The following is a 144,179-nucleotide window of genomic DNA, read 5'->3' on the forward strand; positions in this document are numbered from 1 at the left end:
GAATAAAAGCAAAAGTTGAAACAAGTTTTCTTGGATTTCCAAGATCTCTTTGCGGTAGACTCATATGACTGTGGTCGCACTGACATCCACACAACAACAATCCCCACGGACCCTGGCATGACTCCTGTGTTTGTGAAGCAATATCGCTTGCCTCTCGCATCAATGGAGTCCCTTACTGAAATAATTAAGAACCTTGAGTCCCGGGGAATAATCTGTCCAGTCCACAGCACCTTCAATAATCCGGTGCTGGGAATATTGAAGCCAAACGGCCAGTGGAGACTCTGCGCCGACCTCAGGGAGCTCAACAAACGGGTCCATACTTCCCGATGGCCTCTGCCCTACATTGACCAAGGGCTGGCCCAGATCCAGGGGTCACAGGTATTCACTGCAATAGACCTGACCAATGGATACTGGACCGTGCCGGTCAGTAGGGAGGACCAATACAAGCTGGCTTTTACCTTTGGGGGCCAGCAGTATACATGGACCCGGACTCCCTTCGGATACCTTAACTGCGGTAATGAGTTCAATATTTTCCTACATAAGGCCATGCCCGACCTGGGTGCGAGGGTTAACCTGGCTTATGTAGATGATGTCCTCATCAAAAGTTCATCTGTGGAGGAACACATAGAGGAGATCCGTTATGTTCTGACGCAGTTGAGGGCCGCCGGAGCAAAACTTTCCTTTCAGAAAGCACAGTGGTGTAGAACCCGTGTTAATTTCTTGGGGCATGAGATTACTCCTCAGGGTCTCTGTCCCCAGGAAAAGAAAGTGGAAGCACTTCAGAAACTGAAAGACCCCACAACTCTGCGGGAACTAAGGAGCCTCCTTGGACTGACTAATTACAGAAGAAACTTCATTGAGGGCTACGCAGAGATCACCAGAGCCCTGATTCATCTCCTGAAGGGGGGGGTCAAGTGGGAATGGGGTCCAGAACAAGCCGAGGCAGTAAAACAACTCAAAAGAAGCCTCTCAAAAGCGCCTTGCCTAGCTTACCCTGTCAGAAACAAGGAGTTCTTCCTGGAGACGGGTTTCTCTAATACGTGCTTGACGGCAGTATTATACCAAAAGCATGACGAGGTCAATAAAGTAATCTCCTATGCGAGCAAAACTTTATCCTCTGTGGAGGAAAAATTCAACGATTGTGAGAAGGCACTCCTGGCAACGGTGTGGGCATTGAAGAATTACCGCCCGTTTATCCAGGGGGAACACATCATAGTGGAGACTCCACACCAGCCTCTGCAATATCTCCAAAGTGACAGAATCCGGGCCGGAAATGTGAGTAATTCCCGAATTACTTCCTGGATTCTGTCAATGCAAGGCTTTCCTGTGGAGGTCAGATATGGCCAAAACAAGAAGAGTCCCCTCGCGCAAGGTCTGGCTGACTTGCATGATTGTGCCAGAGAAAACTGTCTCGAGGACGAAAGTCTAAAAATAAAGGACAACATGGAGGCATACCTTAATTCCCCCCACAAAGTCTTTGACGAAGACAAGTGTGAGGGAATGCCCACTGTATATGTGGATGGATGCTCTTACCATGTTGACAACGACGGGGAGGAAGAACTGGTGGCCGGCGTAGGGAATGCATGGGTGAATGAGTCCCCAGAACCCTCCGCTGGATACAAAATTGGTCCCCGAAGTAGTCAGGTGGCAGAATTGATGGCTGTGCATCAGACCATCCGCACTGCTGTCCAGCATCAACTCCACGAACTGGTCATAATCACAGATTCGGATTATGTACGGAACGGGTTCGTGGAGCACCTGGTTAATTGGAAAACCAGAGGCATGTTATGTGCTAACAACAAACCCTTGAAACATGGGAAGTTGATCCAAAACATTGATGATCTGGTCACCTCAAATGAGATGACCATCTATTGGAAAAAGATCAAGGGTCATTCCAAAGTAGAGGGACCAGACAAAACTGGAAATGACTTAGCTGATCAGCTGGCCAAAACCGGGGCCATCCAAGGGGATCTAATTGAGATTGAGTCCCTGTTGGGGGAAATCCAGGTCACTGCTATCACTAGGTCCCAGACAAATGCTCACAACGACCTTTCAATTGCACAATGGAGTAAGGAGACCCCTGATGCTGATTTGATTACCGTTCAGAAGGGGGATCCAATTATTGGTAAGTTTTACCAACACCTTGAGGACCCTGAGAACTTTCCCCTGACGGATACCGATTATATTGGGAAAGAGGACCTAAGAGTGTTGATGAAATGTCCAAAAATGTTCCGAATCCAAGACGGTTTGCTGGTAAGGAAATCCAAAGCTGGCCACGATCAGTGGGTGGTTCCTACCTCATTCCGAAGCCTGATGTTAAGTCACGCCCATGGTGCGGCCACCGCCGGTCATAGGGGGTTTCACACAACACTGGAAATCTTAAGAGAGGTTGCATACTGGCCACACATGGGGCAGGACCTTGACCAATACTTGAAGGGGTGTCTTGTGTGTGCGCAATTTCAGCCGACGTCCCTCACACACCGCGCGCCTCTCCAAAAGCGGGGGATGACACTGCCATGGTCAGATTTGCAAATCGACTTTGTAGGCCCTATGATTCGCTCGTCTAGAGGAAACAAGTACATGTTGACCGTTACATGCTTGTTTACCAAGTGGGTGGAATGTCTCCCAGCCCCAAATTGCAAGGCAGAAACTGCAGCTGCCCTGATGATTAACCACATCTTTTCCCGTTTCGGCCTACCTCAAAGGACTGAGTCAGACAGAGGTAGCCACTTCACCAGTGAAGTGATGACAAAGATGTGGGAGATACTGGGGGTCAAAAGGAAGTTGCATATTGCTTACCGGCCAGCTTCTTCTGGGGCAGTAGAGAGATATAACCGAACCATTGTGAGCATATTAAAGAAGTTTGTGGCAGATTCTGGGCCAAGTTGGGATATCCGATTACCTCTGGTCCTAATGGCCATCAGATCTACCCCTTCATCTACAACCAAAATATCACCATTTGAGTTGATGACTGGGCGCAAGATGGTGCTTCCTCAGTATTTGCTCTACAGGACCCAAGAGCAGACACTGATAAATGCCTCCACAACTCATGAGTATGTGGAGAATTTAAGGAAACACCTTCAACATGCTTTTGCTTATGCTCAGCGGAATCTAGAAAGATCAGCTGATAGCATGAAGACCCACTATGACCTGAAAACTTCCAGGAAGGAATATCAGGTGGGGGACCGGGTCTATCTATACAACTTCCAAAGAAACCAGGCAAAACACCGAAAATTCTTGCCTACATGGAAGGGACCCTTTGAGATTATAGACAAGATCTCCCCTGTGGCCTACAAGATCCGCATCCCCAAAGGCGGTTTGGCAGAGGGGGAAGACAAGTGGGTCCACATTAACCAGTTGAAGTGTTGCCATCCCAGGCACACTCTGCAACAACTGGAGGAATCCTCTGGAATCCTAGCGGGTACTGTCTCAGATTAATTCAGTTCTAACTTAAAATATCCTACATATCGCCTATCAAATTCTGAGTTTCTCAATGTGGGTGTTTTTGTTTTTGAATGCAAAAAGAAATGTGCATGTTCATATGTTTTGGCTATAAATGTATATGCCACCCCACTATATCAATGGTGGGGGAGAAATGTCCATGAATAGGTATTGCCGCTCTTCCTTTGTCGTCCTAAGAGAAAGAAAACCTGGAGACGGGCCAAGGAGGACGATCCGGAGACCGGGAGCAGAGACGCAAGGGGCCCAGTGTACCGCCCAATACTCCCATCAGGACCGGCGAGGAGAACCGATCGATCCGACCGGATGGAGGAAAAGATGCTGAACTGTGCCATCTATTGGAAGAAGATGAGGAAACATCCCAGGTCTTGCGAGTTCCATCAGTGAAACAGAATGGCCATCGCAAGAGGTGGGCTTGTGGGATGTTTTTACCCATGCATCCGAGCCCTACCTCAAAAAACTGTGCAGTACTGGCATTGAAAACATCATGATGGCCAGAGCTTCCCAGAAAATGCCCAGGGAAATGCATGAAGAATAGGCTGCCACCCATTTTTGCCGATGTTATGGGCACAGAAGGGCACTGCCTAAAACCACCATTGGACTACCCACACAGTAGCCTGAAACCATTGGGAATGGCAATGCTGATTTCCAAAAGCAACCTAGAATTGTGGGGAATTCATTTTCTTAAATCCCAAAAATGGGTGCATTACCAGTACTCACCACTATCAGAAAGCCGGCGTTTTAAAACAACACCAGACTTTTTTTTTGTGTAAAACTGAATAAATGAACCCAAAGCAGGCCAAAGAAAGACTTACTGAGGGGTGGATACAATGTAAATGTATATTCTGAAGTGACTTGAAGGTTTATAACAAGACTGGCTGAGCTGTGGATTTCAGCAGTTTAAGTAAATTTGGACTGAAAGACACTAAAAATCTAAATGTTTAAAAGAAATGAGTGACCTACTTTTGAGTGTCACATAGGTTGCAATTGTTTAACTGTCATAGTTTTAAACTTAGAATCAGCATTCTAGCTGCATATGTAAAAATGGTTAGTTTTATTTGAATGCAGAAAACTGGGTAACTAAAAGTGACATTAGCTGGGGCCTGGCTTAAGGAACTGAATTCTGCCCACCAGCTACCCCCGACAGGAGATGAGACTTGCACAACAGCTGTGTTCCCAGGCCTAGCTGCCTTTTGCTGTTCCCACCAAAAGGGATATGACACTTCTCTGATTGAATTACCTGGGCTCTGCAGGAAATTGAACAAAGCCCTGTCCTGACTCAGGCAAATGTTTTATTGGTGCGGGTCGTAAATGTGGCTTCCTCCTGGAAGGAAAGGGGAGGAGCACTGCCTGTGAGAGCAAGCTGGCTTGGCAGAACTGGAAAAACCAGAAATTCAACCTTGTGCTGGGGGAAACCACACCCCTTTGGGGCCAGAACATAACTCTAAAAAGATGGATCATTCATAGAGCGGACTTGTGAAAATTATTTAAATGATACCATAATTCTTGTGATTTTTCTGCCCACATTTTAAGAGGTTTTTACAACTGGTGGTATGATCTGGGGGCAAGCTAGCAGTTAAGAGGGTATTACTTAAAATGTATGCATGTTAAAAATCTGACACTTCATCAATTAATGTCCATACTCCTTGCGCACATGTGTGTAAATTTGGGTTAATGTCCGATATTGCAAAACCAGTTAAAAAGTGCAAATGTTGCCATTTCTGAATGCAAGCCCCCAGGAAGAGCAGATTTGGACAGGGTATACCTCCTGTGATATGTGATGGGTGCATGTAATTTTAAACAAATGTGTACCTGTGCAAATATGTCTTTTTGATCAAATATAGATTGTGTGCAATTTGACAGGGGAGTGTCCTTTCTGAAAGCCATTAAATGACATCATTCTGACACACAATCCTACTCTCCAGTGAGAACGCAAAGAATTCTCCAACCTATCAGAACTCTGAAGGGGTTGGGCCTAGAAAGCTAGCCTCTCCACCCACTTTCAAAACACATAAAAGCAGACAGTCAGGACAGATAGAGACATTCAATTCCATTTGCTGCAACGCGCTCTGCCGGACCACACAACATCCAGAAGATACTAGATTCAACACTTAGACTTTAAAACTCCAAAGAACTTGATTCAGAACTCAAAGCAAGGGCCTAAACCCACAAACTGAGAACTCTTCTCAGTGGGCCTCAGCATCCAGCAAACCTAACAGCAATAGCAGCATCCAGGAGCCGTGCAGATCAGCGCTGGGTCCAGAGAAAGCTGTGCAGAAAGATCCAGAAGCAGTGCTGTACCCAGAGAAAGCAGAGCAGTATCCAGAACCAGAGGCAGAGCAGAGCTGACCCAGACCGCTGTTCGAAGAACTAGAGAGCTGACCCAGACGCTGTGCGCAGAGACCATCCGTGGCGAGTGAAGAAAACCTGACCAGATCCGTGGCGAGGCCCATTCTATTTCTAAATATATTGTGAGTACCTAGCAGAACTGTGCAGAACCAATCTCTTAGTTAAATTAATATAATTCAATCTATTTTAATCTAACCAGAACTGTCTCCTAACTGTCACCTGTCTATGCAAAGCTGTCACCTGTCATTTCTAGTTGCTAGCTGTAACTTGTCACTTTGAACTTTTAAAATTTCAAATCTGAAAAACGACCTTTACCATATCGCTCATATCTCCGTGCAGTAACTTTCCTCTGAAAGCTGGGAATCTTGGCTTTTCAACGAACCTAGAACCGCATTCCTATTCCCTATACTTTTGCCGCAATCGCGAAAAACGCACTCGCGAATTTTACCGCGATTTGCAAATTTCTCCACGTGTGAAAACAGCAGCTTCCTTGCTTTCATTTGCCAAAAATTCGTTTAACCTGCCAATCATTCCTAGAACATTGCTAAAGTAAGCCTGAACTTATTTAAACCAACTAATCCTCAACCTGAACCTCCAGAGGGAATTAAAATCATTTTAGCACATTTTCCAATATAGTGCTATCACATTTTAAAGCATTTTGAGCCTGTGTAAAACTCATATCTATTCTCCTCTAAGCTTGCTGGGAAACTGGAACTCTGTATTACATTGTGATTGCATACATGAACTGTGTGCTCTTCCTTCCATCTCCTTACATTGTATAGGGGGGGGGGGTGAATTGCCACAAAGGGAAAGTGATTACCTTGTCTTTTGTGAAACCATATCAGTTTATCTTCTATACTGCATTTCATTCATTCAACCTTGCATTTCCTTGAACCCTATAAAGCATTCTCTACCACATTATTCTTCTGTCCCTATTTACCAGTGTGCTACCTTATCCATTTCATGTCAACTCCTTAGTGATTATAAAGAAGTGGGCTAGTGCCAGATTCTCCGTTGTTAATCTTTATCATATCAGATTAAGTGTGATATTCAATTATTAATTTATTATAAAGTGTGATATATATATATATTGTTTAAATTCTCAAATAAACCTTTTAACTTGCAAAACAGAACTACTTCTTGGCTCAGTGGGGTCAGGGGGATTCCAAGAGAGGGGTGTTATATAGGGGTAGTCATCCAGAACGCATGAACTGGACATAAAGATATATCAATAAGGGTTTCCATTCAGTATCCCAGACTAGGCATTGACTTAGCTGTAGTGTTGAATTGAATCCTCTTACAACTGGTAGGCCTGTTATATTTGCGTAGGGGCCTATTTTATATCAAAGCACTGAAGTCACCTGAGTCCCCTCTGTTATCCATGTTGAGTTCCTAAATGAAAAACCATGGTAAACATTACCTTCAAATGTTAGCAAGAATAAACAAATGTTTTTTTCAAAGAAATAGATTGGAATCCGTATTGGGATGAAGATCTAGTAACTATTGTAACTATGTAACGGCACAATGCGAATATTTACTTCCTAAGAAATATTTATTTTTGACTTCTTCTCCTGCTTTGAGTAGATGTATCCTTTTGTTATGCTTAAACCAAATACTGACTCAGCAGTAACTGACCCTAGATTTGCTATGCTTAAAAAGGATAGATGATGTCACCTGTGTAAAGCTTTTGAAGGAGGGCACCCAAATAACCCACAACTTTCCAATGGACCAAAATAATGATAACACACCCCGTCAGGGAATGAGACCAAGAGATGGAGATGAATTGCAAGGATAACAAACTTTATATAAAATTAAGTCAGCAAGCAAAGAACTCTGCTGCCCGAGAGCGCTCTGCCAAACAATACACGGGCAGCCCATTATAAGGGTAAAAATCATCAGCAAATACGACATCACATAGGGTACAAACTCGGGGTGTGGATTGGGGGGGCCATGTGGCACAGTTTGTTCTGTAGGCGATGCCAGGCTGCGATTTGCCGCTGCTTCCCAGTCAGTCTGGTAGCAGGTGGATCAGCTGGGCTCATCTCTGCGGTAAAGGTCACGACAAGTATGAAACATTCCTAACTGTCTAATCTAATACAACAGGAACTGATAGCATGAGACTAATGGCAACCATAAAATCCTAGTATGAATGGTGGCACTTTGGAAAAACATGGGTTAATATATTGGTATTCCGACTTTTGCACTCAAACTCTCTTTGATACTAGGGCCCTGCACCCAGGTGTCTTTTCTTTGGGGGTTTGATGTATTATTTATGTTTGCCCATCTCTCAAGTTACTGATAGTCACGTTTTGAATTGTGGGGAATCTATTACTACACAGGATTAAGTCCATGGTGGGTGTTCTGGAATGGTCAGTATGAAGAAGTCAGATTGGTATCAACATGAAAGACAGTGGAGGGTTGTGGCACTGGTGGTTCTAGGCCTGGCGGAGTGGGGGTTGAAAAGGCATGGGCAGTTTTGTGGAGATGGATGGGCACTTGTACAGAGGCTTGCTTCGATCTCACGCTCTGCGGAGAGCATCGTTTGGGGAAGTGATGCTAGGCAATTGCAACAATAAAATTATTGGACTTCCGTGAGAACAAGGCTCATGCGGAGAATAGTGTGCAACTCGATAGTTTTGGATTAAACTTCATAAGAGAGTTGCACCGGACATCAGGCCCTGGTGTCTGAGAGTGCTTACTTTCCAGAATGGGATCAAACAGATCATTATATGAGAAATGCCCTGCCCACTGGTCCAAGGGCTCCCCCTGCCAAACCACATAATTCAGCTGTTTTACCAAAGTTTGTTTTAGGAACAGCATCCAGACTTCAACAGATGCCCAACTGAGCAGGCATCCCTGCTGACATTGCCCGTAAACATGGTGCCAAAATTTCAGAAAATCATTAGTGTTAAATATCTTGAAAAATTCCTTTCATGTTTCTAGGTGCTGAATGCTTTTCACTTTATGGAGCAAGATCTATAGCCCCATTTAAGTTCCTTCACATGCACTGAAGCCTCTTTAGAAGGGACGTGGACCTACAGTATCCCTCACATGACACGCCTCAAACAGTGTTTTTTTTCCAGTATCCTCCAATCACACCTATGTTTATGTTTCTGTAGCCCATGTCTTGGTAATATATGGCATGTACTACCAGCTGAGGGTTTTTGTCAGAAGCACTGCTTCCTAATCTCTGCGATTCGCGCATTGAAGCATCAGGCAAAGGCTCCTCTTTGGGTGTGCTCATGTCTGTACCCAACGTCAACCAGGATGATGGCTCAGTCTGCACCTGACTTCGTGCATATCTAGCAAATTCTAGGCCATGAATTAAAATATAACCATTGGCTTTCGACAGGTTTCCTGGAGATCATTTAATCTGGTCACGAGCACTGTTTAGTGCTGTAGCTCCTTTCAGATCATTTTTTTCATTAACAAGATTGGTTACACATTTTAAAACCAGGCGATAGTGGTTGCTTTCTTCACAAGGGTTCACCACCAAGCTACTGATTAGATGAAACATCTGGACGATATAAAGATGCAGTCTCCCTCCCCCCGCCCTAGTGAAAGCATCCGGTTTGACTCCTGCCGACCTGCCACTCATAATGGTTAAATTGAGGCCCTGCAGAAACCTGTGCCAGTGACACCCATTTTCATTATGGGTAGCTTGCAGCAATACACCATAGGGAATACCCAGCTTCTCTTCCAATTCACTAGGCATCTGCATTGGCAGCTTTACATTTAGTTCACCCATTGTGGGAATACCCATACAAGTCGAGTCAGTAGCCCAGATCTTACTGATCGCTATCCTAAGCACCTCTGTATTGCCCTGGCCCGGTGGATCATAGAGATTTAAGCACAACATCTTTTCCAGTCACCCACCAGGGGGCCAGAGATAATGCCAGCTAAAAGGAACTTACAGTCTACCTTAAACTTGACAATAGTCTTAGCATTAGAAACACTGGGCCTCATTACAAGTTTGACGGTAGCCTTGCTGCCGCTGAACTTGCGAATTATACTGGTGCCCGGGAATGGGCAATTACCAGGTCATTACGGCCCTGCCAGTCCCGGTTTTTGCCTATTCCCGGGCCCCAGTAAAAAATTCTCCCCATTCCTAGGGGCTCAAATGGGAATGGTGAGGCCGGATGCACCGGCACCATTCAGAATGGTCCCGGTGCATCCGACATGCTCTGCTCACTGGTACTGGTCCACCCACCAGGTCCGGCCTGGCAGGCAAAAAGTCACCCCTGAGCAGAACTCGTAGTTTGTCGGTCCGGTAACTACGGTACCAGCAAGCTTACCGGTACTGTAGTTACCAGACCAGCAAACTTGTAATGAGGCCCACTGAGTATTAATCCTCATTTTGGTCTCCCCCTCACACGTACAGTAGCTAGAGCAAAGATTGTGTTCCTGCCATCAAATGTCAAGGGCTCTGTGCTCCAAGTTTTCTTTACTCCCAACAACGCACAGTCCTCCAACAGAGTACCCAGACCTTCCACTTTGTGGCCTCTGGTGTTCCATGAACTAATGACATGCTTGTTTTTAGGGTGTAATAAGGATGCAAGGTTGGAGAGTACCAGCTGGCCATGACCGGTCTTCTATCCGGGGAGATTCAGGATGGGAGTTGGTCCAGTGACTTGTATAGTAAGCTGTTCTTACACCAGCCTACGATAAGCATTTGCCAGAGGCTTCTCGCTTATCACCTCTGCCTGAACGTCCAGTCTTCAGGCCACGGGTACTAATAGGATAAAGCAGGCAATGAAACCCTCGATATTTCATAGCCTTTCCTCTTGAACTGATGGTGTGTCATGATTATAAATGCTCTGTTCCACAATGTATAATTGCAGTTGACTGTGTCACAGTCTCCGGTGGCTCCACTAGCATTAGATCATCTGAGACCAGAAGCCCGAGTGGCACAATTAGATGAAGTAAAATTACAATTGCGGATCTGTTCAGTATACATTGGGCAGGGGAACAAAAAAGACTCTCAATTCGTGTAGACCAGCTTGGCGCATTAAGATTTTCAAGTCTTTATAAGCAAGCAGATTTGTCCAGTGACCTGACAGGGTGGACACTGGACATCCCCTAAACCAACATTGCCCATATCCTCGGTATTAGTCCCAAAGTCCACATTGATTGGCCATTTGTCTGGTGACCACCAGGTGTGAGGCGGCCACACAGGAGATCTTCATCATCCTCAAAAGCAGGTTAACAGCTTCTAAATCAATAGAGGCTTCCACATCGATAACTTGAGTGGCCGTGCGTGTTATGATGAGCAACTCAAGGATTAAGAACATTTCTAATGTCAGTTAGTTTCTGTGTTGTTTGTTGGAGGGCTATTAACTCGGATATCCCCTCCTCTTATGATGTAGTACCAGCGGCATCTGCTATTTACAGCAATTCAAAATTACAATACTTCAGATGTGACGGCTTGCGAAACATAAGCTATCACAAATATTGTTAATTATCAGTATGAGCATTTTTTTCGACCCATGCAAATAGACGAACATCCAGTTTTTGCACTCTGTATTGCAGTTTTTTGTTCCGTTAGCTGTTTTTTGTTTCAATAGACAACCTTCCTTGTGTTCAAAAACCTCTTGTCAATTTCAAATTGTCACTGACTGGGAACTAAGTATTCTGGTAATTCATCATCAAGAAAGTGTATTCGTAAAAAGATCCATAAACCATATTACAAGCAATACATAAAATCATTACAACACTGAATGATGCTTAAAAGACAGTTCCTCTGAATCAGAAGAATTCATACAAAACAATATAAGAACATTAAAAAGAACATGATAAAAAGAATGTATGTGTTCATTCAAGTTAAAATCAGTTTGTTCTGCCGGTATCAAGCTTTTCTTAAAAACTCTACGCATCCCCAAGCCACTGGAATAGTATCAGCTCTTAACAAGAAAATCAAAGCAGGTCTTACCTGGCTAAAACCTGCATTTTTAAGCAAAGGTATAATAGTCCTTTTTCTCATATCATGGTAAACTGGGCACAACATTACTAGATGCAAAAGGTCCTCCTCGGTCCAGTGGCAATGTGGACAGGCTGAGGACTGGTCAGTGCTTAACCAGTTCTTTGTGTGTGTCCTACGCCATAGAGAATTAAAATGTGCCAGCGTTAATGCCCACCGGTCCGAAGGCCTATGGCTATGCAACAAGTATGGCTGAATACCCTGTGCAGCTGAGATGAGCATGTGCTTTCTATTTGCCACAGTCCTAAGCGCAGAGGTTTCTCTATTTGACATAGGAATTCCATTAAACAGGTGCTTATATTTATTTACTGTGGTTGGTAGCAAAATGGCAAGGGGACAATGCAAATGCTGTGCTGAGAAATGCATTTGGATATATGCAATAGCCATGGTAGTTTAGTTTCTGATGAGCTAGACATCAAGGCTCTAATGATCATGTGTGTTAAAGTTGCTTTCGGATTCAACCATACTGCCAACCAGTGAGACAAGGGGGCCATCTGCTACTCATCACCAATGCGGGGGCTTCTGAGTTCCGTGTGTGGCATAATTCGGTGCAGAGCTTGGTAGGCCTAACAGTGTTTTTAAGAAGGTATTTTCAATAGATTCAATTTGACTAACCTTCTCCAATTGGATTTGCAGTCAAACTATATATCCTATCTGATGAAAAGATCAAATGTAAGCACAGACCCAGAAGTACTTTCATGTGTTTCAATTTTTTTTACGAAGGATCTCAGGCCGTATTAATCACATGATTAATCACATGACAGAACTGAATTTACTCTTGCATAGATTCTTTGTTGCAGCTGCTTCCTAGAAGCATTTGAACAGTGCAGCAAGTGACATGCAAATGTTTGTGGGTCAAAGCTTTAAAAATTAATTGATACGCTAATAGATGTGGGTTATTTGGAGGTAGAAGGACTTGTGTGCAACGAATCAACCCCCTGTATCTATAGAACACCTCTTCTGTTTCAAAATATGCCCACTTACCTCCGCAGCAATCTTATTTCATGTGTGCTGCCACAGAATATGTATTGTGTCCCTCAGGCTTAAAATATAAAAATAAAGAGATTGTGGTATTGGGAATCCCCCAGCTCGCCCAGCCCAATTCCTGATCAGAAACAAATAAGTTTCTATGTGCAGCACAAGCTGGCCTACTAATGATAGACATTTTAAATATGTTTTTATTTTCTGACCGAGTGGCTCGACGAGCATTCGAAATAGAAAATATGTTTGTTTTTTATTCAAAATTTAGCGTGAGCTTGCCCACTCACACTGGAATTAGTTTATGGGGCTCATCACAAGTTGGGTGGTAACGCCAGCACTAATAGCGCTGGCGATATCTGCCCTACTGCCAAACCCACCAGCGCTATTAGCGCCGGATCACGGGTTTTGGCGAATTTGGAAATCCCCATTCCCCATTGAGACCGTTCGGGAATGCCTGGCCCTACCCTGTCCTGTTGCATGTTTTTTTTTTGTTTTATGTTCTTGTTTGTCTTCTGTGCATTTGTTTCTTCCGGATTTAATAGCTGCGGTAATCCATACAGGGTCCATAAGGTAAGAGCAATTTATTTTCAGTGCAGGATGTTGCATTGTATTTGTTACTTGCCATCAGTGATGGTTTGGGATGCTATTCCAATCTGCTGCGGAGCAGTTGGCTCAGTGGTAAAAGGTAGTGTGCCACATAAGAAGGTGAACAGTGGTAGGTCCATAGTACCTCAAGTTCTGGAACACCGGATGATTTCTTGAAGCATAAGGGAGGATAGCTCAGCAGCAACATGTTTGTCTTGGAAGCAAGACAACGCAGAGCAGCACCACTTTAAATCCCAGTCCTGTGCTTAGAGACTGATCTCTGGTTTGAATTGTGTTATAAAAGATGTATTCATTAATAAGAGACAACCCTTGGTGTCCTTCCATGCCAGAGGAGCTCATACTTCCAAAAATGTGAACACTGAGATAGACAATATTTCTTTGGTGGGTCCTTTGGGCAATGTATGCAATGCCCGCTGGGTTTCAAACTTTCCTGAGCGTCAAACCTGCTGTGACTCCCAAGACAGGGATGGAGGCCTGCCGTCCAATTGCATTGACAGTAAATCAAGAGAGGATTTCAACTAGGAAGTCAGAGGCCATGAACCAATCCAAAACTGATTTGAGGGCTTTTAAAAGGCCCAGTTTACTTACTGATTTACTAATAGGCGTGGTTTGGCTTTCATGTTAGAAGTGGACACGACAGACTCAGAGATTGGTAGTTTTGGTATATTTTCAGAGTTTATAAGGGTTAAGGAGTGTCTCAGAGGTGTTTGTTAGTTGTTGGTGATGATCATGATGTTTCATGATCCATGTGTTATCCCTGTTTGCCTGTTTGAGTGTGTTATCTGTGGTTCCTATCTAATCTCCAGTTTTTGCCTTTGCTCCCTTTTAAAAACAAATAAGAATCCATAAAAAGTTCCTCTGGTAATGTCCCCTAATTTCGTTGTGCCACCTGAAAACATTAAAAAACAAAAAATGTTTTGCATTCCTATGCTTGCAGACTAATCTTTGTGTGTAAACCTGCAAAGTCTTCCTGCAATGCCCCTTCACTGTTTCTCCTGTTCGCGTGCTTCGAGACACTTTTCCGATCGTGTGAGTCTTGCAAGAATTCCTTTTTTTTGTCTTTGTCACTTATTCTGTGTTTGCCACGTTAAAACATTAGGCACATTTGGTTTTTGCACATGGTGACCTTAGGCAAGATGTTAGAGGTTGAGGTGGATCAGGCGCCTTAGGTGGAGCACTGACAGAGGTTGAGCTGGACTATGAAAAGTGTTTGAGAGTGATTGAGGAGAGAAAGATTGAGGTTTTGGTGGGGGGAAAAAGTTGCTAGGAAGGGTTATGATGTGGTAGTGAAAGAGAATTTAGCTTTGAACTCAGAGAAGGTTGTCGTGTCAGCCCTCAAATGTTTCCTCCTGTGCTGCGGTTAGAGCAGACAATCTAAGTGCTGCCTCGACTATATCAGGGTCAGCAAGGTCATTTCCTAACAAACACGCTACTGGAATGCAGTTCTTGACTGCAATACTGTGCAAGTAAGTGTTACTCCTTCAGTTAAGTGCAACCATTGCTAAGAGAGAGTAAGTCAGTCCAACAAACCCTCTTACCAGTTGTTTTGGCCCTGGAATGTACTGCCTTTCTTTCACCCATTTTCACCTGACAGCTGTGATACTTGTAGCAGTAGTATGCAAAGAGGGAGACTTTTCCCCATTTATGGACACACTGTCCAGAAATATCTAACTATTGGTGCGAACAGGAGCCCCCTCAAAGGACTTGGTTCCGTTTCCAACTCAGAATGAGGGATTTTATGGCAACTCTCTGGCCTAGTGAGACTTCATCTACTAAGATGTCCATATTAACTTTGGCCTCCTCTTCCAGGTGTCGAACAGTTACCAATGATTGTTTAGGTCTACCCTTGCAAGCAAGATCTCCATGTCTATGTGTCATATCCTACAGAGAAAACAACCTCTGTGTTTTGAGAGTACAGACGCCTCACTGCGGGAGCCATCAATCTTCTTTTCTGTCAGGGCTGACTAACCATGGGAATGAGATTGTCCTTCATGATTTTGTGATCTTCCTTTAAAGAAAGGTTAGAACTTCTGTCCTTTCCCTCCCTGTGTTTGTATCATTTCCCTTGACATCTGACTTTGATGAATTAACCTTACCCTTTTTCAGGATCTTGAGTACTCTCACCTTTCAGCAACCTTGGCAAGCTCATTAAGGTCTGCAATATTCTTATCTACTAAATGCTGGTGCAACTCCATCTCCCATTTTTCAAGTATATTTTCTCATGCAATGAAATCTGGCCTCTGGGGAAAAACCAAGACCCATAACTTCCTCAATTGTTTGGAGATGTTTCAGAAGTTATGTTTTCTTCATCTAACTACCATAGGGGAGACCCCTGGCCTGACATTGCTCTCACAGTTCACCTATTGACAATGTGGCTGTATTGCTCATTTCAAGTTCCCTTGTGAATTAAATTATGCAGAGTGACTGACGTCACTGATGAAGATTTTTTGGGAGATGACACATCGGACGATTTTGTGATATTTGAAATGTGCATTACTTATTGGGTCAAGGCGATTAAGAGAGAGGTCCTGCAGAGAATGATATTAGCAAAGAAGTGTTCTGAATATTTCGAAGAAGATATGGCAAAAGTGCCAATGTCATTATGGACCACTGACCCCTATGACGTAGGATTACTGAAAGGAGTTGGGGAAGTGAACATTAAATTGAAACCTGGAGCAATTTTGCCTTGAGCACGGCAGTATCCCATGTCTCGAGAGGCAGATGATGGCATTTTTAAGACAATCTCTGCCATGATGGATCAAGGTATCCCAGTGACGTCAGAGTCACCATGTAATACTTTGATTTATCCAGTGAAAAAAGGAAAGGGGGTCTTGGAAACTGATACAAACCTTTTGTCATGCTCACCTGATTCCCACGGAGGCGCAGGTCTGGCTTCGAGTGCTGATGCTTCTTCAATGGTGAAGCGCAGGACTCTGATGATGGACAGGAAGGGCCCCTCTACTCTGGCTTTTCTGGCTCGCAGGAATATTCCCCTGTGCGTGAAAAGGGAGTATTACCTACTGACGGAATAATGCTCAAGCCTCCAACTCCCTTCCAACCCTCCTCGATACCCTTCCACGATTCCCTGTGAAGTCTCACCTTAGGGTCTGGAAGGATGAGTTCTCCATCCTGCTTCTGATGCAGGGGCGCGTTGAAACCCAGTTACTTCACTGGATTGAGGTTTGATGGGAGTTCAAAATAAGCTTGACTATTCAGGTGAGGCGCTGTAAGAGTTCTGTTGCAAGTTCAAAAGTTCAAGCTTAATAATAATGTTCATTGTCTTATTGCAGCAAGCGCTAATGCTTATGTCTTTTTCCCCTTAGGGGCCGGTGTTCGGAATGCCGGAGATATGGCGCCGACCCGAAGTGTAAGTTCTGGATGAGCGTTCAGGTAATGTCTTTGCATTCGCTCATTCAATGTCTTTGTCTTTTTTCCCCATTGGGGCCGGGGTCCGGAATGCCAGGAAGCGGCAGGACCCGAAATGAAATGGGAATGACCCAACAGGTAAGTCTTAGAAGGAAACTGAGCTTTTCCTATTTCCCTTCCTTCTCTCACCTTGTTTTCTTGTCTTTTCTCTCTAGGCTCTGGGAAGTGGGTGCGGATCCGGATGATCGCTGCTGAAGATGGAGGCGCCCAGGAAAGGTGAGTGAAATGCAGCGCTGCAGCGATCGAAGCGAAATGCATTTAAAATGATGTCTTCCCTTTCAGGATCGTCGGTGTGATGTCCCCGTGATGCAGCTTTAGTAGCTAAGGTTTTCTTTCTCTCCAATTCTCTCTTATCTCCCTTTGCAGGCGACCCAGGATGCTGACAGGCGTGGCTGAAGTCCAGATGCAGGAGCTGACACGGTGAGCGTCCAGCTGCGAGGAGCAGAACAACGCGAAGCGTGAGTTGCTGATCGGGCGTGGTTTAAATAGCTTTGGAAAAAGTTCCAGGCATGTATCCTTCAGCTGATCAGGTATGTATCCTTCCCCGACCACACCCAGGTGGAAAGTAGTCCCACAGATAAAGTAGTTCCATTCAGGCCTCAAGAGGGCCTGGATGTAGCAGCATGGTCTGCATCAGGTAAGTGCACATTAAAACACTTGAACACATGTCTAGCTTTATGAGCCTGGCGCATAAGGCGCCAGGACAGGGGTCCAACATGAGCCTGGCGCCTAAGGCGCCAGGACTGTGTCTAAAGGGCCCCAGCTTGGGCCCGCTGGCACTTCCCTGGGGGGAATGATGCCTGCCTCTGGGGTTGCTGGGTCGGACCTGGCTCCTTGGAGGTAGACACCATGACAGTACCCCCCCTCAAGACCCCTCCCAAGGTTGTTCCCTCCGGGGGTTTTGGCTTGTTCGGAAATCTCCGGTGGAACCTTTGTAATAATCAAGGTGCGTGAACATGGTTACTAGGCTCCCACGATCTCTCCTGAGGTCCATATCCCTTCCAGTCAACAAGATAGAAGAGTTTTGACTTTAACACCTTGGAGTCTAAAATGTCTTTAACTTCGAATTCTAATTCCCCTTCAATTTGAACTGGGTCTGGAGGCTTGGACAGTCGGGTCCCTGGTTGTACTGGCTTCAAAAGTGATGCATGAAAAACTGGATGAATACACATGTTAGACGGTAAATCCAGTTTAAAGGCCACGGGATTGATTATAGCCTTGATGGGATAAGGTCCTATGAATCTGGGATTGAAGGTTCGTGGGCCCTTGAGGGGTAAATGTTTCGTTGCTAGCCATACCTGGTCTCCTACTTGGTAAGGAGGAGTTTTACTTCGGTGCAAATCAGCATTTTCTTTATACTTTTTCTTGGCTTGCTGTAAATGAGTTGCAGCTTCTTTGAAGGCTTGGGTTATTGTGGAATGCAGATGATTTACTGCAGGCATTTCCAGGGTCAGAGGTGGATCTAGGTCAGAGGTCCGAGGATGGTGACCATACAAAGTATAAAAAGGAGTTTGTCCGGTTCCAGAATGCACTGAATTGTTGTATGTATATTCTGCGATCCAAAGGATGTCTTTCCAATTTAACTCGGATTGGTGTAACATACACCGAAGATATTGCTCGAGAGGCTGATTGGTTCTCTCGGTTTGTCCGTCGGTCTGGGGGTGGTGGCTGGTGGATAACCGCACATCTATTTGGGCTAGTTGGCAACATTTCTTCCAAAAATGGGAGATAAATTGACTTCCACGATCTGAGACTAATGTGGAAGGAAAACCATGTATGCGAACTATATTCTCCAGAAATTCCTTGGCCAAGGTGGAAGCTGAAGGCAAACCTTTTAAAGGGATAAAGTGGGCCATTTTGGAGAATAGATCCACAATAACAAGGATAGTGTTGTAACCAGCACAAGGAGGCAGGTCAGTTATAAAGTCCATTGACAAGGTGTGCCATGGTGCCGGTGGAATATCCAAGGGTTGAAGTAGGCCGGCTGGCCTTTTCTTTTGACCCTTGTTTTGGGCGCAAATTCTGCAAGACAATACAAAAGACTTTATGTCTTTTCTCCAAGAAGGCCACCAGAAGTGGTGTTTGATTTTTTCCTCCGTTTTAGCGATACCAGGGTGTCCTTCCATTAATGATTCATGATGATGGGCAATAACAAGTTCTTGCAATTCTTTACTTGGCAGAAACAACCGCTCCTGGAAGTAGGGTAAATCATCCTTAACGGTGTAATGAGGACCCTTTTGACTCCATTCCAGTAAGGCTGAAGAGTCTAGAAGTTGTTTCACTTGCGTTTGGATGTCCTCAATAGTTTGCAATGAAGTTAGGCCTAAGATTCTTTGTTCAGGTATGATTGGCACAGGTTCTAAACTCGAATTGGGTTCTTCCATGCCAATCCGGGATAAGGCGTTCGCTTTACCATTCTTGCAGCCAGGGCGATAGATAATTACAAAATCAAATTCCTTAAAGAATAGAGCCCATCGGAGTTGTCGTGAAGATTGAGCTTTGGCCGTCTTTAAATATTGTAAATTTCTGTGGTCCGTAATTACGGTGATGGTGTGTCTTGCCCCGAGAAAGTAGTGACGCCAAGCCTTGAAAGCAGATTTAATAGCCAGTAACTCCTTGTCGGTAATTGCGTAGTTGATTTCAGGAGGAGAAAATTTCCTGGACCAAAAGGCCACAGGGTGTAGTTGGTTAGTTTCTGGGTCTCTTTGCGACAGGACAGCTCCCATGGCCGAACTGGATGCGTCGGTTTCCACAATGTAAGGGAGATCTGGGTGCGGGTGCTTCAATACAGGTGCAGAGGTGAATTTGGTTTTCAGGTCCTGAAAGGCTTGTTCGGCCTCAAGGGTCCATTCAAAGCGTTTGTTTTTCTTTAGGAGAGCTGTGATGGGTTGGACTGTTCGGGAAAATTCCGGAATGAATCTTCGATAGAAATTGGCGAAGCCGAGCATGCTCTGAACTCCCTTCACCGAGCTAGGAGATGGCCATTTGAGGATGGCGTCCACCTTTCGCGAGTCCATTCGGACTCCTTGAGGTGTCAGGATGAATCCGAGAAACTCAACTTCTGTGGTATGAAAAATGCATTTTTCGAGCTTTGCAAATAGTCTGTGCTGGCGCAATTTCTCAAGAACTGCCCTAACATGTTTTCTGTGATCGGATTCTGAAGAAGAGTACACCAGGATGTCGTCAATATAAACAATGACACAGACATCGATAAGTTCCCGAAGAACATCATTCATAAAGTACTGAAAGGCGGCAGGTGCATTGCACAAACCGAAGGGCATCACCTGATATTCGAAGAGCCCAAATTTGGTGCGGAATGCAGTCTTCCATTCGTCGCCTTCTTTTATACACACCAGGTGATATGCTCCTCGGAGATCTAACTTGGTGTACACACAAGCGTCTTTCACCTGGTCGATAAGCTCAGGGATCAGGGGCAGAGGATAACGATTCTTAATCGTTATTTGATTTAGGGCGCGATAGTCTATACATGTTCTAAGGTCGCCCTCTTTTTTCGGCACAAAAAACAGAGGTGAGGAGACAGGAGACTTGGACGGGCGAATAAAACCATTGGCTAGGTACTGATCTAAATACTGACGCAAATGCAGGTTCTCAGGTTCCGTAAGAGCATAAATCCTACTACAAGGTAGTTGAGCATTGGGTACCAGATCGATTTGGCAATCATAAGACCGATGGGGAGGTAACGTGTTAGCCTGTTCCTTCTGAAAAACGTCTTGGAATTCTTGGTATTCTGACGGTAGCTGTACAGGGGTGGAAGTTGCTGAGGCTAGACCCATAACTGGATTTCTTGGATAACAAGTTGGTTCACAATCAGGAAAACTTATCTTCTTTGCTCGCCAGTCGATTCTGGGATTATGTGTTTCTAACCAAGGAATTCCAAGAATTACTTGAAATTGTGGGGCCTTGATCACATCAAACACGATTGCTTCCTGATGTCCATCCTGACCCACCAGTGTCATTTCAACAGTGGAATGCATTACAGGCCCTGAGGCTATTTCGGTTCCATCTACTGTAGTAATGACATCTTGGGTTACTTTCGGGCAGAGAGGGAGCTTAATCCTGGAAGCCAATTCACGGTCTATGTAGTTTCCAATAGCTCCACTGTCGATGTATGATTTTACTGCATGCAACTGCTGAGGCTGTTTTGGGTCCACGAGCACCATTGGCATGACAAAATGCGAGGTCAAAGAGTTTGTTTTCAAGCTCGGCAAGCGGACCCCTACGCTTGTCAGGCTAGGTCGTTTCCCAAATCAGATGTCAATAAATCATTATCAGTGGCTCCAACCACCTTCTTAGGTGGTTTAACCGGACAATTTCGAAGAAAGTGACCGGAAGTCCCGCAATACAGACAAAGTTGCATTTGCCGCCTTCTCTCTCGTTCCTTCTGCGTTAATGGTCCTTTAACACCGCCGATTTGCATAGGTTCGGATACGTCGGTACTCTTGAAGTTGGCGTGGGTTTTGATCGGTATTCGGGTTTCGTACTTGAACCGATCTGCTTTTCTATTTTGAAGTCTGTGATCAAGTTGAACCACCAAGTCTATGTAGTCTGTGCAGACCTGGGGTGGATCTACTATCTGAGCTAGAACATCCTTAATCTCTCCGCGCAGGCCTCGATGAAACAATGTGATCCTTTTGTTTTCTGGCCATCCAGTTTCCACAACCAGTCTATTAAAGGTGGCAACGTAGGACAGGAGATCCTGATTACCTTGTCGTAAGGATAGCAGTTCGTTATCAAGGGCCTGTCCTTGAGAGTGTCGAGCAAACAATCTTTCCATGCTGGCCTGGAAGCCCTGAAAATCCTGGAGAATGGGATCATCCTGATTTACCAATGGAATAGACCAATCGGCAGCACTGCCACTGAGGTAAGATAGTATAAAGGCTACCTTGGTCTGGTCGTTAGGGAAGGCCCCGGGTCTGCATAGAAAGTGTAAACGACATTGGTTCATAAAGACGGCATATTTTTTGGGATCCCCCGCAAAACGTTCAGGCGGGGCCAAAGGCATGTGTCCGGTAGATTGATTTGTACCGGGTTATTCAAACCCATTGATGTGGAAGTACCTCCGGAATTAGGTAAAGGAGTGTGCCCTGCCTGGGCCTGCAATAACCTTTTGGCCAGGTCATCAGTTCTTTCCTTGGATAGGATCAGTTCTCTTTTGAGAGCGTTAGTCTCCTGGCGGGCTGAGTGCACTTCTGCCCGTAATTCCCCCAAAAGCTGGGCCAGCTGATCTGTCTCGGAAGTCTCCATAGCGCCCGGGTGGGAAATTGTGGGTAGGCTTCGCGTTCTGTCATGCTCACCTGATTCCCACGGAGGCGCAGGTCTGGCTTCGAGTGCTGATGCTTCTTCAATGGTGAAGCGCAGGACTCTGATGATGGACAGGAAGGGCCCCTCTACTCTGGCTTTTCTGGCTCGCAGGAATATTCCCCTGTGCGTGAAAAGTGAGTATTACCTACTGACGGAATAATGCTCAAGCCTCCCACTCCCTTCCAACCCTCCTTGATACCCTTCCACGATTCCCTGTGAAGTCTCGCCTTAGGGTCTGGAAGGATGAGTTCTCCATCCTGCTTCTGATGCAGGGGCGCGTTGAAACCCAGTTACTTCACTGGATTGAGGTTTGATGGGAGTTCAAAATAAGCTTGACTATTCAGGTGAGGCGCTGTAAGAAGCTTAATAATAATGTTCATTGTCTTATTGCAGCAAGCGCTAATGCTTATGTCTTTTTCCCCTTAGGGGCCGGGGTTCGGAAAGCCGGAGATATGGCGCCGACCCGAAGTGTAAGTTCTGGATGAGCGTTCAGGTAATGTCTTTGCATTCGCTCATTCAATGTCTTTGTCTTTTTTCCCCATTGGGACCGGGGTCAGGAATGCCAGGAAGCCGCAGGACCCGAAATGAAATGGGAATGACCCAACAGGTAAGTCTTAGAAGGAAACTGAGCTTTTCCTATTTCCCTTCCTTCTCTCACCTTGTTTTCTTGTCTTTTCTCTCGAGGCTCTGGGAAGTGGGTGCGGATCCGGATGATCGCTGCTGAAGATGGAGGCGCCCAGGAAAGGTGAGTGAAATGCAGCGCTGCAGCGATCGAAGCGAAATGCTTTTAAAATGATGTCATCCCTTTCAGGTTCGTCGGTGTGATGTCCCCGTGATGCAGCTTTAGCAGGTAAGGTCTTCTTTCTCACCAATTCTCTCTTATCTCCCTTTGCAGGCGACCCAGGATGCTGACAGGCGTGGCTGAAGTCCAGACGCAGGAGCTGACACGGTGAGTGTCCAGCTGCGAGGAGCAGAACAACGCGAAGCGTGAGTTGCTGATCGGGCGTGGTTTAAATAGCTTTGGAAGAAGTTCCAGGCATGTATCCTTCCACCGATCAGGTATGTATCCTTCCCCGACCACACCCAGGTGGAAAGTAGTCCCACAGGTAAAGTAGTTCCATTCAGGCCTCAAGAGGGCCTGGATGTAGCAGCATGGTCTGCATCAGGTAAGTGCACATTAAAACACTTGAGCACATGTCTAGCTTTATGAGCCTGGCGCCTACGGCGCCAGGACAGGGGTCCAACATGAGCCTGGCGCCTAAGGCGCCAGGACTGTGTCCAAAGGGCCCCAGCTTGGGCCCGCTGGCACTTCCCTGGGGGGAATGATGCCTGCCTCTGGGGTTGCTGGGTCGGACCTGGCTCCTTGGAGGTAGGCATCATGACACCTTTGCCCAATAAACAAGATTGTAGAGGCCCAGTTCCCTCTAGTCCCGAACCTGTCTACAATTCTATGCAATATATCTGTTGATGCACTACATTTCACAGTGATTGACTTGAAACAATCGTTTTTCTCAATCCCATAGCGCAAAGACTCACAAGATTTGACATTGTTTACTTTCAGACAAGGTTGACTTAAAAGCACGAGGCTGCCCAGGGGTACTGTGAGTTTCCCTCAATATTCAACAGAGTCTTCCAGATGGACTTGAGCAATATCACTTTAGAAATCCTTGTGTTGCAATACGTGGATGACATTTTAGTTTGCAGCACCACAGAGGAAGAGTGCAAATGCAATTCTGTTCAGTTAATGATTATACTTACTGACAAAGGATATAAGGTTGACAAGGAAAAGTTACAATATTGTCAACAAGATTATTACAATACTGTTGTACATAGGTCAATTGCTTTCACATGAGGGAAAGAAGGTCACCCCAGAAAGAGCTGAGGCTATTTTAAAAACAGCTATGCCACACACGATAAAACAGATGCAGAGTTTTTTGGGGCTATGTAATTATGTCAGAGCATGGGTCTTTTACTACAGCTCGTATAATAGGCCTCTTTTACAGGCCTTGGTGAAAGCACAGGCAATGCAAGAGAAAATCGTGTGGACTGAGCAAATGGAAGAAGGGTTTGATGAATTGAAAAAAGTCATTTGCATGGCTCCAGTTTTCGGGATTCCTAATTATGCAGAGGAATACTTTTTTATTCTCACACACAGATGGTACTTTTATGACAACAGTACTCAAATAAAGAACTACATAGGGGTACAGACACCTTGCATATTACAGTGGAATTATGGACCCAGTAGTGAGAGGTCACTTTCCATGAGAACAAAGTTTGGCAGCTGCCGTGTTCGCCATAGAAAAGGCTACAAATATAGTGATGGAATGCTCCATGACGTTATTTGTTTAACACGCATTATTTGCAATTTCAGAAAAACCAAACGGCACGTTAACCACTCAAAGGGCTTCTTCCTATGAGGTAATCATATCGACTCCAGCGATTAAAATAGTTTGATGTAAAATAGTGAACCCAGCCATTTTTAATACTGAGCCTATTACCAAAGGAGAGCCTATACACGATTGTGGGAACTATGAAGAGTTTTGTGATGAGCTCCCTAGAGTAAAGGAGAATGCGATTGCAGGGGGAGAGATTGTATTCATTGATGGCTTCTCAAGAATCAATCAAAATGATGGGCAAAGATATACAGGTGCCGCAGTGGTACAATATTTGGCAAATGGAGAATTTCGAGTGCTTGTGAGTGCTCGATTGCCATCTCATTATTCAGCTCAAGCTGCAGAATTATTGGCGATGAAACTCGCAGTAGAGAATCACGCAGACCAGGAAGTAACAGTGTACAGCAACTCCGCCTATGTGACATTGACAGTACACGCAGGATTAGCACACTGGAAAAGGAGGGGCTATCTCCGAGCAGACGGCATGCCAGTGCACCTAGCAGCCTTATTGGACAGGCTCATTAAGGCACTACAACTCCCAGTGGGCATAGCAGTCGTCAAATGTGCACGTCACACGAAAGGGACAGATTGTATCTTGCGCGGAAATCAAGCAACAGACGCTGAAGCAAAGCGCATAGAAAATACAGATATAGGAATGATGAATGTCCAAACCATTGATGTGAATGAAAGAATGACTGTGATAACAACTGTGGAGGAGGGATATAATCATATGCCTAAAACACAAATAGTGGAACTTCAAAGACGCACCACAAGAGGAAAAGAACTTGTGGAAGTGAAGAGGGTGTTCTTTAAACCCCTCTGAAGCATTGTGACGACAAGACAGCACTGGTAAACCAGTAATGCCTATAGCCTTATTAAGGGTAGCGTTAGAACAGCTACACTACCTCGTGCATTAAACTAGGGAGAATCTTGCTGTAACCATTGCTGAGGATTGGTTTGTACCAAACATAATCAAGCATTTTGCATTTTTTATGGTAAATTGTATTATTTGCAAGCAATTCACATTCGGGCATACACTGTGCATAGTGAGGCAGGTCATCCCAGACTCTTGGTGCGTGAAGTGTTTCCTAGATGGGGAGTGTGTGAAGTAATGAGATTGGATAATGGACCTCACTTTGTCAATACCGTTTTCGAGCATATCACCTCTCTGCTTGGCAGAAAACTCAAGTTTTCTTTGGCTTATCATCCGCAAGGAAATGGTATCTATGAAAAAGGCTCAATGGCCTGTTAAAGGAAAGAATAGCTCATTTGAAGCTTACTTTGAAAAACAGGTGGTTGCACTGCCTACCACTGGCATTGTATGCATTAAGGAACCAACCAGGTTCTGACCACCATCTTACACCGCACGAGATGGTGACAGGCAGGCGAATGAGGACTCCTTTAATACCTCCATCCCAAGTTAGAAGTGATGCTCAGCCAACGTCAGAAATCTTTGGACTTGAATTACAAAACTATTTAAACAGTTTAACATCTAGTTTTTCTGTAATTTTAGGACAGCTGCAGAGACGAGGGTGTAAGGCAGTACAGAACACAGAAGGAGATGCTTCAACAATCCAAACTCCCGAATGTCTACATGCAAGAATCTACCCAGGAGATAAAGTCCTGATTTGTAATCACCCAAGGAAAAAGTGGGACAAGTCCAGGTTCAACAGACCTTTTGTTGTTGAGGACGTCACTCCATCTGCTGTCAAATTGCAGGCTAGGCGAGATTGGATCTTCCATGGCGACATCAAGATCTACTCCGGAGAGACTCCTCTGCTATCACCCCACCGCAAAGAAGCTACAAACATCGGGGAAGAACCACATCACGTGCAGACGAGATCCATGACGAGGAAGGAGGACGAATAACCTGACAAGTGGAAAGCGTGAAGAACTCTTTAGTTGGACTGTGGTTTAATTTGGACACTCTGTTTTGGGCTATAAATAAAGGGGAAAAGGACACATTCTATCACTCTGTGCATCTTAGTTGCAGGGTTAAGGGAAGATCGGTATGCTTAAAAACCACAGTAGATATTGACTTTGGACTGAGGCACACTTAAGCCATGATAAGAATAAGGAAATGCCAAATTTTGATCGTGGACACAGCAATTGGAAAAGGATACAGTACCCTGATTACTTTTAAACAGTGCTCTTGTTCAGTGTTACTCATGGTGTTACCCAATAATGACTTTTCTAGGTTTGTGCTTACATATCTTGAGTGGGTGTTATGTTCTTATCCATCACTGGTGAGGAGAACTTGCCGCATTCCAGATTTTATTGGTAATTCTGACAACGAAAAGATCATTAAAAGATTATTCATAATTATCACTGAAAAGTTTTTGAAGTTGCCTGAGTTCAGTCAGGAAAACGCAAATGCCCCTATGAATCGACGCAGCACATAGACTGTCAGTGTAGTGTTATTTCGTCTAATTGAAGAATAGCTGCATCTTGTTGGAAGACACACGGATGTGGTAACCTTTGTTAGAGACTAAGGAAATACTGCAAATCTGAGTGTGATCCTGGAAGGAATCATCATCTAGGTGGCAATCTATTCTGAAAGTAATCACAGAGCTGTGTAGAAACTTTCCTCTGAGGGACAGATCGAGGAAGTGATAAAACTCAAAACTGTGTTCACGCTGACAGGGAAGATACAATGTCATCTGGATTGAAGCAAAATGAGGCATCGATTGTGAACTGATAAATGAAGCATTTATAGAAGCTCGCAGAAATTATCTTTTTTCACGATAAAGGAACATTTTCACCATGACTGGTGAAGGAACTGGTTCCAGAAAGCAGATAGTTGATTAAGGACAAATGCTGAAGAAGACAACAGCTTCCAGAAACAATCTAAAAAATACAGTGTCATTAAAAGGTGTTTTTCCTTCCTTAGCATCAAATGATCGAGGTGGCGAATCAAAGCAGCAATTTTGTGTTGCCCCAAGAGGGCAGACGTACAAATTGACCCAGAAGTAGATGCTGTCACATTACATATCATTGTGTTGTCTACACATGTATTGTATTCATACTCATATTGCTTTCACTGACAGTACAAACTGCATTCTATATAGGAGCACATGATGTAAAGATTCCTGTATATGTTTCTGAGCAGAAGGAAAAGGTAAACGTGGCAACTAGAAAGCAGCCTAGGCCATACATAGTCATTCCTGTCCCTAGAGAAAATGAACAGATACCTGAGTTCGAAATGGATGTTATTAATACATCACACACAGCACTTGCTTCAAACACTGGTGTTGAACGCCGGAGACAGGGTCGGTGGAACAGGCAAAATAAGGGATTGACAAAGGTTGTGCCCACACAGATAATGCATGCAGACACACCTGGTCCAGTAACAAGAAGCCCAAGCACAAGTCCCACAGAAAAATCACGTGCAGAGATGATAGCAGAATCTATATGTCCATTCTTAGCCATTGCCAAAAAGAAACAGATGAATAAAGAAAGACGTGTTGAACTTTCTTCTACAGAGGGAACCCGGATGGATGATCCTGCAAATCGACCAGCCAGAGGTTATACTGATGCATTCAGAGATGTGGTTATAGAAAATTACATGAAGACTTTGAGAATCAAAAGGAGCATTCAAGAAGACAATTATGAACAAAATGATTATCTAGACAGCACAGCACACTTGGGAAACAACATATGGTACCAACACATGAAAGAAGTTGGAAGAAGGACGTCAGATGAAGAATGCTTTGTATGAGCCCTCCTGCCAAACAGCATGGGGAAGTCAAAGATCTTCATAGCTATTGAAATACCTGTCATAACTGCACACTGCATAGTGCACCTAGCTTTCTGCAGTACCAGAGGCCAATTCATGGGTCGAACAGCCTCTCTCAAATGGACAACTGAAGTAACATATCCAGATGAAGATGACTACATACAAGATATAAAGACAAGAAACAGAGCCCATACGAGAAATCTTGTGATCAGATATGAGAAGCCTGGAGTAAAAGGAGCTGGATTCAGATGGGAGGTGAACAAGAAATTGGAGGTTAAATGAAAATCTGCAGAAGACACTCGTAGATGGAAGAATAGAGGTCAAATGCAAATCCTGGGAACAGTCCTATCATCAGATGGATGGGAAAAAGGAGTGGTGATCTGCTGAGCATTGGTAGTTATTGGCTGTTATCAACCAACTATTGGCATAGTGCAGAATGGCTGCAAGCCATTATGGCCACAACTTGCTAAACTACTGACATGCGTCGAAGACAGAGGAGGACCCTTGCAGATAGTACTTTTCAATTCAGTACCTCGCAAATTATTATTAAATAAACTGATACATCAAAAATGCCCGTGGTTTATATTGAAATGGCTATATGAATTTCACTCAGATACATCCGTCCAAATTCGATTAAGCCGAGAGGGCTTATTATCTGATGCTATCAAGACTGAACGTGGGCTAAAGCAAGGATGCTTATTAGCCTCAGCATTATTTAACTTTTATATTGCTAATGTAAGTACTAGTTTTGAAGGTGTGGAGACTGATGCTCCTAAACATAAAGGTATACCCATCCATATATTGCTATATGCAGATGATATGATTTTAATATCTAAAACTCTGCAAGGCTTACGAATGATGCTAATTGCACTAGAGAGCTATGTTTAAAAAAATGATATCACTATAAAAACATCTAAAACTGAAGTGGTGCAATTTGGGAACGGGAAACAAAGAACAAAACGACATGTATGGGCTCTCCAAAGATCTACTATACAGATTGTTACGAGTTATACTTATTTAGGAGTATCTATAAACATTCACCCACAATATCTTCCTTACGAAGTTTCTTTGAAAAACAAAATGACTACAGCCCTTTCCCAAACTAAAGTGATTAGGGTCAAGTTTTGCAAATTCTCTATTGGTCCACTAATCCTGTACTATAAACAAAAAATGGCCCTGGTCGTGCTGTATGGCGCAGAAACTACGACTGGAAACCCTACGCATATTGGGCAAAATTAGAGGGTCACTACTGGAAGAACATATTAATGTTACCAATGTCAGAGCCACTCCCAATAATTCGACATGAGTTAGGTTCAATCTCACTGCATGCTGTATACAAATGGAAAATCTGTAATTTGTTTAGAAAATGTCTCTTGAGCAATAGTGATAATGGTCTGTTATTGATAATATCCTATTACATAAATACATCACAAAATGCTTTTGCAAAACAATGGCGATTGAGAGCTCTAAAGATTCTGCATGATATTGACATTTCAATTGATTTACTCATTAAAAATCCGAACAAAGCAAAACAAAAACTGCATGAGCAAGATTGGATTCAAACCCGAGCTCATTGTCAACACTATAAAACATTTAATTCCAATCCATTCATGTTGAAAAGATATGGTATAACAGCTTCCTATCTATTATACTCACCATCATCGTGCAGATCTTTTGCGCTTTAGATTAAATTCATGGCCCACTAAAGAAATATTGTGTAGATGGAAATTAACATCATCATCCAATATAAACTGTCAATTTTGTAATGGTGAATCTGAAACACTCCAACATTTGATGACAAACTGTGAGGAATTAATATCGATAAGATGTAATTATTTTAAGTCTTATTTTGAAGATCATGTGAATTTAACTGATATGAAATTATGGACTGCTCTGTTTAACACAAAGAAAATCAGTTCGATATGCAATTGTCAATATTCTTGGCAGACTGAATTTAAAGGACAGTCCTACAATTGAAGTGCAAACTGCATCATAGAATGCTGAAACAAAGATGAGCAAATGTACCTGTTAATAAGATTGTTTTCGTTTTTTGGGGGGTTTTATGTTAAATACTCCTATTTTATTTCTAAATGTTTTGTAAATTATTGTAATATGTTATATATTTTTAAATTTGTATACATTGTGTTGATATTATGCTTTTTATACGTTGAAAGGTTGATTTCTTGATTTTCAGCCATACCAACGTTAAATAAAAAATAAAATAATTTAAAAAAAAGATATTACACCTACACTTAGTTCTTTACTTAGAACCAATCCCGCTTCCTGATGAGTTTCTGAAGTTTGCCACATAGGATGACGTCGGTAATGATGCAGGTCAACACGTCAGCTATGACCAATTATGGGTTTAAGAACCAAGCTTTTTTATGAAATGATTGAGAGTTAGTATTGAGCGATTGCTGATGTTCGTTGTGCTCCGTCTTTTAAAGACTTGCATTAAAACAGACAAACATTTGCCAAGCTATTTGTGTCATCTGAATTATTGATGTTTGATAAAAATCTGCATTCCCATCAATCGCCAGGATATTGCTACTTATCGTAAAGGGCTGGGAGCCTCCAGTTCACAGGTAACCCAAAATAAGAATCCATATGAGGGCAGATTGTATCTTCAAATGAAACCTCAAATTGAAAAGCTATCCAAACCATGATGTATGTAGTTTAAATTTGCTTTAGGATGGCACATATTTCTCAGTTTTGTGTAAGGAAATGAAGGGCAACCTGTGCAGTGCTTTGGGCAAAGAAAAAAAAACTTCCATTATTCAATGCTTTTTATGCATTGTGCAGCAAAGGTGACCAAATTCCAACTAGCCATTAGTAACAAATGTATCTCTGCAAGTACAATTGTGTATATAGAGGCCTTGAACCCCACCTAAATGTTCAGCTTGCACATATGCAGTCTGTGTGCCCAATGCCTGTTACACTTTGCAGAGAGCTGGCTGGGATCAGTTGTTCTCTCAGGGCCCTGAGGTGCTAGAGCTTCTGCATGTTGAAAGAATTTCTGTGTGACACAGTCCATTGCAGGCAGCCATCTAAGTAAGTGTAGAAGCATTGGCAAAGCCAACAACACAAGGCAGCTTGCTTTAGTTAAGGCGGCTGTGGAGGTGCATGTATCTGCAGCAGGTGCTCAGCACAAAGGACAGAACTGTTGGTGGTTGAAAGACAATGTGGACTTGGGGCTTCCATCAGTGCCTCTGAAATCCTGGGTTGGTGGAACACCTGCTGTGTCTAGAGAGTATTGAGAGCTGTGTCTGCAAGTCTACCAAATTCGGTGGTAGACTGATGAAATTGACTGTCCAAACCTAACTGACATTGACCATTTTAGTTTTGGCTATTAGGTGCCACTTGAAACACCTAAAATGGACAACTGTAGCATTAGAATTCATATAGGGAGGAATGGCACACAACCTGTCGGTGTATTTTGGTTATGTGCCCACCCATTGCCTGTCCTTGGCTATGCTAATCACTATGGCCCTTTCCATCCAGATCCTGCCCCTTTCCCAAATCCAAACACCTCCTCATGGGAATTCTTTGAGCTCACTTTATTCAAGGCTTACCATCAAACTTTGCACAGTCTTCTGAGTGTTAATGACTGAATTGGAGTTGCCATTAAGATGGAGGTGCAATACCCCAAACGTGAAGGGAAGTACAAGCTGCGGAAATTCAATTCCGATGAAGATTTGCCCAGCTTTAGTATCAGCGTTTCTGATGTTTGTTGCAGCATTTCAGGCCATTTTCGAGTTGAATTTAGTTTTGCCATATTCTAGAGAGCATTAGTCTACCGAGTATGTGGAGGAACGATTTGCAGCAAAAGATATTGTTACTGGTTTCCATTAGCATAAGTGACTCTTGTCACATTAGCCAGAATCCTGCCATTTTGAACTTGGACTCATCAGAGTTGTACATTTCTGCCATTAAGGGCACTAGGCCGCAGATCTGAGCTTCTGTGCTTCCAATTAATGAAACCTTATTCCTGTTTCCTCCAGCGAGTGTTCCAAACGCCAAAGTCCTTGGTGGAAGGATGAGGGGCAGCACAAATATTAGTTATTTTTGCAGGGCCTAGTGGTTCTCAGGAGCTGACATATAGAATAACGTTTTGTGTTCTTGACAATAGATAAGTACAATAGTTGTGAAGGACATTTGTTGGTGTGGACGAAGCATGAGTGGAGACATTGCCAAAGCGTCAAAATACATCATGGTTATACTGGCCCCTAGGGAGTGTTGGGACCACTTGTTCTGTAATACAATGGCTTGGGTAGCACAAATAAATATGAGAAACTCATTTCAAAGAGTGGATCCTAAGCTACATTTTTTATGAAGCCACCTGAACTTGGTTGCATCAATGAATATATGCCATTTTAGTAAAAGTTACATGTATAACTTCAGCCAATCATCATACAGTCTTTTCTGCTGACTGCACGATTGGGTCATTAGTAGGGGGCTGCACTTAGTATGGCCACGGTGAATATACTAACCAATCGGGCATGTTAATATATAGTGTTTAGTTTGTATATAGGTGGGAGCCAATAGGGAACGTGGGACTATCATGTATTTGTTACTTGTAAAGTTCTCAAATGTTGTGGTTTTTGTCTTTAAAAATACTGTTAATCAATGTGCACAGGTTGAAAGCGGTTTCCGTTCTCAGTTTTATGGAGCTGACCCTCCCAGCTGGACTTTACATGTATTGAAGCTGTTTTCCTTGCAAATTGTGCACTCCATTATTGCTTTCTGGGATTGATTTTTCTGAACGTGTTTTAGGCCTACCATACATTTTAAACCTGCTACTGGTGTAATGAAAATGTCTCAGCAGGTCTGTCTTCAGCCACTAGAAGGCAAGTCCCTTTTTGCGCACATTCCAGAATAAAGACAAACCTATAGGTAAATAGGCCACGAGACAGCGCTGCAATGCTAACAAGTTTTAATTATACAGAATACAAATATCAGCAAAGGACTCTGCTGCATGAGAGCACTCTGGTTAGTCTAAGAACAAGCAGAAGCTTAAAAAGGCATGGGGCATCATCATATGCAGTAGAAACTTGTGCTACTGATTGGTAGTACCGTATGGATGGGCCTGCTCCATAGGGGATGCCAGGGTCAAATTTGTTAGTGCTGTTGCTGTCGATCAGGATGCATGTGGGTCAGCTGGGCTCATCTCAGTCTTCGGTGAAGGTCAGGTTGCTCGTATAACACATTGTTTCATCTGATATGATATGATACGATATGATATGGCATTTGTAACGCGCCTATACACAAGTGTTTCAAGGCGCGACGAGGCAGGGGGGGAACAAGGGGAGACAGACAACAATCCTACTAGGCCAGGAGTCATTCAGATCGCGCAAGTGCAAGGGTAGAGGGGACTGGGAAAAGTGCAAGGGGAAGGGGAGAGGGGGAAAAGTGCTGTACATGGTTAGTAGAATACAAGATAAATAATAGGGCCAGCTGGTGGCAAGTGCAAGGAAAGTGCAGTACATGGTTAGTAGAATACAAGATAAATAATAGCGCCAGCTGGTGGCAAGTGCAAGGTAAGTGCCAGGAGAAGGGGATGTAGGATACAGAGACAGTCCCGTAGTGCAGGTAGGCAGTGCAGGGAAGAGTGGCTGGGCCAAGGACCGAGATTGGTGAGTGGCCCAGTAGCAGATTCAGTGCAGGTTCAGTGATTTTAGCAGGGTAGAGAGGGAGAGAAAGCGGAGGCAAAGAGGAAGGTTTTGAGGTGCTTCCGGAACTGGAGATGGTTCTCCTCAAGTTTCAGGGAGGCAGGAAGGCTGTTCCAGAGGGAGGCCTCTGCTGCGGAGAGAGATCTACCCCCAGCTCGTTGCTTGGAGAAGCGGCTGACCCTGAGGTAGTTGGAGGTGGATGAGCGAAGAGCTCGAGAAGGAAGATATTTCGGAAGAGAGAGTTGAAGGTATTTTGGCCCAAGGCCCCAGAAGGCCTTGTGGACAATGCAGAGGGTTTTGAACTTAATCCTCGCAGCCACTGGGAGCCAGTGTAGTGATTTCAGTCCTGAAGAGATACGGTCCCTGGGCTTGCGGCCAAGGACAAGTCTCGCAGTCCTGTTCTGCATGAGTTGCAAAGGGCGGAGAGTAGAGGCAGGAAGATTTAGATAGAGGCAGTTACAATAGTCCAGCTTCGAGAGAACCAGGGCTCTGGAGACAGTGAGCTACTGGGGGAAGGAGAGGAAAGGAAGGATACCTCTGAGGAGGTGTAGCTGGTAGTGTGACTTCTTAGAGACGTCAGATATGTGACGAGAGAAAGAGAGTGTGGAGTCGAAGATGACCCCAAGGTTTTTTGCCTTGCAGGTAGGCGCAGGAAGAGGGCCAAGGGAGGCTGGCCAGAGAGCTGCAGGGAAGGAGGGAGTGGGTGTGCTGATAAGTAGAATCTCAGTCTTACTGGCATTAAGGCAGAGGTTGTTGGCGGCACACCATTCCTGGATAGCAGAGAAACAGTCAGAGATGAGGGAAGGGGAAGAGGAGGCCGAGGGTAGCCTGATTGTCATGATGCCTACCCCCGGAGCATCAGCCCAGGCCCAGCACCCCCGGAAGCAGGCATCATGCCCTCGGGTAAAAGCCCAGCGGCCCCTTATAGGGACTCTTTGGACTCAGTCCTGGCGCCTTTGGCGCCAGGCTCATGTTGGACATCAGTCCTGGCGCCATAGGCGCCAGGCTCATAAAGGGAGGTGTTTTGTGCACTTACCTGATGCAGACCATGCTGCACGCTTCAGGCCTCCCTGAGATCTGAAAGGGACTATTTTTTCATAGGGACTATTTTTTCACTCGGGCGTGGCCAGGGAAGGATACATACCTAGTTGGGGAAGGATACATACCTGGGACTTCTTTGGAGGCTATTTAAGCCACGCCCAGACAGCAGCTCATGCTTCGCGTTGTTCTGCTTCCTGCAGCTTAACCATAGAAGTGCCACGGGCCGTTTATATCGGCCGCTGTCTGAAGTATGGAACGTTCGGGCCGAGGAGATCGGCCCTAAGGCCCTCCCTCCAATTGAAGGAGAATACACGATGTTCATTGGGCACAGCAGTGTCAATCATTTGCTATTCCCCTTCTGACTCCCCCCTCTAACTCCACCCACTATGTCCACACCTAGAATTAACCATTATATTTGTTAAATGATTGATTAAATGAGGCCTTAATTATCATTTGTTGTGACTGTAGACAGTGCAGTGCCAGTTAAAATATGGAAATACCAAGGTCTAGGGGTCTGTAAGATAATCAGTGGTCTCTGTACTATTAGTACATTCCTTCCTCACCCCCATCATATTGCTTACAATGGTACTGCCCATGTGGTTCAGAAGTTTGGGCTGGGCTTGTGAAACACGAGCCGTTGCACGTGTCCAGTTTATGATCTGCTCATTTGCAACACAGAATTAGCCGGGCCCTATCTGACGGTTGATACGTTCATGCAGAGTGCACAGTGCGAGATTGTTTTTCTGCTGAAGGACCATCAACGAGGCTGGGCTTTCCAGAGCACAGGTAACCCCCTTTCATCTGCACTGCAAGTATGTGCTTCCCCTCAACTGGCTCCAAGAACTACAGGCATCTCGTAATACACCTTTTTAATTATAATTAGCTGTATGTTTATTTTTGTGTGATACGAAAAATGGTGCTCCCTTAGTGAGTCAGGAAACTTCTGCTCATATTGTGTGTTCAACTTTGGGCCGTTCAGTAGAAATACCGAACGTGTGTCTTGAAATGTTTCCCTGTTTGGATGAGAGGCCTATAATCCTGCACTCACATTAGCCAAAATGTTATAGCAATGCCACGTAACATTTGACATTTTATTTACAAGTACCTTCGTGAGCTTCAAAGGTACTTGTAAGTAAAATGTGCAGCAGAGAACGAGGAACTATCATGCTGAAATGTACCTTCAATTACTTTTTTTTAATGAATTTTAATATAAGCACACCATTTTATTAGTGCATTCCTCCCTCACCCCCAGGTTATTGCTGAAAATGGTACTGCCCATGTGTTTTTCAGAAGTCTGGTTGGGCATGTGAAACATGAGCGGAGCCTCTGCACGTGCACAGTTGACGGTCCCGGGCATTTGCAACATCAGATTTTGACCGGGCCTCATCTGGCAGTTGGCCCGTAGTGCATGGTGCGATATTGTTGCTGAACGATGCCGTGGGTTCCAGAGCGTTGGTAAGCACCTTTCATCTGCATTGCACTTGTGTGTTCGCACATTTCTGTAAGAAATACACGCATCCTGAAATACTAATATTACAAATAATTCTCTTCAGGTTTGTTTTTGTGGAATACTGTATTGCTGCTCCCTTGGTGAATCTGGAAACTCCTTCTCATATTGTGTGCTCAGAATAGGGCCTTTCGCTAGAAACACTGAACGTGTGTTTTGAAGTGTTTCCCTTTTTACCTGAGAGGTGCTGTAATCCTCCCCTGCAATGCAACGTAACATTTCACATTTTACTTACAGGTACATTGAGCTTCAAAGGTACATGTCAGCAAAAAGTGTGCAATAGTAAACGGGGAACTGTAATGCTGAATTGTACCTTCAATGTAATCTCCAAATGCACTTTAATGCAAGCACACCAGTAAGTGAGCACATGCCCACAGCACTTATGCTTCCCTGATATTATCCTGCCCAGCAAGCCATTTTCATTTTTCCAATTCTCAAACTGTTTTTTTTTGTTTGTGAAATGCTGTTTTGCGGCTCATTTTGAGGGACAGGAAACCCCTGCTCGTATTGTATTGCTGAAAAGTTATGTTTATTTGTGTGTGAATATGCTCAGCTTGGCCTTGGCTGCACCCAGACCTTGTCTCCAGCATTTGTCCTGGGTTGATGTGCGGGCCCGATCTCCTGTTTTATTTTTCCTCTCCTCATAACCATTCCTCAGTTTACCCAGTGCCTTGCCACTACAGAGTTGTAATATTGAGATGCATCAATTGCAAGCTTTGTTTATGTCCACTGACGCCAGTATTAAAACACTGACATTCATCACCTTGCAAGCTTCCCTGTGTAATTTAATAAATGTGATAAAAGCATTAGCACACTGATACCCTGCCCTGCGACAATAGCATCAATAGAGTGAGCACAGTGCCTGCGGATTTATAATAGTGTGAAGGGTTTGAGTGCAGTATGCAGCGTGTGAGTGCATTGCTCGGAGAATGATTGTAATGCCAAGAGAGTGAGGTGCCATGGGAATTTATTCAGCCACATATGAGTATATCTGGTAGGATGGTAATGAGTGCAGTATCAGAGGAGTTAGTATAGTGCAAGGAGATTTGGGACAATGCTAGGAGTGTGTGATGCTGGGACAGATGTATGAATGCAGTGTCAGTCGGGGGTGCACCCAGGCTAGAAATGTTTGGAGAGGTGCTAACATCAGAGACTCTGGAGGTGCAAACTTACTTGTATAGGGGGCTTCTAACTTCTTCACACATTTTATTTAAACTATTTTAGTGCAATTTACTCTTGTCACTTCTGAAACCACGCATTTTAGATCTTCCCCCTACCCTTCCAATCACTCCTCTGACATGCAAGTACCAACCCCCATCACTATTTCAATAGCTTACAATTAGTCATATGAATGCATGTGTTACTCAGTGAAACGTTTTACATCAGTAATTCATAGGCATTTGTTATCTGTGCAGCTCGCCAGCACCATTTATTGTCTGTGTCCTGCTACGCTCAGTACGTTAGCGGGTAAAGTCAATGTAGCGAGTTTGCATGGTGGCAGGCAATTGAGAGTACTAGCATTGCAAGGTTATAAATGCATGCTAGATGAGTGAGTGGAGTAGCATGGGGGTTAGTTCTGTTGCAGAAGAGTTTGACAAGGGACTGGAAAAGTGATTACGTAGCCATGTGTGGGAGTACACTGCCGCAAGTATGAGTGCACTGCCAGGATAGTGAGTAAAGTGCAATGAGTGTGAATTAAGTACTAGTAAAAAAGGTACACTGCCAGGAAAGTGAGTGTAGTGCTGGGAAAGTGAATACAGTCCTGAGAGATCATAGTAGCTCAAGTGAACACGTGGATTGGGTGTAGTGCCAGGAGTGAGATGGAAGGCAGCAACTGCAAATAGCACATTCACGAGGTATGAAGCCAGTGAAGAGGATAAAGTGGTGCAGGATTCAACGCAGCACATGTGCCATGGAAGCAGTGTCACTGATTGCCTGTTGGTAGCTGCATCCTAGTATTAGGTGTGGTGGTATTGAGAGATCAGTTGAATGTGTGCACTCTGTTGGTTGATCTCTGAAATTGCATTCTGGCCACATTAGGCCTGTGTAGGACGTTTATGTGTGCAGCTAGGCTGATTTCTCGTGGGGTATAGCTGCATTCTAGCAGGATGTTAAGGTGTTCATGGAGTATTGTTTGCATGTGATCAGCTAAGCCGAATTGATCAAGGGGTGTAGTTGTGCTCTATTGAGTGTTGGTTTAGAGTAGAGAGTGAGCATTGTGATAGGGGAGAGGAGTGTCTGGAGTGGATAGTTTATTCTTCCATGCCCATTGTTCCGGATTATATTCTCACGTTTTGCAATAGCTGCTCTCAGAGGGAAATAGCACGGGAGGCAGCTAGGCATGTGTAGTAGACTCACGTTGACATTGAAGTCTTGGTCCATGGTGTTGTGGCGATTCAGCGGCTCTGGGTGGTCTTAATCAGGTTTGCGGAAAGAGAAACGTTTTTAGAGCTGTGGAGGAACCAGTGTTGAAAGGGAAAGCAGCTCTCCATCTCACCCCGTGTAACCAGTCTTTCACCCCACCAGTGTGCAGGGGCTTCTTGAAAACACATAGCAGTCCTGGGGGGAGGGCGGCATTTAGGGGTTCCACCCATGTCTCTAAACCACAGACCTTTGTCCTGTTTTTGCCCCCACAGTGAATGAGGCGTCCCCTTGTCACAGTCGAAAGATAAGAAGTGAAGCACCATGAGCAGGAGCAACTTCCAGCACCTCCTCATCGTCCTCAAGAAGACCCCGCTGGACCAGGAGTCGAAGTACAACTGGGTAAGAGTGCGCCCCTATGGGCATTCAATGGAGTGTGGGGTTGGAAGGTGCATGAGAGTGCAGTGGGCCAAGGTGGCAGTAGAAGCTGGTTGGGGTGCTTGTGTCAGGTAGGCTGGTGCGTGCATTTGGACGATTAGAGGTTGGGGGGTGCAATTGATCATTAGGTAAAGCAGTGAAAACAATTGCTGGTGTGCGCTCAAGAAAGCATGAGTGTCTGCTTGTTTACAAGTGAGAATTAATGTGTGTCAGTATGTTCAAGTGAGAATGTTTGTACACGTGTGACTGCATGCAGGAGTTTGAGGAAGTGAGCTTGCATTGCAATTAATGACAACACCAACACTTTGAAAGATATTTTTCTAATGTCACATGGTGTCAATACCTCTCCTCCAGGCCTTTTACTGTCTCCACCTGCCTCAACAGCTCTCTACCAGTCCCTCACTGCCATTATATTCCACAGCACCTCTTTGTCAGCCTCTTGCTGACTCCACCTCAACCAGCAGCTTTCCGTCTGTTGCTCGCTGCACCCACCTGCCCTGGTACCTCTCCATCAGTCCCTGGGTCTCTGCATATTCCAGAGCACAGCTCCATCAACTCCTTGTTGCCCTCACCTTTGTCAAAACCTCTCCATCATTTACTCTCTATCCGCAGCTGCCTAGGCATCTCCCCATCTGCACATCACTTTCCCTACCTGCCTCAACACCTTTTCATCAGCCCCTCGGGGGTAGTTGGTACTGTGCTTTTGCAGGCTATTCCTCGATCCACCTTTACCCAGGTGTGTACTTTAGCACATGACCTGTTTGTGCATTTCAACCCTACTGTTTTTTCGGGCAGGTTGTGTCGTGGAGACATCGCGAGTGGCTGTGGTGTAGGGGGAACATGTGTAATGATTGTATTTGAGCCCTAACACAAGGCCTCAACCTCAGCAGTAATGAGGCTTTGAATGGTGGCACCCACACTTGGTTTCATTTGAGGGAGGGGTGTTGACCCCAAGGTTTGTCAGAGTTTTTAATTTCAATAGTCATGTGACACTAGCTTACATGGAGTGTTTCACTTTCAAGAACTGTGCCTTGTCGCGTTGGCGCGGAATCCAGCATTGAGGGTTATACAATAGTGGCAGTTGCTGGGAGGCCCCCTAAGGCTCGAGGAGTTTTTATTTGAAAAGGTTGAAAGGGCTGTAGAACACCTTTCCCGAGGCCGAGGTTTTGGTTCCTCGTGTTTTTAAAGTTGAGTGTCACAACTGTATTCATGTGTAAAGCATCTTTGTTGCCTGTGGCGCAGAGAGCAGTTTACTCATGTTTGGCCACACCATATTTAGGAGGGCCAACTAAAAACATAAAGTGGAGGATCGCTTCTGTAATGGCCTGCTCAACCTCTCCCTGCATTGGACGCTGTCAACCGCTCAACATTTCTGTCACTACATGGTTGGAGTTCACAGACTGTCTCCACCAGGTTTGTCTCCTTCCTGTTGGGCAGTTATCTCATGGCAAAAACACTGATATGTGCTTGTTCAAATTAGGCTATCAAACACATACCTACATCCCAACTTCATCTAAACTGTGTTTGTGTTCTCAGCAAACCAAGCCAGACAAAATACATTTGATCAGGCCAATCTGATGTGAATGTCTTCAGGTTCATGCTGAATAATAAGCTCATGTGCCACATCTTATGTTTCATCATTGATTAAAGCCTCTCCTTCAAATATCATGTCACTGGGTAGGGCAAAGCACCCCTTTATTTGGCACTTTTTCTTTTGGGTGGTAATGTTCTGTTTTCCCTTCTCACATTGCTTCCTTCCGGTTTAATATATCTTAGCATAACATTGTCATTTTATACTGGACATATAGATTGGCATTTTTACCATGTAGCATCTCCATAGAATAAAGCTGTTTCTTTGAAGTACATGTAGGTCTATATTTCAGTAATGGCCTGTTTAAATCCACTTACAGTTCAGGATTAACACCACCTTGTTTTTTTCAGTAGAGACTAGAAAGCATTAGATACAGCAAGATAGGAAAGAAGCCACCATCGAATAGTCTAACAGTGATATTTCTAAACCGAAGCATCTAAAAAAAACTAGCATAAAGGAAGTGAAGACAATCTTATGATGGCCACAATAAAAATGTGTGTATCTTGAATGCATGTATGTATGGGATTTATAAAGCACAAAACTAGCTAGAAAGCAAGCGTGTGCGGTATCCGAGCAGGATAAAAGTAGGGTGCTTTTGGCAGGGGAAGAAGCTGTTGCTGCTATTGCACTTGATGGTGAATTGTGGTGTTGCAGGGTCCAGCAGTAGGTCAATGACATGTTTCATAACTTGGAAGATCACTCTGTTCTTGTTTGAGGCTTCCATGATGGTTATGTTGTGGTTTACTTTTGCTGTGGTGATGAGTGTCATATGTGCTAATCAGAGGGCTCTCAGGCTTAAGGGGTCTTCTGGTTGTGGAACCTTCTCTGGATTTTTTCTTTTCTGATGATGCTATGCTTACCTAAATGTCGAATGCATGGCATGCTCAGGGTTTGTGAGACCAGAGATTTCTATTTCTGTTATATTTCCAAGGAGGGGGAAAGTGCTCATGTCCTGAAAAACCTTAAGATGGTCCTCGCTTTTTAACCTGTATCAAGGCTACTCCTCTCACTGTGCCCACACCCACTCTCATTACTTGGTTAGTCTTAAAGTGTTAGGTGATTAGACTATGAATATCTTGTAGGGTAAAGTTGTTTTGATGTCTTCAGTACGAGAGTGTCTGAGGTCAATCCGTATATACATATTTTATAAAAGTAAGGTCTGCCAAGTTTAATCAGATACTGGATGGCACAACATTACTAAGTGAGAGGTAGCCTGTAGCTGTGTTTAATGTAAGGTAATTGGATATTTGAAGGTAGGTCAGTTGGTTAGGGAGAGGTGAGGGTTTGGAAATAGTGAGGACACCTGCTGGTATGTCTTTGTAATAGGTTGAACTGTTAGCCTGCTGAGACATGGAAATCAGACAACTGAAATCAGCTATAGTGGGTGGGGGGAGGGAGTGTGCCTCTTTTGTATGTCTGACTTCTTTTCTCTTTGTTCTTGGAATTACTTCATCGAGAATGGTTGCTGTGGATGTCTATGCATACTACCAGACCAATGTGCAGGCAAGTGTTGAAGATCAATGAAATCAACTCCCAGGTAAGTCGGTGACTAGATGGGTATACCTACACTGTGAACACCATGTGGTGATTTTCCAAGCAGTATGGTATACTTACTAGGAATCCGAGTTTATTAACTGCACTCTTCTTTTTCTAGAAATGGAAATGCTTTTGTCAGGTGTCTCTCCTCCATGTAAATTGAAAATGAATACAGGGGCCTTCCACTAGATTACGCCCATTCAGTTTGCATATATCCAACCTGCCCATCGGAGTTCCTGATGGGCAGAGAGTTCTCCCACCTTGCGCTCCCCTGGGCAGTTGGTTGACAGCAAAATCTCTGCATCCGTCTTTTTTTTGCAGGTGGACTCAGGCATCGTCTTCTCTACACCCAACACAGTAGACCAGGGATTGCCACTAGATTAGGCCCATGCAGTTTGCATAAATCCAACCTGCCCATCGGAGTGCCTGATGGGCAGAGAGTTCTCCCACCTTGCGCTCCCCTGGGCAGCTGGTTGACAGCAAAATCTCTGCATCTGTCTTTTTTTTGCAGGTGGACTCAGGCATCGTCTTCTCTACACCCAACACAGTAGACCAGGGATTGCCACTAGGTTAGGGCCATTCACTTTGCATCTATCCAACCTGCTCTTCGGAGTGCCTGATGGGCAGAGAGTTCTCCCACCTTGCGCTCCCCTGGGCTGCTGGTTGACAGCAAAATCTCTGCATCTGTCTTTTTTTTTGCAGGTGGACTCAGGCATCGTCTTCTCTACACCCAACACAGTAGACCAGGGATTGCCACTGGATAAGGCCCATGCAGTTTGCATCTATCCAACCTGCCCATCGGAGTGCCTGATGGGCAGAGAGTTCTCCCACCTTGCGCTCCCCTGGGCTGCTGGTTGACAGCAAAATCTCTGCATCTGTCTTTTTTTTTGCAGGTGGACTCGGGCATCGTCTTCTCTACACCCAACACCGTAGACCAGGGATTGCCACTAAATTAAGCCCATGCAGTTTGCATATATCCAACCTGCCCATTGGAATGCCTGATGGGCAGAGACTTCTCCCACCTTGCGCTCTCCTGGGCAGCTGGTTGACGGCAAAATCTCTGCATCTGTTTTTTTTTGCAGGTGGACCCAGGCATTGTCTTCTCTACACCCAACACAGTATACCAGGGATCACCACTAGATTAGGCCCATGCAGTTTGCATCTATCCACCCTGCCCATCGGAGCACCTGACGGGCAGTGAGTTCTCCCGCCTTGCGCTCCCCTGGGCAGCTGGTTGACGGCAAAATCTCTGCATCCGTCTTTTTTTTGCAGGTGGATCCGGGCATCGTCTTCTCTACACCCAACACAGTATACCGGGGATCGCCACTAGATTAGGCCCATGCAGTTTGCGTCTGTCCAACCTGCCCATCGGAGCACCTGATGGGCAGTGAGTTCTCCCTCCTTGCGCTCCCCTGGGCAGCTGGTTGACGGCAAAATCTCTGCATCCGTCTTTTTTTTGCAGGTGGATCCGGGAATCGTCTTCTCTACACCCAACACAGTAGACCAGGGATCACCACTAGATTAGGCCCATGCAGTTTGCGTCTATCCAACCTGCCAATCGGAGCACCTGATGGGGAGTTAGTTCTCCCGCCTTGCGCTCCCCTGGGCAGCTGGTTGACGGCAAAATCTCTGCATCCGTCTTTTTTTTGCAGGTGGATCCGGCCATCGTCTTCTCTACACCCAACACAGTAGACCAGGGATCACCACTAGATTAGGCCCATGCAGTTTGCGTCTATCCAACCTGCCCATCGGAGCACCTGACGGGCAGTGAGTTCTCCCTCCTTGCGCTCCCCTGGGCAGCTGGTTGACGGCAAAATCTCTGTATCCGTCTTTTTTTTGCAGGTGGATCTGGGCATCGTCTTCTCTACACCCAGCACAGTAGACCAGGGATTGCCACTAGACTAGGCCTCAGCAGTATTTTAATTAATGCATTTCTAAATATGTCAGTAAACTACTGGTTGCTCGCAGTAATCTTAGTTTGATTTTCAGCATCTATGTTTCAATTTGTAATTTCTTAAAATAATTTGGTGTTGGGGTATGAGGGAGGTGGGAGGGCATGGGTGAGGTGGGATGGCATGGTGTGGGGAGTTGAGGGAGGTGGGAGGGAATGAGTGTGGGGGATTGATGGGTGTGTGAGGGCTAATTACTCAGTTTCTCACTTGTTTTACCATACACTGTTACTTAAAGTGTGCATACTCCTCTAGAGACTAGAACAACATATGCAGTCTCCCACTGGCCTTCCAATGTGCTGTGGTTAAGGTTCGCAAAACGATTTTGCCCTACTTTCACCACCATTTGGACATCGCGATCGTCTATTGATAAGTTTGTGGGGGAGTATTTTAGTCTTATTGTGGGTGACAACCAATTCTTTGTGTGTTTTCTTTGCAGCATGGGAGTGAGCACTGCACCAACCACCTTCACCCCCCTTTCTGCCTGAGCCGCCTGGTTGCCGTGTGTGATATCTTATCACGGACGCCGTGCTCTCAGGAGGAAAGTCACCCTGTTTTAGGAGACTTTACACTGTAGTAGTTTGAGCGGCCTGACATGTTGCATGCAACACTATTGATCTTGCTTCTCTATTGCTCTGGTTTTTTTTGTAGGTGAATTAATAATATATATATATATATATATATATATATATATATATATATATATATATATATATATATATATATATGTATATATATATATAATCAAAACTAGGAGGTGCGGGGCGCACTCTGGTTCCCAGCTTAGTATACCTTCCACAGTCCAGTTGATCTTCTGCTCCAAGCGCTTTCATGTCTCTTGTAATCTTCAGGAAGGCAGTCTGTTCAGGTGTTGCTAGTTTATACCAAATGTGGCCACATGGAATATGTTGAATAAAAGTGCATACCTTTTATTCTCGTTTACATTTTCTGTGTGCAAAATGTGCTTAATGATCTTCCCAACATGTTCGGTCTTAGGGCTGGTGCCATAAGATTTTTTTTATGTTGAAGTTAGAGAAGCAGAAATTACCACCATAGGAGGTTTTGCCCGCATCAGTGATCCCAGCTGTGTCTATGGTTGGCCAGGCTCTCTTAAAATTATTGTTTGTGGTGCTTATTACCGAAATGGAAGGCATTTAAAAGCATGAAATGTGTTTATAATTAGGAGGTAACTAAGCCCACAGCAGGGGTCTGCAACATGTGGCTCTCGAGATCGTACTTATTTTACTACAACACCCATAATTCCTCAATATAATCAATATGTGTCGTGGTGGGAGGATTTTGCAGCCCACACGATCTGCAGTTTGAAAGTTTGTACTCCCCTGGAACCCTTTCTTTTTCATGCCAGACATTGATTGCACTACAGCATTTTTCCAAGCAGGCTTTGCCCATAGTGAAGTGGGTGTTTTAAAAGAGGAGGAAGTGCATTAATTTCATGTTTTTACTGACATTCATGATTACTAACAACATCTACCATTTCTCCATTTAAAAAGCATGCAATCTAAATGACCAATGTGATGTGGTTACTCTTATTCATGTGCACTGGGTGCTGCTTGCAAAAGGGGCTGAGCTTGCAGCCATGGAGAGCTGAAATAGATACATTTACCGGCTTTCTGTCAGCAGGCCTTCTGACAGGGCTCTCTGTGTGAGGCGAAGTAAACTTTTTTCCCCTAATGTTTGTGACAGAAAATGTAGATCTATTTCTTGGTTTATACGTGCTTTTTGGTGTTAAATTATAATTTTACCACACACTTTACAGTAATAGATTGTAGGGACTGTTCAAGAAAAAGGCTCTCCAAAAACATTTTCTGACGAACAGTCACACACAACCCATTCAGCTCTTTTCTCTCTCTTCTCTAAGAAAGAACTGATATTCTTCAATAAAATAACCAAATCCACCCACAGTCCCCACATTTGACCACATTATAAAACATGTCAAGTATTCTCAGAAAGGCTCCTCAAAGGGGTTCATGTGTATAACAAATGTTAGCTATGGGGCATGACCAGGCAGCAGGGGGTGCTACAGTGCCCAGACATGTCCATTGTGTGTGACCTTTGCTAATAAAGTTCAGCCTTGCGGCAGTGAAAGGGGAAAAAAAGGTACATTTAGCCTCTGACTGACTGGAATCTCTCTTTGAGGGCTTTGTGTGTGAAGGAGAGAGGTTGTGTTTTTACTGCTCGTGTGAAACCAATTCTTTGTCAAGGAGGTGAATTTGGAAGTTTGGGATTGTGTTTTGGTAAATTCTACTTCGTGTAGCTTTACTGGGAAGGACATTTTTTTTTTTTTTTTACCCCTTCCTGAGTCTTTCTAGGACACAGGATACCATCCCTGTGTGTTTTTGTTTTGTTTTTTATTGGCTGAAGTTTCTTTGTCTCCATCCTGTCATTAGACTTTTTTTTCTGAGAGGGTTAAAAGATTGTGAAAAGGATCAATTAATTTAGAAAACATTTTGACAGGATATTTTAGGGGAAAGAAATGGCAGCAAAAAGATTTAGAATTGACAATCAAGATGCTTTATTTGAGCTGATGGCAGAGGCACCAGACATTAGCTCAGAAGGGGAGAGTGATATTGAGTTTGAGCCTGAGTGGTTGCCAGAGACAAGCAGTGGAGAGGATAGTCCCTCTGAGGATGAGTGCAATGACGACTCTGGGGAGGAGGGACTGTCACAGGAAGATGTTTGTGAAGCCTATTGGGATGAGGTTTTGCCTGGCGCAGATCCATACAGCAATGGAGTGGAGTTCAGCGTCAGGAACCCAGGGGGTCGCAGTCTTCCACCCAGAAATTCCCCTGCTATTGTGTATTTTAACTTGTTCCTCACAATGGACCTGCTAATCCACATAGTGAGGGAGACAAACAAATATGCAAGGGATCTACTAGCAGCAAAGGCAGAGTGGATCCAAATTCATCCTCATTCACGGCTGCGCCGGTGGATGAATGGAGGGCTGACTGTGGCACTTCTAAAAAAATGGATTGGCCTTTCTATAAATATGGGAATTATTCGCAAGAAAAATGTAAAAATGTACTGGGACCTTACACACCCTTCTCAGGCCACACCTTTCTTTGGCCAAGTCATGCCGTTGTGGCAATATCTCATTGTCACACGGATGATCCACTTAAATGACAACGCCACTGCAAAGGCACGAGGAGAGGAAGGGTTTGATCCCTGGCATAAGGTGCGTCCAGTTTTGGACTCCCTGAACCGTGCATTTAAAAAATACTATGTGCCACGGCAGGTGCTCTCCATTGATGAGTCCATGATTGGCATGAAGAATAGGGTCGCCTATATTCAGTACATGCCCAACAAAAGACATGCCAGGTTTGGGATTAAAAAATTTGAGGTCTGTGACAGCAGCAACAGCTATATTTTGCACGTTGACCTGTATGCAGGCAGGGATAAAACAACAGGGTGTGAAAAGGGATTTGTATATAACAAGGTCATGAGCCTCTTAAAGTCTTGTGACTTACTTAATAAGGGATATCACTTAATGACCGACAATTATTACACCAGTGTCGGCCTTGCTGAGGATCTCTTATTGACCACAACCCTTCTAACAGGCACAGTGAGGGTCAACTCTAAGGGTTTGCCACCCGAGATAACCAGGGCCAAGTTACAGCCGGGTGGATCAAAATATTTGAGAAAAGGTGGGTTGTTGGCATGTGCCTTTAGAGAAAAAAAAAGCCATCGCAAGCCTGTGCTGCTGCTGTCCACTGCCAGTCTGGCAAGTGATGTACTCGTGCATACTAGATGTGGCCAGTCAGCCATCAAGCCCCAAATCATTCTTGACTATAACAAAGGAATGGGTGGGGTTGATGTAAGCGACAGAAAAATATATGAGTTTGCTGCAGAGGGATCAACACATAGGTATTGGTCGAAGATATGGCGTAACCTCATAGACGTTTCCATAATGAACGCCTATGAGCTTTACAAAATTAATACTGAACACAGCAAACTCCTTAGCAGGCACAGCTTTGTAGTTGATATCATAGAGGCTCTCTGCTTGTCTCAGGAGGGAACGTCCTCTGAACACTCAGCAGCAACCCCACTGCTCGCCCCATCATCAAAGGAGCATGGTTTTGCCATTTTGCCGTCAAAGAAAGAAAGGGACTGTGCCATATGTTCTGACAGAAGTAAGCCTGGTGGACGAAAAAGATCACGCCACTGGTGCCCAGGCTGCAATGTTGGCATCCATGAAAGATGCTACCCGCTTCTTGTCCATAGCACCCCATGCAACATAGACCCGGATGATTCAAGTGTAGGGTGATACACATGAAAGACACTGCAAAATATTGTCTACACAAACACCTATATGTACTTTACCTCCCATTATAAAACTGATCAGGTTTTCCATGTGGGGGAGGGGATAGATTAAGCAGTTTGGGGGCTTCTTTTTTTAAAAATGTTTAAAAAAGGTTTAACTCGGAAAACAAGTAAAAAATACTCAAAAAAATATAAAGTGAAAAAAATATTTTTTTTTTGTCAAATAATTTTCCCTCCCTATTTTAATAAATATATTTCATTGTACATATATTCTGGAAAAATATAATACATGTTATAAAATTAACACTAACAACCCTTCAAAAAGTGCCCAGTCCCTAGAAATAATATACACGTAAAAATAATTAAAAAATGGGCATGTCGATGACACAAATCTCCATTCCATTCCCCTGCTGATCTGTCTGCTTCGGCACTGGGCACCTGGTTACCCTCTGATTTTCGGGCCCAGGTCCCTGCCCACCCAGCCACACACCCGCACTGCCTCCTGGCAACCCTGGCACTTGGGTCTGTATCTGTAACCCTACAGTCCCCTTACCCGCACTTATCAGACACCCCTTGTCTGCGCTTTAACCTTGCACTTGCCACATTGCTGGCTGCACTACCAGTTGTTGTTGTTTTATCCCTTGCTCTGCACTTTCCACTCCTCCCCTCTCCCTTGCACCTTCCCCCGTCCATTTCCCATGCACTTGCGCGTTCTCAATGTCACTGGGCCTAGTAAGATTGTTGTTTTGTCCTCCCTTGTTCCCCTCACTTGCCTCGTCGCGCTCTGAAACACTTGTGTATGAGCGCAATACAAATAAAATATCATATCATAGCCTGCTCTGTCCGGAGTAGGCGTACGTGGGAGTGCACCAGCAAAACAGAGTGACAAACAGGGGGCATCGCAGCTTACTTCTTGATGGAAGAGCCTACCCCCTGCACGGGGAACACGTTTCACCCAAAATGCAGGCCTAAAGTGACAGGCAAGCGTCTCAGCTGGTTGAAATGCATGACCCTTTTGATAGAAAGCCTTGTGCCCACAGACAGGCTTGGCAGGCTGCAAGTGTGACAACTGCGAGACTGACCCTAAGCCATGATGAGCACTGTGCAGTCCTCATCAGACCCAGTATGTGAGGATACTGTGTACATTCCAGTGCTGTGACAGCCAGGAGAGCATTGTTCAAGCCATGTAGAAGGCCAGTGTTACTTTCAGCACTAACACACTTCTCCCAGGCTGTAGCTAACATAAACTGGAGACTGATCCCTCTCCATTCCATGGCCTGCCCTGTCCAGAGCAGCCGTACATGGGAGTGCACCAGCAAAACCAAGTAACGAAAAAGGGGCATCCCAGCTTACTTCTTGATGGCATAGCCTACCGCCTGCACGGGGAACACGTTTTACCCAAAATGCAGGCCTAAAGTGACAGGCGAGCGTCTCAGCTGGTTGAAATGAATGACTCTTTTGAGAGAGAGCTTTGTGCCCATGGGCAAGCTTGGCAGGCTGCAAGTGCGACAAAGGGGAGAATGACCCACTCCACGATGAACACTACAGATTCCTGTTTAGACACCATACATGTGCAGGGTTTGGAATTGAGATTCAATGAGCAAGAGCTAAATCCAGCTCCTGAGTGTTGGGCATCCCACTGTGGGCAGGAGCTACCACAGGGGAACCAGGAGCCACCAGAAATGCTCCTTTCTGTTCATTTTGTATGAACCATTGTGCTTAAATGTTTATTAGATGTGTTCTAATTCTTCTGTATTAACATTCCCAAATACTCAAAGTTAATGTCACATTTCCGTGGTTGGAAGGCACCAGTTGGCCATATGAGCCAATGGTAGCTCCTGGTAGATGTTGGTTTTAAGCTACCCAGGCTCTACTATGCTAGAAGCAGGAGCTAACTAGCACCCAGCTCCCCTCAATTTCAAACCCTGATGTGTACCTTGGGTACACTCCACTCCATTATCTGCTAGGAGTGCATTTGAATGCCATGAATGAGGGCCACAATTTTCTAAGTACTGGTACTCTTCACCCAGGCTGTAGATCACACAAAAGTCCTTGGTGGGTGTCACAGAAGAGGAGGCTGCTGTAGGATTGGCCAGTTCCTTACAGACTTTGAAAACATCGGCCATGTTGTTTGATGCCGCAGAGATGCGTGCTTGAATAAAGACTCTTATCTTAGAGTGGATGCAGAGTCGATATTGCCTTTGAAGAAGGCGGCAGGCCGGTTTGTCAGAGGGGCGGTCCACCTGACGCATTCCATTTCCACTCAGCTGCCCAACACATGTGTTTAAGGGCAGCCAGATCAGAGTCGTACCAAGAATTGCTCTTTTTGGAAGGCTTCAGTCCGACCCACATGACAGGGGCCAGAGTATCAAGGGTGTTAGAGATAGAGAGATTGAAGTTAGCGAGTGCACAGCAGGCAAGGGAGCCTGTGCAGAGGAGGAGGAAGACACAGCAAGCAAGGGAGTAATCTTAGTTTGATTTTCAGCCTCTATGTTTCAATTTTTAATTTTTTTAAAATAGTTTTGTGTTGGGGATTGAGAGAGGTCGGAGGGCATGGGTGAGGGGGATTGAGGGAGGTGGGAATGGGTTTGGGGATTGATTGGTGTGTGCACTAAGCGCCGAGATGCCTAAGGGCGATGCGCGCTATACAAATAAACAACCAAACCAAACTAATTACTCTGTTCCACTTGTTTTAACATACACAGCTACTTTAACTGTGCATACTCCCCTAGAGACTAGAAAACATGTGCAGGCACCCACTAGCCTCCCAATGTGCTGTGGTTAAGGTCCACAAAAGGATTGTGTCCATTTTGCACACCCATTTGGAGAGCGTGTTAGAGAGTGTGTGTTGTTATTTCATATTAGCTAGGGTTATTGAGTATGGTATGTAAAACATGTTCGCTGTCAGCAAGCACTGTACAGAGCACTATGAATTTATGTGCAACACTTTGTTCAACATAGACATTTTTTTATATGTAGCGTAACATGATACCTCTTTTCAAGGCTGAATGTATTCCCTTGTCCAAGCTGACCCACATTTGCATTGGTAATGTGGATGGTCTGAAGAAGGACAGAGACTGATATCTTCCAGTATCAAGTATTTTATCAATTACAAGAAAAGGTGTAAACTCCTAACTCTCCCAAAACTATGGGTTTTCTATGCCTTACACAAAACTAACTAGGGTGGTCGTCAGTAATAGTCAGTCCAAATTGAAGATCTGTTCTCCATCCAAAACTAATCTATTCTGTCCCTACCACTATCACCGGGCGTGTATTCAGGAAGAAGAACTTTTCTCATGTTGTCAGGTTGGCTTCAGGCTTCTCTGCTTCTCCTTCTCTCGCTCAGTGTCCGCTCTTTGATGTGAGCGGGTCTGTGGTTTCTGCATCATTTTTGGACTTAACAGTCCACTGACGCTCGTTCACGCCACAACCTAAGGTTCGGTATGACATGTTGCTGGGACTTCCAGAGCGGAGCCTCATAGTCATTTGTATCTGTTTCCTGAGTTTTCTCAATTACTCGGGCACTCTTCTTCTCAGCATTACAAGAATACTTCTCCTTATGGTGAAACAATGGTTTTATACCACAGTAATAAACAGTAGCTTGGTCTTCTTGTCTTCTTTTTGATTATAGCTGTTAATGGTGGGTTATAGGGGGGAGTCTCACCCAGTGAGGTCCCGCTTGCCTCTACCCCTTGAGAAAAGCTATTGTAAGGGATGTTCCAAAGATCACATAATTTCATGCAATGTCATAAACATGCATTCTAGTTCCAACCTCCAGTTTTTTCTAAGAGACCAAATTCCTTGTTTTTTCCTATATGTTTTTTTATAAGACACTAATGCTAAATGGCTAGTCATGCTTTTTGCTGGCTCTCCCATTTTCAGGAAATGGCCATTGGCAAATTCAAGAGGTCAATGTTCAAAGAACAAATCATTCTCCAACCCATCTTACTTCCATGCTCCCCTGTCCCTCCGGTCATCGTTTCCTCCCCTCCACACCCTTTTAACCCGCTCAGCTTATTCTTTTAGCTGCAAGCCGCCATTCCAGCCTCCATCATGGGCCGACGTGGAAATAGAAGAGGGACTCAGCATGGAGCCACACCTTCCATCTCCACGGCCCCCATCTTAAGTTAATATTTTGCTTGAATGGGAAACATACCATTTATTCCAACAAAATAAATTGTTATTAGAACCCAGGTTTCCGGATTGGAAACCTGAGACACTACTAGCAATAGCACCAGATCCGGCAGGCCAGATCATGGTGTAATGGCAGCTGGGCCCATTACTGAGGTCCTCGCTGTGCTCGGGCCTATAATGTGGGCTCAGGGCCATCGCCCCGCAATGTGGCCTGCCGGATCAGGTGTTGTTTCCATATTACAGTCACATTTCTGTAATGTATGTCTGGTCCGTGGTTTTTGAACAAAATAGGAAAGTATGTACCATGGCTTTGAGATGACATCACACCTGTCTGTACTGGTTCCACGGTTTCAAAACAATTGCCAAAAACCCATTAAGAATGATTGTTCTAAGATCAAAGCTCAACAATAATTGCCACTTCACTTAGATATCCAAATCCTGGGATAGTGCGTACCAACACATTACTCATGGCTTCACATTTTTATAAATCTGCTCAAGAGTTGTGAAAATATAATCAAAAGTCATATTTAGAATATTCTGAGATCAAATGTCAAATTAAATGGCCACTCTGACTAGCTACAACATTTATGAGATAGCACATACCATAACCTTTACAGTGATACCCCACTCATCGAAATCAAACAATGGTTGCTGAGAAATTACAAAAAAACATTTTGCAAATGCAAATTTCAAGGTCAAAGGTCACATTTCCTACCCCATGTCCTACTTGATGCATAGAAGACAAAGTACATGACATGACCATTCCAACAACACCTCGCTTGTATAAATGTTCTACATGGTAGCAGAACAAAAAAAAGTTTTAGTTGAATGATTTAGAGGTCAAAGGTCAAATCCCAAAGCATCTCAAACTATCTGTACCTTTTATACGAAAGAATGTACCACGGGATTGAGATGACACCACATTTGTCTATATCGAACCCAGTTCCAAAGCAATAGCAAAACACACATTGAGAATAATTATTCTAAGGGTCAAAGGTCAACGATAATTTCCACTTGACTTATATATCCAATAGATGTGATAGTACATACCAATACATTAGTGTTGGCTTCACCCTTTTCTAAAACTGTTCAAGAATTGTCATAATATAACAAATAAATCATATTTACAATCCTTTTTTCTGAGGTCAAAGGTCAAATAAAAAGGCCACTTTGAGTATCTGCCCCATTGATGAGTAGCACATACCATGTCCATTACAGTGATACCCCACACAGCTAAATCAAATGAATGGTTGCTGAGAAATTACAAAAACACTTTGGAAGTGCTCATTCTAAGGTCAAAGGTCAAATGTCATACCCCCCTAGACCCTACTTGATGCCTCCAAGTCAAAGTACCCAACATGACTGTTCCAATAACACCTCTTTTATATAAATGTGCTAAATGGTAGTAGAGCAACAACAAAAAAACACTTTTGGGTGAGAGATTCTAAGGTCAAAGGTCAAATAACAAATCCTGAGGCCTAATCTGATCCATAAATTAAGAAGCACAATTCAGGACTTTCGAAGAGACACCTCATTTGTCAAAATCAGTCCCACGGTTGTATAACAATTACTAAAAAAGCACTTTGCACTTGATTATTCAGAGGTCAAAGGTCAAATGTCATAACCTCTCAACATATTAGACAATGGATTATGGAGAACATGTCATTAACTTTCAAAAGACACTGCAATTAAGATAAACAGATCTAGGGTTACAAAGATATGATGACAAACACATTTAATGTAGTGAATTTTAAGGTCAAAGGTCAGATATAAAGACACTGTGACCCATTGGCTCACATACAGAGATAACACGTTCGAAAATTGTCTGATGACTAAACATACATACCAGAACAAACCATTTACTAGACTTTATTGAGTCCCAGTTCTGCAATAGAGATTCTTGCAGGGAAAACAACAAGGGAAATAAACAATGTCAGCCATTTTGAAGTATATGTAAGACTACCCAGAATGTTTGAGAATATTTATTTTCCTTTGCATCATATTGCTACTAAGTAAAACCTGATTTCCCTAATGATGCTTCTAAATTATTGGTCATTTCCTTTCACTTTTTTCATTATATTTGTGGATTGGAAAAAAAAGTTCACATTTGACACTCATGGGATGCACTTACGCTAAGCCCCAAAAAATAAATAAATAAAATAAAACATGAAACTTCAGTTTTTTGTCTGAGCAGCAAACATAATATACTTGAAATTTGCCCATCTACCTACTGAAAAAAATAGTTTTCTGAAAGTGCTACCTTTGTCGTCAGTGATATATACTCTTTACAGTGATATGTGTCCACCATATTGAATCATGTCATGTGACCTCAGGGTGTGACACAAACGTGTGCTTTTTGGCTCATTTTATAGAGAAAAATATACTGAAACAAAAAATGTATGGTTATCCTATAGTATTATCGATTTCTAGTGAGCTACAGCAATTTGAGATACAACAGCTAAGAATCAGAGAAAATAGCATGGCACTGAGTGTTTTCCAATGGGCACTAATAGGGTTAACGCTCACCGTGTCTGCTCCTGCTCCTGGACTACAGCCACGCCCATCTTGAACCTGGAAGACCTGCAAGGAAGGAAGAGAAGAGAAAGGTGAAAACCAAGGATTATTCAAGCTTCTTACCTGCATCCGGAATCTTCTCGCCAGCATCCCTGAAGGAAGACTTCAATTTAAAAGCATCGCGTTGCTCGCTGCAGCGCCACGCTTCACTCACCTGTCCTGTCCTCGAGACATCTCCCGGCTCCATCGCGGCTGTCAGCATCGGACGCCACATTTCTGCACCTAGGGGAGAGAAGAAGAAACAAAAGGTGAGCAGAAGGACACACAGAAGGAAAGCCTGATTAACAGCCATAATACTTACCGGCTTTTCTTCCACATTTCGGGTCGGCGCCGCCCCGTTGGCAGGTACCGTACCCCGGCCCCTATGGGGAAAGGACTAGAGACATTTCAGAGGAATGATAAGGACATCTAGAGGGATCGCCCACATTACTACTCACCTCGGCAGGTTAACCCCTCGACGCATCGCCTTCATTCTGCACCTGAAATAAAGGACAGATCACAGGTGAGAAAGACAGCATAAAGGGGGCCTCACTTGAACTTTCATACTTACGGCGCATCGCTCAGGAAAGTCAAGTGGATTTTGCCAGTGCCATTCTGAAAACCAGTGAAGTAACTGGACGAACGCGCGCCCCTGCACCAGAAGCAGGATGGAGAGTTCAACCTTCCAAACCATAAGGTGAGCTTAAACCGGGTTTGGAGGAATAGAGAGGAACGGAGGGGGAAAGGGGGGAGCTAACACACCATTCTGCAGACTGTTAATCCCCTTTCTCATCTGCAGAAGGATATTCCTACGGGCCAAGGAAGCACGATTTGGAGGTCCTGTCCAATCGGTGTTCCGGGTCCTGCGCATCACGCTAGAAGAGGCCGCAGTAATCCAGACTAGATCAGCGCCCCCGTGGGAACCAGGTGGGCGTTACAGAACGCGAAGCCTCCCTACAAATTCCCACCCAGGCGCTATGGAAACTTCTGAGACTGACCAACTGGCCCAACTACTGGGGGAATTACGGGCCGAGGTACACGCCGCTCGTCAAGAGACTAATGCCCTCAGAAGAGAAGTGATTGTAACAAGGGAAAGGACTGATGACCTGGCTAGACAGCTTTTGCAAGGTGAAGCTGGACAAACTCCTTTACCCGGTTCCGGGGGGAACCCCACTCCTGTGGTTTCCAGTAACCCTGTGCTGATTAATCTACCTGGAAACATGCCGCTGGCCCCACCTGAACGCTTTGCTGGGGACCCCAAACGATTCGCCATATTCATGAATCAGTGTCGTTTGCACTTCCTATGCAGACCCGGGGCCTTCCCTAATGATCAGACCAAGGTAGCCTTTGTGTTGTCATATCTTAGCTGCTGTGCTGCCGATTGGTCAGTCCCACTGGTAACTCAAGATGACCCGATTCTTCGTGATTTTCAAGGATTTCAAACAAGCATGGAAAGGTTATTTGCTCAACATTCCCAGGGACAGGCTCTGGATGACAAACTTCTATCTCTGCGACAGGGCAATCAAGACCTTCTATCCTACATTGCAACCTTCAATAGACTAATTGTGGAAACTGGTTGGCCAGAGGATAAAAGAATCACGTTATTCTATTGAGGTCTACGCGGAGAACTTAAAGATGTCCTGGCACAAGTTGTAAATCCTCCCCAAGAATGCACTGAATATATAGACTTAGTGGTCCAGTTGGATCACAGGCTGCAAAACAGAAAAGCAGATCGGTCCAAGTTTGAAACCCGGGTGTGGGCCAAAACCCACGCTAACCCCAAGGGGGCTGATGCCTCGGAGCCTATGAAAATCGGAGGAGTTAAAGGACCCCTAACTCAAAAAGAACGGGAAAGAAGACGACAGATGCAATTATGCCTTTATTGTCGGTCCTCAAGGCACTTTCTACGAGATTGCCCGGTTAAGCGCCCAAGAAGGTGGTAGGAGCCGCTGATAAAATCCATGGAAACTCTGTATCGGGAAACGACCACGCCCGGCAAGCGTAGGGGTCCGCTTGCCAAGCTTGAAAACTAACTCTCAGACCTCGCATTTCATTGTGCCAATGGTCCTCATAGATCCGGAACAGCCAAAACGGTTGCATGCTATAAAGGCATACATCGATAGCGGGGCTATAGGAAACTATGTGGATCGAGAAATGGTCTCTAGGATAAACCTTCCTCTGCGTCCTAAAACCAGAAAAGATGTCATCACCACTGTAGATGGAACCGAAATTGCCTCTGGACCGGTAACACATTCCACAGCTGAGGTGACACTTGTAGGTCCGGATGGCCATCGGGAGGCAGTTGTGTTTGATGTGATCAAGGCTCCACAGTTTCAGCTTATTCTCGGAGTCCCTTGGTTAGAGACAAATAATCCTCGAATTGATTGGCGAGCGAAGAGAATAACCTTCCCGGATTGTGCACAAACCTGCTACCCAGAAAATCTAAAGATTAATCTAGCATCAGTAACCTCTGTCCCCGTGCAACTACCTCCAGAGTACCAAGACTTTCAGGACGTCTTCCAAAAGGAACAGGCCAACACGTTACCTCCCCACAGATCGTACGATTGCCAAATCGATATGGTGCCCGGTGCACAACCCCCTTGTCGCAGGATTTATGCCCTTACTGAACCTGAGAATCTGCATTTGAGACAATATTTAGATCAATACCTCGCCAATGGTTTCATTCGCCCGTCAAAGTCCCCGGCATCTTCAGCTTTGTTCTTCGTGCCTAAAAAAGAGGGCGACCTTAGGACTTGTATCGATTACCGCGCATTGAACCAGATAACTGTTAAAAATCGTTACCCTCTGCCTCTGATCCCTGAACTCCTTGACCAGGTGAAGGACGCTTGCGTATACACCAAGTTAAATCTCCGTGGGGCTTATCATCTGGTACGAGTAAAAGAAGGCGACGAATGGAAAATGGCCTTCCGTACAAAATATGGACTATTCGAAAACCAGGTGATGCCTTTCGGGTTGTGCAACGCGCCTGCTGCCTTCCAATTCTTCATGAATGATGTCCTTCGGGAACTCATCGATGTCTGTGTTATCGTGTATATCGATGACATTCTTGTGTACTCCTCTTCGGAATCTGATCACAGAAAACATGTCAGGGCCGTCCTAGAGAAACTGCGCCAGCACAAACTGTTTGCCAAGCTGGAAAAATGTGTTTTCCATACCACCGAGGTTGAGTTTCTCGGATTCATCCTGACACCTAAAGGGGTCCGAATGGATTCACGGAAAGTGGATGCCATCCTCAAATGGCCATCACCTAGTTCAGTGAAAGGTGTCCAAAGCATGCTTGGTTTTGCCAACTTTTATAGCAGGTTTATCCCGGAGTTTACACGTGTGGTGCAACCCATCACTGCACTCTTGCGAAAAAATAAACGTTTTGAATGGACCGAGGAAGCCGAACAGGCCTTTCAGGAGTTGAAAGCTAAGTTCACGTCCGCACCTATTTTGAAGCACCTGCGTCCTGATCTCCCATATATAGTCGAAACCGACATGTCCAGCTTAGCCATGGGAGCTGTCCTGTCTCAGAGAGACCCTGAAACCAACCAACTGCACCCCATAGCATTTTGGTCCAGAAAGTTCTCACCGCCGGAGATAAATTATGCGATTACCAATAAGGAACTATTAGCCATTAAGTCCGCCTTTAAGGCTTGGCGGCATTATCTCCTCGGCGCCCGGCATACCATCACCGTGATCACCGAAATTTACAATATTTAAAAACTGCCAAGACCCAATCGTCCCAACAGCTCCGATGGGATTTGTTCTTTGCTGAGTTTGATTTTGTAATCACCTACCGCCCCGGTTCTAAGAATGGTAAGGCGGACGCTCTATCCCGAATTGGAATGGAAGAAATAGACACAAACTCAGAACCTGTGCCGATAATTCCCGAACAAAGAATTTTGGGAATAACCACTTTACAAACCCTTGAAGACATTCAAGCACGAGTAAAACAAGTCCTGGACTCTTCAGCCTTGCAGGATTGGATCAAAAAGGGGTCTAACTTTTCAGTCAAGGATGGCTTACCTTACTTCCAAGGACGCTTATTTTTGCCAGAAAAGGAATTGCAAGAACTGGTTATTTCCCGTCATCATGACACCCTGATGGAAGGACATCCTGGCATTGCCAAAACTGAGGAAAAGGTTAGACGATAATTCTGATGGCCTTCCTGGTGAAAGGATATTAAATCTTTCGTTATGTCCTGTGGAGTTTGTGCCCAAAACAAAGGTCAAAAGACAAGACCCGCCGGTCTTCTTCAGCCCTTAGACATTCCACCAGCACCTTGGCACACCCTGTCACTAGATTTTATCACGGACCTGCCCTCTTGTAATGGTTACAATACTATTCTGGTCGTGGTGGATTTATTTTCCAAAATGGCCCACTTTATTCCGTTGAAAGGATTACCTTCAGCCTTTGTTCTTGCCAAGGAAGTCCTCGAGAATATCATCCTTTTGCATGGATTCCCGTCCATACTAGTCTCCGATCGGGGAAGCCAGTTTATTTCTCATTTTTGGAAAAAGTGTTGTCAGCTGGCACAAATCGACGTAAGACTCTCGACCAGCCACCACCCACAGACCGATGGTCAGACTGAGAGAACAAACCAGACCCTTGATCAATTTCTACGATGTATGTTGCACCAATCGGAGGGTAATTGGAAGGATATTCTGTGGGTGGCTGAATATGCTTATAATAACTCGATACACTCTGGAACGGGTCAAAGCCCCTTTTTTACTCTATATGGACATCACCCTCGTACTTCAGACTTGGACTCACCTTCGAGCCTTGAAATGCCCGCAGTGGATCATTTGCATTCTACGATAACTCAAGCCTTCAAAGATGCAACTGCACATTTGCAACATGCGAAAGAGAAATACAAAAAGAATGCGGATCTACATCGAAAGGAGGCGCCTCCGTACCAAATTGGGGATCAAGTATGGTTGGCTACCAAACACTTATCGCTCAAGGGACCTCGAACTTTTAATCCAAGGTATTTAGGCCCTTACTCAATCAAAGCTATAATTAACCCAGTAGCAGTCAAGATCGATCTACCAGCCAACATGCGGATTCACCCCGTTTTTCATGTGTCACTTTTGAAACCAGTACAACCAGGAACCAGATTAATAAAGCCACCAGACCCAATCCTGATAGATGGAGAGCCAGAATTCGAAGTAAATAACATTTTGGATTCCAAAATCTTAAAATCAAAGCTTTTCTATCTAATTGATTGGAAAGGGTACGGGCCTCAGGAAAGGTCTTGGGAACCCAGTGATCACGTACATGCACCTCGGCTGGTAAAAAGATTCCATCGGAATTTCCCAAAAAACCGAAACCTCCAGAAGGAACGACCTTGGGAGGGGCCTTGGGGGGGAGTGCTGTCATGATGCCTACCCCGGAGCATCAGGCCAGGCCCAGCACCCCCGGAAGCAGGCATCATGCCCTCGAGTAAAAGCCCAGCGGCCCCTTATAGGGACTCTTTGGACTCAGTCCTGGCGCCTTTGGCGCCAGGCTCATGTTGGACATCAGTCCTGGCGCCATAGGCGCCAGGATCATAAAGGGAGGTGTCTTGTGCACTTACCTGATGCAGACCATGCTGCACGCTTCAGGCCTCCCTGAGACCTGAAAGGGACTATTTTTTCATAGGGACTATTTTTTCACTCGGGCGTGGCCAGGGAAGGATACATACCTAGTTGGGGAAGGATACATACCTGGGACTTCTTTGGAGGCTATTTAAGCCACGCCCAGACAGCAGCTCATGCTTCGTGTTGTTCTGCTTCCTGCAGCTTAACGCTCACCGTGTCTGCTCCTGCTCCTGGACTACAGCCACGCCCGTCTTGACCCTGGAAGACCTGCAAGGAAGGAAGGAAGAGAAGAGAAAGGTGAAAACCAAGGATTATTTCAAGCTTCTTACCTGCATCCGGAATCTTCTCGCCAGCATCCCTGAAGGAAGTCTTCAATTTAAAAGCATTGCGTTGCTCGCTGCGGCGCCACGCTTCACTCACCTGTCCTGTCCTCGAGACATCTCCCGGCTCCATCGCGGCTGTCAGCATCGGACGCCACATCTCTGCACCTAGGGGAGAGAGGAAGAAACAAAAGGTGAGCAGAAGTACACACAGAAGGAAAGCCTGATTAACAGCCATAATACTTACCGGCTTTTCTTCCACATTTCGGGTCGGCGCCGCCCCGTTGGCAGGTACCGTACCCTGGCCCCTATGGGGAAAGGACTAGAGACATTTCAGAGGAATGATAAGGACATCTAGAGGGATCCTCCTCATTACTACTCACCTCAGCAGGTTAACCCCTCGACGCATCGCCTTCATTCTGCACCTGAAATAAAGGACAGATCACAGGTGAGAAAGACAGCATAAAGGGGGCCTCACTTGAACTTTGAACTTTCATACTTACGGCGCATCGCTCAGGAAAGTCAAGTGGATTTTGCCAGTGCCATTCTGAAAACCAGTGAAGTAACTGGACGAACGCGCGCCCCTGCACCAGAAGCAGGATGGAGAGTTCAACCTTCCAAACCATAAGGTGAGCTTAAACCGGGTTTGGAGGAATAGAGAGGAATGGAGGGGGGAAGGGGGGAGCTAGCACACCATTCTGCAAACTGTTAATCCCCTTTCTCATCTGCAGAAGGATATTCCTATGGGCCAAGGAAGCACGATTTGGAGGTCCTGTCCAATCGGTGTTCCGGGTCCTGCGCATCACGCTAGAAGAGGCCGCAGTAATCCAGACTAGATCAGCGCCCCCGTGGGAACCAGGTGGGCGTTACACTGATAATTTGCTGGGTATCATCCGCGTAGCACTGAAAGTTGGGACAGAGAGCGGCGATGCAGTGAGCAAGAAGAGCCAGACACTGGTTGAACAGCCAAGGGGAGAGGTTAGATCCCTGGGGGACACCACAGGTAGAGAAAAAGATGTCAGAGAGGAAAGAACCCAGTTGGACCTGGGAGGGTCGATTGGAGAGGAAGGAGGTCAGCCACGCCAGAGCCTGACCAGTGATACCCAGGTTATCACGGAGACGGTTGAGCAGGATGGTGTGGTTGACAGTGTCAAAGGCAGAAGAGAGGTCAAGCAAAATGAGAACGCAAGGGGTGTTAGAGTCAAGGTTAGAGAGCAGGTCCTCACGGATGTTCAGGAGAGCAGTTTCCGTGCTTCTGGCAGCTCTGAAGCCTGACTGATGGTCATGAAGACTACCAACAGATTCAGCATGGAGATTAAGCTGGGAGATGGCCAGTTTCTCCAGGAGCTTGCCCAGGAAGGGAGTGATAGAGATTGGGCGATAGTTAGCTGGGCAGGAGGGATCGGAAGAGGGTTTCTTAAGAAGGGGGTGAACAAGGGAGTGCTTGAGGGGGGATGGGAAGACTCCAGAGGCAAAGGAGTGATTGCAGAAGTCAGCCAGGGCAGGGGCCAGGGAGTCAATGTGGTCCTTGATTGTTTTGGAGGAACAGGGGTGGACCTGTTTTGACGAGACTTTCATTGATCGGACTTGTCTTGAAACCTCGTCAGCAGAAAAAAGGGGAAAGGCAGAGAAGGAGGGAGGAGGGGTGGCTGCAGAAGGGCCATAGGGAGAGCAGGGAATAGAGGGGGGATGATAGGAGGAGAGTGAGGACAGGATGTCCTGAGTTTTTTAAATGAAGTGAGAAGCCAGTGCCGTGCAGAGGGCCTGGGAGGGGACAGGAGAGGTGGAGACTGCAGCCGGGTTGGCCAGCTCCTTTCCAGATTTTAAAGAGTTCGGCCGAATTGTTAGATGCCGCAGAGATAAACTACACGCTAAACTCCCGATTCCATGACTGTGGCATGAACCTGGTAGACACAAAAATTGGTACCAGCGTGAAAGGAGGATAAAATATAGTCATACTAACCCACACATTCAGGGCTTTGTTGATACTGCACTTCCCGCACTCAAGGTCTCCACCCTGGGTTTGATTTTTAATGTATGCCTCTCTGTGCCTCGTCTTTCAAAGGCTATGTTTCATGCTGGAAGAAATACAGTTGTGCATGCTTGGATCTTTTATGGCCACTTGATTTGTATTAGGACAGGAGGGTTGCTTGATTGTCATAGAATGCAGAGGTGTGTGGGTCGAGTCAGTGGTGTGGGCCTAACTTTGGGCTCACTGGGTGGGGGCCTATTGGCAGTTTAGTGGAGATGAATGGATGCTTCATTGAACCTGGTGTTGTCTCACGCTCTTGCAGGGCACATTCCTCTGAAAGATACTAAGGGGGTAATTCATAGAATTCAGCGCACAAGTGGCGCACAGTGTGCGCGTGCGACAGTCTACGCCAGCCGCGTGCGCCAAAATCCATTTCCGCGCACAGCGTATTCATGGATTTTAACATCCATTACCAGCCGTGGCGCAGAGTGGTGCAGCGACCCTGCAGCAGCGCCAGTTACGCCCCAACCCCTCCCCGTGCACCATGTACAGTGCACAAATCCCGTACATGGCGCACAGGCCCCCAACCACGAAAACGCCTGTAAAACTCCCCACACACCCCTCCGAATACACGTACCCCGCTGTGTGGGAAGTTTCACACGCGATTGGCCCTGTGTGAGCAGTGTACGTGCATTTCGGGGGTGCGTGGGAAGTTTCACACGTGATTGGCCCTGTGCGAGCAGGGCACGTGTATTACTGGGGTGCGCGGGAAGTCTCACACGCGATTGGCCCTGTGCGAGCAGGGTACGTGCATTTCGGGGGTGCGCGGGAAGTTTCACACGCGATTGGCCCTGTGCGAGCGGGGTACGTGTATTACTGGGGTGCGCAGGAAGTTTCACACACAATTGGTCCTGTGGGAGCGGGGTACGTGTATTACTGGGGTGCGCGGGAAGTTTCACACGTGAATGGCCCTGTGCGAGCGGGGTACGTGTATTACTGGGGTGCACAGGAAGTTTCACACGCGATTGGGCCTGTGCGAGCGGGGTACATGTATTTCGGGGGTGCGCGGGAAGTTTCACATGCGATCGGTCCTGTGCGAGCAGGGTACATGTATTATTGGGGTTCGCGGGAAGTTTCACACGCGATTGGGCCTGTGCGAGCGGGGTATGTGTATTACTGGGGTTCGCAGGAAGTTTCACACGCGATTGGCCCTGTGCGAGCGGCGTACGTGTATTACTGGGGTTCGCGGGAAGTTTCACACGCAATTGGCCCTGTGCGAGCGGGGTACGTGTATTTTGGGGGTGCGCTGGAAGTTTCACATGCGATCAGCCCTGTGCGAGCGGGCTACGTGTATTACTAGGGTTCGCAGGAAGTTTCACACGCGATTGGGCCTGTGCGAGCGGTGTACGTCTATTTCTGGGGTATGCGGGAAGTATCACATGCGATTTCACTGTCAGAGCGGGTACGTGTATCCAGTGGGGTGCGTGGGGAGTCCCACACGTGAATTGGCAGTGTGGATCCTCCCAGGTGTGCCCTCTACCCCCTCCACGGCCCCTGCAGGCAACCCACACTACAGGGGACTACCCTGCACCCCTGGTCATGTCCTGCATGCAGCCCATCCACCATGGGCATGCCCCCCAGCCAGCCCACATGTCACTCTCCACTAGTGATCACCAACCCATGTCCCCCAGCACCCCACCCCCGAGCAGTGATGGGCACCTGCCAGCAGGCCCCGACTCATGTCCCCCAGCACCCCACCCCCCAGCAGTGATGGGCACCTGCCAGCAGGCCCCGACTCATGTCCCCCAGCACCCCCACCCCCCAGCAGTGATGGGCACCTGCCAGCAGGCCCCGACTCATGTCCCCCTGCACCCCCACCCCCCAGCAGTGAGCCTCAGTCCCCGACTCATGTCCCCCAGCAGCCCCAACCCCCAGCAGTGATGGGCACCTGCCAGCAGGCCCTGACTCATGTCCCCCAGCACCCCCACCCCCAGCAGTGATGGGCACCTGCAAGCAGGCCCCGACTCATGTCCCCCAGCACCCCCATCCCCCAACAGAGATGGGCACCTGCCAGCAGGCCCCGACTCATGTCCCCCAGCACCCCCACCCCCCAGCAGTGAGCCTCAGGCCCTGACTCATGTCCCCCAGCACCCCCACCCCCCAGCAGTAAGCCTCAGGCCCCAACTCATGTCCCCCAGCACCCCACACCCCAGTGGTGATGGGCACCTGCCAGCAAGCCCCGACTCATGTCCCCCAGCACCCCCACCCCCCAGCAGTGATGGGCACCTGCCAGCAGGACCCGACTCATGTCCCCCAGCAACCCCACCCCCCAGCAGTGAGCCTCAGCCCCAGACTCATGTCCCCCAGCACCCCCACCCCCCAGCAGTGAGCCTCAGGCCCAGACTTATGTCCCAACAAACAACATTTCCTAACAAAACAGTCCCATGTCCCGAAAGCCAACCCTAATACCCCTTGCCCCCCAATCCAAGCATGCAACCATCCATAGAACCCACTCCCAAATTGCCCATGCCATGATAGATGAAATGAACCACCATGCCCATGCAGGAATGCACAACGTAGCCACACAGTGGCAACACGTGACTGAGGAAATGTTCAATGAGACATGCACAAAACCAATTACAGAACACATCAATTCTGAAGTAATAAAACATGTATTAAAAACATAAAGAACTGACTGAGGAATAGTAAACTGAAAATCAATGTACAATGACCGAAGGTAGAAAAAAATTATTGTAAATCCAATGATGTTAAAAGAAAGAAAAATCACGTAGAATAAACAAGTGGTCCATTGCCAAAAACCATTGATCCATGGGAATATAGAAAAAGAAAGTATGTACAAGTCTGCAACTATATACAATGTAAGTCCAAATGGTCCATGATCCACAAACAAAAGGAAACCTACAGAAAAGTCCTAGGAAGAAAAAACTATATACACACGAAGTGGAGCAATGCCCATTAACTCCAAATTAAAAGAAGAACAAAGGAAACCTAACACTATCTAACTATATACAATGGCGGCGGGCAAGTCCTGTGGCTCACTCTGTGATGTCCCAGGCCAGGGCATCATCGAACTCCATGTCGATGTCCTGGAGGCGGTCCTCTGCCCTGGCCCCGAGGTCTCGCAGGGATGCACTCATGACCTGTTCCAACTCCCTGCGAGTTGCCTCAACGCACTCTGCCTGCCTCAATGCCCGATGCATGGAGAACTCCACCCTGACCATGGTGAGCCGCGCCTCTTCCTCCCGCTGCCGCTCCGCATCTATGCGCTGGCCCAACCGCAGCCACACAGAAGATACGCCCATTCCAGGGTTCTCCTGCCCTCTGGTCGATGCCTGCCCCTCTGATGTCGATGGCCCCGAGCCATCATTGCTCCCACCTAGAGTGTGCTGCTGTTGCTGCTGTCCATGTGTCCTGTCCGATGCCTGCACATCCTCCATCTGCTGGACTCCAGTTGTTGGTGTGTCCACCCCTGCTGGACCGCCGAATCCCGACTGTGGCAGGGATGGGATCTCCACCAAGCTGGCTGTGTTGGTCAGGCCAGGTCCACAGGGGGCCCTGGTGGAATCTGGGCTGGAAGACGGCAGGAAGAACGACTGGCGCATAGTCTCCACAGAGGAGGAGAAGTCCGCCAGAGTGCGTGACACATGTAGGGACCCACTGACCAGGGCCCCTCCCAACAGTGCCGCGTCGCAACCCTGCTGTTTGTGATAGTGTGCGTGCTCCGCCCAGGAAGCACGCACGTCATCACGAATGCCACGCATGCGCAACGTGACACCAACCAGGACGGAGCCCATATGGTCGTGGGACCCCTCGTCCGCAGGTAGTGGAGAGGCAGATGACGTGGCACTCCCCCCTACCTGCAGACGGGCCTGGGACGGGGCATCCCTGCTGCTCCATGGTGGTGCAGTCACAGGGTCAAGGACAGCGACATGCACAGGCCCCTCCGGGGTGACCTGTGCTGCCTCCTGACCCTGGCCCTGGACTGCACCAGTAGTACTACCCCCACCAGGCCCCATGTGCGGCTCAGTAGCAGGCTCCTCCTCCTCTGTGGAGACCACCAACCTAGATGTCTCCACACCGTCTTCCGCCATTGCAAGTCCCTGTGGGGGCTCACCCGGCCCTTCCGCTACAGCCTTAGTTGCAGAGGCGGCACCAGCCCCCTCGCTCCAAGATGTTGGCAATTCCTGGGAGGGTGGCTGGGCCTTGCGTCGCCTACCGGTGGAGGCATCCCCGCCGCTTGGCTCCACAGTGATGTCTCCACCCTCTTCTTCACTTGACGCTGCGTAGAGGGAGACATAGAAGACAAGCATCAGGGTACAGTACAATATTCCCCTAGACAGGAAGCAATAACACATGAATGGCACTGTCAAATGTCACTTCCATCCTGTCCCTCCACAACACATGGGTGAATGCACGCAACACACATGCAGAAACAGTCCCGGCGCCTACAATCAACATCAGCATCCATGTACAAGGGCCTCTGTCAACCAAAATGATGCCTTCAAACTCACATGCATCATGGCTCACACTAGTCCCATGCACACACATCACCGGAGGGTCATGCATTTTGGCTTGTACACCACAGACACAGTGGATAGACACAGTGGATACAACGGTGACTGCACTGCATGAGTGAATCTACACATCATCACGGACATGTGTCATGATATGATATGATATGATATGGCATTAATAACGCCTATACACAAGTGTTTCAAGGCGCAACGAGGCAAAGGGGGGGAACAAAGGGAGGACAGATAACGATCTTACTAGACCAGGTGTCATTCAGATCACGCAAGTGCATGGGAAGGGGGGAAAGGAAGAGTGCAAGGGGGGAAAGGGAGAGGGGGAAGTGCAGTACATGGGAAGTGGAATAAACAAGATAAATAAAACACATTAAAAAAAACAGGCAAGTGCAGGAAGTGCGGACAAGTGCTGGAAATGGGACTGAAGGGATACAGAAACAGTCCCCAAGTGCAGGGGTTGCCAGGGAGGCAGTGCAGGTGGGCAGTTGACAGGGCCTGGGCCAGATATCAGAGGGGTGGCCAGGTAACCAGTGCAATTTCAGTCATGAGTTCAGCAAGGGAGGGGAGGAGAGAAAGCAGAAGCAAAGAGGAAGGTTTTGAGGTGTTTCCGGAACCGGAGGTGGTTCTCCTTGAGTTTCAGGGAGGCAGGAAGGCTGTTCCAGAGAGAGGCCCCTGCCGAAGAGAGTGATCTGCCACCACTCGTGTGATCTGCCACCATGGCATTTCAAATTCACACACACACACTTCTCAGACACACACACATGTGCACCATACATGTACATGACAGCAGCACCCATCCCTCACCCGCCTCCATGTCCAAGAACAGAGACTGGCATGCATTCATGTGTGCATTCCGCATACAGCTCCCCATGTTGCACTGGAACACATGCATCATCCATGTGGTTCACACATTACTGGTCTGACATGCATGACCATGTCCCTGCACACACACATCCATACATGGCCTATGTCCCACATACAGGCAAGTATCAGACTACCAGCACACTGCAACATGCCCTGTCTCACACATCAATGCTTGGCCACTTACCGCTTAACTCCAGATGGGTCTGCCTATGAAGGATCTGGGCGTGGAGCGCTGGGGCTACGTGTTCCAGGACCCTCATCTGGATGTTACTCATGCTGCCCTGGCCCCCCTCCGTGAGGCGCCGGGCCTTGTAGAGGGTCCTGATCCTCAGGTCCTCCCAGCGCTTCTTGAAGTGCTTGATGTCGCGGGATGCCACCTCCTCCGCGTTGATGGCAACCACTGCGTCCTCCTAGATCCTCAACCCTCCTTCCTTGTTGGCACGTGATGTTCCAAAGAGGGCATCATAATGCCCCAGGACATGCTCCACCAGGACACCAACTTCCTTCTCACTGAAGCTGGTGGCCCTCTGCCTCTCTGACTGGGGGTCACCAGTGGTCTCAGATGGTGTTTGCCCCGACATGGCGACCCCAGAGGCAGGCGTGGGTGGGCAACTGGGTCCTGAGGCTGGGCTGTGGAGCGATTGGTATCCCAGTCGGGAGTCTTCTGTTCCAGCAGGGGTGGACACAGCAACTCGACCCCTGCAGATGGCTGACGTGCAGGCACCAAATAGCAGGGCACGTGGGCAGCAGGCAGGCAGCAGCAGATGGCTGGTGGGAGCGTGCTCGGGGCTCTTGGGGGCAGGAAAATTGCCTTTTGGGCAGGAGCGTGGTCTTCCGTGTGTATTTGCGTGGCCAGCTTGATACAGAGTGATTTGGCACGTGAAAGAATTGCGTGTAATTTGAGGAAAGGCCCTTAGTGCGTAAGCGCGTCAGTGACATTACGCGCGCAGGCATTGCCCACAACACGGGTGCATAGTGAATCATCACGTGAGAAAACTGCACTTCACCGTGCTATTGGAGGAAAGGGCCTTAGCACGTAAGTGTGTAAGTGACGTTTCACGTGTGGGCCGGCTTAAAAGGTACGAGTATCACGCTATTTCCTTGTATGTGCTTTTTGTGGAGAGCGAGCAGGTGTATCTTGTACTTCTTGTTGGTTCACACGTGATTACTTCACAACGTTTCCAGTTCGTACTCTCTGTTTCCTCAGATTGCGTTCTTTTCTTCTTTTGGCGGGGGTGTTGCCAACGCGCACACGCGCGTCTTTTTCACGTATTTTTTCAAGGCAGACGGTGAGTTGCGCACGTATTTCCCAACTGTGGTTTCCCCCGTGTGTCACGTACGCCTTCAGAGGTCATAGTAGGCTGCGTGTAACACGCGTATGCTTATTTTTGTATTTCTGGGTGCCACAGCGTAGTGCGGGTTTATTTTTCCACGCACGTGGTCTACCAGGGGTTGCATGCACGTGTGCTTTTGTTTTTGGGGTGCCTGTACGTTTGCGTGACCCGTCATCTTCCCCCAGGGGTCACATACAGCCTTGCCAGAGCACTAGGGTACGAATTCCATCTAGTACCCTACCCCTTTCATCCCAATTCCCCAGGAAAATTGTTTACTGCAACTCCCATATGCACAACAACATCAGTGCCATGGTTGGGAGGCGACCAAGCAGTAAGGGAGGCAAAGGTGGCCGACCTCCAAAAGGTGGGCGTGGTGGGTGTGGTAGAGGACGTGGCCAGGATTTGCAGGGTGCCCCTAGAGCCCTGTGTGTGGAGGACCAATCAGGGACACCCATGCCCCCCCAGTGGTTGTGGAAAACATAGCTGACACCATCCCAGCTCAGCCCTTGTTGGACCGGCCCATTTTGGCACCTGAACTGGCACAGGATGACTCCCAGGCTGACTTCCAGGTCAGCAAGTCTAAGCCACGTTTGGCGGTGAAAGTTGCTGTCACCAGGCCACGTGGATCTGGGGCAGCAATGTCATCTTCTGCCCCAAGTAGCCAGGGTGGGGAGGCTGCAGGGGCAGCTGCAGCTCAATCCATCCCAGCTCTGAGTCTCCCAGCTGGGAAATTGTCGGTCCAGGTCCATCAAACTGACGTTGGCCCTGCCAACATCACCCTGCAGCCAATGCCTGCACCAAGACCTATGGTCATTGTGCCTTTACAGGCTTCTGTTACCCAGTCCACCTGCGCTTCTGCCCCTACTGACCAGAGCGGCATAGGCACCACCTTTGAAGTAGAAGAAGAAGGGTGCTCTGGCACTACAGGCTGAGACCCTAGACATGGCTACACACTCCGGCACGTCAAGGAAGCCTAGCTTTAATGACACCGAACTTGATGCACTTGTGGCCTATGTGTCGGCACATAGCCGTGAAATGTTGGTGACTGCAGGGTGCAAGACCACACCTGGTCAATGTAGGGCACACTGGCAGACCATCGCAGACCACATTAGTGCCCTTGGATTTGTGAGGCGCACAGCTGATGATTGCTACAAGCGGTGGAATGACCTGAAACGCAGAGCAAAGAACAAGCTGGCTTCCAATCATGCCTCTACTCTGGTGACTGGCGGTGGGTCTCCACCAGAGGACAACCAACTCAGTGAACATGAGTCTGTTGCTGGAACCTTCATCACAGAGGAACAGATCCAAGGCGTGGGAGACCTACCTGATTACGAAGGATTGTCCGGTGAGTGCCCATGCATGTGTGTGTAATCCATGTGTATGTTGTATGGGTGACATGCTCAGATTGAGTGCCAGGTGAGGGTGTGTAGTCCTGAGTGGTATGGGTCACCCATGTGCTTCCTCCAAAACATTCAGCGGCCTTGGAATTGGGTATGACAGTATCCCTTCTGACCACAGTAGCCAATTAGCGCAACATTACTGCAGTTGCCCTTGAACTGTCATCTTGCAACAACATTGTACTTAATTTTTCTATGTTCATTCAGCCTGATTGTTTCAATTCTCCCATTTTTCAAATGCATTTTTCAGCCCTAATGCCACATATGTGACATGCTTCTGTCATTGATTACACCCCACATTGAGCCACATTTATTACCTTGGTATGGGAATGATTAGACCATTCAGGCTGATTGAGTAAGGGCCTGCTCACAAACATTTTTGGGGCCTGTCTGAATGTGGAAAATGATAGTCTTTTCATGTCATGTTGAAGTGACCAACCATTGATGTATCCATCTGCATGCCATCACTGTATCATTGAACACTGGATGTGTTGCAGTGTGTGGCACATGCATATTTTGACACACTATTTTGCATTTTTCATCTCATCATGTCCCTCTCACATGGATGGGTGACAGTACTCATTCACTGACATATGGCTGTACTTGTGAAATGTAGCATGGCTATGCTACATGGCATCTATGTGCTGGCATGTGTCATGTATGTGTATTGGACATGCCACTTAGAGGCTAATGTGTGATGCCAGTGCTACCCTGCATGCAGCAAATGTGTTGCTTTTCCATCTTGGTGTCCTCAGTGTTTGCTTTTTGCCTCCCCTTCCAACTCATTGACAGTGCATGCATCCCAGGGCTATAGTCATGTGGCACATGTGTAATTCATGTACTGGATCTCTGGCTTGTCAGGCCTATGTGTGTGCTATGGTGCTCATGCCTCTTTCCATTTGTTGTCTTTCAAGTTTTTGCAGATGATGACGCACTTGATGCTGTTGAGGTGGAGGAGATGGTGCAGACCCAGGAGGAATCTCAGGCACGAACGGGCACCAGTGGAGGACGTGGTGTGGTGGTGGGTGAAAACTCAATGTTACTGCAGACCATACTGTCCAGGGGTGTCCCTGGTTGCACCTCCCCAGACCTCTATGATTCAGGTGCTGAATCTGATGATGAGACTTATGTGCTGCACAGGTGAGTGTTTCTGGCAGGGATTCTGTTCTGTCCAACCCACTTGCACCAGGGGTAGAACACTCTATGGGGATGTCAGTGTTGGTAAGTCCGCCTTTGGCGGTTACGGATGCAGGGTTACACTCCACAAGATCTGATCCTGTTCCTGGGCCAGCAGATAAGAGGGGGAATGCAGTCCTGCAGCCTCGGGCAGTGCCAGCACAGCAAGGTGCAGATCGCCTTGCCCCAAACAGGTGTGCGGCCTGCTGATGCTGTGGCCGTACGCCACCAGGCAATACTGTATGGGAAAACTCCATGTACGGTATAGCAGCACAACAGGGAGCATCGGTTGAAATGATGGCTCAGGCAATGGAGAGGGTGGCCACTTCCATTCTCCCCCCTGAAAGGCAGATGGAGCAACAACAGCAGTCAACAGACTCCATTTGCCAATCACACAGGGAAGACGTGTTGGCATCCAACAGGGACTGACGGGCAGCACTGGAGACTCTGCGGGAAGCCATTTCTGTAGAGTCACAGGGCCACAGGGAAGCCCTAAGGTTAGAACTCCAGTTCCTCAGGCAGACTCTAAGTGAACTTGAGGCTTCCCGAAATTTAAGGTCAGAACAGCAGCTGGAGCAGCTCACATGTTCGCTCTCAGCTGAGCTGCAGGCAACTCGGGAGGAGATCCGGGCATCACACAAGGCCATGCGGTGCTGCATGGGGATCTCTGCATTATCATCCTCCAGAATCAGACCTTCAACACCTGCATGCTTACTGCCATAGAGGACCATACCAGGGCTTTGCGTGGGCTGCCTCCCATAGCAGCACCACCTCCTGATGCAGCAGCAGAGGGTGAAGAGAGCGACAGCAGCAGTTCTCCCACAATAGCGTAGCCGTGCAGACCATGAGCCCATGGAGTTTTTTTTTTCCGCAACATCCACGCAGGAATGCACCCTGTCCTCGAACCTCCTGGGTGGCCCCCCCCCCTGGCTTAACCATGGTCATTTTTGATATATATATTTTTTTTTTACAGTGTGTTGCCTTGTGTGGCTCCCGTTGGCATCCACTGTGTATTCCAGCTGGGCACATGCAGGCTTGTCCTGTCTTTGGGTTAGATGCTTGTGTTCCTGACACACACACCCCTCATGCTTCCCTTTCCATGGGCTTGCAAAGGGTGTGACCAAGTGACAGTGACTTACACAGTGACATTGGGCTCCCATGAGCTGTGTGGGCAGTCTGTAGTCAAAACTGTGTGTACATCCCTAGTGGGGATTGTTGTTGTATTGAACACCGCATGGTGTATTGATATGTGTTTGTGCATCCATGTCTTCCTCCTTATTCACAGGTACCTTCTTCATGTCTTCACAAGGCCGTCTCCTTTGCAGATGCAGTTCATGTTGTATGCAGTACACTGACACATTTGCCTGACAGCAACACTCTGCAGTTGGAAGGGGTCAATGTGCTGGCTTATTCAGGTTGTAAGACTTTCACTACTTTGATTTGGTACTGTCATATTTTGTAAATGTTTCATCCTGTGTTGCTGTATTGTGTTGCTGATAAGTATTTGGTCATGTCTGCTGTTTGTTATTTATTACTGGGAGCATATTGTCTTTGGCCTGTTTCCATTTGGGACAGTGCACTTTGTGACACTTGTGTCATGTGTTGTGCATTCCTTTGTTTGCTTTCACATTGCATGACATGCCATGGTGTGTTGGGTAGTGGAGATGGGCAGGGGTTGGGTGACATGGCGCTGTTTTCATGTTGTATTTTGCAAGGGGGTAGTCATTCATGCAGCATAAATGTGTGTCTTTTTGTGTCACAGCATTGGTTGTCTTTCGGTAGGTAGGGATGAACACAATGTAACACTTCCAGGTGACCAATCTCAGGCTGGTATGGTTGTGACAGTTGACTGTCCCTTATGTCATCATCATTGATTGTCAGCTGGTATGTGCCAGGGCTGTGTGCACTCCACAGGGGTGTGATTTTAGGTGAAGTAATTAGCCACCAGCTGCGTACTGGCCGCCTCATCACGTGCCGTTTCCACTCCCATGCGCAGCGGCCGTGCATGTGGTTGGGGATGCGGGGGCACCACCATGTCCACCGGCAGGCCCCGGCGGGTTGCAACGTTGTACAGGACACATGCTGCCACTATGATCCTGCACACTACTGGGGGCGCGTATAGCAGCTGCCCACCAGAGCGGTCAAGGGAGCGAAAGTGTGACTTGAGCACTCCGAATGTGCGCTCCACTATGCCCTGGGTTGCAATAGGGGCTCTGTTGTATCTTACCTCGGGTGGTGTGGTGGGGTTCCGAATTGACGTCATCATGTGGTTGCTCAGAGGGTAGGCACTGTTCCCTGGGGAGGTGATGATGGGTATCATCAGTGAGGTTGTGACATTACTCAGTATCTGACATGCATGCATGTGCAGAGGCATTCATACTCACCAAGCAGCCATGTGTCGCCATGCCGCCTAGCTTCTAGGTCCCGGTTTAGGGGTGACATTCTGTAAATGAAACTGTCATGGGTGGACCCTGGATAGTTGGCATATACTGAGGTGATGATTCCCTTGGCATCACATATTACCTGCACGTTGATGGAATGCCAGTGCTTGCGGTTTCTATAGATGTGCTCAGTTGTCCTGGGAGGACGTAGAGCCACATCGGTGCAATCAATGGCACCTAGCACTTTGGGGAAGTGTGCCACCCTGTAAAAATCCTGGACGGCAGCCTGCCTTTCTGCAGGTGTTCTGGGCAGTTATATGTGCCTGCGGACTGAAGAGCGTGCAGTCATGATGGCCAACACCTGGTGTAAGCAGCGTGACTGCGTGGACTGTGACCCCCCCCACTATGGCACTTGTCTGCTGAAATGAACCAGTGACCAAGAAGTGCAGTACATTGAGCACCTTTTCCAAGGGGCTCAGTGCTTGGGAGCACAGGGTGGGTGAAGTAAGGTCATCCTCCCACTCACTCACCAGGTTGAGTACTATGTGAGGTAGAAACCTGTACCTCCCATACACCTGGTCATCAGGCATCCCAAAAAGGCTGGTCCTGGGTGTAAAAATTCTGGGCCTGACTATCCTCCTCCTCCTGCGGTGTCCCACGACCACTGCTGCGAGGAACGGTATGTTCATCATAGCGTCTGAGCTTGTTTGTTGTTTGCGTGCACTTTTATGCTGCGCAGGGCCGTGTACGCCTGCTTCCTGCTGGCATATGTGTTTCCGGATTAGCGCGTCTTTTTTGGCGCACGCGTTTCCCCTGTTCGATTCCATGAATACGTGTTGTAGGCGCGCGTGTGGGCATTCCACGCATTTCCCCCGTAACACCCACATTTTCACGCGTTGTTCCCCATTCCACATGTTATGGCTCGTGTTACGCCCACTTTTGTTGTGTGCGCCGCGCTATGTGCGCTTTCACTGTGCACGCAACACATGCCATTTGATGACGTGTGCGCCCGCATGCGCCACGCAGGATTTTAGCGCACCTCCCAGGATTTACACGTGCACAGACTTCCATGAATCGAGATGCGTGGCAATTTTCACACTTGCGCTGCGATTCGCACGCTTTCGCACGCTTGCACAGAGATTTTCGCCACACATTAATTCCATGAATCAGCCAGAAAATGTTTGCAACAGTGGAGGGACAAGGGGCAAGTGAACTTCTGTGAGAACTGGCTGTGTGGATTTGTTCTGTCTTAATGAGTTTGGGCCTAGTAAACTGGGTTCATGGAGTTTGGTGGGTACAGCACAATCATCCAAGCCTGTGCTTCATGTCCTACTACAAAATGTAGTTTTGTTCTATGTGTTTTCTAATACTGTGCATCTGTTGTTGGCGCTACATTGCTTCTACATTGTGTTTAATAGTGCGGTTTTCTCCCACCTTATACATTACATTGCTTCATATGGGGTTTGCCTCACTTGAAAGCACCTAGGGAGATGGGATATACTCATTTCCATCCCAGCATTCCCCCTTTCATTACTTCTACAGTAACAAATACTCCTCCCCCATATTTACGCTCATTTGCATGCTTTTCTGTTTTGTCTCATGCTGGTGGTCTCTTAATTGGCATCCACACTCTACACATGTGTCGTTAACTTTCGCCTCATTGTGCATATTGTTCAGGTTTAAATGTCATGTAGATGCACCCTCCGCCGCCTGCCTGATCCACCTATATCTCCTTATAGTTTTCGGGGTCAGGTGGAGGGACAATGGTTGTGTGGTATAAATTATCAACTATATCTCCATTAGGAGATCAGGAATTGGGACCATGTGTTGAACGGGGCAGTCATTTTTCTCTATTTATATCTCTACTTCTTTTGTATCACGAGGTACCTTAGTATTCCCAATACTAACCATCATCCTTGCGCTATTAGGCACAGCTTTGACACAACACCAGAGACCCGATTGGCATGTGCAGAAGATCACCAAGATAACCACGATGATGGGGATCAACATCTTCACCAATGTTCCAAGCCATGATGGGACGTAGCTGAAGGTCATGCTGAACCAGTCTTCTTCTTGGACCCATGCCTCTTTTTTCATTTGCACCCCTAGTTCATGTACTGCTGCAATGATGTGTGACCATGTCCCATTTTCAGCGTCTTCAGAAGGGACGATTGTGCAACCTAAACTCCCAATATTTTTGCAAACAGCTCCTTCCATGGCTATCAGTAGATCCAGTATGTAGCGGTTCTGCATTGTCATTAGTCTGAGGGCCCTTAGCTCCACTTTTATGACATTGGATCCTTGCTTAGTATCATTAGCCAGCTGTATCAGCTCCCATCACACTATTTGGAGCCATTTTTCGTTGGCCTGTTTCTGGATGCTGGGTACTAGAGATGCAATAAAATTATCAGTTCTATTATAGAGCTTATATTCATAAAGTATTTGCGTAAAGAGGTACGGATGGGTCATTGCATATGTAATTTGAGGCTCTCTTTCTTCTTCGCAACTGGTCATAGGGCCCTTTATCAGGGAGGATGCGAAAGTTTGATGGTTGCATTGTATGTAGTGCTTCTACTGTTGGGGCACGGTGGGAGCTTCCGGGAGGAGTCCCCCTTTCAGGTGCTCTTCGGGTACCACTAACAGGGCAGAGTGCAACATTATTAGCAAACAGTAGCCCCTGCAAAAAGGCAGGAGGTGTAAGTATGCTTGCTGGACGCAGATCCGGTAATAGTCCATCAGTGCGGCAGTACCTTTTTTGAGTTCGGGTACTATGACAGTTCGGTTACATTGTTTGTTTGACCCAACAGAAACTGTCCCTTCACTGAAAAAAACTAAGTTCTTATGATTTTGATTGCTGCGCTGTTACTGGTCTCTCGAGGGCCACAATCCATGTTAGTTTGGTGATTTGTTCTGCCCACGTTTGTGCACATGTCGTGCTCCATGAGTGTTGTAATTTTCTCAGATAACCCTAAGAGTACTTCAGCCCTGCATGCATGTGTTGTTTCTTGCCACTCGTTGTTAACATATCTCGCCCCTTCAATTACCAGATGTGGTTCTTTCAGACAGTTGGGGTTATTAGAACTGGTTTTGCATTTTAGGGGGTCAGCAACGATGAGGTCTAAATGAACGCTGCGTACCCGGAAGTGCTTTTGATCCTACATAGCGCAAGATGAATTAGGCATTGGATCTCTATCATGGGCACTTCTTGTGGAGCTAAGACCTTGGTTGCCCCAGATGCATGTGGTATTAAGGAGCAGACGTAGCAACTCCCATTATTTGTTTGCCTTCCCATTGCACTCATGTCAAAGTACCAACTGTTTGAGTGTTCAGCATTATGAATATCTTTCACTGCATCTAGTCCTAAACCATGGTATGCATCATATTTGTGTTGGCACACTTGCCTTTTGTTTCTCCTATCACTTATTGTGTACCTTTTCACTCCTGTACGTCTGCTCCTACATTACTGCTTTCATTACACAAAGAGTTTTTCACATTCGGCATTAGGATTTGGAACATTTTATTATCACATGTAGTGGTTTGGGAGATGCTACTATTTGTGATGGTCACATTATTTGTTGATCCAATGTTCATTACAGTGTTTGATTCTGAAATATTGAATGCATGTTAAGGCTTGTGCTGGAACTTAGCACTGTGACAGGAGAGGACGTAGGGGTTGGGATGGATTCAACTGCAAGGGAGCTTATAGGGGCAGACTTAGCAATAGTGAAGGTATTTCAGATACACTGGAAGGAACCATAGTATAGCGATGTTAAAAAATACTCTGGTACCATTCAAAAGTGATGCAGTGACATTGAAAGATGTACTCATATTCCGTATTCCTGTAGTCCCCCCCCTTCTTCTTTTAGATGGCCAGCCCAGATAAAACACATCCCCCAATAAATTCCTAATGCAAAAATCATTACAGTCAACAACATGACTGTAACATGAGCACCACAATCATAACTATATAACCTAGTATTACTAATGCAATTTCTATAGCTATTTGAAGAATATCTCAGTGGTGTCATCTCCATCTTTGTTGCACTTGCAGATTTTGGAAAACATTGGGGAAGGAAAGGGGAAAAGGACAAGGTGTGGGGAAGAGAAGGAAAGAGAGACAGAGAAAGATATATATAGAGAGAGAGTTGTAATTCACGTTTCTGATGCTGTAGCAGCAATGCATGCTTTTCTTGCTCTTATCACATGCACTTAATATAGTTAGCAAGAAGCTACGTGTTGTGTTCAGTGGGGCCCTGTGAACATCTGAAAGGTGTATCCAATATCTCAGCCCATTCACCTTTACCGCGAGGGGGGTGGAAACACGACCCCATAGGGTCCATGGAACCTGGGGTTGTTGCATTTTCATATAAAGCTTCTGGCAGACCATTTCCCCTGGCAACAATGGTTGTGTGGTGGTGTTGTCAGCTTGAGGGGCAGTTGTCATTTGTGCTTCTTCGGTGTGTTGCAGTGACATTTGTTTTGCGATACATCTTATTGCACATGTCAGTTGGGACAGGTGTTGTTGACCTTCTTCTCCTAGTATAGCCGCTGCACGATGAGCATATGATGCTCTTCTGACAGCTGATAGTTGTGTGTGCATACACCTGCCAGTCAATATTTCATGGGGGGGACAGGTGGTGGTCCTTTCTGGGTTATGTGTGCTAATGGAACAGTGCCAGGGGCAGGCAATACACCCAATTATTTTCTAAGTTGTTGCATAGCTTGGATAGTCTGCTTTTACGGAGGATGTTGATCCTCTCCACCACCCCATTTGCTTGTGGCTGGTAAATTGAGCACATACAATGTTGTATTCCTAACAAAGCTGTTATTTCTTTGAACAGTTCATTGAAAAAGCGGGTGCCATTATCTGATCTTAAAACGTCACACACCCCCCAGTGGGGGCAGACCTCTCTGACAAGGAATTTCGCAGCACAATTGGCATTTGGGTGGGCACATGGGCCAGCCTCAACCCATCGGGAAAATGGACACACCACCACAATTAGATATCGTGCCTCATTGCATATTTCCCCATATCTGCATAATCAATGTGCAACTCACAGAATGGGCCGACAGGAAGGGACAATGTTCCTCTCAGTGTTCTCAGTGTCATGCCTGTACTAAATACTTGACCCATTGTGCATTGGACCACCATCATTGCTAGATGTTCCTGTAAGTTTGGGACAAACCAATCTTCCTGAATATCCGCTGCAATGTGTTGTTTAAAGCTATGGGACAGGAAATGCAATTGCTCAGAGGCTGTATGCAATAATTCCATGGGCATCACTACCTTCCTTGTGCTCTGCTGTCTCGATAAGAGATCTGTGGATGATTGCATGCACCCACTTTTGAGTCATAAATCCTGTTCTTCTGGGGTACCCTACACTGCAGTTCAATGATTTGTGTGATAGGGGGAGCCGTGTATGCATCTGCGTCTTGCCTGGTGTTTGGTGTGGTCACAATGTATTCTGCTGATGTTGGTACTTAGAGGTATGTGGCAGACTTTGCTTCCGCATCGGTGGATGTGTTTCCCAGTGAGATTTTGTCTGTGTTGTCTGTATGTGGTGCACATTTGACGACTGCCACCACAGAAGGCTCTGCGAGTGCAGAAATCAGTGTGTTAAGCAGGGCAGCGAGTTGAACTGGTGAGCCATCTGCTCTTCTGAACCTCCTCCTACACCAGCTAGACAGACCTGCATACACTGGGTGGTGACATTGGCAGATTCTGAATAAATGGTAACCCAGCACCCCGTAAAAGCCTGCAGTGCTTCTTTGATCACTACTAGATCAGCTGCTTGTGCAGAATAATGCAGAGGAAGTCTTTTCATGACCAGTGTTTCATATTCTTCCTCTTCCAGGCGTGGGGTGTCAAGAACAGGTGCTGTTGAAATTACTTATTTTAAATCATTGAAACTTGTCATCTATGGGGTCCATTCAATTGTGTTGCTCTCTTTCTCTACCTCCTTGAGGCCCTGTAAGAGCAGCCTTGTGTATGCTGCATATTCAAAGATCAAAGATCCAAGCCCTGCAATAGTTGCACAAGCCTAGGAACGTTTGCATTTCCTTTACTGTGAGTGGTTTGGGTTTGTAGTAATGTGATGGAGTCCCTTTGTCAGCCTTGCTCGCTGTCGCTTCAGACCAGTAAGTCATCTAGAATACATTCTTCAATTGACCACAGTAAAACAGGTAGCCTTCTTGGGGATGCTGCACAAAATGGATGCTGGGTTTGGAACAAGTGGAAATTCTTTATGTACAATATCATTGAGGGGTCGCAAATCCTGGATCATCCTTCATCTGCCCCTGTTGCCTTTTTAATGGGGTATATGGCGGTATTGCATGGTGAGGTGGGTGTCAATATGATCCCTTGGTGCAATAGGGCCTACAGTGTTTCCTGAATCCCCTCCTCCACCTCTCTGGACAGTATGTACTGTCTTACCCATGGGAGTACTGTTCCTGGTTTTAGTGTTAATTTCAAAGGTGTCACTTCTTTCTACATCCCTACATCATGTGGGTTTATGGTCCATAAATGTGTAGCAAAGTGATATAAATCTGTCTCTGGCCCACTAACAACAGCCATTAGGGGTTCTGCACTTTTCTGTATTGTACCAGTACTTCACAAGGATGAGTTCTCCATCATTATTGCCATCCTCAAAAGGCTTTTCATCAGACAATTGTTGTAGGGTCAATGAATAATACAGTGTGCCACTGGCACCCCTGAGCATCAGTACCCAGCACTACAATCCATTTGGCTCATACCACCAGCCCCCCCCCCAGACCGAATGATAGGATTGTCCCTGCAACCAACTTGGGGAGCACTACATGTCGAAAAGTAAAGTCAGTGGGTACTCCCCACTCTTTTCTGGTAATCAGTGGGACTGCACTTTGATGCCATAAACAAACATGTAACTGTTGACAGGGATACCTCTCACTGCCACTTCACTGACCCCTGCATGTATTACCAGCATTGCTCTTAGAGAGCACATGCGTGGTGTGGTTCAGATAATACCTCTATCTGTAAAAGAAATTGTCATGTTCAATTTGCTAAGCAGATCCCTACCGAGCAAGTTGACAGGAGAACTCTCTGAATAGAGGAGGGGGGCTTGTACAACCTTCCCTCCCACTTTGATGTCTAGATATTTTGTTTAAGGAACCGTTAAAACAGCCCCAGAGCATCCCTGCATGTCAAGAGTTTTTCCTGATAGTGGTAAGTTTCCTTCACTAATGTATGACTTCTCCGCTCATGAGTCCACCAGGAAGATGAATTATTTGTTCCCTAGCTCTGCCCCCACCAGTGGTTCCTCTTCTGGATTTAAGGTCATTTATAGGACTAGACACGCAAGTGCTCTCTCTGGACTGTCCTTAGTCAGGGTATGTGTCTGTCCCGGGGAACAAGAAAGGGGTCCCTCTACCATGGTGGCTCCTTGCTGCAGGGCTGCTGCCCCATTGGGTTCAGTAGCAAAAGGGTGTCTGCTCTCGGAGGACCGTTGGTTGGGGTGGGGCTGGTGTGGCTTCATTGCTTGTTGCTGGTGTGGATGGTAAAGGCCATGGATTTGGGGAGGTAACTGTGTAGGCCTGGTGATTCTCATATGGTATTGATGTCATTAGACGAGCGGGTCCTTGGGGACTACCTGGGTGAGAATGCTCATACTGTTTATTGTAGTTATAATTCCCTCCATGCCTGCTGTGACATTCTCTCAAAAAGTGCCTCCACCTCCCACAGGACCAGCATTGCCCAGTTCCACCACCCCTTGGTCCTGGTCCTCCGAATTTCCATCCCCTAGGTCCTTAGAACCCACCTTGTCCACATTGTGGGCCTCCTTGCCACTGGGATCCCAAGAAGTGCTGGTTTCCTCCCCACTGTCCTTGTCCATCATCAGCCCAACCTGCTGCTAGCCTTGCCTGGGTCGCAATGGAGGTGCACCCCTCCTCTCCAGTCTGCTCTGAGGGCGGCCCTGTCGATACTGCCACTACTTTCACTAGTTTATTTTGAACTAGTTTTGCTTCCTTTGCCTGCCTCCACTGAATGTTTCTTTTTTGCGTTCTTTGATCCTCCTACAATGGTGAACTATAATGCTGTGAATCTTGGGCCACCCCTTTGCTTCAACCCCTGCTATCTTGTCAAGTGGTTTCTGCACTTCTTTGGGGAGCCCTCTTTTTACAATGAAAGAAAACAATGACGTTGATTAATCCCAGGTGCTGCCCGTTTCTGTTCTCCACCTCTCTTGAACCCTAAGAATATATTACGCAGCATCTTCCTCGTCTCCCATTGTGCATTGCATTATTGATTGTAAATCTGGGGTGTCTGGGAGCGTGCGCTGCAGCGCATCCCATACTTGAGCTCTGATCTTGTTAAATGATGCAACATCATGGGCATCCTTACATAGCATTATTCATGGGTACCCAGCTTTAATCCACACTGTCTCTGCCTGATCTCCCACTGCAGCTACCAACAAACTCTTAATGTCCCTATGTCACGACCCTCGCCCAAAACCCCCTCTGGCAAACCAATTGCCCAGGTGGAGTCAGGACTCGGGCCTCTAGAGCCTGGCATCCTCTTCAAAAGCCTTCATGGGGCCAGTCCTGGCGCCTATGGTGCCAGGCTCATACACCATGAAAAACAATGTGCTTGGGAACTACTTTATTGTATTGTCAGCCAACATGGAGGCATCCACATAGCTTGGTTCCTAAGAACCAAGCTATGCGGTCTAGTGTTTTGGGTGTGGTAGCCTAGGGACTACTTTACCTGAACTATTTTGTTAGGGCTATTTAAAAAACACCCGAGCAAGACAACATGCTTTGCGTTACGTTGCAGCTTGCAACGTGAAGCTCACCGTGTCCAGCTATTCCCTCGAACCTCGGAGAAGCAGACCCTGCAAGGAGACAAAAGGAGCATCATTAGCAGCAGCATCTTACCTGCAGTCTTCATCTTTAAACACTCGCAACTACTGAGAACAGCTTCCTCGAATCTGCACGCCTCCCGGACAGAACAAGCTGACAGAGGAAGATAGAGGCAACATTAAAGAAAGCAGTAGAGACATTTAAGAATTACGAACTGCTCAAAAGGCTTACCTGGCTGGTCGCATCTCGGCTGGCACCACTCCCGACATTCAACTCGCGCTGAAGAACACCACGACCTACAAGGAAGGAAAACACAGGTTAGCGAAGGCAAGACTTTGCAGCGCTGCGCATAGCACTTACCGCGTCATAGCGCTCTTAATGCGCCATCATTTACCAGCCGGGCTCAACCAAACCAGTTCGCCGCGCTGAAGCTCTGCATACCTAAGGGAGAAAAAAAGACATTTTAAACAAAGAAAGACATGCAGGATAGCAACAAAACTAAAGAACAGCAATAAGACCTACCTGAACAATATCAAACGGGCCGGCATCAGTGAAGTAACTGGACCGCACTCGCCCATGAAAGACAACGCGCCCCTGGAAAGAAGGCAGGACGGAGAGCATGCCTAATTCTACCACAAGGTGAGGAGAGGGCGCCAGAGGGACTGAAATCATTCGGGGGTGGGGGGCGGATACTTACCCCAGTTGGTCAGTCTTGAACACAGTCCTCCTGTATTTTCAGGCAGAACCTTCCCCTCAGACCACATCAGGGTAAAGCTGAGAAGCATACCAGTGAGTAACCCAGCTGGGTGGCGTTCCTGTGGATACCAGATGAGCGTAACACCCTATGGCTAAGGGTACCCCTGATGTGTTTTTCTTAAATGTGTAAATCCATTTCCCCACCCCCACTGTCAGTGGCGCAAGAGCCTTGAGGATTTTATTCTTGTGAATTTGCACCCAGGGTACATACTGAGGGTATAAGGGGCATTTGCATTTTTGGCTTTCCTTTCCCGCCCTTTGTTGCACTTCACATTTTCTGTGCTAGCGCTATCCTGCTGAACCTTTCCCTTAATCTTCCCTCCCATAGGCTCTCTAATCTCGGTGTGGTGGGGGGGCCTGCTCAGCCCCTCCGTCTCCATCTTCTTCTGTGTCAGAGAAGTTACTCCAATATTCCTCACCCCCTCTCTGGGACCCTACATTCTCATATCCCAAGCTGTCTGTCTCCCCGTCCCTCTCTACATGGACCGTTCTTATGGGCTGTGGAGTATTTTTATCCACGCCACTGCGCCACACTGCACCCCTTTGGCAATGGGGAAAGGAAATTGCCAAGAATGGAGGCAACAACCCATGTGCGCACTAAGTCTGCAAAGTTGTGCACAGTTCATAACCCACCAAAAGAGCTGCACGCCCTGCCAAATACACCAGCAAAGTGGTGTAAAAGCAGGCGTCACTACTGTCATCTGTCACTGGAAATAAGCACACAGAATGGCTAGAATCCGAAAATGCCCCTAAATACAGTTTCCTAATCAAGGGCAACCTTCAAAGTGCTGTTTTGATGCTAAATTCAGTTATGTTCCCCAGTAATTATGGAAAGGAGAGTGTGCTGGAATCATGGAAAAATCCAGTCAGTCAGAGGAATCCAAGCATCACAGCCTGACAACTGCTTAAAGAAACTGGCTATAAAACTTAGCTTAAATGTATTTCTTTTTCCTGAAAAGTTGCAAAATCCACTATTTCAAGTATGTTGGTGAAGGGCTAATTTTTAAAAAATGGTTAAATCCTTTATACTCTGTACTTATATTTTATATGTGAACTGAAAAGATTTGAATGTCCAAGACCCCAGTGTGAAGCCAATCCACATGTGAATTCTGATCTGACAGGGCCTGGCCTGGGAAAACAGACAGCTACGCTTGACACTCCCTTGAGAACAGGAAATTAACGGCTGTTAATGGGTCACACATAATCCAAGCAAGCCACTCAAAGGGGCTCCATTAGACATTTGTCTGCTAACTGACCAAAGAACAAAGGACATGCTGAGAATTGGCCTCTGCAAGGAGGAGCAGGAAGTGGGGGAGGTTTCTCAGTGAATTTCAAAGGACTGGCCATCTGCTCACTTTGGGAAGGAAGAAAAAAAAAACCTGGACTGGATTTTGAATGGAAATTACTTGTTTTTGCCTCAGAACTTTATGACATTTAATATGACAGCCAAAATAAGTAGACAAATGAAAAATACAAACTTATAAACCTGAACTCATGCTAGACAGTTGAAGATGTAGGAGTTTTTACTACATAAGGAACCAAAGATACACTAAAACACTGATTGTGGCAAAACTATTAATGTTGCAAGCTTGAAATTGTATGTACACAATCCACTGATCAGCGCCCAGAGGTGTATCGAATTAGAAATGATGAAGCCAAAGTGTTCTGGGTAAAATTGACAAAAATCTGTAAAATGACCAATACAGCTCTCACAAAGATGGAAAGTGGATGTAAATGTAGACAGTCAAATATGAAAAATATGTGTCTAATTTGGTGAGGGTACATAATGGAAGAAATGTCCATTTGTGCAAAAGTATGTTTTGGGTAAAAATCCAGGTGGAAGTTCCCAAATCCTGTCATAACATGACAGCCCTGTTTAAGCTGCCAACCAAAACGAAGCTCACGCCTATAGCCACTCACAGATAGGGGGGTGTGTTCTGAAGTTCTGCCCATTCCATAAAATGTGTAATAGATAAATATAGAAAGGGTACTACTCTCTACACTGTGCTTCCAGAACACCCTGCTTCCAGAACCCATCCAGATGTCCACGCAGCCCCTTATTCCAGAACTCTTTCTTTTGTAGCTGACTCCAGAATTCTTTGAGAGATCCAGATTGCCCGCTGAAAACTTATATCCGGCCATGTACCGCGCATAGTCACCAGAAGGCGCCCTTCCAAATCCAGTCGGAGGTGCAGTCCAAATTTGACCAGAACCGCGCCACTGACCAAAATCCCTCCAGAGGTGCCTGGTTGCCGGTGGACATGCCCAATCCGTGACCAGAACTGACAGTACAATTTAATAATTTATTATGTGAGAATTAATAGGAAGAAAAGTGACCCTAATATATCTGCATTGTCTGATCCCTATCTCAAACCTATCCCATCTCTAATTCAGAGCCATTGTCTTGCTGGAACTATTTTTGCGCTCATTTCTTTTCTCATCTGAAGAAGTAGAGTATCCACAGCAGGTGGGTTACACTGATCACGTGACTGTAAAATCCATCTGTGGCATTCTCTTTTTCATAGTCATAAACTATTGTAATCAACCGATCTGTCTTTTCAAAGTGCATTTCTGTCTTTCCTCCGCGCACCTATTTTACAAAAACAACCTTTACTAAAACCTCTATAACCGCCCTCAGTTTTTATGAAAGAAATTAAGTTTCAACTCCTACTTGTACCTAACATCCTTAGCTATCCATATGATGTGATTCTCCCATTATAGCGTATATTGCGCAAGGAAAAGTTTGCCGCAAATTACAATTCTGAAAGGATTTTACACGTGTGAATTAGCTTTAAACTGCTTCCAACTTGGGTTTTGAGATTTCAAATGTTTTCTTTGGACTAAATCATTGTTTGTGATTGTGTGCAACTGTGAAAAGCGGCTCCCATAGGAATTTATAATAATTTAAGAGTTTTGACCACATTTGGTGCTTTACTCAGTCAATTCTAAAGACAATTTCAAAGCCCATTTGACAGCTGACAAGTCAATTCCATTTTTTTCTTGTGTTTGAAGGGGGAAGATGGGAGTGATATTCTGTTTGATTTGTGCTATTCCTGAATACCTGCTCTCTCCTCACATCTATTCATTGCCTATTGGGGGGTCGAGGGGTGTTGCAGGGGGATTGTCTAACCATAGTGCCATCAAGACCCAACCAACACAAAAGTATAATTTTCTGTGCTGCATTTGCTTTTGTGCTCCTTATTTGATTCCTATTGTATTAAAGATATTATTCAGTGTTCTGTCACCCCATTGGTGATTGTTGTTATCAATTAAAATATATTGTGATAACATTTTAAATACCTAAATAAATATTTACCTTTGCAAACTAGCCTGATTCCTTGTTCAGTGTGACCGGGGGGTCTCAGGAGAAGGGTGTGATATGAGTGGTATATCGTTCAAAATATTGAACTTATAGACAAATATAAATAAGATCTTCAATTGTGCACTAGATGCTGGACGAGACTTGGGTGTGCCGGATTGAAATCTCTTACAGGGCGCACTGTCTATTGTCAACAGGAAGTCACCTGACTTTCATTTGTGCCTGGGTGGTTGTTGGGGCACCCCAGCAGGCAACACTGGAACCTCTGCTACCCTTGTTGCTTCACATGCTGCCCGTAATCTTTCCAGTTCAGTGCGCATTGAGGCTAATGCTAGCTCTAGATCTCTTGAGCTCACCCCGGTGTGGTCCGATACCTCTGGGGGTGAGATGTACGGTGGGGCCGTATCTGGGGTGGACACCATAGTGCCCGCTGACACATAGGTTTGGTTTGTATATCTTTCTGCTGGGTGTGTTGCTAGTGGGTATATTCCCTTTTTTGTCTCCACATTTCTCCCAATCTCCTCTCTATTTGTCTTTTTATCACTGTCAGATGTTGCCCCCTCCCCTTTTGGGACCTCTGTTTCTTCGAACATTCTGCAGCAATCTAATATTTCCCTTCTATTCTGTATTGGTATCCCCTTATACTTTGTGGTCAAGTAAGTAGACATCTGGTCCAGGGGGCATCTGTCAAAAAACCTGTGATCAACCCAGGAGTTGGGCATTCCTTCCCCTTTTGTCCCAGTCACGCATTGATTGTGGTACTTTTTAATTTACTCACAGTAAAGGGGCAAGGCCTTACATATATGTCCTATGGGTGTGTCTGTCCCTGGGGTCGTGTTGGGAGGGTGTCTTGTGTTGGGGCTATGCTTGCACCACTGGTCCACAGACAAAAGAATGTATCCAAATCAGTTAAATCATGTATACTTTAATTGTGTCTTTAGCATGAGTCAACGTTGTCAATAATTTCACAGAAAAATCATGAATTCACGTTTTCCCCTCCCCTGTTCCTCATTAGAGCTTCTTCATACACTCCCTACACGTTCCCCTTGATCTGCTCACACATGGCACACACACCCCTCCTGGACCTCCTCCGTACACGTTCAACTACAACAAAATGAAGTAAAATAGCAAGCTAAAATAACAACCTCTACTTTTGCAGAGTTCTCTAATTATACAGAGCTCCTATATTTCTCTTTATATTCTGGTCAAGGAGGTGCATGTGATGCCACCACCCCCCCCTTACTCAGTGGGCCTACCGTGAACATAGGTGCATCTGGTCCCATAGGACGATTGCCGTGAGAAGAAGAAGCACACTCACCGCCCCTGCCGGGCACCAAAGCTATACAGCTACCCACATAGGACCCTTCTTGACCAAGACCCCTACAGGACCAGATGCACCTATGCTCATGCCTTGAGAGAAACCTCTGGCTGAAACATGTGTCTGCACTGTAAGCACAAGCAAACAGCTCATGGCATAAGTCCAAATGTACACAGAGATGAACGTCACACATATGGCAACTATTACCTGACATAACGTACAACTAATCATATGGTATAATAGATACATCCAATCTCAAAGCACAAAATGGTGTCACCTATCATTGAAGACTGAACTTTGAGTACAAAAATTAAAACAGGATAACACCAGATCCAGTGCCATTGTACAACAGGGTTCCAAACCCCAAAACCAGTACAATTCTAAAAACCGGGACTGCAGGAGCTGTGTCTCATTGGATCCCTGTGCACAGGCAGCAGGAAATATAGCTACAAACAGAAAATACCTATTGATCACCCAAAAAAAACAATGGTTGTGCTCTAGCACAGAGATCCACAGATCCTAAAGCTCCAACCCCTCAACCTTACTTTGTTATCCCTTGCAGGCTATACTCATGTGTCCACATTCTCCCGAAAGTCTCCGTTCACAGGGGATCTACAACAGGCCTGGGCCTCTTCCTGGGGCCGCACCCGCTCCAATGAGCAGGTGGGATTTCTGCAAAGATAGCACCCGTAATGCTACTTAGCGTACACATTTTTGGACTGGTCACCATAGGTGGGCACAACCCTTCCCGGAGAGGCCAACTGGATACCGCGCAGGTACGGGGACAATGGAATCACGTCACAAGGGTCACCAAATGAAGCACGTCCCTTATTTTGCACACTCCAGAATAAATACAACTCTCTAAGGAAATAGGCCAGGAAATAGCGTTGCAAGGATAGCAAGGTGTAATTGTTACTAATACAAATATCAGCAAATGACTCTGCTGCTTGAGAGTGCTCTGGTTAGTCTAAGAACAGGCAGAAGCTTAAAATGCCATGTGGTCTCATCATGTACAGTATGAACTGCTGCTACTGATTGGTAGTACCGTATGGAGGGGCCTGCTCCACAGGGGATGCCTGGCTACAATTGATACATTCTGTTGCTGTCGATCAGTTTTCACGTGGGTTAGCTAGACTTATCTCAGTCTTGGGTGAAGGTCAGGTTGCTCGTATAATACATTGTTTCATCTAAACTAACACGCTAAGCTCCCTATACCATCATGGTGGCATGCACCTGGTCGGCACAAAAAAGAATTCCAGGGGAAAGGAGTATAAAACACAGTCATGCTGACCCACACATTCAGGTCTTTCTTAATACCACACTTCCTGTGCTCAAGGTCTCCACCATGGGTTTGATTTTTAATGTATCCCTCCCTGTACCTTACAAAGGCTATGTTTTATGCTGGAAGAAATACAGTTGTGCATGCTTGGATCTTTTATGACTACTTGATTTGTATTAGGACAGGAGGGTTGCTTGCTTATCATAGAATGCAGAGGTGTGGGGGTCGAGTCAGTGGTGTGGGCCAAGATTTGGGCTTGTTGGGTTGGGGTAGGTGCCTATTGACTGTTTAGTGGTGATGAAGGGATGCTTGGCGGAGCCTGGTGTTGTCCACGCTCTTGCAGGGCACATTCCTCTGAGAGATACTAAGGGCCTGATTCCCAGAGCATTTTCCTGTGGAATTGCGCCATTATAAAACGTGTCTGAGAATCAGGCCCTACATGTTTGCAGCAGTGGAGGGACAAGAGGGAAGTGAATTTCTGTGAGAACTGGCTGCACAGATTAATTCTGCATTAATGAGTTTGGGCCTAGTAAACTGGTTTCAGGTAGCTTTGCGGGTACTGAGCCTACTACAAAATCAAGTTTTGTTCTATGTGTTTTCTAATGCTGTGCATCTGCTGTTGTTTTCTCCCCCCCTTATACACTGCATAACTTCATATGGGGATTGCCTTACTTCAAAGCTCCTAGGGGGGTTGGATATACTAATTTCCTACCCAACACACTTGATTTATAAAGACTCTGAATGTCCTTCACTTAAGTCCTGTTAAAAACAAGAATTGGCAGAGCCAACAGTTTTGGCTACTGTATAAGTATTGAGCATTTGCCAGGCACTGCTATTAGATGTCCAGGTACCACACCATTTTGCACTTGTTACCATCAATGGGCGGTTAATACCACTACTGCTGTGACTGACAAGTTCCTTTCCCATGCCTAAACAAAAGCCCAAACTGTTGGCATTGCCATTGCTTGTTTCATATACCTCTATTCCACTCTCAGTTTCTTGTTAATTGCACAGTGGCATTTCAAGTTAATATGGCAATCAGAAGCACGTATTCCTGACAGGACCTGCACCTAAAATGTTTTCACTGTGTCGCTGACCTGTGTGTCTTGTTTGCTTCACAGCAACTGTTGTTGCAAAATATCCAGTTCAGTGTTATTCATTTATGTCCGAAATAAGCAATGAAAGTTATGTTTCTTCCACCTTTCTTTTTAACAATTTGCAATGCATGTTGTGAGTACATATATAATACTTGTTCTCTAATGTTTACAGTAATAATTCCTTTCCTCTAATATTGGAATTTCTATAAGGACCTGTCTTTCTTTATCAGGCCAAATAGGGAAAAGTACAATTTGCAGGTACCCCAATGGAAACAGTGACTCATCCACAATCAAGGATTTTCCAGGCTCTGTACTGGTTTTCTCATAATTCTTGAACCTTCCTAGTATAGTTAGAGAATGCAGATTTGTCATCTGTACACTTGCCGACAAAATGGAGTTCTGCTTTGACACACAAAAACTAGAATTACCCACTTTCTAAGTAACTTGGGCCCAAGTCTTTGATCATGAAACTATGGTCACATAAGTAATTTCCAGCTTGGTGTGAGCTGACTCACCTTCAAACAAGGGCACCATTGAGATGACATCATTCATAGGGAGTTTTCTAGATTAATTCTGTGTTTGGCTGCTTTCATATTAAAGTACTCATTGGAAAGTGTGATAACCATGCATTGAAAATCCTACATGTAATGATTTAAGGTGAGATACAGGATTGGATTTGTCTGAAGTGTCTTGTCAGTGTATGTTTTCTGTGTCTACCTCACAGCTGTTGTTATTGAATACCTACCAAACAAACCTTACTTAAATTGGGGTCCTGAGTCAGATTTACCTTGGCAAGATTGGTGCCATGAGTCAGATACAATATCCGAGCAGACACCCCAGAGGAGCGGCTCACAAGCTTCAAAGTGATGCTCCTGGTCTCACTGCATAAGATGCTTTTTTAATAGGGATCTCACTGAGGGGGACATACATAGGTTGGGGAACTGTTTCCGAACTGCAAGAGAATTATGTTTCATTTAGAGTCTGATTCATTCAATATTTGATTGTTTTAATTGTTCTGTGTTTGTCCTGTTCAGTATGTTACTATCTGGTCATTGGTATTCTGCGGCTTATAAAAAAAAAATGCTCTCAAGCAAAACCCTAACTGGTCTGGAATTACATGGATGTCAGGAAAAGTAAAGAGTTGCATGTTTAACTATTCACATCCACCCGCAACACAGAGAGAGGTGAATTGTTATTGCAGGGAGACAGCAGTATTTGGTTTGACTGATTCTTGAATGAATGTCAAGGTTTCTTGTATTTACATTCACCCGTCCCTCAATATAATTCATTTGTGCAGCCATAGACCCATTGTAACAGGAAGAGGGCCCTTGGCAAAGACATTTGTTTCTGCTCTTCCTATCATAGAAATAGAACATCTAAGGTTTAAGTTCAAGCTCGCTGTGTTGTAACCCATGTCTCATTCCCTAACTTGTTTCTGGATTAATACTAATGTGGGTTGCACTGGGAAAATAAATGGTGTCTTCATGCTACTTCATGGGGAACGGTTATTGGGAACTGAAAAACTGAAAAAAATGTGCTGTAATTGTGGAAGATCAGCATCTTGGCACTTTTGTGTAAAGCAGTGTTACTGAGCAGTCAGTGGGCTGTGTAGTGTCAGGTTGTGTCTCAGTGCTATAGTGTTTGGCATAGCAAAAGAGCAGCACATACCTTATCAATCGGTAAGTCCTTGTGTTATCCTTGTGAGATCAGGTAGATCAAAGCCAGTGCCACTTCTCCCTAATGGAATTCCAGGCCCCTTAAGGTATATACATTACTCGCCCCGAGATGTGAAGGTTTCTGCATAAATGACACAATTTTACACATAGTCATCGCAGTAAACAATTCTTTGAGGGAGGCACATTTGATCTGGAACACATGTTTATCAAATGTCTACCCTAGAAATATGGATATCGAAAGTGCATCAACAACAGTGGGAATAACTGCCTTGACTGGTATGAGGAAGTGACTAAATCGTGTTCCAAGTCAAAGATCAGTGTTGTGAGTAACAGTCAAAAGAAATAAAAGCAGAGCATGTAGTGTGGCCATAACTAACAGGAAGGTTATACCAGATTGTATCCAACAATCCAATAGTTACCCCCACCAAAAGGAACAACAGAAGACATTGTACATTTATTTGCTTTTCTTTAGAGAGATAGTACAAGTGAGATATGTATCCATAGTTTAATGAATACAGCACAACAAGTAGAGGCTTCTATATTAGGCAAATTATGCTGCTTCTTTCAATTTAGTTGAAGCAGTCCGGTTGAAATAGAATAGAGATGCTTACTTATTACTGTAACAATATGGGAGATCATGCTTAACATAGGGAGTCCCCCAATTAAGAGAGCCCACAACACACCATTGTTTGGGATTCAACACACCCTATCTATGACTCATATAGAGCCACATAGATTCCTCCCCCATGCTAACAATGAGCCAAGAACTAGGCAGGGGTATAGGCAGAATATATATTTATTTATAATTTATGTACAATGAATCTTTAACGATTATGCACGATTTGGTACCACCTTCTCTGTGGCACCAAACAAAACTTCAACAATAAACAAGTAAATAGTACTTGTTAAAATGTAGATTAACAACAAAGCACCATTTCAATGTTTAAAACAGGTTACATGTAAAATTCTTGATGATTGCAGCTTTGAATCACACAGACTGTGAAGAGATTTTGTATTGATAGAATTTCTCTTTCTTCCCCCTGAAGCATTGCAAAATCATTCTGCTATCAGGGTTACTCCCTCAGGAGAGAGTGTATATAGTTCAATGGAAATGACACTATTTTCACTTTGCAAAGCACTTCTCCGCCAACACCAAATACCCAGGCATCAGCAATATGTGACCAGCGCCTTTCTGTTTTAAAGACAAGGTTTGGGAAGGGTATCTGTTGGGAATGTTGTTGTTGTGGCTAGGACACCCCTGTTCATTAGATAAATCTGGGGTGGACAGCATAAATAAAGGCACCCAATTACTTTACTTGACTTATAACATTATTCCCACTAGGAAAGAGAGTGGAAGTTCAAAATCTTCCAAGCTCCTGCCTGCGTCAATCTATTTGGGAGTTAAGTAAGTTAACATACAGTCAAATATGCTAAGAGCCTACACAATCTGCCTCCCACCCACTATAAAGGGAGGAAATTAAGGCAGTCAGATCCCCCACACACTTTGTTTCAAATGTATCAATTCTTCTTACATTGGACCTCTGTTTTGGGGCGCTCAAGGAAGGCAGTGGACAGCACAGCGTCTGGTCACTTCACTCTGAGATCTTCACCAGCTTTCATCCCTCATATTGCTATCCTTTAAAATCAGGGCCTAGTCAGCTGTTGGCTTCCCCAGTGTCTCTCTACCAGCAATGTTTAAGGCCTCTCAATGTTAAGGCCTCTCCACCAAAGATGGTTTTAGCCAGCTGTCTCAGGATATCCCCAGGGTGGTTAAGCGTAGTTCTCCTTCAATATGTTCAGCAGCTCTCTTTTGTCTCCTTCTATGTCTTTCCTTGTCTGTCCATTTTTGCATAGAGCAAGCCCTTTTTACTGCTAAGTCACTCCCACAAAATATCAAGATCAGGAGGCGTCGTCTTATTAGCCTGGAATTTTCATTGGACTTCTGCAGTCTTCTCCTCCAAGGGTTCCAGCCTGTCTACCTATTGCCCCGGGAGTTCCATGTTTGAAGTGGAGAGGTACACACCTTCTATCATTTACATTTTTGTAGCTGTCATCTTTTCCACTCAAAATGTCCCAACATGTTAAATGTTTACAATTTACAAATATACATATATTTGTGTTCCCCCATGCATGACAAATTGGTAGAGCCTACTTTTATTTTGCACGTTATTGCATGGTTGTGCTCTTGTTTTCCACCCCTTATTTGAAAACTAACATAGGTGAGAATATGAAACTTCATAATCAAATAACTAATTCAACATACCTTTAACTACCCAACTTTCGGATTTCTCGCATTTTCAGGGCACTTAGAATTACATTTGAGGTTGCCTCTGGCTTATCAAAACTCACATTCAGATACAAATAGCATCAGCACCATCACCTTGACAACATCTTGAAAATTAGATCTGTCACAACTCTGTCAGCATTATGAGCTCAAGGTTATTGAATACAATGATATTTTAATATAAGTTAAAGACCATATATTCATACAGATAACTGACAGTATATTTTATTCTCCTTAGTCTCACTACCCTAAAAACACATGGTGCAGAGGCTCTCCAGTCTCTGGCTGAATGTTGATTTAAGGCTGGGGTAAAAACATTAGCCCTTTGTTCTTTGAGAGATGATGGGCGGCAGAGATTCATATCCTGCAGCAGATGATTCACCTCTGCCCTCTAACTTCATGAGGCCATGCTTGCATTTTCCATGTTGTCCTTGTGATCTTGAGCTGACCACCATTTTGATCTAATAGTTTGTATTTCTTTGAGCACTGCACCCACCTAGGCTGGTCGTAAATACCTGTTCTGCTTGTGCTGAGGTCTCATAGGGATCTAGCTTCTAGATACGAAGCCAAAAGGCCTGCAGTGGGGGAAGGCAATTGAGAATCCTGCCCAAAATCTAGAAGCATTGACCTGTCTAGGGCTCATAAGAAATGTACATGTGGCCTCTAAAAACAAGGTAACATTTTCAATGATTGTATTTGTTTCCCTGTGCAGCACTTCACTTTTTTTAAGATTGCAAACTGAAAGTGAAAGTCTGCTGTTCATTTTCTTTGTTCACAATGGGGATTTGTATTTAAAATGATATTTGTTTCCGTGTTGAAAGGAATGGTGTAATTTTCAGCAAGACACATGTGTCTCATGATACACTGTTCATTGTGTCATTTCAGCAAGACAAACATATTCACTCACCAGGCCCTTTCACTATGTTAAGGTTTGGGCTGGCATGTATATTCCAGTGTGTCTTTTCCCCCTCAACCAATGTATTTTGCAGTAAGGTCTAACTTGACCTTTACTTTTGTCATGCTGGGGCTGTCATTAAATCCCACAGTATGAAGCTCAGGAACAAGGATCGAACTATCGAATGTGCACACAGAATGGTGGTAAATACAGAAAGAGGGACAGTTTGATGACTACAATTCAATATTAAGGGCTGTTTACTGACAGAAATCAAAATTAATCATAATGGAGAATATTATTTGAGGAGTTCATGGACTAATTGTGGGGTGAACACATGAGTTGGACATGTTTCTCAATGAGCAAATGGGATAGTTAAGGGATGAACTAAGGCTGTGGGGATTTTTTCCTGAAGAGGACATGGGGTAGTTGAGAGGTGAATCTCACGTTTGTTTTTTTTTTTTTTTTGTTTCTGTTAAATAGTAATGCTTTTCCTAGGGTTCATTATGTGAAAACTGTGTCAAGAATAAATAGTAATGCTTTTTTTCTAGGGGTACTATGTCAAAGTTATGCCAAGATGCAATATGTATCTCTATGTACAGCGGTTTATTAGGTATGCACATGATGAGTAATTGTAAAGGAGAAGATGATTCTGGTGAAATCGTTTCCCAGTTGCTTTTACAAATTATTTTCAAAACACGTGGGTTGGGAGAGTCAGGCAATTCAATGCCTCCTGTATGAAATTGCACAAATGATCAGACTGAACTTGTAGGTGAATGGTCGTTCACACATATTTCATCTTTATGAGAAAATATACTATCACATATGTTACTATGAATGGGTTGGTCCATCCACTCACTGTCTGTTGAAATTCCAGAAATGCAATCACTGAATAAAGTCATGCCCTAAAAATTAAAGTTAGCTAAGATTGTAGCAAAGGCCGCTCAAGGAAATTAGTAGTGTAGCTTCAGAGGGCACAACATCATGCTGCTCATCAAGTCTTATCTTTAGATTAAAAAGTCATAACCTTATGCCTATCATAGACCTCTGCCCTGAGCTGCTACTAAAGAAAGGCCACTTAGTATACATTACATCTGGTTACCAAGTACTGAATGGCAACACAATGGGCTATCTAATGCAAATAATTTAGCAGTGCCACATACTATGAACTATGGTGTCATGCAATCAGAACCTGCCTTTCATCTGTCTACCCAATTACACTGTATTCAAAACGGGTTGGTATTCTCTTTCTGAGCAGAACCCCACAATATGTCATGTTCAGCACCACACTTAAGACTGGAGATGAGCATTCTCATGCTCTGAATGCTTAGGAAGACAAACCTCTTCCTGTGGGCATATGGTCTGGAGGACCACCACACCTGTAATCTACTCCTCAGATTTGCTCACCACCCTGGCCAATCAGATGTGCCTTCCCTTTTCTTGCAAATCCTAGTTCATTTGTTTCACTCTTCTTTACCCTAAAATTTGAAATGCTTCACATTGATATGATATGAAATGATATGTTATTTATAACGTGCTTAATACCCAGAGGTGTCTAAGTGCAGACCCGGGGATCGAACCTGTGGTGATCTGTGTCGTCTTGCTTCCAAGGTGAGCGTGTTACACCTGAGCTATCCTCCCGAGACCTGGAGTTTTGAGGTATGATCTGCCTCGGAGGGACCAGACTTACAGCACAACAGCGGCTGTGCCCACAAGGAATTATCGTTGAGCCAGTCCCTTGTCACTCTTCTGCTGAAACATAAATAAGAGGCAGAGACCGGCATTCAGCTTCTATGGCATTCAGCTTCTACGCTAGACATTTTTTCATTCTGCTTTTAAAACTCACCTTCTTTTATCTTCCTAATGTGTTCTTTGCATATTCCTTATAGTCACATTGTGTGTTTCTCATGTAGTTTTGAACTGATTGCATTACACTCTGTGAATTTGAATGCTAAGGAATAGCTGGATGAATAATGATCAACAGGCTTGGACTCACAACATGACAAACCATGCAATGTGCATCTTAAACGGCACCTTACAGGCACCGGGTGCTTAATCTCATCATCGTGATCCGATACACAGAGATCTAATACTGTTTAGTAGCCCTGCGCGAATTTTGTCACCAAAATCCAAATGGGAGAATTTTGAGGTAATTTGTTAAATGAGAAAAACAATTAGTTGCAGATAGAAATTAATACTTTTGTTAAAAAAGCATAATTTCATGAAAGCAAAGAAAGGCAGCACAAATATCTTCAATGTTCTGATTACCAGGGAAACTTCCCCTTAGTCCTTCTCTTTTGCAGCATCACCTAACTTCTCATTTGTTCACACTTCATTTAATTAGACACCCACGGACAGGCGCCAAGATCAAATTAAAACATTTTGCTACTTGTGACTCCAAGTCAATTATCTATGCTCTGAGTTGCCCATGTGGGATCTACCACGTGGGACAAACAAGAAGGAAAATGAAAGAGAGGTGCAATGAGCACAAAAGCAACATCAGGACAAAGAATGAACAATCACCCGTGGCACGACACTTTATGGAAAGCAGACATGCAGTGGCACAATTACGTTTTTCAGATACTTGAAGTCGTCTCAAAAGCACCAAGAGGAGGCAACCATGCCAAAAGATTGGACCAACGGGAACTCTACTGGATCGACAAACTTGACAGCATGAATCCTTACTGAATGAATGAAGATTTCCACCTAGGGGCTTTCGTTTAAATGATTACTATCACACACAGAAACATTCAACATCTGGAACAAGATAGGCTCCATCTAGACTCAATCTTACATTGAGACTCATCATACCTAATATAAACTTTTCTATCTGACAGTCCTATTACATACATAAGCCTAGATTAGACTCTGATTAACATCTAATGAGGTTAACCAACACGGACTAGTCTGTTAAGATTGATTTATTCCATAGTAATATGTGTCATTAATGTACCACAGATGTTCAGAACAGATTGTGAGCAAAGGTGCCCGTAAATCGAGACCAGTACATATGTATTCAACAGAGTATATATTTCTTCACTTTTCTAACTGTTCATGTACATTATATATACCATCACCTATTCAGATCTATCTATCTAACGTGAGTCCCACTTGCAGAAGGGAATATGCTTGCTTACTTTCACCCAGAGATCCATCAAGCCAGATGTACTACGGGCGCTTAACTTGTGTCCAATGTTTGCCCACTCCTCTAAGACTATTTACGTTATCCTCTTATTATGAGTATTGGGACATTGTTCCATATCAGTACTACCTGAACGCTTTGCATAACTCTTCTATAACCTCTCCACCTCTTTATAACATCAATGACTGTCATTTGACATTCTTGTGGCAATTCCACTACACCCGTTGCTAGGCTTTTGCAAACCTTTTAGCATAAGACAGTGAGTACACTCTATTATGACTGCCTGACTTATGCTCCTCAGCATGATTATTGGGACATTGTACCCCATTGCTAATATCCGAACGATCTGCATTTCACTTTCCTTTTTTTGCAAATATTAAACTCCACTTCTTTTCTAGAACATGCATAGACTGTCTTTGACATTCTTTTTGGTAACTCTCCTATACCCATTGTTAGGTACCTGCAAGCCCTTAGCCACATAAACATCTATATTTTTCACCTTTTCTCTCAAACAAGGGAACTTGATCCCATCAGGCTTGAATGACATGCCCGTAAACCTGAATCATCTTCATTTGCGTCACCTCGGCGCGGTGGCGCCCGATCGCGTGACCACGTGGTGACGTCACATGTTTACATATGACGTCACCACGAGCGTGAAGTCATTGTGCTGATGACGTTAGACGCCATTTTAGCACTCGCTTTCTGAGCTCTTTCAATACATCAGCACCATCTCTCATAACGGTGCTCTGTGAATACCTTTGCTTATTCCAGTTACTCTGCACAAAGCCTGTGTAAAGGTGAGTCCCTTTATTTCATCTTATCCAGTATAGAGCATACCACTGGCTCTTTCTATACTAGATTGAAGGCTTACTACCTCCAACATCCTTTCCTTCTCTCCTCGTATAGGAGTTCCTGTCTAATACCAAGTAACCTGCCCAACAGCACCCTGATCCACTACTTATTCTAAGGGACCTATTCTATAGGCAGGTAAGCTGCCTTTACTTAATTTAACAGATGAGTTACATACTTTTACTCAGACTTATTAGAAACCCCAGTTTGTATCTTTTCTGATTGCTTGCAGAAAAGCAACACCCCACCCTGAGGCATTGGATACTCAAGCTAATCAAGCCTCTCTGCCATGATCCCACCACAGACTAAGTAAGGACCAAGGTACTCTATACTGTTATCCCACATCTTCCTATAGATTAATTACTTTTTTATACAGTGTACACATGCACTACCCCTGCACTAAGGAGAATCACTGTGTAATTTTTAGGTGATGTACGCAGCTAGACACACCACTGAAAATGATCAAGAACCACCACATTGACAACAGTATTAGAGACAATCTCGTGGCACCGATGCGAGGTAGGAAACCTTTATGATGTATGATAGAACCCACATCTAATAAAAGAACTTTAATATATGAGCATGACAGATTCAGAGACCTATGATCTCTCTTATAGATATCCTGCAAACCTTGCACGGTTTATGAAGAAGAAAAGACTTTGAGGAATTTTTATAAACACTCCTGATGAAGGGAATTTTCCCGAAACGCGTTGAGAATGCAATGTATCACTATCTTTGAAAAATAACAGAGACTGTTACATACTTGTGCATATATCTATAGTTATATATTTTTTTGCAACATATATAATTGACTTAATTTTGTACTTGAAATTTGTTGCATGGGAACATGTGAAAAACATATAATTACCAATATAATAACACTTGTGAATAAACAAATATTGGTAAGTTAGAAATCATTGTTAAATTTATTTGCCAGAAACATATAATTGATAAGTAACTCTTTTCAGAAACGCATACTTATTGACTGTCTAGTTACAGTACCCGGAGTGTGCAGGGGACGCGAGGGGCCCACAATTTGAGGATACCGTCTTTTTTTCTGTTTTCTTAAACTCACAACCTAGTGTCAGGGTTGTGCTTTTTCTCCTCTGCACCTCATGAGTTATCGTGAAATTACCAAACAGGTCCATTCCTTAATTCTTTAGGAGTGCATATGTGCTCTTTTCCTTTCTTCTCCACACTTCATTTCAAACCCGGAAGTAAGAAACATCACCTCCCCACACGCAGTTTCTGCCTGCAACCTATTGCCAAGATTGCTGGGCAGCGTTTGCACTGTCTCTTATTTAGAGCTGGTGGACCTTCCCATGGCATTCAATGTGTGGGAGCATTACTGTGGCATTTAAAAATAAATGGTGATCACAGGGGTCTACACCATGAAGAGAACGACAGTAAACCACAGTAAGCAGCACAACATGAACACCAAGGCAAGGAGTCTAAAGGCATGCTGGGGTTAGATAGCGTAGGGGTAGTTCAAGAAAGGTAAAAATTGCTCTGGTCTGTTTCATTTTTTTCATTACAGTGATTATTATTAATCTACGGGAGGTTGTGTTTCAGATTACTGGAAACCCAGACAGATGAAGTAAAACAATGCTGAATGATCACTCAGCAGTACTAGGCCACACCACTGCAAGCTTGGAACTTTAAACACACTAAATAACATACAATGATATAGCAAATGTAGGATGATGCAACAGTACAGTAGCAACACTTCCCAAGCTGCAATTCGCAGGCCAGAATCGAGCTATGCAACACCCCCTAACCCCTCGAAAATAATATAGTGTGATTAATTGCCTGAGCTGCAGAAAATCGTGAGCCTGATTCGTGGCGTGGTAAACACTCAACACGCTGTGCCAGTTCACCTTGCCGCATTGCCTCTTCTCTGACTTCAATAGAACTCCTTTTTCGCGGTTGTGTTTTGTAATTAAAGCATATTATTGCTAGGCAGTCGTTTAACCAATATCTTACAACCTTCCACCTGGAGTTTCTTGTTCCCTGATTTCCTACATTAAGTTATTATGTTGGACACATATTCTAGATCATTTTCTTCTGTTTAACTTGTTTTTCCCTAGTTCTCTCTTTCCCTAAAATTAAGAATAATTGCTATTCATAGTGGCATTGTCTAGAGACGATTCCGTACATTAAAATACATTCTCATGACAACTGCTCGGTTACAGCTTATCGGTGGGTAAAATGCAGTGCCGCTGACTCCCGGTTGGTGGCAGTAGTGTGCCAAAGAAGTGTTGCACGGTTTTCTTTTTCAGTGGCAAAGCAATGCACTACGTTTTCTTTTTTCAGACTGAATGGCAAAAATATCCCCATCCACTCTTTCATGTCCAAGAGAAGAATATACGGTATGCGCATCCGGTGATTGATACTTCCGTGTCTGGTTCGTACGAGAAACGCAGCAGCTGAAAGAAACCATGGCTCAGCTCAAAGCAGGAACCCATCATTTCCCCGCCACTATTATCAGGCCGATTGGTCAGTGCTTGCCGGCCTTGCCCCTGCTCGCATTTCAGTGAAGGTTCACTGTCTTTCTCTATTCTTTTTTTTCCAGTGTAGGAATTTGGCCGGAGCTAGACGAGCTCTTGCAAAGTTTGTCTTGCCTAATTGCTGACCGAAATCTGAAGGCCCACTGATAGTGTAAGAAATTCCCGATCTGTTCCCAAACGACCATCTAGCACAAACATCCTTTGCATTAGAAGATTTGCACGCAACGCACCCGAAACGAATGAAGAAAAAGAACGTCACAACCTGCTTAAAATGTGAACACAATGGAATATATGTCATTCAAGTTAAAGACAATTTTTGTTAGGGTATTTTTGACTCTAAAAACGGAAGAGTCCAACTTGCATTACTCATTTATATGAGTTTCTTTCCGAATGTTATTACAGGCATATGTAACATTTAACCTTGTTCTAATTCTAATGTTCCCAAAATTGTCTCTGTATGCAAGTCACCAGTCTAGGGTACCAGGACAGAGATAGTGAGTTTGACCTTGCCTGGGGCCACCGCCTTTCACCTCCCCTACCAAAAAATCAATAGAGCGCTCCACCAGGAACCTTCCACTACTGCTCAACAGAACAGACATTGAGCACTGGTTGAGATTTTCACATGCAAATTAGATTGCACAACCCCATCCATTCCTTGTAATTGCTCAATCAAAGCTCAACTACACTTCAACTAGTACTCACCTTAACACAATTAGGGTTTGTTGAGCATTGGTTTAGTGAATTGCTCAACTCTGAGCGCTCAACTTGTTTGACAATGCCAATGGAACTAATTATGGTGCTCAACTTGCCTTGAATGAATGCTTGGTGAATGCTCATTTAACATTTGTGTATCATCTCCCTCATTTCTCTGACTTTTGGAGCACACATTATTGACGGCTACCATTCTTCAACAGCTCCTAAATCGAGTGTTATGACAGTGTTTGTGAAGCAGCCTACATCATTCAGTAGATACCGAGTAGATCTAGTCGATCAATTCACCCAAAAGGGTTGCCAAAATGTCTACGTTCTGCAATTATTCACAGGTCACCTCTGGGATTGCAAACCTGCCTGACTGTACCTCCAAAATGTACCCTATGCCTGACTCTGACATCTAGCAGCCCATATGACCTATCTTCAATGCCCAATATCCCAGTCATTGTTTTTCTTTATGCCACTATGGTTCTTGTTGGAAACTAGTAAAAGCGAGAAATAAAAATCACCCTTTTGAATTACCAACAATACATGTGTCTACTTTTCAGAGCTGTACCCAGCGGCACTGTGATAAACAGGAAACAATTGGACCATGCACGCATTATTCCTATATGCAGTGTCACTGTGAGAAAATAAATACTGCTCTGCCTAGATGACTAGTGCATACAACTTCTACTCCACACTACATCCCACACTACTACTAACCATCAATGATTCCCCTCATAAAGGTGAAAAAGGAACAAACTGATATGTATGTCTTAAGGTAAGTCGCCTAATGACAGCAGTGACTCTCTGGATTCATTGAAGTTTCCTTTATTGTCAACAAGAAGAACAGCAGGGTCCCTCCTTCAACCTCCAACCAACTGCAACAACTGAAGACTTGGAATTCACAGGGCAAGGATATATACACACAGCAGGGAATGTAGACCACAGAGCACCAGATCAATAATAAACTTGGCAACAAACTGGAAGGCCAGGACTCCTGCCCAAATGGAACATAAACTAGTACCTATTTGAAAGACAACACCTGACCTGCTATGTTACGTAATAACATGATAACATAACACACCTCCCCTCCTACATAACACACAACCACCTCCTTTCCCCTGACACTAACCACGGCCCAATCATCCACTTATAGCAATGCTACCCTTGTTCCAAACCTTCCCATCTTCAAGAACTACTGCATTACTCATGACATTTGCCACTCGCATGGGACTTTCAAACTTGCTTTGCACTTTGAGCACCAAACTCGGCTTCCGAGCCCTTATTGTGTATCCTTCTTCAACTCTGGTATGCCTGTCTCTCTTCTGCAAGTCAAACCTCGCTTTCATGTCATCACTCTTCCTGCACACCCGCTCTCTAAGATCTTTCTCATCCCACCTCACAAATGTTATCCTTCCCAACCAAGATGGACAGACCACAATGGCCACTTTCCTTCTCCTAAGAACCCCAAAAGGGCTAAGACCTGTCGTGGCATGTGGAACAAATCTGTATGCACATAGTCTACTCTCCAGTTCAGCTTCCCATACGTTCCGCACCCTGATCCTGCTGAACCTCTCCATGGCCCCATTGGTGGAGGGATGAAACAATTAAGACATGACTTGAACCACTCCAGTTCCTCTGAGTTATTCTTTCATTACCCTGGCGGTGAACTGCACCCGGTTATCAGCTACGAATTGCCAGGGAATCTCTCCCTTTAAAAAACCTGGTCAAAAAACGCCACCACAGCAGGTGAGTCCGCCTCATGGACCACTTCGGTATCCACCCACCTGGAGTACTTATCAACTAACACCAAGACATACATCCTGCGCCCATCAACTCCATTGAGTGGTCCCAGAACATCCATGGGAAACATCTCCCAAGGAAATTCAGGAAACTCCAATGGCTTTAAAGATTGAGTGTACGTCTTCAACACTCAGTCCGACTCCCTACACACAACATAGACCTTTACCATATCCTTCACTTCACTGTCAACACCTGGCCACCAATTGTCCCCCCGCGAGGTGATGCTTGACCTTACTTATTCCTCAGTGACCCTCATGGGCTGCCTCAGCAAGCCTACCCCTCGCAGGGGGAGTTATGCGTCCTCACCTGAAGACATGTGTCCCTTCCACACTTAACTCTTCATGCACCTTGTAAAAAGCAACCACACCAATGTTCATGTCCCAGTTTTCCTAGTTGGAGGTCACCATCATTTTCACCCAACCCAGAATGTCATCTGCCTGCCCCGCCTGCTCCCACTCCTGAGGAGAAATGGTTCCCTCACTAACCACACAGATTTCATCCAGCTCCACCAGTACTTCTTCGAACTGTTTCTCAGTAATCATGGCTTTACTCGTTCTGGAGAGGAAATCAGCCAAGATATGTTCCTTACCATGCACAGATTCAGCTCTGAAAGCATCACCCTGCAGTGAGGTTAGCCCCTCTAATATGTGTCCAAACTAACTACATGAGACATGGCTGTCGTCTGCTGCGTAAAACTGACCCTGCTCACACCATGGTATGTGATAATAGGTTTTTCTCTGAACCTTTTTGCCTACTGGGACGCTGTAAGTGCATACCAACAAACGTTTTGTTCTAATGACTGTAACTCACGGTAGTGCACTAAAATCATGTTTATATCTCTGTCCCATATCTGATAAGAGGGGAATATGAATGTTCCCATTATTCTTACATCTACCATCACTTCAGCTCTCAGACCAGCCTCCAAGACACTGAGGCAGGCCCTTGCATGCATGCCTGTGAAAGGGCCTGCTGTTGTGCCTCCATATACCAGGAATAGAGGCTGCATCCGAGGTGAGCAGCATCATCCAGACCAGATTGGGCTGAACATCGGATTTACAGACCCACTCACAGGAGCTGGCCTATCCCCAAAGCCCCCTCCTGAGGACTTTGCGGCCTGTTTGGCCCGACACCCCATCGCCTCAGCCCTCAGACTAGCCCCTGTTCAACATACGTCCAAGAAATGGAGGCACCCCTTGCCCACACAGCTGTGAAAGGGCCTGCAGCCTTGCCTTCACTACTGGGACTGGAGAGCCATCCATCTTCAAACATGACCACCGGCATACACCAGGAAGAGCAGCTGCATCCAACGAGGTGAGCAGCATCATCGAGCCGGATTGTGCTGCACATCAGAATTACCAACCCACCCACCTCTCCCCAATGCCCCCTCCTAAGTCCTCTGCTGCCTGTTTGGCCAACGCCACATCGCATCACCCCTCAGACCAGCTCCTGTGCGCTGCAAGTTCACTAGCCTTTCAAGACACTGAGATACCCCTTGCCTGTTCACCCGTGGAAGGGCCTGCAGGTTTGCCTCCACTTCTGGGACTGGAGATCTGTCCCTCCTGTAACATGGCCACCACAATATACCAGGAAGAGCAGCTGCATCCAACAAGTTGAGCAGCATCATTGAGCTTGGATTGGGCTGGACATCAGATTTACCATCCCGTACACAGGAGCCGACCGGCGAAGCTGGTCCCTCCCTGAGGCCCCCTCCTAAGGCCTTCACTGCCTGTCTGGGCCCACATCACATCGCCTCAGCCTTCAGACCAGCCCCTGTGCACTGCAAGTGCACCAGGCCTTCAAGACACTGAGGCACCCCTTGCCCCTGCACCCGTGAAAGGGCCTGCAGTATTGCCTACACTACTGATACAGGAGATCTGTCCATCTTCAAACATGACCACCACCATATACCAGGATGAGCAGGTGCATCCAAAGAGGCAAGCAGCATCATCATGGATCCCAGATTGGGCTGCACATTGGATTTACCTACCCGCCCACAGGAGCCAGCATGCGAACACTGCCCCTCCCCAATGCCCCTCCTAAGGACTTTGCTGCCTGTTTGGCCCTGTCCGGGTGTCCCAGAGTCTCGGCCCCCCACCCTGGTCTCCCCATGCTGTGAAAGTCACACCATTGGCTTCTGCCTAGCGACCCTCTATGCCCCAGAACCATTGCCCACTGACCTGCAACATCCCCCACTGTTCCATCTACCCTCCTCCTTCCAGGCATACCGGCAATCCACATCCAAACTACAAGGTAAGCAGAACAACCCGCTGCCCGCTATCTCTTCTCCCATGCCTGCAACCACCACAACCAACTCTCTTAACTTGCCACAACCATTCCCATACATCCAGGGCATCCCCAAATCACCCATGCCTGTATGCCCGATCCCCCAACACTTACCTAAGACTCCTATGCTCAAAGCTAGCAGCCATTACCGCAGCCCTGCTGGCAACAAACCCCTTCTAAACCAAGTCCTCCTGATACCCACTCCATTCCTTCCCCCTCTGCGAAATAAGCCTGACCATCTACCACAGAGGTCCAGTCACCACACACATGCCCATTCCTAGACCCTCCCTACCCAAGAAACCCTCTTTCCCACAGCCCCCACACCAGCAAATTACATGCCAACTCCAGAGAAAGCCTTCTAAGACTGCAATCCCACACAACATCCCCTAATCACAGCGCCTAAACCACACACCATCAAAGGGTTCACCAGAACACACAAACTCTCATCCCTCACACAGCCATCCACCCTCACGCATCCCAACACTCCACCATCATAGAAACAACCTGCACAGAACCCACTCCTCAAGACAGAAACCAAATAAAATAGGCACTTATTCATGCCCGCTCCTCATGTGCACATGCCACACACATCCATGACATCACCTTGTAACAGCATTTCAAGCTCCCTGCAATCACTGAAACATGGCTCCACAAATCGGCTGGCCCTGCACTCTCCCTAGCCATGTCCCCCAGCTTCACAATACTTAGATCTGACCAGATTGACAAACCGGGCGGAGGTGTTGCCCTCATACACAGGTCAGCAATGACCATCAGAGAAGTAGCATTTCCACCCCAATTAGTCAGTGAAACCTTACTCACTAAGATTACTTTCAACCCCAAAACCACCATCAACCTACTGCTCATCGATCGTCATCGCAAACCCTTGAGCTCCCCCAATATAGACATTCCCCTACTCAACTCCCCCCTCATTATGCTTATTATGCTTAACACTAAATTTATTCTCCTAGGAGACTTTAAACTAGGATGTCATGACCCCACTGACTGCAAAGCAACCGATTTAGCGTCCTCACTCAACGAGATGAACTTCTCCCAACTCATCACAGAGCCCACGCACAACAAAGGCTTCACTGTATATTGGATCCGCAATCTCAACATCGCAACCAACATTACAGAAGTCCACCCCATACCATGGACAGACCATTCACTCATTGAATTCAACATACTACATCACGGTATCACCTCTGCCCTCACCACCAAACCCACTCCCATTATCACCCACAACACACAGACTTACAGTGGCAACCCTTGCTCCGACCCTACTTAAACACCTTGCAAACCAGGATACCAGTACAGCCAGCCCAGAAACCATTGCTGCACACATCAACCAATCACTCACACGCACACTCAACCAACATGCCCTCCTCAAAGCATGCAAAGCATGCAAACACACAATCATATGGTACCTATGAAGAACTAAATGTGCTTTGCAGACAGAAGCGAGCATAGAACACCTCTGGAAAGCATACCCTAACACCAACAACCTAGACAAAAAGGGCCTCATTGCTAGGTGGGCGGAATGGGTTTAACAGCGACGGTAATGGTGCTGGTGCCGGTAAACCCATTTTGCCCTATTACAAGGTTCCCTTGCGGGAGCCGCTCTGAACGTCTGGTCAGACCAGATGTCCTTTGCGGGTCCTGCAAGGGGACCAGGGAGCTAATAACAGGCCCGTTAATAATGGGCCAGTTATTAGCTCCCTCCCGATTCCCATTGAGCCCTATGGGGGCTCAAATGGGAATGGGGATGGGTTTTTTGAATGAGGAATTACCGGGTCTTCCAAGGTTGGAATGACCCGGTAAATCCTCATTCAAGGAACCCTGACCCGAACCCGAGTTTGAAGGCAGCCATGCCCATATTAAGGGCATGGCTACCTCCAAACTCGTAATGCGGCCCAAAGCCTACAAACACACAATGGTCATCACTAAAGCCAACACCTAAAACCCAAGAAATTTAGAAGCCAGTACCAGCACACAAAAATTATTCTCAATCCTAAAAGAACTATAAAATACTCTAGCCCCCACAACACCAGTGAACTTGGACAAAACTTGGTGCTTCACCATTCAAATGGCCTTTTTTCGATAACATTGAAAAACTAGGAGAAAAAATGGTGTCCAAAAAGAGCCAACTAGCCTGCCCAAAGCACCAACCACAATTCCCCCCCTCGCTTGGAACTGCCCTCAGCAATGCAAGCCTTTCAATTTGCATCAGTCACCATTGAGGAGGTCTCCATCGCCATCTAGCATCTCAAACCCTAGAATTGCAGGAGACTCCTACCCCATGAGAACTCTGTGCCACAATGTTCATCCCTTCTATTACGGATTTTGTCAACACCTAATTTGTCACTAACACAGTCCCCACCCTCCTCAAAGAAGCATGGGTCTTACCCCTCATCAAGATGCCCTTGCTCGACCAGCGCTTCCTACCAACTACTGACCCATTGTTAGGGAGAATTCTCCAGAATGGTTAATTTCCCTTACCTACTTAGTCCCTCAGCAGCTTTGCTGGATTTCTAGGATTTATTTTTTTCACCTGGTAAGAGTGCGAGCCTTTTTGCCACTCTTACATGTTTTTTTACTGTGTGTTTTACATTTTTGTGTTCATAGACTGTGGAGTCTCACCTACTCCATAGGCATCATATTTTTACTGTGGGTCACACATCACCTTTAGTGCAGTGACACAGGGTTGCCTTTTTCAGACTTCCCACTTCAAACTCCATTTTCTGGGACTGACTACTGTCTCCCAGAACATGTATGTTGCCATTGGCTTTATTAGTCTTTTTAAATTCACAGACCCAGTACAAACTATCTTCCATAGAGTCCTGGAAAGGGTTCATAGTTATCGCTTTTTGTCTGTTTCTTATGGAACATTATTTTGTTCCCCTTTCTTTAAGATTTGGCTGGTGGCAGTGGTATCTACCATTTTTTCCCTACCACGGTCTATGAAAATAGCGTTAATACTGTTTTAGGCTAAGTTATTAGCCTCAAACTTTAATCCGCTGGACCCCTTTTATTTTATTTCGGTTCCAGCTGGGTTTATTCACCATTTCTTTTTGTAAAGATATTTCTCGTGTTATAATCTGCGCACCAAACCAGGTTTGGTTCCTTTGTTCGCCGTCCTTCTGCAGGCTTCTGCACAGAAGCCCTCCTTAGGTGCCTGAATGTCTGAGAGGGACATGATGTGATGGAGGGGTTTTGAGACTCACTGCACAGGGTCTCCTTGGAGACCCATGTCGCACTCTGTATGATTGGCTGTGGTGATTGTCCTGCCAGGACAGCCACCCTGCTTTTTGATTGACAGCCAGGCTGTGTGAATGGGGGAAAACTGCATAAAAAGCAGGTCTCTGGGATTGGGGAGGTAGAGTCGCCACTGGATCGAGAGAACCGAAGAGAAGCTTTAGGAAGAGGACCACGACTGAACCTCTCGGTGAAGCCCTGCTGCGGGTCCGAATCTCCAAACTTCGATGACAGAGAAGATCTGCAAGGAATCTTCTTCCCTTGAGCTGGTGTGACCAACCAGTTCGCCACACTCCAAGCCAGGCCTCCCTCCTCTGGTCAAATTTGTTGTGCACAGCTGCAGTGAACCGGATAGCCAGGAGGACCGGATCCTGCTTGGGTTTTAAGGCGCGCACCTTTTATTTGTTGCTTTGCTCTGCTGCTGGTTTCTTCCCTGGGCAGTGCAGGACCCTCCAGTCTTCCTCCTTTCTGTCAGTCCAACAGTCGCTTCAGGAACCATGAGCCGGCAGGATCTGCCAGGAAAGTCCACCTCAGCTACAGTATTCTTCTTCTATTAAGGTACTGTTCAAACCCAGTAGTTTGTTCCATCTGACCACGGTGAAAGTGTTTGAAATCTTTCGCAAATAGGAGGGCTTGTCCTCTCTACTCTTTTAAGTAACTTTTCTTCCGACCAACTTCGTTTCGAACTCTTGGCAAAGACTTAACCGCAAACTACTCTGAACTATGTGATCCTCTGCAAAGACTCTGAACCATAGACATTGCACCAGGCCTATTGAATTGATTCCTCATTGTAGCAAGCCTTTTGTAAATTGCCCTGCCTACTTACTTGTTGGTGCTGCTTGATTGTGAATAATCTTGTCTTTCCCTCCCTTTTTATATTGCTGGGGTGCCATTTTGCTCACACTTCATTTTGAGCTTAACTTTTCCAGAATTCATTGGGTGTGGTGTAGTATATTAAGATTGTGATTTTCTGCTGCTTTACTTTAATGATCCGTTTTACAAATGATTGTGTAAATAAATGCATATTCTTTTACTCAAAAACCTGAGTCAGTGTTTGTTTGAACCATAGCAATTGCTGTCCTTTGTGTAACTTCTGATACTGCTCACTTTACTCTTGAGATAAGTCTGGCTGCTCAGCCATCGCTTCCACTTTACTGTGTAGAACAGGCTTGTACCAAAGGTGAATTTGTACTGTTACTTGAAGTCTTAATTGTATGTGGTGTTCCCAAAGGGTGCTGCATATGACTGTGCTTAACACCCATTACCACAGTACCTTTCCTTCTCAAAATCCTCTACCACATATCATACACCCAAATCCAAGCATTCCTGGAACACTCACACCTACTAGCCACCAGACAATCATTCTTTCAACCCAAACACCCACAAAAACAGCACTCTTTGACCTACACATTCAGCTAGACACCATCTGTGATATTGGAAACGTAGCCATCCTACTACTTCTTGACCCATCAGCATCCTTTGACCTCGCTGACAATAACGTCCTTTGTGTTCACCTCTCCGCCATCTTCAACTTCTCCCAAGATGCCATCTCATGGGTCAAATCAATCCTTAGCAACCGCTCCTCCAGTGGCTTCATCGCCCCCAAAATCCCAGCGCACCCTCTTCGCTCCTCAGTCAGCCCCATTCTTCTCCCTCCCAGATTAATTCACAAACGAGCATGATGTTCCAGTTTAAGCTACACAGCACTGGTACTTTTGAACCCTCTGCCCCGCCTCATCAGAAAACAACCCTCCCATAAACCCTTCAGGAAACTCTTGAAGACTTGGCTGTTCAACAAACATGACTAAGCTGGCAACCACCTGGCTTTCTTGATTCTGAACGTAAACATTGTACATATGTGACCATTTTTCTTTGTACCATTGGTTGTTCCTTACCTTGTACAAGTGCCGCGATACCCTCGGGTTTGGGCCTTTCACAATAAATAAATTGCAATAAATAAATTAAATACATACTCTGCCCCACCAATAAAGAGCACCAACCGCAAACCCATACACAAAGGTGTGGCTGGGTCACAACACCATCTCTGGGTACAGAGAAGAAGTGGTCAATGTCTGGAATTCCCTACTCAGATGGGGTACACCCCCAAATAACTTTAACTTAGCCAACAAAGTATGAACAAAGTATGAACTCTTCTAGTGAGTATGAACAAAAGAAAGAACACAAGTTAACACAAGTTGTTCACTGGTCACAGGTCAACTTCATTGACCGGTTAGCTCTCTCTGCCAGATTGGAAGAGATTATGCATTTTAACTGTATTCAGAATGCACCTTAAAACAGTAATGTGTGAGTACCAACAGCAATGGCTGACAGGTTTATCTTTAATCGGGGGTGGGGGAGAGGGCCAAACTTGGACAGCAAGAGTGTTATATAGGCAGTTAGAACAGTAATTAGGTAGACTTAGATGGTGTGAGGGCCTCTAGAGTAATTATGATGTAACTGATGGCAAGGCAATAATCCCAGTGAATGGAAGAGCGATAAAACTGTGCTGGAGTAAAGAGTAGGATAATAATGGGAGGAAAGAAGAGCATGGTAGTGATGTGAAGGAGAGAATGTACATTGAAGAGAGCAGCAGGGGTTAACAAAACACTGGCGGGGGGTTATAAGGTAGGGCATGGCAATCTGTCCAATTGGCGTGATCAGCTGAACCTGGTTTTCTGTAACAACAGTTTTGTAATACCGACTGCACCGAAAAGAAACCTCCAAATTCCACCCTCAAAGTCCTAAAGCTTTCCTTCTGCCCCCTCTCACAAGCCTGCAGGGTTAGGAATTGACAACATATGTCTACGACAAAGTTATGTTGGAAAACTACAGCCAAAGCGTGTCTTTGGAAATGAATTCAACAGGGACAGTCATGGAAAGAAAGCCAAGTTATGTGTATTAAATTAACTATCTCAGATCAGTTGAATTCGAAGGTGACCTAAACTAATACAAATGGAGGGCTATCGTAATGCAGTTTAACCGAATATAAAGTGTCAAGTCCTTTCCACTGAAGTTCACTTATTTTAAATGCTTACAGAACTTGATTATTGATTATGAGTTGTTGACATTGTTTGTTTGTTTCTTTATTTATTTGTTTGTTTGGTAATGCGCACCAAGGCCTTGGGTAGATGGAGGCAACAGAAACAAGAAATCTTAAAAACTAAGTTACAGTGCAAAGGTAGCAATACATAGAGAAGTGATTGCAATAGGAGCAACATACATAGATAAAATACATAGACAAAATACAGGATAGAAGATACACTAAAATAAATAGGAATGGTCTTGGTAAATCAATGAAGCATTAACATGAGTATCAATATATGCACACATAGATATACATATATGTATATACAATCTTACATGTCTGTGTCATTGAATATCTATGGTCCATACAGATATGACAGAGCAGACAACCGTGCGTGGGCGGTTACCCAAAGTGCAGTGCGGTTTGGCAAAAACAAGGGTCGTGTAAGGGCCGGAGAGGTAGAGGTGTGAAACATCAGTTAGGTGTCATTGGTATGTAGTCGGTAAAGTATATTATGTCTGAATTTAGGGTAGGGTTGTTCTAGTCTGAGGTCAGCTGGTAATTTGTTCCAACATTGTGCAGCTTTGACATGGAAGCTGGTTCCTCCCGCTGTCAAGCGTTTGAACCTGGGAGTCTCCAACATAAATGAGTTGGCAGATCTCGTGGGACGGGTAGTTGTTCTCCTAGTAATTTTATCCATAAGGTATGGAGGTGCTAGGTTATTCAGGCATTTGGAGGTAAGGGATGCTGTTTTAAGGAGAATTATGTCCGTAATATTCAGCCAGTTAACCTCTTTCCTGAATTCAGTAATATGCTCTCTGTAGGGGATGTTCAATGCTGCATTCAGGGCATTATTCTGCAGTGTTTGAATTTTGTCTGTAATATATTTGTTGGCTCCTGAGTACAGGGCATTACAGTAATCTAATCTTGACATAAGAGCATTGGCTAGTGTGGTACAGCTCGCTCTCGAGTGGTATGGTCTGGAAGCTCTGATGAGTTTGCAAGTATACGTTGTGGATGAGGCGAGGGAATTGACTTGCTTTTCGAGAGTGAGAGAGGAGTCCAAGTAGAATCGTAAAGTTTTAACTACAGCCATCACCTTGATAGGGTTGTTATCAATGTTAAAGGATGTGTAGTTTGGGCTAGGTTTTTGGATATTGGCTTCAGAGCCTAAGATTAGTAACTCAGTTTTTTCGTCATTCAGGCAGAGGCCATGGGATGACATCCATGCCTGAATGATGGTGTATATTTTGTTCACCAAGGCTGAGTCCGCCTTGAAGTTGCCCGAAAGGGGTATGAGGATCTGTGTGTCATCTGCATAGTTAGTGTATGTGACACCCAGTCTGTCCAACTTGTCAAACAAAGGCTTGGTGAAGATATTATACATAGTAGGGGAGACGCAGAACCTGGTCGGACCCCACAGGTTATTTTGATAGGGTCGGCAGAGGCTGAAGTAGAGAAGACTCTCATGGTCCGGTTAGCTAAGAAGGATTGGACCCAAGCTATGGCATCTTTGGTGAAGTTGGCGGCAGATTGGAGGTGGTTGCATAACACTGGATGGTTCACCAAATCGAGCACTGCTGACAAGTCCAGTAGGAGTAGCAAAGCTATTTTTCCATTATCCTTTAATTCTTCAATTTGTGTCTTGAGGTCTAGTAGCGCTGTTTCAGTGCCATGGAGAGGGTGGAACCCCGATTGTCGTGAGCCAAGTAGGTGGTTGGCTTCCAGATAGTACTGGATTTGTATGTAAGCGGCTCTATCTACGATTTTAAGTAGAAAAGGCACAGTGGTGATGGGTCTGTAGTTGGTGGGGATAGTGGGGTCCAAAGTTTGTTTTTTAAGTAACGGTAGGACCCAAGATTCTTTAAGATTGGCCGGTAATGTATTAGTTTTAAATGAGGAGTTTATCAACTTGGAGATAAAAGGGGCTATGTCTCTAGCTGCATCCTTATTATCTGTGCTGGGTACGTGTCACCTTTACAGTTGGAAGGTTTGAGGGAGAGTATTATTTATTCTGTTTCAGTTATGGAGATAGTCTTGAATCTAAAGGGTGTGGTTGTCCTAGTCACCGAAGGTTGACTAGTTTGTTAGTCAATGTGTGGTAGAGAGGCCTTTTCTTTAGCAATTTTGCACTGTAAGGACGAGATTGTATTCGATAGAGCATTTTGTATGTTAGTACGCCATGCTTTATCCTTTGGGGCATTTTAGATTGGGGATTCTAGTTCGCGGAGGATGGAAAATAATTCTTAAGTGTTGGATTTAGCTTTCTCAATCCTGTCATTGAAGGTGTTCTTTTTGACTTTGGTTATTTCTTTTGTGTACATTTTTGCAAATTCCGTTATTCTTGTTATTTTCAGAAGGGGAATGACGCCAAATAGACTGGAGTTTCCTTCTTTGTGATCTTAGGGATTTAAGTTGAGGGGTGAACCAGGCATTTAGGTGCGCTACTTGCCTAGCTTTGCGCAGTTTGACAGGAGCAATCATGTCCAGTGCCTTAGTCATAGGGTTATTGAAGGTATTAAACAATGCGTCAGGGTTGTTGCTTTCCATTCCAGAGATGGCAGGGAGGAGAAGGGGGATAAGTTTTTCAGCAGTAATATCCTTCTTACTTCTGGTAGGGAGAGGCGGTGGCATGTTATTAGGCTTGGGGCTGAGGAGGTCTAATGCGGCAGAGAAATATATTAAGTGATTATCTGTCCAGGATTGTGGGACAATATCGGTAATGTTGATATTGCAGTTTAGTTTGGCTACCCAGTCAAGGGTCCTTCTTTTGATATGCACTGGTGAGAGGACTTTTTGCGTGAGACCGTGGTCAGAGAGTAAGGCTGCAATAGATTCAGCATGTTTATTGTCAGTACCCTTAAAGCCTAGATTCAAGTCTCCCAACAGTAGAGTTTGAGAGTGATCTTTAGTGTGTGGGATGTTTTTAGCCATGCATCCAAGCCCTACCATAAAACTGTGCAGTACTCGCATGGAAAACATCATGATGGCCAGAACTCCCCAGAGAGTGCACAGGGAAAACATGAAGAATAGGCTGCCACCCATTTTTGTCTATGTTGTGAGCACAGGAGGGCACTGCCTAAAACCACCATTGGGCTACACACCCAGTAGCCTGAAACCATTGGGAATGGCAATGCTGATTGCAAAAAAAAGCAACTCAGAACTGTGGGGAATTCATTTTCTTAATCCCAAAAATGGTTGCATTACCAGTACTCACCACTATCAGAAAGCCGGCGTTTTAAAACCACCAGACTTTGGTGTAAAACTGAACAAATGAAACAAAACCAGACCAAAGAAAGACTTGCTAAGAGGTGGATACAATGTAAAACTATATTCTGAAATGACTTGAAGGAAGTAATTATTTAATGTATAGGTAAAAATTGTCAGTTTGATTTGAATGTAGAAAACTGGGAACAAAAAGTGACATTTAGCTGAAACCTGCCTTAATGAAACTGAATTCTGCCTGACAACTACCCCCGACAGGAGTTGAAACCTGCTCAGCCACTCTTCCCCTTGCCAAAAGGAGTTGGCACCTCTCTGATTAGATTAGGGGTGGAGCACCTGGGGACTACAGGGAACAGGGAACAGAACAATGCAACTCCCTTGACTCAGGCAAATGTTATATTGGGGGCATCGTAAAATAGCTTCCTCTTGGGAGAAACCGGGGGGCAGCTGTGCCTCTGTGAACAAGCTTGCTTGGGGGAAGTGGATAAACAAGTTATTCCACCCTGTGATGTGGGAAGCCACACCCCTTTTTGACCAGAGCATAATTTTAAAAAGATAGATAACTCATAGTGCGGACTTGTCAGAATTATATAAGTAATATCATTATTTTTGTGATTTTTCTGTGAACATTTTAAGAGGCGTTAGGACCCTGTGGTGTATTCTGGGGGGTTGCTAGCGGAAAATAGGGTCTCACTCCAAATGTATGCATGTTAAAAATCTGAAACGTTATCATCTGTAACCCATATCCCTGGTGCACATTTGTGTACAATCTGGAAAGGTTTAGAGGTCGTTATCTGGATGAAAAGAGGAGAATTCTGTCATCAGTGGACACAACATCGTACAAAGACAGGGATCGGATGGTTTGGTGCTACAGAAACTATGTTAACTGGACCTATAATATTAGAAAAATGGTACATAGATAAATATGTATTTGGGTCAGAAATAGATTTGTGTGCAATCTGACAAGGGGAGGTTCCTCTGACCATAAAACCTACAGCATCACTCTGACTCACATTTCCTTCCCCCAATCAAGGGAGAGAGGAGGAATTGGCCAATGATAAGTGAGAGGGGCAGGTTTAGTTATGACCAACGCACACACCCACTTTCCAAAACACATAAAAAGAGACTGCTGGGACAGGTAGGGGAATTCAATTCCATTTGCTGCGGAGCATGCTGACCGACGACTTCACATCCAGAGATCCAGACTTTAAATCCTTCAATCTCCAGAACCTGTAGCAGAAAGTAACTCCAGAATTTGTAGCAGAGAGGCCTGAATCCACCAGCTGAATCCTCTTCAGCAGGCCTCAAAACTAACCAAACTATTCAACAACCGGCCGAGCTGTTTGAAGTTTTGCCGAGAATTTTTGCAAGAACCTGTAGCAGTACTCAGAAAGCAGTGTTACATCCAGAATACAGAGAGTCTAGACCAGCAGAGCAGAGCTGACCCAGATCGCTGTGAGCAGAACCGGTGCCTGATTGACCCGCCGAGCAGACAGCCGGACGTGTTTACCAGATCCGTGACGAGGCCTAGTTCAAATTTATATTGTGAGTACCTAGCAGAACTGTGCAGAACCAATCTCTTAGTTAAAATAATCTAATCCAAACTATTTTAACCTAAGTAGAACTGCCTCCTAGAAATAGTGTCATCTGTCATTTTTAAAGCTGCACAACTGTCACCTGTCAATTCTGCAGCTAAAAGCTGTCACCTGTCATTTTGAGTTTTACTTTAAATCCGAAAAACTACCTTTATTTAATCGTCCGTATCTCTGGAACCGTTTATACTTTTTCCGCAATCACGATTTACGCACTCGCGAAATTTACCGCGATTTGCGATTTTGGCTCAATTTCTCCACTTGTCAAAATAGCAGCTCCATTATTTCTTTTGTTAAAATCCTTTTGCAACTTGGTAATAACTCATAGAGCATTGCTAAAGTGAGCCTGAACTAATACCAACACGCATATCCCACTCACCCTGAATCTCTAGAGGGAATTAAAATCAGTTGGCACATTTTCCCATCCATTGCCATCACATTTAAAAAGCATTTTGGGCCTGTGTTTCAAACTCCTACCTGTTTCCTCTAAGCTTGCTGGGGGGGAACTGAATTTCGTATTGTATTTGATTGCATTCCTGAGAACTGTGTGCTCCTCTTTCCATCTCCTTCCATTTCTTACATTGCATAGGGGACGGGGGTGAATTGCCAGAGAAAACGTGATTATCTTATCTTTTGCTAAAATCATATCAAGTATTTCTGTACTGCATTTTATTCCTCATTGCTTTTCCCTTGAAATCATAAAAGTATTTTTGCTACTTTATCCATCCTATACTAACTCCTCATTGATTGTAAAGAAGTTTGCTAGTGCCAGATTACCCATTGTTGATCAACATCTTATGTCTAAGTGTACTATCAGATAGTAATTTATTATAAAGTGTGATATATATATATTGTTTAAATTCTCAAATAAACCTTTTAATTTGCAAAACAAACCTACTTCTTGGCTCAGTGGGGTCAGGGGGATTCTAAGAGGGGGGTGTTATACAAGGGTGGTCATCCAGAGTACTGAACTAGACATAAAAATACATTAATAAGGGTTTTCCTCAGCATCCCAGACTAGGCATTGACTTGGCTGTAGTGTTGATTGAATATCGCTTACAAAAGTGGGGGCTCGGAGCCGGGATATTCTGGGTTAGATTTACCACTTGTGCAGATTAATACAGTGTGCCAACTGACCAGATACACATATCCGGTTAGATCACCACGCTGTTTTACACTGTGAAAGCATCCCTCAAAGGAACGCTCTAAGGAAACGGTCTGTTTTGAAAAATAAAATACAAACTTCTGTAAGTCAGGAAGGAACTCAAATTCCAGAATGACAACCTTGGTAGATATGAAAATAGCCAGAGAGCACTTCTTACATAAGCTATTTGTGAGAGGTGAGTGGACTCATCAGGACCAAACGGTCTGGTTGCAGGCAATCGCGCAACAGGTCACTGAAACAGGGTCAGATATATGGGGAGATCAGGGTCCCCTACATGTGGCCCTGAGTGAACTATATATGGCCCCTGAAGCCAAAGATGAACATAATAAGATTGCCAGGATAGCTGCATATTTGTATCAATATATGGGAGCCATGCAGGACAAATGTGCTCAAGGCCAAGATCTGGCAAATAGGCAACAGATGGCGTTAGAGAAGGCCCAATCTGATCTGGACTCTTCTGAGCAGAGGCTGCTCAGGAGCCAGGAGTCAGAAAAGGACAGCAGACAGTACATCACTAAAATAAAGGAGGATATGGATGTGCTGCAACAGGAAATGGCGGACCAGGATACCAGATTTCTGGCCTTGCAGAAGGAGTACCAAGAGGTTTGGACTCCCTACTGCAGAGCCAGAAAAAGCTGGAGCAACAATTAGATTTCAATAGGGCATGTGCCGAGCAGGTAGTCACCCTGCAAAGCCACCTAGATAGGGAGAAGGCAGAGAGAAAATAAACTGATTTTGAAAGACCTGGATACCCAGGCAGAGTTTGACCAGGAGCGCCAGAAAGCTGGTGCCTTCCAAAGGCAAAGGGATGACCTGGCGGCACAGATGCAGGCTCTTAGTCAGGAAAGGGATACCTTAGGCCAGGAAGTCTGCCACTTAAAAAGGAAATGGAAGAAAATCACCTGGCCCTCCAGGGACTGGGTGACCTCAAAAAAGAACACCAGAACTTGTTAGAGCACACAAGGAGGGTGGAGGAGGCTCTGGCAATAAAGGAGCAGGCCAGTAGGGATGGGACTGAGGAGGTAACCCTCCTGCAGCAGAGACTGGCCCAGTACTCCAGGACCAATCAGGAGGCACAGAGAGAAAATGAGACTCTCTGTCAGCACAATGATAGGCTCCAGCAACAGGTAGCCATGCAGGAGAGACTGATAGAGTCTAGTAAGGCCTTAACGGAGGAACTGAAAGCGCAGGCTCTTGCATTGCAACAGGAAGCAGGGGCGGATAGAGATGAGGTTCTCTGGGAAAGAGAAACTCCTGAGCCTAACCTCAGGAGCCCTAGTACCAGAGGCCTTCATCTCTCCCAGTCCCTGGACTCTGCCACCCCCATGTCCCCTCGCGCACATGAGCCCAGGGCCACGGGGATGGCAGATTACTATCCAGCTAGAAGTATGGGGCTCATAGGCCAGTACCTCCCAGGAATGGATGGGCGGGCATCCGGGTATGGGCACCCAAGCACAGTGCGATTTAGTGGGGAACCTCAGGAGAGTAGGCCCACTAAGGGCATCCTGAAAACCTCTGCCCAGTTAGGTCAGTGGGGGGGATACCCAGCAAATCCTGGTAGCAAGGAGGGATCTGAAGACTCCTCTGAGCGTCACAGGACACAGAGACCAGGTCCCCACATTCTGCCAGCCATTCCCAGGCTTGCAGAATCTGGGAAAACCTGGAAGATCAGACGGGCACCTCTGGGAGCAGTGCTTCTGAGTCGGAGGATGAATGGACCAGGGTTACCCGAACCAAAAAGGCCAATAAGGCAAAAAGGGCCTTGCTTAAGGACCTCTTAAAGCAGATAGAGGCAATCAGGAGTGTCATCACTCCTTATCATAAGAACGCCAAGTATTCCATTTGGGAACACTTGGAGCTCTATGAGCAAATGATGGAGGCTTTCCATTTGAAGGACAGCAGTAGCTGCATCCAGTACGTCAAATGGACATTCTCCCCAGAATACTCCAGTTTCTTTGCGGGGCTGGAGGACCAAAATCATTTAAGATGGTCCACCTATAAGGCGGCCATCTTGAAACATTTTTCTGTTCACAGAAATCCTCAAGAGGCTCGCAAGGCAGCCTACAATTTGCAATGTGGGGAGGATCAGGCCCCACAAGAGTATGTGCAAGAATTAAAACGTGCTTTTGCGCAGACCACCAGAAGGGTGCGCACGGATAGCAGAGAATTTATCAATACGTTTTTCCATGCCTTACCCAAATACATAATGACCCAGCTCGTGAGAGATTTTCATGAGAAAAGATCTTTAGACTGGGTCATTGAACAGGCTACCCGGATCTATGAGGTGCAGAAGCCCATCGAAAATAAAAATAATGCGCCGAAAAACCCCAAACCAACAGCACCCCTGCTGCTGCCAAGGTGGCAGAGGTAAAGGTTGCCCCCGTTTTAGATTTGGAGATGGGGGGGCCTAAAAACCTGCCTGCACCAAATAAGTCACAGCCCAGAAGGCCCTCAGGCCAGTCACAGACAGGGAGTCGAGGAGGTAGTCCCACAAATGGGGTCCCCCGCCCCCCTGACTATATAAGTCCCCGCTACAAGGGAAACCGACCAATCCTGGGTTATGTGTGGACTCCTCCAGCCCAGGGGGGGGGGTCCAGCCAAGCACCTGACCCGGGGAACTTCCCTCCTAACTTCCCCCAGGAGTGCAGAAATTCACCAAATCCTGGGCAGAACTTTTTCCCCAGGTATCCACCCAATTTCCAGCCCCAAAATCATCCATCCTTCTTTCCCCAATTCCCTGAGCCCAGACAACCTAATCTGGGAGAGGGGAGGCCGAGGGTGGAGGGGTACCAAACCCTTCCCAAACAGGGGTACTACCAGAGAAGGGATAGCTACCCTTCCCGGGATCCGCCCAGGGGAGAAAATAGAGCCCCGTGACAGCCTGAGCGGGTTTCACAACTTGAGCGCCAGGTACAAAATATGGCACGGGATCTGGGTCACATACTGAGGGCTCAACAGAACCCTCAGATGAGCAGGCCACCGCAGAATGCCCCAAACTCTGGACCTGGTGCTCCAGAACAATGACAGGGGAATTTAACAGAAACGGATTTCTCATTGGATACCTTCATGGCGGAACAAAATATAGATCCGTTCCAGACTGAGGAAACACATTTAAGATCTAAATCGAAATTCATACCCAATTTAATGGAAAATAATGCCATAGATCTTTTTCAAAAAGCTGTAAGCAATGATTTACGAAAAAAATACCTTGAAAACAAGCAAACCAACATCAAATACAATTTAACGAAAGCTGAGAAAACGGCAATAGATACACTCTCCAAAAATGAGGAAATAGTTGTGAAGTCAGCTGATAAAGGAGGGAAGATTGTGCTTATGAAGAAACAAGATTACATAACAGAAGGAACCAGACAACTTAAGGACACCAAATGTTACTCAATACTACAAAAAAACCCAATTAGAGACCTACAAGCTCAATGGAATCAAATGGCAAAACATTGGGAAGAAATGGGCCTACTGACGGAAGAAGAAACAAAGTATTTGGTAATAGACAAACCTGTCATGCCAACAATATATTTCCTTCCAAAAATACATAAAAAGTATAAGACGTTTCCACCATGTAGACCCATCATTAATGGGATAGGTTCTTTAACAGAAAGAATCTCAGAATATATAGACTTATATCTACAGCCCCTAACAACAGGGCTAGCTTCTTATTTACTAGAAACGAAACACGTGATACAACAAATGGAGTGTATACCGTGGGAAGCAGAATATTTATTTGTGACGTTGGATGTGGTGTCACTTTACACCAGCATCCAACACACAAAAGGAATGGAAACAACGGAATTCTTCTTGAAAACAAGGTCTATTTCATTTCTTAATCAGAATAATATGATTCTAGAGATGCTAAACTTCGTTCTGTCAAACAACATTTTTTTTTTTTTTTTTGTTTTTTTGTTTAATCAAGTCCTATATAAGCAGGAACAAGGAACTGCCATGGAATACCAATCAATACTGAATCAGAATTATGAGAAACATGACAAGGGTGAGTGTATGTCCTCTTCTCAGATAGAAGTGGTTATGAAACTAGAGGTTTAATGCACTTAAGTCTCTGTTTATATACAATGTATGAACTTGGGTTCTTTTTTCACTTTAGAATCTCCCCTGAGGAACCGTGGCTAAAGTCATGGGGAAACACGTGTTGGGAGACAATTTGGGAGACAAAGTTTGTTTATTGAAACTTTAAGTGTATGGAGTATCCAGAACCTATACTGAATAAACAAATTGGAATTAACATAACCAAGTGATTGAGTAATTCTTCCCAAGGAGCGCACTAAAGGGTACCAACTTTATTTCTCGGAAAGGGGCAGCACCCCGATAACCCACCGGTTCCCAGGGAGGAGGCACAAGGGGAAGGGGGGTGTAAAGCCTTGGAGATAGCTTCCTTCCCAACTTGTAAATAGCCCCTGGAAAACCAGGAACCGGAAACAAAATCTCCTGCCACTGAAAGCCTGCCTCCCAAGGAGCAGAGGGGGGGTAGGATAAACAAAGGACCCAAACAGACCCACTTTGTGGAGGAGGTACAGGTCTTCCAATTTGAGGGAGAGGGATCCTCAGAAGATCCTGGGAAAAGGATCTTCTCCTTCAGAGATGGGGGAACTCCTCCCAAGGAAAAATGGGTCCCAAGGGATTCCAATCCAGACTGGGGAGATGTGGAGATTGAGCTACCGCCGCCCATCATCTCATCACAGAACCGACAATACCAAAATCCCAAGGGTCAAACCCATCCTGATGACTGCCTCCAAAAAGGGCGGGGCGGCTCAGAACCGGAACCAGTGGAACCCACAATGGCTCTGATCTCCAGTTGCCAACTTTTTATTTCAGATTCCCAAGGCTCTCCACAGAATTCTGCCCAAATATCTTCGCTAGCAATGTCCAAAACCAGAAAGTTAGCCCACCAGTTGTCCAAAAATGTGCATTATCTGTGCCCCCTTGAGGAGAAGGAGGGAAGATACTATGCCCCGGTACAAGTACAGGGGCAGGGTACAATTTTGGCACTGGTGGACACTGGATCCCAAGCTACCCTTCTGTCCAAAATGGCCTTTGAGGAACTAAATGCAGGAAGGGGGGAGAATTACCAAATTCCTCTCACCTCTCTTCCTGGACAACTGCAGAACTTTGACGGGAAGGAAATTCCTGTTGAGGGGACTGCAGACTTTGACATTAAAATTGGGCGACACAAGGTGAAACACCCGGTCATAGTAGTGACTCCAGAGGGCACCCCTTGTTTACTAGTGAATGACCTCCTGAGAAGGTTGTCACCCCTAATAGATTGTGTAAACAAGGTCCTCTGGACCCAGACTAGCCGACCAATAAAATTAAAACAGAGTGTCAACCATGTTAGTTTAAACGGCACCTGCCACAAGGTTGAACTAAAATCTGACCAAGTAGAATTTCACTTCCAGAACAACCAAACTCCAGATGTGACAGTAATAGCAGTAGGACAACAGACTGGTGATGGGGGATCCTCTCTATTTCTGAAAATCAACCTTCCTTCCAGTTTAAGGTGGTATTCCACACTGGAAGGAAACACCCTGAAATTCTTTACTAATCCACAATCAGAAACTCCCACTCCTATAGTCCAGAAAGATGTGAAATCAGCTCAGAGCCTGGCTGATATTCAGCAAATTGGAGAGCAGTTGTTCATCCCTGTTCAGTTAAATGATGGGAAGGACTCTGTTCTCGCTCAAGTGTGTATGAACAACGGTAAGAGCTTCATCAGCGAAGCCATGTTCCGCCAACTCCCAAAAGATCCAGCCATTCCCACATTTAAACTGATAGACAAATGGGAAATGGACCTGGAAGCACCTAATTCCAAACATCTCCTGCCAAGCAGGTGTATGCTCAAAATCTCCATTGGCAACAAGAGCATAGTCCATAATTGTTGGGTCGTGCGAGACGTCACTGCAGCCTTTTACTTAGGCAGTGACATTCTCAATCGCTTTGCCATTAGTTTGGACCTAATAAACTTCAAAGCTTGGTCCTGATTAGCGGATAATCCCATGGGCTTTGATGATTCAGAAAAAGCATTTAGGTCAGCTCAATTGCTACCTTATGCAGTTGAAATTCAGATTAAAGAGGAAGTCACCATCCCAGAAAGGACTCGACAATTCTCCCTGGAAGTGAAAGTTAAAAGAGGACAACAATTGAAAAACCCTGATGCTTACATTCATCTAAATGCTTCTCTCCAACAGCATGGGTTAGAGGTAAACCCAACACCATTAGTCAACATAGAATATGACACCATTCCAATAGAGGTGGATAACAGCGACTTAAAGAGTATTACTCTAGCCGCAGGCACCATTATTGGAATGGCGGTTGATGACCGACATTTCTCCATTAACTTAGGAAATGAACTGTTAGGACCGATCCCCAAGGACTGTTTTGACAGTGAGGACAATACAACACCAGACAGGATTTTCACCCGGCATGGGGGGAACTTCTTGGTGTACACTTCTTGCCCTTATGGTAAGGAAGATGTGACTTGTGACTTCAGGAGGGATGAGGTGATTTTCCAGGTCCATGAGGGCTGCCTTTCCCACCTGAAGCCTCCGGTCCAAATCAGCACTCTGACCAGGGACTCCTCCACCCAGCTGGAGGAGGCCGCTGAGATAGCCAAACCAGAAGTCTTTCCAGGCTTCAGGCAGATGGTGGAAGAGAGAGTCAACCTAGCTGATGCCTGCCTGACTCTGGAACAGAAGCAAAAGTTGAAACAAGTTTTCTTGGATTTCCAAGATCTCTTTGTGGTAGACTCATATGACTGTGGTCGCACCGACATCCACACAACAACAATTCCCACGGACCCTGGAATGACTCCAGTGTTTGTGAAGCAATATCGCTTGCCTCTCGCATCCATGGAGTCCCTTACTGAAATAATTAAGAACCTTGAGTCCAGGGGAATAATCCGTCCAGTCCACAGCACTTTCAATAATCCGGTGCTGGGAATATTGAAGCCAAAGGGCCAGTGGAGACTCTGCGCCGACCTTAGGGAGCTCAACAAATGGGTCCATACTTCCCGATGGCCTCTGCCCCACATTGACCAAGGGCTGGCCCAGATTCAGGGGTCACAGGTATTCACAGCAATAGACCTGACCAATGGATACTGGACCATGCCTGTCAGTAGGGAGGACCAATACAAACTGGCTTTTACCTTTGGGGGCCAGCAGTACACATGGACCCGGACTCCCTTCGGATACCTCAACTCCGGCAATTAATTCAACATTTTCCTACATAAGGCCATGCCCGACCTGGGTGCGAGGGGTAACCTGGCTTATGTAGATGATGTCCTCATCAAAAGTTCATCTGTGGAGGAACACATAGCGGAGATCAGTTATGTTCTGACACAGTTCAGGGCCGCCGGAGCAAAACTTTCCTTTCAGAAAGCACAGTGGTGTAGAACCCGTGTTAATTTCTTGGGGCATGAGATTACTCCTCAGGGTCTCTGTCCCCAAGAAAAGAAAGTGGAAGCACTCCAGAAACTGAAAGACCCCACACCCCTGCAGGAACTAAGGAGCCTCCTTGGACTGACTAATTACAGCACAAAGTTCATTGAAGGCTACGCAGAGATCACTAGACCCCTGATTCATCTCTTGAAGGGGGGGTCAAGTGGGAATGGGGTCCAGAACAATGACCATCTACTGGAAAAAGATCGAGGGTCATTCCAAAGTAGAGAGACCAGACAAAACTGGAAATGACTTAGCTGATCAGCTGGCCAAAACCGGGGCCATCCAAGGGGATCTAATAGAAATAGAGTCCCTGTTGGGGGAAATCCAGGTCACTGCTATCACTAGGTCCCAGACAAATGCTCACAATGATCTTTCAACTGCACAATGGAGTAAGGAGACCCCTGATGCTGATTTAATTACAGCTCAGAAGGGGGATCCAATTATTGGTATGTTTTACCAACACCTTGAGGACCCTGAGAACTTTCCCTTGACGGATACAGATTACATTGGGAAAGAGGACCTAAGAGTGTTGATGAAATGTCCAAAAATGTTCCGGATCCAAGTCGGTTTGTTGGTAAGGAAATCCCATGCTGGCAATGATCAGTGGGTGGTTCCTATCTCATTCCGAAGCCTGATGTTAAGTCACGCCCATGATGCGGCCACCGCCGGTCATAGGGGGTTTCACACAACACTGGAAATCTTAAGAGAGGTTGCATACTGGCCACACATGGGGCAGGACCTCGACCAATACTTGAAGGGGTGTCTTGTGTGTGCACAATTTCAACCATCATCCCTCACACACCGTGCGCCTCTCCAAAAGAGGGGGATGACACTGCCATGGTCAGATTTACAAATCGACTTTGTTGGCCCCGTGATTCGCTCCGCTAGAGGAAATAAGTACATGTTGACCATCACATGCTTGTTTACCAAGTGGGTGGAATGTCTCCCAGCCCCAAATTGCAAGGCAGAAACAGCAGCTGCCCTGATGATTAACCACATCTTTTCCCGTTTTGGTCTACCTCAAAGGATTGAGTCAGACAGAGGTAGCCACTTCACCAGTGAAGTAATGACAAAGATGTGGGAGATACTGGGGGTTAATAGGAAGCTACAAATTGCTTACAGGCCAGCTTCTTCTGGAGCAGCGGAGAGATATAACCGAACCATTGCTTTTGCCTATGCTCAGCGGAATCTAGAAAGATCAGCTGAGAGTATGAAAACCCACTATGATTTGAAAACTACCCGAAAGGAATATAAGGTGGGTGATCGGGTCTATCTATACAATTTCCAAAGGAACCAGGCCAAAGAGCGAAAATTCTTGCCTACATGGAAGGGACCGTTTGAAATTATAGACAAGATCTCCACTGTTGCCTATAAAATCTGCATCCCCAAAGGCAGTCTGGTGGAAGGGGAAGACAAGTACATATAAATCAGCTAAAGTGTTGCCATCCCACGCACACTCTGCAACAACTGGAGGAATCCACTGGAATCCCAGAGGGGGCCGCTCCAGAGTAATTCAGTTCCAACCCTAAAATATTCCACATATAGCATATACAATTCTGTGATCCTTGTATATATATATATGTTCTTGTCTCCTAATTTAAAAAAGAAATTGTATATGTTCATATCTTCTGATTCATAAAATGTATATGTTCGCCACACCATTAATAGTGTTGAAGAAATGTCTACGAATAGGTATTGCCGCTTTGCTTTATCATCCTAGGAGAGATGAAACCATGGAGACTGACCAAGGAGGACGACCGGGGACCGGGAGCAGAGACCCGAGGGGCCCGGGGTACCGCCCAATCCTCCCATCAGAACCAGCAAGGAGAACTGATTGATCGACTGGAGGGAGGAAAAGATGCTGAACTGTGCCATCCATGGAATTGGAAGAAGAGGAGGCGAACATCCCAGATCTTGCGAGTTCCATCAGCGAAAGGACAGAATGGCCATCGCAAGAAGGGGGCTTGTGGGATGTTTTTACCCATGCATCCAAGCCCTACCATAAAACTGTGCAGTACTGGCATGGAAAACATCATGATGGCCAGAACTCCCCAGAGAGTGCACAGGGAAAACATGAAGAATAGGCTGCCACCCATTTTTGCCTATGTTGTGAGCACAGGAGGGCACTGCCTAAAACCAACATTGGGCTACACACCCAGTAGCCTGAAACCATTGGGAATGGCAATGCTGATTGCAAAAAAAAGCAACTCAGAACTGTGGGGAATTCATTTTCTTAATCCCAAAAATGGTTGCATTACCAGTACTCACCACTATCAGAAAGCCGGCGTTTTAAAACCACCAGACTTTGGTGTAAAACTGAACAAATGAAACAAAACCAGACCAAGGAAAGACTTGCTAAGAGGTGGATACAATGTAAAACTATATTCTGAAATGACTTGAAGGAAGTAATTATTTAATGTATAGGTACAAATTGTCAGTTTTATTTGAATGTAGAAAACTGGGAACAAAAAGTGACATTTAGCTGAAACCTGGCTCAATGAAACTGAATTCTGCCTGACAACTACCCCTGACAGGAGTTGAAACCTGCTCAGCCACTCTTCCCCTTGCCAAAAGGAGTTGGCACCTCTCTGATTAGATTAGGGTGGAGCACAAGGGGACTACAGGGAACAGAACAATGCAACTCCCTTGACTCAGGCAAATGTTATATTGGGGGCGTCGTAAAATAGCTTCCTCTTGGGATTAACTGGGGGGCAGCTGTGCCTCTGTGAACAAGCTGGCTTGGGGGAAGTGGATAAACCAGTTATTAAACCCTGTGATGTGGGAAGCCACACCCCTTTTTGACCAGAGCATAATTTTAAAAAGATAGATAACTCATAGTGCAGACTTGTCAGAATTATATAAGTAATATCATTATTTTTGTGATTTTTCTGTGAACATTTTAAGAGGTGTTAGGACCCTGTGGTGTATTCTGGGGGGTTGCTAGCGGAAAATAGGGTCTCACTCCAAATGTATGCATGTTAAAAATCTGACACTTTATTATCTGTAACCCAAATCCCTGGTGCACATTTGTGTAAAATCTGGAAAGGTTTAGAGGTCGTTATCTGGATGAAAAGGGGAGAATTCTGTCATCAGTGGACACAACATCGTACAAAGACAGGGATCGGATGGTTTGGTGCTACAGAAACTATGTTAACTGGACCTATAATATTAGAAAAATGGTACATAGATAAATATGTATTTGGGTCAGAAATAGATTTGTGTGCAATCTGACAAGGGGAGGTTCCTCTGACCATAAAACCTACAGCATCACTCTGACTCACATTTCCTTCCCCCAATCAAGGGAGAGAGGAGGAATTGGCCAATGATAAGTGAGAGGGGCAGGTTTAGTTATGACCAACGCACACACCCACTTTCCAAAACACATAAAAAGAGACTGCTGGGACAGGTAGGGGAATTCAATTCCATTTGCTGCGGAGCATGCTGACCGACGACTTCACATCCAGAGATCCAGACTTCAAATCCATCAATCTCCAAGAATGTTTGCAAGAACCTGTAGCCTTACTCAGAAAGCAGTGTTACATCCAGAATCCAGAGAGGCTAGACCAGCAGAGCAGAGCTGACCTAGATCGCTGTGAGCAGAACCGGTGCCTGATTGACCCGCCGAGCAGACAGAACCACAGCCGGACGTGTTTACCAGATCCATGACGAGGCCTAGTTCAAATTTATATTGTGAGTACCTAGCAGAACTGTGCAGAACCAATCTCTTAGTCAAAATGATCTAATCCAAACTATTTTAAGCTAAGTAGAACTGCCTCCTAGAAATCGTGTCATCTGTCATTTTTAAAGCTGCACAACTGTCACCTGTCAATTCTGCAGCTGCAAGCTGTCACCTGTCATTTTGAGTTTTACTTTAAATCCGAAAAACTACCTTTATTTAATCGTCCGCATCTCTGGAACCGTTTGGGCTAGGAACGAAATTTAACTTTCATCTGAAAGCTTAGAATTTAGGCAATATAACAATCTAACAAGCCTAGAACCGACTTCCTACTCCTTATACTTTTTCCACAATCACGATTTATGCATTTGCGAAATTTACCGCGATTTGCGATTTTGGCTCAATTTCTCCACTTGTCAAAATAGCAGCTCCATTCTTTCTTTTGTAAAAATCTGTTTGCAACTTGGTAATAACTCATAGAGCATTGCTAAAGTGAGCCTGAACTAATACCAACACTTATCTCCCACTCACCCTGAATCTCTAGAGGGAATTAAAATCAGTTGGCACATTTTCCCATCCATTGCCATCACATTTAAAAAGTATTTTGGGCCTGTGTTTCAAATTCCTACCTGTTTCCTCTAAGCCTGCTGGGGGGGGGGAACTGAATTTTGTATTGTATTTGATTGCATTCCTGAGAACTGTGTGCTCCTCTTTCCATCCCCTTCCATTTCTTACATTGCATAGAGGAGGGGGGAGAATTGCCAGAGAAAAAGTGATTATCTTATCTTTTGCTAAAATCATATCAGGTATTTCTGTACTGCATTTCATTCCTCATTGCTTTTCCCTTGAAATCATAAAAGTAGTTTTGCTACTCTATCCATCCTATACTAACTCCTCATTGATTGTAAAGAAGTGTGCTAGTGCCAGATTACCCATTGTTGATCAACATCTTATGTCTAAGTGTACTATCAGATATTAATTTATTATAAAGTGTGATATATATATATATATTGTTTAAATTCTCAAATAAACCTTTTAATTTGCAAAACAAACCTACTTCTTGGCTCAGTGTGGTCAGGGGGATTCTAAGAGGGGGGTGTTATACAAGGGTGGTCATCCAGAGTACTGAACTAGACATAAAAATACATTAATAAGGGTTTTCCTCAGCATCCCAGACTAGGCATTGACTTGGCTGTAGTGTTGATTGAATATCGCTTACAAGTGTTGTGAGCTAGAAGACTGGTTAGGTCATCTTCGAAGGTGCCTAGAGGCCCAGGGGGCATATATATCAAATGGATAGTTAGAGTGCGGATGTTGGAGAGGGGCAATTTGGTGGTGAGTACTTCACAGGATGTGAGGGGAGCTGAGGTGGCAAGTCTAATAGGGTGGATTGTTTTGAAGATGATGGCTAGGCCACCACCTCTGGCATTAAACTGGTCCACTCTAATGATTTGGTAGTTGTCAGGTACTGCTAACATGAGAGTTGGTCATGCGGCCTCATTTAGCCAAGTCTCAGTTATGGCCAGTAAATCGAGATTTTCATTGTTTAAGATGTCTGCAATTTCAGTAGCATGGTCTACCACTGATCTAGAGTTAATGAGGGACCCTGTTAGCATTAAGGCACTGTCAAGGTTGACAGTTAGTGAGGTTTTGTGAGAAAGGGTATCTCGAGAAGTGTGTTTTTTGGGGGGCGTTTGGTCAGTGGTATTGGTGGTTTGCGTTAGTGTGGAAGAGGGGTTCTGAGACCGGGTAATAGTTTGATTGTTAGCGTTGTTGAGGACATTTCTATAAGGTTCATAGATAGGAGATAATCTAGACCTAAGTCTCAGGTTTCTGTCCTTAGGAGGGTTTGTTTTAATGGCAGTGGCCATAATGGTTATGATGGCACAAGTAAGTAGTGCGGTCTGGGCTAGTTTAGTCAAGCAGCCAGAGGTCATTGTCAAGCTATGCTGGGGTCATACTAACAGCTAAGTGTTAATTCAGTGTAGATGAAGGGGGCGGGACTTCTGTGCTATACCTAGCACATGCTAGTTGTAGTTAGGTACTATGTACTTATGGCTAATTACAGTCTTGGTATGAGATGTAGCAAGCACTTTCAAGTACTAAGTCTGGGAGGTGCAACTAGATTCGAAATTGGTGCAATTTATCAAAAATACCTATGGCTAAAGTTTTCTCAGTCCTAGTATTTGAGTACAGTTTATAGAATAGGATGCATTGGTAATTCTGACATGCTAAGCCTAAAAGTGTACTAGCAGCTAGATTCGATTTCAGAGAAATCAGCCAAAAACACTCTAGGCTAAATTATAGTCTATGCTGGCATCTAATACAGTTATCACTTTGAATGAGACAGAGGGGACTAATAACGCTACGTTTGGGAGGTGCTTTATACTAGGTGCAGATACAATTTCTAATACAAGGTCATAGGCACACTCGTGCTCTGTCTGTAGTATACTAACAAGTAGCTAATGTTTAATGAAAGAAACAGGTCACTCAGTATAAGAGCAGGCAAATAGACATACTGTAGAGGGCATACTGCGTGTTGATAACTATAATTCTGACATGCTAAACCTAAGGTGTACTAGCAGCTAGATTCGATTTCAGAGCAATCAGGCAAAAACCTTCTAGGCTAAATTATACTCTATACTGGCATCTGGTACAATTATCACTTAAGTAGGCAGAAAGGACAAGTAGTGCTATGATTAATATAAAGAAGCAGCAAGGTAGTAGGTGAGAGGCAGATATCTAGGTCACATACAATGGTTCGAGCTAGAGCATAAGGCGGGTCTCTGAACAGGGATGGGTATATGTTGTGCACGTGCACAAGTGGTTAGATTGTACAAAAAGAGTTCAGGTACATGGGACACAATATTATCAAGCTAATATTGGTTGGAACAACGATGCAGGCATAACATTGATTGAGCATAACAGAGTATATAATGATGAAGTAGTAGCATTAGAGCACAATCGTTTGATAATGGGTAAAGTGCACTGAGTGGGATGAGTTATGCAGTGTGTACCAACGGGTCCGATTCTAGTGTAATAGAAATGTTGTTCGTTGCAGCAAATGTAGGGCAGCAAGTTCAGATACGCAAGTCAATTGAATGTCTTACCTCCTCCGGTTACTCTTAACGTGGAATGGAGGAGTGTCCAAGTTCAGCTAGGTACACACCGGATGTACTAGGTAGCACTGGTAGACAGTGTTGGCTCTCAGTAGGGGCTTGTAGATAGTAAACAGTGTGATAGCAAAGCTGGGGGGGGTACGACGGGCAGGGGTTCTGGCGCTGGTGCTGGTATAGCACGGGACAGGCACAGGACAGGTGCCTTAGATGAGTGCCTTTGTTGGGGCCGCATCTCTTGTGCCGGTGCCCCGCTATTGGTTAAGGGCAGGGGGCCCAGCCAATCAGCACGCAGCACAACAAACGCTGCTGTGTTGCAACTCAGATTCAGATGGTGGCGGCCATCTTTGAGAAGCGATCCTCGCGGTTTCACAAATTCGCATTGTACAGGGATACAAAGCGCCTTTAAACCTGAATGTGATTTGCACCAGAAAAGATCGGTTGGAGTGAGATGTATGCAGAGCGTTGTGAATATAAGAGACAGGTGTACAGCAATTAAGGATATTTGTCAACTCTGCAGTGTTATTGAACTGTAAGACTCCCATAGAAGACTGCAAGGAGGCACATTCAGTTGCTTTTCTGTTTGCTAAAGTTCCAATCTGAAAAAAAAAAAAATCCTGACGTATTTAAAAGCAGTACTATATTTACTGCGTGCCTGCCCATGTAATGGCAGTGATTGAATTGTGTATGGCAGTGAATTGAAAAATGTGCTGTCGTTAGCGGCGTGATCGTGTGTCTGATGACGTAGGTGACCCTCCTTTACAATTGCATATCAAGGCAGCGTGTACTGTGATGACAGCATTGTTGACATACTGATAATAATGATCTTAAGATGCATTAATGGAAAACGTCAGTTTAACCAACCTGGATAGATTTCACGGTTCCTGTTTAGAGTATGATGCTTACATTGTGACAATGACCTTTCCAATCCCACATGTGAACCTGGTGCATGACTCATTTAGGGGAAACACGCCATCCCTGTGTCCCCATGCCTTCTGCCAGTAACTGGAGAACTAATCTGAGCAGTAATGGGATGAGTGACTTCACAAATGAAGGTCTGGTAATTGTAATAGAAGAATGGGTAAGTGTTGAGTTATTAACCATGTCAGAAAAACACATATGTTGCAACTGTAGCAAGAACTCTCACTGAATAAAGGATTTTGCATCACAAATTAATTGTAATGTTTGTGTTGTACGATTCTCTGGCTACAGTTCCAATGGAAAGTGTCATACGTAGGAAATGTCTACCTATAAATCAAAACCTAATAGTATCCACAAAATTGGATACAATGTACGTGTTATGTTATTGTTGTATGTATGTTATTGCTTTTGATAACATACGCCAGAGGCATGGCTGGGGGAAGGGCTGAGGGGTCTATAGCCAGGGTCTTTTGGTTGTAGCTCCAGATAGAAGCTCAGGGTCTACAACCAAAAGGCTAGCTAGCCCCCAGTCCCGACACGCCCAACATTAGCGTAGCCCCAGATCTTTTCCAGGCCTAGCAGCACCCATGGGCGCCACTTCCCTTTAAATGGTCTGCTATTGTTATGGGATCTGCAAGGAAAGCGTGGTGAGTTTGGTTAGTTAAAGCAGGGGCAAAATAGGAGACAGGATGCAGATTAGAAGCAAGTGGGCTCTGTGTGCATGTACGTTTCTAGATTGTTTGTGTCAAGGACACTCGAGCTGTACTTATTCAAATATAATTGAATGCTTTTGTTATGAGGATGTGTGGGGTAGGATTCTGTGAGTGGTTTCATCAAAACTGAGACGTTTAAAAGGGGTATAGACAGTCAAAGCTCCACCATGCACTCAATGGATCATGGTCAATATCATCAAGCAATCATTAAAATGGACCCGCTGTCCGGGCACACACACTACCACATGAGTTCACACTGGATCCCTGGGAAGTAGCTAATGGTAGAGATATAGGGTTTGGGTGGATTTAGCTCAATGGCCATCTGTAAACTGGTTCATTGATGCACACAGCATACTGCCTGAGGCAAAAATTTGAGAAGGTTATAAAAGGCTATAAATAGTCAAGCCTACACAGTGCACTCAAAGCACCTTGTATGATTGTACACTTGTCATAATGGCGATACTCCACAGACAAACAACACCATAGAAGTATTGCAGTGGCTCTCTGAGGAGCATGCATCAGTGATACCGTGCTCTGGAACAAATATTGCAGGGGCTGCACATGGGCTAAGCCACTTTATCTAAGGTCTGTGTGGCTGTGCTGCAGTGGAGTGCTACCTTAAGACAGAGTCGGGGGAGAAAAAAACGACACAATGTGTAGTGTGGGGCTGATTCTTTGGTATGGGTCTGGGTGGTTCAGCTTCCTTGGAGGTCTAATTCCACAGCCCAGGGGAAGAAATAAGGGTACGCTTTAGTCCTATGCTGATTTTACATCAGGTTTCCCGAAGGTTGATGTTGGAAGTAGTGTTGTTTTTACTCTCCCCAAGTGTCACCCTCTAATATAACAATCCATCGTATACAATCTCTCCCCACAAGTCTAAGATAAGAAACAGGCTGTATTGGCAATCAATATTTTGTTTTATTAAAATACAGTCAGTCATAGGCAGTCCCCTGACTTTACGGTTGGAAAGTAATCACAATATAATTTACAAATACAGAGAGCTTTTCTACAGAAAACATCAACCTGCCTGTAAAATCTCCCTAATTCTTTAAAACACACATTAATTCACAAGATTTCAAAACATATATTTCTAAACACATATTTCTAAATAGCACAATGCAATTTTATCAAATGCAAAGCCACTTACATTTACTTGCATGCCATTTGCCAGCAAATATAGGTCATATTTTTGCTACACAAATACAGCATAAAATAATTTTGCATGCATTTTCTCCAACATCAAAAACAAGTATTGGTATCAGAGAAATACTGGACAGAAAAATGTGTTTGCTAGATATTTCCCATTCGCAATGTGTTCCTATGTTCAATGTTGTGTGGCTGTTTCCTGCCATATGCATGTACATTAAATACAAGCTATACTGGGTTGCATCAAAATCTACAGGATTGAGTTTAGGAAATCTGTTCTATCACTTTAGAACACACAGAATATTGATTTATCACCACTATGCATGAATGAAAAACTATGATTTTCTTAAAGGACAACAACTACCCCCGATTCCCTTGGATTATGGGGAGTGGAAGGGGGGCAAATTCAGAGTCTCTCCAACCAAGTGTAATTATTTATTTTTTATTTATCTATTTATTACATGTGTTACTCGCCCAGGCCCGAAGGTATCATGGCGAAATTACAGGCGAATTATCACATTTTTATACAGTGTTACATTTGCAGTCAAATAAAACACATTTTATCCCAAGTTACAATTAAAGTCATATAATCAGATTTCTTATACTAAGTTACATTCGATCAAGGTAGTGAGTCATAGTTTGTAAAACACTATTTGCAGGTCTAAAGGTGACCACTGGACATACATGTGGGCCATGGGAACTGCATTTAGTGTTTCGGTTCAAAGAAAAGGAGGTAAACCAGAACGATCTAGTAGTTGTGGTTAATATTTGTTGAATATCCAAGTTTTCAGCTTTTTTTTTTTTAATTTTAGTAGGGAGTCCTCATTTTTCATGCTGAGAGGTAGTGCGTTCCAGTGCGACAGGGCTAGGACTTTGAAGCTACTTCCTCCTACTCTACAATATTTGTATTGAGGAACTACCAAGAGGGCAAGTTTATTTGATCTAAGTGTCCTACAGGAGATTTTTTTCTTGATAGTGTTGTTGAGGTAGCTAGGCGCTTTGTTGGTGATGCATTTATGGATGATGCTAAGTGTTTTGAAGATGATTCTGGCTTCAATTGGCAGCCAGTGATTTTCTCTCCTGATGCTGTATATGTGTTTGGATTTCTTTATACCTAGGGCCGCTCTAAGGGCTTTGTTCTGTATTAACTGAATTTTATTTAAGTTAGTTTTGGAGGTTCCTAGAAAGAGGATGTTATAATAAGCCAGTTTCGTTAAGATCAGCGCTCTGGACAAGGTAATACAATTTGTGGGCGTAAGAAATTGGCGGCTGAGTGCAATAAGTTTAGCTGTGTAGGCTGTAGACGAGGAGAGGGCTTCTATTTGTTTGTGCATAGTGAGGCTGGCATCTATATATACTCCAAGAGTTTTTACTTGTTTGAGTACTGGGATCTGTGTGCCGTCAATGTTAATGTGAGAGTAGTCAGGATGGAGAGTGCTTATTCTTTTTTGGGAGCCCACTATGAGAACATCCGTTTTCTCATCGTTAAGGCAAAGGCTGTTTAGGGCCATCCAATTTTGAATTATAGAGCATACTCTATTGATGGTGTAGGTGTCTTGGGTGTAGTCACCTGTAATGGGGATGGGGATCTGGGTGTCATCTGCGAAATTTGTGTAGATGACACCCATATCGTCAAGGGCCGAGAATAGGAGTTTAGTTTATGCATTGTAGAAGGTAGGGGAGAGGCAGGATCCCTGGGGAACTCCTATGGGTACTGCGATAGGGTCAGCTGCATAGTTTCCGATGGCAACTCTGGATGTACGGTCCGTTAAAAAGGATTTGATCCAATGAATGGCGTTGTTTGAGAAATTAAAGTCTTTTTTTAGAGTGTCACATAGTTTGTCATGGTCTACCAAGTCGAATGCTGCTCATAGGTCCAGCAACGGTAGGGTGGCTAATTTGCCTGAGTCTCTGATAGTGCCCAGTTGGATTTTCAGGTCCAATAGGGCTGTCTCAGTAGTGTGGTTAGGCCTAAGGCCAGATTGTCTAGCTCCTAATAGGTTATTTTGTTCAAGGTGGGTTTGTATTTGGTTGTAGGCTATTTTGTCGATGATTTTAAGTAAGAAGGGGACAGTCATTATGGGTCGGTAGTTCGTATGTGCTATTGGATCTAATGTTGGCTTTTTTAGTAGAGGGGTGACCCATGCCGCTTTAATGCTGACTGGGACCAGATTGGTGTAGAAAGAGGCATTCACAAAATTAGTAATTATAGGTGTGATGGTGGGGGTGCATAATTTAATTAGGTGAGCTGGAAAGTTGTCTCCTTACAATTTGAAGCTTTGAGTTTGGTTATAGTACCACATCATGGGAGACTGGGGTGAAGTTCAAGAGAGAGGTGGCATCTTCTATGTTCATGGTGATTTGGTTAGACGTGGAGTGCTTATCAGATAGGAGATTTCTTTTGGAGAAGATTTTGTTTTGTAGTGGTTTAATTTTTGTGGCCAGGGCATCTTGGATGGTGGTACACCATTCTTTACTTGGTTGGACTGGGTTGATTATGGGGATTGGATTCTCCAACTCCTTGAGTATTGTGAATAGTTCTTTAGTATCAGAGTATACATTACTGATTCTGGTATTGAAGGCATCTGCTTTATGGGCAATGATGGCTGATTTGTAGATTTTATTTGCGGTGTTGAATGCTTCCATAGCTTCTAAGGTATGGGTTTTATTTAGCCGATGTTCAAACGATCTTTTAATCCATCTAAGAGAGACTAATTCCTCATTAAACCAAAAAGAAGATTTTTTGTCCTTGCGTTTGGTTTTGTTAGCACAAGGTGCTAGGGTATCAATTGTGCTGGTAAGACAATTATGGTAAATGCCAGCCAGGCACAGGGGTTTTCATTATTGATATTTTTGTTATTGAGTGTGTTAGCTAACAATGGGTTGAGGTTTTCTACTGAAACTTTGCAGATGTTTCTAGTTGCGTAAGATTCCACAATGACAGTAGTAGGTAGGTCTGGTTCATTGCACAAGATAGAGAAGTTTATACTGTGATGGTCTGACCAGGGTACAGAGTTAATGAATCTATGGATACTATGGTGTTGAGTGGTAGTATCCAGTCTAATATTCTCCCTTTTGTGTGGGTAGGGGCGTTCACGAGTTGTGTGAATGCCATGTCTTTGAGTGCACTGTGTAGTGCTTCTTCTTTGTGGTCTTGGGTATCATTAAATCCTAGATTCAAATCCCCTAGGACTAGACATTTTGTGTTAGGTTTAATAAGTGGCGTTAGTAGTAATGGTATGTCTAATTCTGGCTGAGATTTAGTATTAGGCGCTCTATATATAGTTATTATGTTTATAGTAGTCTTATGGTTCGTAGCTAGTTTAGCTAGCAGAACTTCGTAGCTGTCTGGGTTCTCAATAGGGCAGGTTCTTATTTTGAGATGGGTTTTAGCAATAATAGCTACTCCCCCACCTACTGACTTCATTCTGTCCGTCCTAAGGATGGTGTAGTCTTGAGGAATGGCAATAGAGAATGAGGGTCCAGAGGCTTGGCGGAGCCACGTTTCAGTCACTATAAGTAGGTCAAGTTGTTTCTCAGTGGTGTAGTCATGTATTTCTGTGGCATGAGCAGGTATGGACCGTGCATTAATGAAGGATGCTTTGAGGTGTATAGGAGGGGATGGCTCTTGGACTGAGGGAGATTGGTATGTGTTAGTGGTCCCTATGATAATGGTTTGTTGTTTGGTTGTGGTGATCCTTTTGGGGGGTTTAGATTGGGTTGCTAATGGAGGTGCGCTTCCTATGGTGGCAGAGGTGGTAGAGGCATTTGTGCTGGGATGGTTTATGAATCGGGATCTGAGTCTTTGGGTTCTTATGAGCCCTTGTAATGGGACCTGTTTTGTTTGCTTAACTTTGGAGAGGTCCCTGATCGGAAAACAAAGGGTGGTGAAGGTCCGTGATCTAAGTCTGGTGCGTCTAAGTGCACTGAGGACCAGAGTGGTCATTTTAAGGTAATTTATTAGTAATGGATGAGTATGGTGTACTGGCTCTTTGTGGCTTTTGGATCCCTATATAGTCTGTTGGGCAGTTAATCAGGTCGTGATGTTGGGGAAAAGGGTTGGTGGGTGGCAAGAAGAGCGTGGGGCAGGGGATAGGGTGGTGACAGGGGCATGCTGCTCTAGAGAGGCCATTATCATGGATAATAAAGTGGGCGCCTGTGCAGGGTAACTTGTGTGGTACAATACAAAAGGGAAACATGAGTAATAACCAACCTGGCATGGTTTAATTAGGTGAGAAGGTCTAGGTGCCTGCTATCCATAGGATAACTGAAAGGTCACACCTACGGAGAGGGTCTGGGCAAGTAATAACACAGAAGGCTGCTACTGCGTAATTGGGAGAGCTAGAGGTGCAGATCTAGGCAGTGACAGGAACAGTAGTAGTGCGACTGTACGCCTGAGGCTAAAGTTGGTTAGCAGTGGTAGGTTTACTTAACACATTTCCAATGAGCTGACAGTACTATACAGTTATATACTAGGATGCATTAGCAGTGGCAGGTCTTACTAGATACATTACAATCAATCTAAATGTGACTGTGCACCTATGTGCTAAAGTGAGTAGCAATGGCAGGGCTTACTAGACACATTACAATCAATCTAAATGCGACTGAGCACCTATGTGATAAAGTGAGTAGCATTAGCAGGGCTCACTAGAAACATTACAATCAATCTAAATGCGACTGTGCACCTATGTGCTAAAATGAGTAGCAATTGCAGTGCTTACTAGACACATCACAATCAATCTAAATGCGACTGTGCACCCATGTGCTAAAATGAGCAGCAATAGCAGTGCTTACTAGACACATTACTATCAATCTAAATGCGGCTGTGCACCTATGTGCTAAAATGAGTAGCAATGGCAGGGCTTACTTGAGGCATTGCAGGCAAACTAGATGCGACTGTGCACCTATAGATTAAATGAGTTTAACAGTAACGTTGTTAAGCATGGCAGTGCAGTATACACAGTTATAGGTCAGTACAACACATCAGTGCATGGCACGGAACACAAATGGGATACAAGATGGTGTGCTGTATGGCTGTTTCCAAGCATACGGTGTAGCACTCGTTTACAAAGATACAGGATGTAAGTAGTGAGGTACGAGCAGTAGGCTGGGCTTAACTGTTATGCAGAATACGGGATAAAGAGGACAAACGCTGTTAGTGTGGTTGAGGCAGGCCGCTGGTATATATGAATAGGTCTCATAGATAGAGGAAGCAGATATAAACATTTGGTATTGTCATTGGAGAGTGTCTCACCGTGATTGCAGAGGTCCTGGGGAAGAAGATTAGGCAAAGCACGGCATATGAGCTTAGACCTAGACAGGGGCGCCCCCAAGGGGTGGCCAAGGGGGGCCATGGCCACCCTCATAAAAATGCTGCCCCCCCCCCATCGGCCACCCTGTGAAATTTGAAGAAAAAAAAACTTTTTTTCTTTTTTCTTCGCACTGAACTGTGCACGGAAAATAGCATGCCCAGTAGTTCAGTGCGAACAAAAAAAGTATTTTATTTTTTTGCTTTTTCTTTTTTGCTGCGGTTTGCCGCAGCCCGCCGCCCACAGTGGACGGACCTGGAAATAAATACAGCCTGAGCCTGGAGGCGCGTATTTCTGCTTTGGCAATTGGCTCATGCTTCCCAGGTTGTATTTATTTCCGGGTTTCCAAAGTTCTGGCTGCATGTAGGTTGTTGTGCCATCTGCGCAGCACATACTGTGTTGTTTCACGCCATGACCAGGCTGGCAACCAGAAGCTGCATCTGGAAACTCACAGGGACTGTAACTAGCCAGGTGCTTTTCGATGCATAGACACATTGCCGTAATTCTCGAGGTCAAGCATAATGCAAACAGCCCTATTTTGGACAGCTGGAAGCTCGCCTTCTTGGAGATGTTTAGGAACATAGCAGAGCAGTATAAAACCCAATTTAAAGGGACCGCCTGTAACTAGAACGTTTGATGCTGCCTACTTAACATCTGACATGGTGTACAGACAGACAGTGGGAGGATTTCACCAATCTCTGTAGCTATGGTTGCAATGGCAGAAGAGTATCAAAAAGTAACCCTCCATGGCTAACCTACTATACTGACTTGGGTGCGGTCACCAATGGAAGCACAAAGAGAACTACTTAGCTGGCACCCTGATCTCTGTTCATGATAACAGTGCATCCAGGGCATTGCCGCCTCAATAATCCCCATCACCCAGTCAAGGAGACTACTGTATGTATGCCACTGTGTCAAATGCTAATTATGTTGCGGATGACCTCTACCCCTAAGACATACTAATTTCCTATGCACATCCATAATGTCAGCTTCAGAACCATTACCTCTGAGTCAATAACTGCAGCTGTGAAATGAAACATTGATATAAACTTATAGTCTTATAGTTTATGGGCCCTCAGGATGGATCTAAATTGTGTTTCTTTAATGATGGTAGGACTAGGCTTTCTTTCACAAGTTGTTGATAACTAAGCATTATTGCTCACAGCTACACAGGCTATTATGAGCCCAGAAGCCATGCAGGTCCATGGCAGTAAAGCTATTAGCAACTGGCCGCAGTGCCAGGTGCTAAGCTGAAGTGCCAGTTTGGGGGCAAAGTTAACATGCTGCCAATATTTTTGGATTGGTGGCACTGCAAAAGGAGATGGAGACCTGTGCTGCCCTGCGGCGCCGAGAGATTTATTTCCACCACACTTCACAGAGCTGAGGTAAGCAGAGTGTGTCTGTGTGTGGCACCCTGGCCTGGTGTTGCTTTATTGGATAATATATGTGCAACTGAGCCAGACTGCCGAGCCTTTTTTTCCCACAATAGAATTGTAACTTAGTCAGTTGGCAATCTTTCCATTCATGGTTGTCAGCAGCCCTGTTTCTTAGCCCGGGTGCACAACAGACCAGATGGTAAATCAATGTCACTTGGCACCTTGATTAGGAAAGTGGAGTTCATTGTGTGTCACCATGCAGACAGTAGTCCATGACAAATCAATGCAGTGATGTGTGCAGCAATTATGTGTGTGCTGCACAAGTCATCACCCTGACCCTGTTGGTTAATGGTGTCTATGTGGTGCTTCCTTATGTAACAGTACATATACCTGTTTTTGTCTGATGTGCCTAATGTCCATATAGGAGCACACCGGACTGTTTTATGTATGTGACTCTGACGAGCATGCCATACCGTCCCCACACTTAAACAAGAAGCAAAAGAGCCCTTGTATGGTGTACCCCATTTGAGTGGCTGATGTTGCAGCCATTTTATACTCGCATCCAAAAACGTAAGCTGT

The sequence above is a fragment of the Ambystoma mexicanum genome, chromosome 6q (genome assembly GCF_040938575.1).
Source record: "Ambystoma mexicanum isolate Mex_15411 chromosome 6q, UKY_AmexF1_1, whole genome shotgun sequence".
Lineage (NCBI taxonomy): Eukaryota > Metazoa > Chordata > Amphibia > Caudata > Ambystomatidae > Ambystoma > Ambystoma mexicanum.